The sequence below is a fragment of the Vanessa cardui genome, chromosome 18 (genome assembly GCF_905220365.1).
Source record: "Vanessa cardui chromosome 18, ilVanCard2.1, whole genome shotgun sequence".
NCBI classification, from domain to species: Eukaryota; Metazoa; Arthropoda; class Insecta; order Lepidoptera; family Nymphalidae; genus Vanessa; species Vanessa cardui.
The window spans coordinates 5,299,412-5,416,250 of NC_061140.1; the positions used below are offsets into that span (position 1 = coordinate 5,299,412).

General features: G+C 33.0%; 1 protein-coding gene across 3 annotated transcripts; it reads right to left on the minus strand.

Moving 5' to 3' along the window:
• Positions 1-7,385: 7,385 nt before the first annotated feature.
• LOC124537219 (membralin) lies at positions 7,386-113,275 on the minus strand. Of its 3 annotated transcripts, none has more exons than XM_047113976.1 (11): positions 113,129-113,275; positions 112,196-112,740; positions 109,849-110,137; positions 105,742-105,781; positions 104,557-104,791; positions 102,311-102,401; positions 95,329-95,386; positions 83,084-83,167; positions 61,605-61,737; positions 14,240-14,339; positions 7,386-8,737 (listed from the first exon to the last, which is right to left on the minus strand). In XM_047113976.1, exons 2-11 carry the CDS (start codon positions 112,672-112,674, stop codon positions 7,994-7,996), a joined length of 2,253 nt encoding a protein of 750 aa, XP_046969932.1. In that variant the 5' UTR covers positions 112,675-112,740; positions 113,129-113,275; the 3' UTR covers positions 7,386-7,993. The 3 variants fall into 3 exon arrangements, with proteins under 3 accessions (XP_046969932.1, XP_046969933.1, XP_046969934.1); XM_047113977.1 differs by having other exon boundaries at positions 113,056-113,275; XM_047113978.1 differs by lacking the exon at positions 113,129-113,275 and adding an exon at positions 112,915-112,932.
• Between the last annotated feature and the right edge of the window lie 3,564 nt (positions 113,276-116,839).

Consider the following 116,839-nt stretch of genomic DNA (forward strand, 5'->3'; position numbering starts at 1 on the left):
CTGTAGTTTGAAATTTATTAAACGTAATATCTTCTGTTAAAACGTTAATAACAGTTAGTTATACTTAAGTAATAATTATTTTAAACTTATTACCTAAATTTTTATGTCAAAACAGTATAGGTATATCTTCCATAAATTGTGTAAGCGTATATAGAATTTATTTATTTTAGAGAACCATACACCGTTATTCAAAACAATACATACATCAGCTAATTTCCTGATAATAATTACACAATTTGATTTCAACAACAGCCTGTAAATTTCCACTGCTGGGCTAAAGGCCTCCTCTCCCTTTGAGGAGAAGGTTTGGAACATATTCCACCACGCTGTTCCAATGCGGGTTGATAGAATACACATGTGGCAGAATTTCAATGAAATTTGTCACATGCAGGTTTCCTCACGATGTTTTCCTTCACCGCTGAGCACGAGATGAATTATAATGACAAATTAAGCACATGAATCAGCGGTGCTTGCCTGGGTTTGAACCCGCAATCATCGGTTAAGATGCACGCGTTCTAACCACTGGGCCATCTCGATTCTCAATTTTATTTATGTAGCCCATATTAAATTATTAAATAAGATAATAAATCTCGTTATGTAAGTCGTAATTTGTCAAATAAATAAAAACATTAGGAGTCCAATAAACATATAAGTTATATAATTAATAAATGTTTATTAAGAAGTTGTGTGGCTAGGCGACGTCCAGTTTCCAACAGGTGGCCGCTTAGCCAGACTGTTTACCATCTAATTGTAGTTCATATTTATGGGTCTTTTTGTTCCAGTCCGTGCGCTGCGCTCGCGTTAAATCTTTTTACTCTGACCTCTTCTTTGCTGTTTAATTCAACGAGGAGCATTTCATTTGCACTGTTTCAAACTTTTATGTTTCTCGTTTTATGTGACATTTTTTGTTCCATATAATTTATAGTTTTGCATCTATTTGTTTTGTCTCTGCGAAGTCGCATTAGAAATTAAAGTTTGAGCTTTATTTTTTTTTTAGTACAGTATTTTGCTATGATTTTATTTATGATATAAAATAATATTTTTTCTAGAATAGCAAGTACTTAATTCGAAGATTAAATTATAACGTAAATAAGTAAATACTTAAGCAGTGTAGAGAAAATAGTGTTATAACATTATACTAATCTGTGCAGGTTTCACAAAGCGGGCCGACTTCAAAGAGGCGAGGAGAGGATCAAAGGCGAGATAGCAGAGGTCGGATAAAATCCACCGTTTGATTGTCGGTTCGAGATCGTCCCACGACAGCGAGGTGGCGAACCGTCTTAGATTGTTTGAAAACGTATCCTTTTCACTGTTAGATATAGAGATAAGATTATACAACATAAATATATTTTGAAAGATATTTTTTTTAGTAAATCCTCTTTTAGATTAAAATCTGTATAAAATATACAAAAGAGTTTTGTTATCTAAATCAATTCCCATACATTGCAAAACGAAATAATCCAGAGTAGATTTGAGTAAAGCAGCGGCTAAATGAAACGTGACAAACATCGACAAAGCTCACTACAACACGATGGACTCACGGTTAATCTCGACAATCAGCGTGTGTCTGTTTCGTTTCAGTTAAATCCGATGCAGCCCGGTCCGGATGTCCGTACGACCGGATTACCGGCCTATCCGGATGTGCCGATGAGAGTGATCGTGCCGCGGCAAACAGCCCAGCGATTAGTTCCGCTGCCCTCCTTGCGACGAGTACTATCCGGGAATGACACGGATAAATTGAAAATAGATAAGGACATTGTGTCCTAATTTCCTTTATTGGTTTTTAGATTTCATTTTATTTAGACATAACCGAATGAAATATTCGTAATGATGTAATACATTGCTTATATAATTAACAACATAGTAACAGCGTCGAAATAACTTTCAAAAACTTTTGAAAGTAATATTTTGTTAATTTATATAAAACGTGTACAATATGTACAGTGTTCTTATGTAATACATTTTGCTGAGTTTTTTCTGGCCAATGCTTCTCTAGGTCGGAGCTGTTTCAGTTCGAACCAGTTGTAGTGTTGACGATCCAAAAAAAGTTTTGTGATTTTTTGGTTGAAAGATATTTTCATTTGAATTAGGTTAACTAATAAAGATTTTTTTTTAACCCAACATACATGCAATATACATTACCTATTAATATATTTGTTAAAAAAATCATTACTTTAAATTTAATCTTAAGTATAATTATTTTTATTTTAACAGTAGATTATATCATTGAGATAATTCATTTAACAATAAATTAATGACATCAATTTTAAAAAAAAGTGTTTATATCAAAGCGTCACACAAGAAGTGTCATCAGGCAAAGAAGACACAACAATAAACAACATCAACAAAGAAAAGATTCTCTAACTTGGAGGTCACGCGTATTCTTGGGGAATTAACACACATTACGAGATGTTATTGCTTGAGAATACACGTAGCTGACAAGGAGAATTACATCATACCCAGAAGGAACATTGGGACCATCATCAAGTACGGAGAAGATTTACTATACAGAAGAATCTGATTCATTAAATATTTATAATGTTCAAATGATTGTATATAAAGCGTGAGATGATAAATGACTCTTGATTATGCTACAGTCAACGTGCTTAAGTCAATTTCACATTTGTGTTTGGAGCGAAAACCTCTTAAAATTTAACGTAATTTAAAGAAGACAAAATATGTTATAACAAAAAAGACTATCTAAACCACAGTAAAGCGTGCCTATTACAGAGTTATTTTCTTCTCATTATTATGAAAGTATATTAGGTGCTAGAACCTGTTTTATTGTAACTCAGCATTATTCATTACATAGACTAAATCTGCTATCATGCGAACGCTACATAATCAATTGAGAGCGTTTCAAATTTGGTAACCAATGCGGTTTCCTATGTTCTCTATTATTTTTCAAGCTGTAAAAAGGGTTTTGATCTTCAGGCCGTCATTCAGACATCATCAAATAATTTATTATAATTATACAACACAGATAGTATTATATAATAACATAGATAGATATTTTAAATATTTTTGTTTAACGTGCTGCAATATCCAATTAAGACAACGTCTTGTAATGATATGTATACAGTTTTGCATTATAAATAAATTAATTAATTAAGTGAACTATAAAGCGCTGTAACGCTAACAACATTTCGACTTGGCTAAATTTATTTGTATTATTCTAAATTCTTATTTGTATCTGAATGAGTTATTAAATAAATGAGAGAGCTTTTTTTACTTTTTTTTTTAATATAACAATTTAAAGGAAGGCAACCTTATTCTTGTTAAAGTCGGTTTAAAATTCAATCAATTTGTGCTCTACGAGGTTTTCACTTTAAGACTGCGTTGTAGAAATGTAATTTATTGTCCGTTATGTATTGTAGTCTTTATCAAACAGGGACCTTTGACTTATATTGTGATATACATGTCCTTATTATCTTATTTTTTACGGAACACGCAAACTAGTAATCTTTGATAATTTGGTATATTTTTGTAATTATGCAAAAAAAATTTATTTCCTTACAGATGGAGTCTGCTGGACTTAATTAATGTCCATAACATGATGTCATACTTATAATAAAAGTTATACATATATCACAGACAAAAATCAGTTTTGTATGCACATATTATATAAGCAACTTCTAAATTATTGTTAAATTGAAAAAGATATAAATTGTTTTTTAGTTTAATATGCTTTAATAATTGTTTTATTTAGATTTGTCTCACAAAATATTAAGCAAACATTTAATTGATTATTTTGTAATTACTATACCAATAAACGTAAATGGCAATATATGACTTGTTTTAATGTTATAATGACATATTTTTAAACCCCAGTACTAAATAGAATATTATATTATAGTTTGTGAAACTGCTGAACAAGGCAAAGGGTTTAAAGCCCCATCAATTTTACATTGTTTTATTTCATCTATATATATACTATACGAGCTATAGGCGCGCAATCATGAGAAAACTATTAAACATATCGATATGATATTATAACCAATAGAAGTGAAATCGAAAGCAGATCGTTGGAAATTATTCCATTTTTGAATTATGTTCATACTTCCTCCTTTTCTGATTAATATCCATGCAACGTGTCAGGTAGGACGAGTAGCACAGCATCATTCCCAAAAACAGTATCATATGTATAAAGTAGTAGTAGATTCAACATGATTGATTGAGTGGTAGGCCTTTGTGCTAGCCCGTCTGGGTAGGTACCACCCACTCATCAGTTATTCTTCCGCCAAATAACAGTACTCAGTATTTTTGTATTCCGGTTTGAAGGGTGAGTGAGCCAGTGTAACTACAGACACAAGGGACATAACATCTTAGTTCCCAAGGTTGGTGGCACATTGACGATGTAAAGAATAGTTAATATTTCTTACAGCGTCATTGTCTATGGGTGATGGTGACCACTTACCATCAGGTGACCGATAGGCTCGTCCGCCTATACCATAAAAAAAAATTAATTTACGCCTAATGAAGACTTCTTAAGCATATATTTTATGCCTGTTATGAAAATGTAACAGCTCTCAACTTAGGCTTTTATTAAAAGTTCTAGCATAAATTTTAACGATAAGGAATCAAAATATAAGAATGATATCCACTCATTTCTACATAGTAGTAAAATATGTATACTGCAATACATTACATCAAACTCGGACATTCAATCTGATTCTGCAATAAATTCAAAGATAGCAACATTGTATATTTTCTATTCTAGAATTTAGAATTAAATAAAAGACACAATGAAATAAATTAAAGTTTACGTATGATTAAATGACTACAACTAAGTGTTTATTTAAATCCCGTCTGAATGAACTAATAGCAAGTCAATTTAATTTTTATAAAACCATATACTCGTATAAATAGAAAGAAACAAAGATATACAGAAATAAAGAGATTGAGAGAAAGAGAGGTAAAAGTCGCCTGGAAGAGCCTAACGCTTTTTCCTTAATTGATGATTTCTGCTAGGTCCAAAAATTAAATGCGTTTTAATAACTTTTTAAATACATTAAATCTAATGAACATAACATTATACGATCTTTGTTTCTTTTTGACATTTGTATTTAATACATTAAATGGCTATCGGTTACACAGGAGAAGTCGTCGGATTCACTGCATTCCGCTTCCCACCGTCCTAGTTGTAGGTCTGCATATGCTGCGTTTTCTATTTCTTCGTCGCCACTCGAGAACTTTCCGGATTCAACTGTCATGGGTTCTATGGACTATTTATAGTTAATTATGTCATCTTGATTTAATTTTTTTCTTTTATGAACTTAGTTCATACAAACTTTATGTTCTTTACAAACTTAAATAAATAATTGATGATTACAAGCTACGAAGTTCCCAAAAGTGTTCTTAATTGATTTTTACCTTAAGACCAGAAATAAAGAATTTAATTTATAAGCTGTCTTTTATTACACAAAACCTTATGTCAATTTTAAAACGAAAGATAGTTAAACTTTATAATTTAAAATATATCAATCATATAAGTTTGTAATAGAAATACATTGAAACAAGCATCGGTGTTATGACTAAAACATTATTAGTAATAAAAAAGTATCTAAGAATGGGCCTCAAAAATAAAATAGTTTTTTTTATAATTATTATCAACATTAAGAAACTGACACAAACGATAATATTATTCATCTTATTTACCTTACTCGATTATAATTTTGATAATTAGTCAAAAACAATGACTTCATAATTACAAATTGAACTTCTAAATTTGAATGAATGATGCTTCGGTTACGAGATTGATAAGACGAATCAGAGGTTAATTTGAATTGCTTAACATAAATATTTTTCTATTATCTAGAAGGAAATAATTAGCAAATTTTATAGTGTCAGGAATATTCTTATCACAATATGTATGTATCAGCACATTATTGTATCTTGAATTGCTGTGATATTGTGATATATTGTACACCCCCTTCAAATGCGTAGCCTATATTCGTCCTTGGGATTAAAGCTTGCTACTAACAAAATTTTATCAAAACCGTTACACCGGTTTAGCCATGAAATCATAACAAACAAATTGAGTTACTTCTACGTTTAAAATATTACTACAGGACATATTATTTATTAATCAAAATCTACAAAATCCGGTTAGTAGTGTAAATTTTTCAAAATCGTTAATTAATTTATCTTCAAAATCTACCTCATAACTTTTTCAGAATTTTAGTTTTTCCTAGTAAATTTTGCTACACCTACACACGCCTACGGAAATTTACAAATAGGGCTACGTCGACTGTGCTACGTCGTAGCGCTGTTAAATTAATTTGTTATCTCTTCCAGGAAAATTGAGCTCATTCGTTATGAGAGTTAGTCCAGTAAATGATACAGATATGGCTTGATGCTTATAGATCAGTTATTGCCTTAGCTATGGCACTTTTCAATATTTAATTTGTATAAGCATGTAGGCGAATTATTATATTTATTTAGTTTATTTTCACATTTCACTAATACATACATACACATTATAATTTGTATTAAAAAATAAAATATATATAAATAATTAATTCACAAGCATACTCGGGCGAAACCCGTAGTATACGGCGTTCGGATATTATTCTCCGACTACCGACTACTGCGGAACAAAAGTCACATACTTAGTCGGCTTTAACGTTCGATGCGATTTGCTTTGTTTCTCATCACTTTATACTTCGAGTTCCTAAGTTTTTGTGTTGTGCTATATTTCTATGTGTGACTGTCTATATTCTATTCTGTCTATCTTCTATTGACCTTTTGAACTTTCTTGTGTGTTTTGTGAACTGTGACTAATATACGTGTACTGGACTGTTAGCGTGAGTACTTTTATTTCCACTTTATAAGTACGTGTTTACGCACATTACCACAAGCATAATCTAAAGTTATGATACTAGAATTAGAAAGCCTTGAAAATTGAAACTTTATTTTTTTATACGATTTCTTTCATTTAATATGGACAATATAATATGTTAAATAATGTCACGTTTAAAAACAAATCAAATTATTATTGGCAATATTCCAAAACACAAAAATATATTAATATTTAGGTTTAACCATACTTTTTTAATCATAATTATAATATAAATTGATTCACTCGTAGTACATTTTTATAATTGTATGCAACATATTTTGAAATTGGAAAATCAAATAATTTGCATGCCAAGAATCGACCACGAACATTGTCTTGTATATTTGTATGTATTGTTTTTATTTAATATTTAAAACACTATATTTTTAAATATTGTGCATCTACGCAATTGCTTTGTGGTAATGTATCAAATATTTTGAGGCCCAGTTTAAGATAATTTAATATGGGGACTTGGTAGAGTATGTCATGAATGAAAGGAGCTAATGAACAAGTAGAGCATTTGGAATGAAATAAATAACTACGAGAATATAAATAGAAAATATTTATTCAAACTATAATAACAAATCCAAGGATGTGGCCCGATGTCGCATAAAATTTCTTAGAATATTAAAATGTAAGATATAAAGGGAATATACATTTATTATTTATATAATAAATAATACACGTTATTGAAACAAAATATTTATTGCAATAAACTAAATCACTGAATGAAAAGAATACGCCGACTTCCAGCACCTCTCCAACGCATATTCGATGTAACAAAAACTCGATACAACACAATAATATCCTAATAAATATTTATCGACATAAAGGTATTTACACTCGCTGTAACGCCAGCCAAGACTTACAACTACAATCACCGATGCATATGAGAACTTACCCACAATGTCCGCCTAAAAACTCAACGCAGACGCGATACCGCCTACGTCGTCTATAACACATCTCTCATTCTCGTCTATCACGTCTAAGTATCCTCAAGCCTAAATTAAAAAGTACCTTTTGAAATAAGTACCATCTACTTTACAATAGTTGATAAATCTATATTTACGGCCATGACTTTGAATATTTTAAACCTAAGTGAAATATAAACTGAATGTTTTATCGAAAGCGTAGAGGTACACAGTTTGAACGTTACTAGTCTAAATCGTCAGCCTCGGGGGACGCTCTGGGAGCCAGTGTGGTCGCGGTTGTCGCTGTGCTGGAAACAGGAGGGGGGTCGTCTTCGTTTATCTCCATGGCCTCTCTTCGTCTACGATCTAAAGTTAAGCTCTCAACTTTAGAGTTATTTTTATGCACGATGTCGTCGTTGGCTCCACTTGGAACACACTTTACGTCATTATCAAGCGTTCCAGCAGCCGAGCTGCTGCTGTGCATCGTCTTAATGTCGTCATTCGACTTCTTTCTTTTGATTTCTTCGATTTTCATAGTCTTTTCCTCTACCGGCTTTACTGTGGTAGTCTTTTCTGTATTTGTAAGAACTTCTGTTACTGGAGCTGCCACAGCGCTCTCTTCACTTGAATTTCCTGTAGTTGTAATAGTGTCGCTAGCTGTTGTATCTGTTGAAGTACTTCGCGATGATATCACGTCTCCGGTATGAGTGGTATTTGTTTGCACAGTCGATACAGAAGGTGACGTTTGTGTCGTAGATTGAACTGTATTCTGAACGGTTTGCGTTGTCGACTGAGTAGTAGGCGGTGTTGCCTGGGTCCCAGTACCGGGAGCATCGTGGTAGGCGGCACCACTAGCTAAAGCGGCTATGCCCGCTAAGCCCATCATGCCACCCATGCCATGATGTGTCCGTAACAGAAGCTGTTGTAACTGAGCCTGCTGTAGTATGACTGGAAGCTCGTAGTGGTGGAAGAAGTATAACATTGAGTGCTGTAACAATGAAAATGTGTATATTATTATTCAAAGTATCGAAAATATTAACGTATTAGCAGTGACATTTATCTGAATGTATAATATTTATGGAATACTGAATACGCGGAAAAACAAATCAATTTACGGTAAAGAGAAAAGCCGAGACAGAGCCGGGTGCGAGGATCCGGCTCTGTAGATACTACAGATATTTGTGGCGCATTATGAGACACGTCTGTCGAAGCAAACTCCCTTAGACAAATAAATGAGCGACTCGTGACACTGTCACGAATGGTCCCTGCGTTATTTATTTATTTCTGGGTCAAAGTACACTCCCCTCGCGACACCCAACGTAAGTTTTAATTAAGAAACTTGTGACCGCTCCGACTCAACTTTTATTTGAAATTATATTTTCTCAATCCAACGTTAACATTTTTTTTTAAAGTTACGCCTGATTGTAACAGATTATTATTGAGAATTTAAGACACCTTGAAAATTTACGTTTTCGAAGTAAGTATAAAACTTGTTTGAGTAATTCAATTATTATTTATTAAACAAATATATACATATATTTTTCTTATCTTTCGTCTTAGCATCAAGTATTTACAGACAGACGAATTTATGGCTAACAAATATAATATAAAAGGGACGTGATATGTAGACATTGGCTGATCCAGAGGACGCGGAATTAGGATGCGACGCGTCCCTAATTAACATGGACTATGGAATCAGCTCGATGATCATCACCAGGGCAAATATAAAAAAGGATCAAACGTTTGAACGTTATTTAATGGAGAGAGATGGTGCCCTTTTATGCGTCCATTAAAACCGCTTTGAGATTTACCTCAACCCTATTTGAAAGGTACGTGAATAAAAAACGATGTCTCTTTATCAATTTTCAGATCATTTGTAACAGATTATGTCGGCTTTTGGTAATATCTAAGCTTATATCGCTATACATAAACGTTATAAAGAGTTTGTAATAGATTTACATAACGTCGCCGTTCCCGTGAGCATATAATATGTCTGTAAATACGTCACAGGTTGTTGAGTGCGAGGGCGTAACCCTCCACAACTGTAATTATAGGACACTTAGAAACAAAGACTACAGACAGCTCGAGAGACGACTAAACTTTTCAAAAAGAGGCCAGACCTCTTTGTGATCGTAAATTTTTCCCGCAAAATAGTCTTAAACTCTTTACGGGCGGCGCGTTGATTATGCCAAGACGGTAGAAAATTCTGACGAAAATGAAGTTATTTTGATTTAAAATGCAAAGAAAAAACAAATGAACGACAACGCGCTGAGCTTTTCACCGACGAGAGATATTCCTCCGAAAAAAATTCCTTTTCATTTAACTAATCCTGACGTAGACAAAGAGACTGTTTACGAATTATACAAGAAAATATAAAATTGTGAGAATCTCGAAGTGCTTTATTAAAAGATATCGTTTATATTTTAAGGAAATAATTATAATATATTATTTAGCTATTTAAACACATATCGAATATATCGTTATTAAGTATATTTAATTTTATCATATATATTATATATAAAAAATACTGCACAAGACAATTTATTTAATTTGGAGGCTTAATTAACATTCGTAACTTATAAACTTTACGTCAGCATAATCTTAAACGTAATATAATATTCTGATAGATCGCTTTGAGCGTGATTGTGTACGTAAATTTTATGAGGAAGTATTAGTTAAGGGCACACCGCAGTTTGTGTAACTAAGTGTAAACTACGATTAGCAAGATATCTCGAAGATTACGCCACTCTGCTGCGCTTTCATCACAACTGATCCTTGTTTATTTAGGACTTCCTTAAAATTAGCCAAACAATCCGTACAAGTCCTGCAATTATTATTACAAAGCGGTAAATATATATATTTTATATTAAATAAAAATATATATTGTTTATAATTTTATATCTCATAGTCGAGCGCAATCAATTAAGTTCAATATCTGACACATATTTTTCTATAAACATATTTTCATATAGGTTCGGTTGTTTCAGATATAAGGGCGTGCAGAAAAGATAAATTTCAGGCTTTACTTAAATAACGAAAGATTCAATGAAGTTATAAAATATGTATGCGGCTTATAAGAACTTAAATAGTGTCGGTATCAACTTATTCCGGTTTTAAAATGAACGTAGCGAGCCTCAAGCGTATGCTCGTCGCGTCGACGCCGGCGGGCGAGCATGAAATATGATTTTTATTAATAAGTTGACACGCTCGATGATTATAAGATAAGCCCCACTTTGCATTCCGTAGAGCCTTCCCGTTTTTCGACGTCGCCCGCCTGTAATCTGACAGAGCACGCCGTTCCCCTTTGCGGAACCTACAGCTAAATTTTAACAATATTTCCAATTATTCTTATAATAAAAATCAAGCTCTTTAAATAATTCTTATTACGGTTTAAGTTTTGTTTACATGAACATATTTTATTTTTATTTTTTGTATCTTGTTTATTAGTACCGGTAAGGTACTAAGTAGAAACTTTAAGTACATTTCATGAATAAATGGCGATTCTTTGTATCTATCTGCGACCGTCTCTTATTTTAAATATATATATATATAGATAGATAAGTAATATATAGATATATATATATAGATAAGTAATCCGAGTATCTTGTTAGCCTTGTGGGTAGATATATAAGGCCGAAAGATTTGAGCTCATCGTTTTTATTTAATTTTTTTTAGGGTTTTTAAAATATTTTATTATATTCACTACCTAGTTAGTTATTTCCTTGAGAAAGGCCATATCAAGTTAGATCAAATCGCTCGGGAAGACATTATTATTGTATGTTATTAGTATATCTAGGCTTGTACTTATTGCGAACTCGTTTGTCGGGTTCCAGCAATTGACCAATAACTCTCCGGTTTTGCACTTATTACCGCAACTGTAATACGACCGGTACGGCGTTTTCAAAATTAAAAAATTCTAAAATCACATCATAGGTTATTAGTATGGAAACCTTAAGTATGTCATAATTATAATCTACTGAATTTACATAGACTTTTAAAATTAATTAAAGTATTTACATATGTGAGTACAAAAACTACTATTTACTTAATAAGATATCTTTAAGAGACGAAAGACGAGTAATAAGAACGATAAATTTCCCTCAACGTTTTGCTAAAAATGTACATTGACGTACAATGTAAACAGTCAATATTATAATAGAGATCATATACGTTTTATTTTATAAGAATAAAGCGCGTCTTTGTTTATTTAAATAGCTTTCTAAACTGAATACAATATCTGTCAGCAGCCGACCGGGCGGGTCCGTGGCATGTTATTAGTTCCGCCCCGGAAATCGACTCCCGACTACTTCCCGACATGCAACGATGCCCACTTCCCCGTCTCAAATGTTTGTCCGCTTGTTTCTTTATACGATAATTGTTTCCTGCCTTTAACGATACAATGTCACTACATTGTCATGTCCTCAAATATGTCATATTCAACGAGTCTTGAATTTAATAATATGATGATTTGACGTATTATAAATAATTCCGTATTTAGGATGATTTTGATATTTGCACGCTAACACAAAATTATAATTAGTAGAAATTCAAGACTAAAAAAATTTTACTTTTCAAAAATTTATATCATTTCCAAGCCGTGAATAATTTAATGCGGAAATTTCAGCTTCAATTTGACGTCGACGTCACGTGGAAATTCGTAAGGTGACGGGCGTCAAGAGTGCTAAGTCATAATAACGTATGGGGACGTGATTTGTTGACAAATGCTCGGGGCCCACGCTCTGAGGATAAGAGGCTTTCTCCTTTAGTTTAAAAATAATAACCACGAGGCTCGCGAGCCGGATATACAGTACTTGTGTGCGTAAAATCTCAACTCGGTCCACGATCCCTCCGGCGCACCCCTGACCCGTCTCATTGTTGCCCTGTCAGCACTATCCTATTTATTTAATATTTCGTTGCGTCTTTGACAAATAAATATCCGGTTATTTTTATTTTTACTTATAAATAAAATTGTATAACTTTTCCCGATAGTCCGTCAATACGACTCCACCAATATCGATACATGTACTTATATTAAAATACAAATTTATTAAAAAACTTTATCAGCGAAATGTTAAACAAAGTCAACTCGGCTGTTAGTTTTGTGAAATGAGCGTAAATCAACGTTAACTGTGAAAAGCGGAATTATTTTGTTTTTATTGCTGTATTAATAACCGCATCCCGGTTTAAGAGCTAATATCGAGTTGTACAAACAGTTTGTCAAGCGGACAGTATGGCCCGCGGCATCTGACCGACATCAAAGTGGACTGCGTAAACACAGCACGACGCATGACGCGAGCGACGAGTTGTAATGAAACGCAATTGCGTTTTACAATCGCCTGTGATATTTTAAAGCAAATTATTTATATTTATATAAAATAAATATCGACAATTGTATCGACAATATTTATTTTGTTCTCTCCCAGTAAATTTGTATTAAGAACAATTTTATTTTGTTATAGATTTTTGGACATATGAGTAGATGTTATTATAATGACTGTCTTACACATACGTAGGAATAATGACATTACTAAGGGTATAGACTAATTACATAATATTTTAAAACTTTACACACTGAACCTGATAAAATGGAATAGAAGCTTAATATGGAACTTACAGCTAATTTGAAATGAGAACCCTACCAGGAAATTAATTTATATTTACATTCAACAGATATCATATGTTTATTCGTCAGATTCCAACAAAAAGTCTAAATCTCTCAAAATTATTAATATAATATAATCAATTATACTTATATGCGTAAGTTAAATTATATGGTTAAATAGAAGACTGATTTTTCACTAGTAACCCTTTGATTAATCATTTAGGATTCTATTGTATATTGATCCAAAGTATTTTTTTTCTTAAAGCAGATATTTGGTAGTTGGGCTTCGTGTCGTCTGAGTACGTACAGTCCACACATCATTTATTTTACAGGTAAATAGTGCTACCTAATATTTTTGTGATCCGGTTTGGAGGGTGAGTAAGCCTATGTAATTTCACGCACAAGTAACCTAACTTTTGAGTTCTTTAAGGATAGTGGTGCATTCAATATACAGTCTGTAAATTTTCCACTGGTGGGTTAAAGCTTCCTCTCCATTTGAGAAGAAGATTATGAGTATATTCCCCCCACACTACTCCTTTACGGGTTGGTTGATTCACATGTGGCAGAATTTAGTTGAAATTAGACACTTGCTGGTTTTGTTAAAATGTTTTCCTTCGCCCTCGAGCAAGAGATGAATTAAAAACACAAATTTTAATCACATGAAAATTCAGCGGTATTTGCCTGGGTTTGAACCCGCAATCATCGGTTAAAATGTACGCATTTTAACTACTGTTCCATCTCGGATCAGCGGTGCATTGGCGCGTTGTATATATTTGTTACAGAGCGCCAAAGTTTTAGTTTGAAGACTACTTATAGATTGTCTCACTGTGAGTACGCTTATCTAATATACATTTACATTAAAAATTAAAAAAATATATATATACTCACTTGAATAAACAGCCAAGACGTGACGAGAGCCAAGCTGCTGTACTGACCGTTGAATCGGTAATGATATGCGTAGAACGAGAAGTGGTACAAGTAGAAGAATCTGTGGACAATATCAATTCAACACATAAGAATAATTTTAAGAATACTTTATATACTTATATGCATTTCTTATGGCAGAGCTGTTATTCTTAAATTATAGTATCTCAACAATCGAAATTTCAGCCTTTTATAGTAGTGTTACGGTTTCTCAAGTGAGTGAACCAGTATTACAACGAAAGATTTGGTCATAAAAAAAATTAAAATATATTTTTTACAAACAGGATTTGTCTTTTAATATTATCTTCATGCTCTATAAGTACATCTACCACTATTTGCAGATATATTTATAGTGTAAACGTCGATGTAATATAGACCTACGTCTATACTAGTCGTTTTGTATTTTTTTCGTTAATTTTCATAATTATTAATTTATATCAAGATAAACGATATCAAAAATATATGTTTGTCTGAGCTTGTATCACTCGGTATTGTACTCAGTACTGTACAAACTTTAATAATTCATACCCTATAGGTGCAAAGCAAACAATTTACTTTTAATAGTTCAAATGCCTTATTCCTGGTTACAAAAACATTCAAATCTGTTTTAAATGTATTGAGTTATTCAAGAATACCGAACGTATAAATCTCAAATCAATAAAATATTTTTGTTAAATAATTCTATATTCATATCAAAAGCAAATAAAGCGGCAGCTATACGTTCTTATAATAAATAAGGACACACGAGACCAACGTCGAGATATCGAAGCAAGCTCGCCTTGTAACTGGAAGCAACAAGTAACTCGGGCCGCGGGGTGGACATGGGTGAACAGAAACAATACTTCGCGGACAAGAACATATAATACAGACTTTTCAACGTTAAAATTTTAAATTCGAAATAATAATCCATACGTATTATAAAATTGGAGTGTGTTATAACACTAAAATAAGCGCTTTTTACTAAAACATAAACAAAAAAAATATATTTTACAATTTTTGTCTGTTTGTTTGTTCCGGATAATCTTTGGAACGGCTGAATCAATTTTGACGGGACTTTCAGTGGTTACGCGGGTACAGGCTAATTAGGTACTACATTTTCGAATTAAGAATACAATAATTATATTGTAAATAAACAATAGTTAAATTGTGCTAAGTTTATAAGCCAAAACCGTCGTTTTGGGATATTAAATAGTATCAATAGAAACTAAAGAACCTTCTTTCTTTTTGATAACATATTTTATATTTAGCATTATGTAGTGCGATCTGTTATTATACACATAATAAACAATATATATTCGTTGCATTCATAAATATTGTATTTGTTATATTTGGTCTTTTTCCTATTTAATGTAGAATCATTTGATTAAATAGTGGGTATTCTAGAGGGGGATTCAAAAGAATCTTAGTACAACCTAGTTTGGGTTCCTGCCTCCCACATACAATTGTACTTATTATTAAGAAGCATTTAAACAGTTATGTCTATAATGCCAAAGGGAATAAGTACTACTATGTAAAAGAAATTTAAAAATCAACATGCGTTACATTCATTATGAATGCAATTTAATTCAAACATGTAATACATATAAGTATACGTATTCAAAACGAAATCCGATGTTCCTATTATCAAAGGAGCCTTGAGAGACTGATTAGTCTGAATGTTGTTATTAATTATTACAAGAGAATACAGTCGGGAAGACGATCTATCATGTTTATAATACTATTGTATGTATATACACGAATAACACATACAATTAATAGTCATAATCGTATAGATTAATTATATTTTAAAAGTTATGAATCGCTGTTTGTTTGACCTCACTTATATCAATTAGATGGCAAATAAAACAGATTTACTTAATGTTGTCTTAAATTTTCGCGATTATTACATATTTAAATAAAACTAGTTATAACGGATTTGAATTTTGTCTACCCGTGACCACGAACGCTGTAAAGTGCTCTAAACGTCGGGATGTCAAAAATAATTAATATACGCGATTCAAATCCGTTATAACTAGTTTTATTTAGATTTACTTATTTAAATTAAGGAGGTATTGGAGCTTTTTCCACAAAGTTTTTCCAGTATGGGTTGGTGAATACAGAATAGATTCGGAAGGTGACTCTCATCATATAAGAAAATACTCGATATAATAATTTCGAAGCATAAAATAGTTTGTCTTTTGTCCGACAAAAGTTGTGCCTTAAACATAATTACATAAGATTATATATAAATAAATGATATTTATATTATAAGAATCTCTAAATAGAACGAAGTATACATTCTCGACAAGAGAGCATCGCTTCTCACGAGCGTCGCGAGGCCAATTCGCACATTCCACGGTTCAACCATTAGCTTCGTTATCTCCTTATTTCGGTGTATAAATTCCGAATGTACGAGGCGACAAGCCCCTGAAAAGGGGAAACATCACCTCGTTATCTGAAAAGGTTGCAATTTTATTTGAAATCGATATTCACTGAGATACAACATTTCTCTTGTCGATGCGAGTGTAAAGGGATGCTCTTTTGTGACGAGCTCTTTGTCGGTAGGCGAGTCCTTACGTTTATTGTGTGGGTGTGATTTCTTTACAGAATTTCGATGCCAATTAGACGTGAAATGTTATATTACGCATTTTATTTATCAATATTCATAGCTTAGTACCAATTGACTTTTGTGTCACCTCATAATCATTTGAAATTTTAAATATATTCCTTAGCAATTTATTTGTACTTTTATCAATCCATACATTTGAAGTATGAGTAGGAATATTTATTTTATATTTATTTATTTTCGGGAAACAAACAGTACAATAGAACAGTAATATGAAAAAAAAACAATAAAATAATACATAAACCAATCAAATTTCCACTGATATCTATTAAAAATTAGAAGCAGGAAGTAATAAAGACTAGAATAGTTATTTGAAGCATTAAAAAGTTCAAAAATATGTTCCAAACCTTCTTCTCAAAGGGAGAAGAGGCCTTAGACCAACAGTGGGAAGTTACAGACTATTGTTGGTGTTGTATACATTTTAAAATCAAACTCAGTTCGTAGATGTATTACGTACAATCATTTACTATATCAATATTAATATCGTAATATCAAAATTAATCAACGATTAACCCTATCCGTCGACCAACGTTTAAAGCTTAACGAAATCTTAACACAAACATTAACAAGTCGAAAACCGTAGCAGGTTAATTATAATTAAGCCGCGCGGTACAAACGCGAACAAACGTACGTATTTGAATGTTAACATGAGGACTGAGCACGTAACACAACAGTCGCTAATTAGTTCGAGATTAATCCGACGGATCCCGTGTGCTCGCATAATACCGTATAAACATGCCCGACGTGTATTGATGCTTCGAAATCAATAAGTGTAAAAGCATACGGATCAAATACACGCCAGGTCGGTTACGTAACATACGATACAAATATGACTCATATTTTGTTATATGTTTTAAATGATAAAATGCATTTTGGTACGTTGATAGATTTATATTTTTACAAAATCAATGTTTATTCGTAAGATTAGGTCGTAACCCAACATTCATTACGACAATATAATTTCTATTGAGACATTCGATCATTACGCGATGCATTGATAAAAATGAATGTCGTGCAGTGATAACGATGTTTACGTGGAAAACGAATGGCTTAGAGACTTTATAAAATTATATAACTAGTTATTTTCTTATGCAATATTAGAAAACACGATGTCTGATTTTAATATTAAGATCCTTGTTGGAAAATAAACTATGATAAAAAGGAAATAAATTAAGTAAGAATTTCATTTTCATGCTCTCATCTTCATCATCATCTTAAAAAATACAATCATTATTATGTTACGTATTCACTAATCGTTAGGTGATGATATGGATCGATATGAAATAATGAAATCGTTTTTAAATTCATATATTTCATAAGAATTTCACTTAATTGTAAAATGACTATTCAAAAGTGCTTGTAGAAGCCTACTTGAATAAACTTTATTTTGATTTTGATAAAGAGACCATCGAATCAAAATCCAGTCTTTACATTTATTTTAAACATAAAAACTGTTGAGTAAGGAAAAAAAATAACGCGATGTAATATATTGGTATATTCGACGTAAGATATATAATACATTAGTTAGTTTGTCTTATATATGAATTTTTTGAAGCACGTAAAACATGGCACGCGAGCGTCAGCAATTTTTTGTTTCCAAGTCAATATGGTATGTCAACAATAATTGTAATATATAATCAATCATTTAACGTATATTATAATATTTAAAGCGATTACGAAATAAGGGTAATCTATAAAAAGCAGATATACGTACAAAAACCCTTTTTGTATTCTTAGCATGACTAGAAATTCCGTTGTTAAGAATAATTTTAAATGGAACAAAATATAAGAAACCGTTTATCTCTCGTATTTTTCTAAATCTCCTAAAAGAGGAAGACGAACAAAGGACTGAGCGACACGCTAATGTATTCCAAGAGGCTATTTGTAAAACATTTTCAACAGAGATAAAAAGACCACTGCATAAAATAGTTCTTAAGCAACAATTTCACGGACAGATCGCTACCGGAATAATTTAAAATGAGGGAGTGAAGTCGGCAAAGGTGATTCTCTTGTCCGCTGCTAAGCCGCTTCCGAGGCGTCGGGCCTTTAAGCGACATCAAACAAACACTACCTACGCATTAAACATACATAGAGAAAAGAAGCAAGAGCTGTTTTCTTAATGTTATTTCGTACATAAATATTTTATTGGGCTCCAGTTTTAATAGAAATGTAAATGGTGTCACAAATTGACGGCCGCTCGGCAGGTGCGATTGATCTGGAATGGTGTTAGGGGTTAATCTTTTTTATCGCTCCTTTGAAGTTGATTTTAAATTATGCTTTATTTGAAAGCAAACATTATTAATTGTATTAAGTTTATATGTTATATCATACCCGAAACTTTTAGTACAACACATTCATTATACATTTTCGATTTTGGTTCTGTGAAATTCACGATGTTTAAATTACATTAATAAAAGACTAAAGCTCGTGTTCGGAGTAGCCTTTGCTTAGTGGGTAATAACAAAATAAAGAACTTTAATACTTAATTTTTTTCCCCGTGAGAAATGAGCCTCGGGCGACGTGTGAAGGCAAAGGGAGAGAGGTGCTGCGACCGAAGTTCGTATAAAATATCAAAAGTCGAATGCCCATTTACAATTTCCCTTATTACATCAAAATTATTCAGAAGCGGACGAGGAGGGGCGAAACTGAATCTTGTTGAACTAACTCAGTGCGAAATCACTTTCGCCTCGGCCTTTGATCTCGGCTGAGCCAAAGGAATGTTATTCAGTAAAAACATGCAAATTCGATAAAGTATAACACAATATTACGGCTCAGCTGCCGTCGAGACGCTCCACAATGCTGTAAGCATCGGAGGACGCTTTGAATATTATTTGTCCGATACCGGAGCATCAGTCTTCTTCGATAACATATTTTTGCTATGAGGTCCTCACGAAATTGTTTCATTGAAAAATCAAAATACAAATATAATAAAACTCTGCTCGTAGTTATATTTTTAAAATAAAATATATAAGACCACCTTCATGGGAAAAAGTAAACGTATATATATGTTTTCGCGTAAGATTAAAAGTAAAAACAACTCACAATGCCTGTTACGAATTTCACGTGTTATTTTCTTTTGTGAATATTTCATGGCTTTCAACTTTACTCATAATGGATCGCTAAAATTGTATTTCTTCCTAAATTAGGTTACAATAAACCTCTTAACACAAATTCTGTTTTAAAACATTTATTATAATATTCAATCATTATTTATGAGAGGAACTCTTTTGAGTCGGCTATATGTTTTAAAAATCAAATAATCATATTTTAGGGTGAAACAAAAGCTGTGAACGTACGGGCGTGAAGGGAGGAGTATATAATGAATGAGAGGTTCAATTGAACTATAGGCGTTTGAGCGTGAAGCAAAATGAATGAACGGTCAGGGTCCATGGGAGACGGCGCGGACGACCGCAGGAATCCGCAACCCGGGGAGCGCCACTAACGAAATGAAATTCCGTGGACATTCCAGCCTGCGTCCGCGAACTACTACGGGTATGAACTTCAGTTAGTGCAACATTGACAATTATATTATATTCTAGAGGTTTTCCTTCGAAATTTTCAGGGATAACAAAAACATATTTACTTGAATATGACGTAACGGATATGTTTTACAGATCATATTAGTAAGGAAAACCCCACCCGGGTCAATATTTAAAAAAAGAAACACATTTAAAATCTTTCGTAAAGGCATCTTATCTTCTGTTTGGTAGTCTGTAACACAATTATATATTTTTATTATATTAACTTATGTTTGATCTCTTTTGATTGTATAAAGTTTTTACTTGTCTAATTTTTTAATTGTAAATATTTTCAATGTAAAATTAATTGATATTCTATTCTATAATATGCTATGGGTTTATATTTAGCACATAGTTATCAGTTGGCGGTTACTATAATTTCGTTCAATAAATAATAATACCATAATTAATCGTGATAATATTTTAAGCTTCATACGTATGTATTTTAACAAGTACATTTATAGTAATGTTGCCTTTTGTAAAATCCTCCTCTTCAACAAACTTTTTTTAGGTTATAGACTGACTACAGTTGACAACGGTAAGTTATTTGTCCTAGCAGTTCATAATGTAGTATTAGCAAATATATTAAATGACAGATCTCGTACGAATATTACACAAACCTCGAATGATGTATTTAAGTCGTAATTTTTGATACGAATAATCCGTACAAGTTACGATAGATATTGCAAATATATTGCATCCGAATATCGAGTGGAGGAAGTTGGTGTCGATGCTAATAGAGCGTGGAACTTGCCATCACCCCTGACAGATGCGGTTTAACAACAAACAAACTTACTCGTATCGGGTATTTTACTTCGGGTCGCCGATATCGAAGATATTTCGATTCAGTGCAGAGACTAAGTTTTATTGGTATACATTTGCAAAATACATTCTTGCGTATTCAATACGTCGATGGCAAATCATACTCAATACTTTTATGATTCTGTCGAGTTGAGGCGAAGACAAAGCATTTTAAAATAACTGCACAAATTAACCTTATGTAAAATCGACTTCCGAAATCAAGCGATGTCGGCAATAATTCTCGAAATGGCGTAAATACATATTAAATAACTATTTATCTTCAGATAATTACAATAAAAGTGTAACGGGAAAACCTATAACAGTAGTTAAACGCTTTTTTAGTTAAACACTAGTCTCTCTCTTTCTACATCATTGATTTAACATTCGAAAAAAGAAGACGGCACAATGTTCGTCAACTCCTAAAAACAAATCGTTCCACTGGCTAGTAATAAACTTTATATAATCTGTGTTATGTGCGTTAAAAGTGGAAGGTCATTAAAGTCACGTATACAGTCATACTCAAAAGTCAATCGAAGGAGTTAAGAGTCCCTATCGACGCCTCGATTCAAACTCAAGCCGAGCGAGCGTGAAAAGCGTGACCCGACGCTCGACTTGTCAAAAGGAAGCCTGGTGCAAAGAGTTCCACAAGTTTCCAATCCGGGACCCATTCTCCACTGTGTCGAACGACAAAGTTTCACCGAGATCGGTCGGGAGCCGATACCCATATTGTTTACTATTGTGGCCTTAATTCGCTTGCTAAGTTTCGAACGCTTGCAAAACCGTGACTTCTTGTTATAAAGTTCCGTTCGATACTCATAATTTATACAAGATGTATTGCAATGATTCTGTTATTTATCGATTTTTTTTGTAACACCGAAAAAAGGTACAAGCAACGAGAAAATTTACTTTCATTAAATTTTGTTATTGTTTGTTTTTAATTCTCCCTTTTAATGAGTCTAATTCATTCACAGATAATGATAGAATAACATTTGCCTGTCTCCTTGAAGAATATATTGTCTTTATAAATTCGAAAGATTTTTAAAAATGGAATAAGACATTTATTAACAGTAAAACTAATAAAGTCGTAATTCACGACTGAAAAATCATATTACCAACGTGATACTAGAGCTTGTCCAAGGTAATCGATACAGTGACAGTTTATTGAAACATAAATTTAATTAACGTAATTGATGAACTACTCCACTTCATTCCGTCAATAAACGCGGCCGGTGGGATATGAAGTTATTTAATATGGTTCTCGATTGCAGTCCTTTGTTATACATTTTTTTTAGTAAAGTAAGGTTTAATATTTATATATTTTTTTTTCTCTCAAGCCATACAGCAGCATTTAATCATATATCTATAATACATTATTTAAATTATACGGAACGATACTTATATTAAACATAAGGATAATTTTTCTTTAAGTAGTAGCATTAATTATGCCAAGGGTCCAGGACCCCACCTACGACTATGCGTACCCACCTATCACTGAGCGGCTAGTTCAATGTAAATCATTTGCTACAAAAAATATGATGACCATGTCTGTAAACGGTAATAAATATATCATTAACACTGGTGTGAAGTCTTTACGAACTAATTCTACCACAAAACCGCAATGCCCTGTCTTGCTGAGTTTTGGTTTAGAGCATGAGAAAACCTTTGTGAATCCAGCCAAAAAAACATCATACCAAGTTAACACGATGCAATGAAATTTTAAGAAACTTATTCCAAATATTTATGAATCTGAATTTAAATGATGCGTGTAACTTTAAAATTGAAAGACAAAACATATTTTGGATTTATTGTACTCTACATTACAATGTTCAAGTTATAAGACCTAAACAATGCCCAGAAGTGCAAGAAGCGATTAATTTTAAATAACACTGGACCATCTCTTTTTATACGAGAACACTCCTACTAATTGAACAAAACTCAATCAGTACAATGAACCTTATGAAAGGCAAGGGTCACCCGCTTTTTTCTCTGAATATAACCCCAGGTAATTTAAACCAAATCCCAAAATTAAAGAACCAGATTAGTAGAACTAAATTTGACGATAGACGCACCATCAACATATTACTGCTGGCAAGGCTTTGTGCAAACCCAAATAACAGTACTCAGTATTGTTATGTTCCGGTTTGAAGGGTGAGTGAGCCAGAGTAACTACAGGCACAAGGGACATAACATCTAGGAAGTGCGTTATCTATATTTCGTAAAAGGGTTAATATATTTTGTTGTAAAAAATCAAAATATTTATGTATGACTTTTTAATCTGCCCGCATTTTATTTCGATACTGACAAAACTATCAAATATAACACATTAACATGAAAAGCATTATGGTTAAGTTACTACGAATAAAAAAAAGATCGCTGTCGACACGCAATCGCGTTGTCTATTATAATATAAAGCTAAATGATATAAAAGTGCGGATATTAATGCAAAGTAGGTGTGGAGTGTCGACGATTTGTCGCTGTCCACGCCGCGCGTATTAAATTAGCTTACAGTTACCGCTTTATATGATCATGAATAGATAGCTAAGTCAGACACTTACCACTCATTTTAAATTCGAAATGGAAAATATAATTAAAGATTTTTATAAAATTATCTTTCATTTTTGGAATCGGTTGGCATATGATCATCACCTGATGGTCACCACTGGTAATAGCCAGTAGTGACCATCGTTTTATATTGTTACCACTTCTTACGTAACCATTGAGCTACCAGTCTTGGTAACTGAATCGTCTCTTGTGCTTCTGGTTACTGGCCCTTCGAATCGGAATACAACAATATTAATTATTGCTGTAAAAAAGATGTCACACATTTAAAAAACTGACTACTTCTGAAAATGGAGAACTTCTGAGTAGAAATTGATGATGAAGCAATAAGACTTATTTCTCGGATGGTCAAGGGACCATGCTGAAGAGTATAGAAGTTTATATTCAACAGCGCCATCTAGCTGCGAATGAAAACAAATTGGTACCCACTTTGTTCAATACCTTCTCTATAGATGAAATAGATGTACACATCAACTTTCTTCGTAATTGGGCGAACAGTACCGAAGATTACTTATACTCAAACAAATATACCAACATACAATCTTAACATATACGCGTAGAAAGATAGGTGATACAAAATCATTGAATAATTATTGCATTATTTAAATAATTACGCAAAACATAGAATTATTCCATTCATTCAATTGTAACGTCTACTCTGGCTCATGGCTTGCGGTCCCGGTCACGTGCCCTTTTATCACAAAACGTTTTTAGAGAACTTCCGCTTTTTGAACCGACGCCGATACCGCAGACACCGCAGATTTAAAAGCTGGCAAATTTGAAGTAAAAACCTTTTCACACAAATGCACTCGGAACGAACCGACGGAATACTGATTGAAATTTTATATGAAATCATAATATACTAAGGATTTAAAATCAAGTACAGATGCAGAAATGATTCAGTACCGATATTTCACTCCTTTGCAAGAATTCTTAAAAGCTATTCTTTATATAAACTCTCTCAGGAGTATCGTTATTATGTTAATAATCAACATCATTGTGATAACAAAAGTTAAATTAAGTCACTGGACAAAAAATATTCATTTGAAATTACTTAAATTCATGCGAAAGTACTACGTTATTTTTACTTATATTTATGCCCCTTATTGTGGGATTTTAAAGTGATAAGAGTTTATTAGAAATAAAAAAAAAATCGTTAAGCGTTTTAAAATATGAGACTCAAAACCTAACATCTCTTCAACTTCTACTTTTAATAGTGGTTGTATGTATTAGTATTGTAGAATGCTTAACGGTATATCTTAAATCGTCTATATTTGAGATAGACCAATTTCATCATCCTAAGTGAAACTATTATGCTAATAACTTATTTTTCAAACCAAGAATTCTAATTAAATTTTGCAGTGGCTAACGTCTTAAAATAATTTAAACGTAACACACAAACGGAAGCAATGGTCGTCGGACGCGATGTCGGGCAGCGGACGAGTGCGTTTATTTGTCACAAGACCTGTGTCGGTAGTGTTATTAAATTCCCGTCTTTTTTCCCTAATCTCGTTGTCGACATGCCCGGCGGGCTCTCATCGGAAATGGCATTATTTCGCGGAGCCCGGAGCGGACATCGGATACTCCCTATTTCGCCCACCCCGAAACTCTTGTTTGAGATATTCAAGCTATTTCGTCGGCATCCGCTTTACATTTTCCTGGACTTTTAAGATTTGAACTCAGAGGATTTCAAAATTAGCTCGATTGAAACGACGTCACTAGACGATTCTTTTTATTGCTAATTGTTTTACTTTTATTATTTTTTTAAAATATGACCGTATATACGACTCGTTTTTAGTTGAAATAAAATTCTAAATATACCACTAATGGACTATGGCATCATGTCTGCGTATGAGGTCTGGGGTCTATTGTACCACCAGATTTTTTCGTGATGTTTTGTCCTTCACCAGTGTTTATAATTCATCTCGTGCAAGGTATGAACACCCACAAAGAACGTGAAAATTCAGTTTTGTTTACCTGGATTTCAAACCGCTATCCTCCGTTTGCGTGTTTTAATCAATGAGCATTCTGAGATTTTTTTTTTGACAAATAAATAATTCGAAATTTTGTTCAGTGTTTCGAAGGAAATTTCGAGTAAAATGAAAAATTCTTGTAAAATATATTTTTATAGCCAAACATTAAATATTTGAAATCGTTTATTCCTAGAAGATTTAAACGAACATAAATGCAATCACAACAATACAAACACAACACACGCACACATACGTCATCGTACACGTGAATTCGAGCGCTGTTTTCATGTCACCGCTATTATTTCACGTTTTCCACGTAATCCGTATTGTTTTTACATCCAATGTCGATATTATTTAAATACCTCGTTCGAACAATAACCACATTACAAAGCAGGCTTATTTTAAACACAGAACGTGTAATATTACAAATTAAATGGCGAATTTTCATATGATATGACAGAAACGACATGCACATTAATTAATCTCATTAAAAGACGAAATAATAAAATCGTTGCCGAGAAAACAAAACATGCAATGTTTACTTTCGTTGTTTAGACGGATTGTTTTTCTCTAGCTGCTATCCTTTGGACATTCGATAGGGCTGGTGAGGATAACATTAATTAAGTTGCAACTAAGTTATCCGTGGGGCACGGGGTAGTTAGCTTAGATTAGTCGTTAATAATAAAGTAAAAATAGAAGCTGAAATATATTTATCATTCAAGAATATAAATTATTAATAATTTTATATATTAAACAGAGTTTGATAACAATGGAATAGACATAACAAAAATCGCCGAACTAAATACAGAGGCAGCGAGCGTTAAACGTTCTTAAAAAATTGAAAACGTTTCAAAGTATTTCATACGTATGTTAGGATGACCGTCCAATGGATACTCGTAAGGTAAAGATATGTATCGAAGCTATAATGTTTATTATCTCTGTCTTAAATGGTTATTCAAGATATTTCGTTATTATGACACTTTAATACTTTAAAATATGTATATGTAATAATAAATTGTTGATAAAAAAGAGTAGATTTGTCGATAAAATCTACATTCCGAACCTTAAACTTTTAATGTTCATAATTACGAAATATATCATTATATAAATGATGTTCTTCTATATATTTTAAGTACTTTTACACTTTTCAATATTATTAGCTCAATGTAAAATTTAACATACCAGATGAACTGACAGTCTCTTCAAATTACACCTAGTACGAAATTGGTATTTTTTCACTACATTATTCTTAGAAAAGAGCGTTTTAAAATACTCATAAATTATTTATTTTTATTATAAAATATTTTGTAAGTACATGTTTTGTTTCATCAATTTGGATTTTACTATACATCAATAAAGATGTTTGACTGAGTACCGTAACACCGAAGGTAAGTGATATCATAGTCTATGTCTTTGAATATTATAGCTTCGCTTCGATTGCACTGGAGGATTGACCTAAGGGCGCCACCTGCGAGAGCTTATGAGGAACGTCTGTCCACCTTTATTGTACCGCAACCACCCTGCAACTTGTGCCCTCGCTTATTGTGAGACTACTCAGTTGTTTCGTTTTTAAATCGTTGAGAAATTTGTTGAAGTATATTGTGATATTCTTTTATTGTATTCCGTGTTCACGTTAATAACTTTTGTGTAATAAAAATCAGAAATTCTGTTGAAAAGTTTATAGCATTCAGAACGTCGTAAGATTTCAGTTTATAAGTTCTTCGAAGAAAATCCATTTACTCGTCAAGAAACCTTCTCAACTTTGTATTTTACTTTAAAATATGATGGTAGAAATTATATTTTTTAATATTTTAAATGCATTTTTACTTAAAACGATGAGGCACTGAAAACCCCGATATCATATATCAGGCACACTACCAAGAAAACTATATTTACGCAATGCTATAATAGAAGACTTACAACATCAATTTATAAATAACTAGCTGAAGATGCGGCTTTACTCGTATGAAATTCATAAATTTTCAAACGAGTATATAGCGAGGGGTAAGTTCAATAACACCTTTTTTCATTGTCCGGGACTCCAAACTATGTTCGTAGAAAATATCATCTAAATTAAGCAGTTTAACGATTTAAGCATGAAGAGGTAACAGACAGAACTACTGAAACATTTATAATATGAATATAAATTTTCAAGTGCAAAAAAAAATATTACGAAATATAGAACTATTAACTCAATTAGACCTTAATAACTCGCTTTAAAAATGTTAAAAATAATCGTTTGTTCAGCCATATATGTCCACTAAGAAGTTCTATTTTTATTACTTTTAGTTTACTTGTACGAAATTTTCACATTGTAAATTCCACACAGTTATGATGGTGAAGTATTGCCTCTGTTGTTTAAGTTTGTTGCGCCATAGTGCTCTCTCAAGCATTGTTATTTCTCGAAAGTGCTGAAATATTGTTGTGTCAAGTTTTGAAAGCAAGTCTAGTCTGCACGAAAGCGATCTTTACAGCGAGTGTTTTGAACGAGTGGTGTGTCCGGTACGAACGTATTTGGCGTTTACACGATAATGTGACTTTGGTGTCTTGTATTTAAGGGCTAATTTCGCGCGCTTCATGTATGGCGCAGGTGCAATCTGTGTGGTGAATCTTGCCTGTTGCAACGCGTATATCTTAGCTCCCGACGTGTCACGCCTACTTGCTCCTTTTACACACTTAGTTCATCATACACTTCCCTTGCATCTTAGCGTAATTAGGAGTGCTTCCTACAAGTTACGCTTCGTATAATTCCATTAGATTACCTGCTACAGACCAGGTGGCTAATTTATCTGAGAATATTACACAATTAAACAACGTGTGTAGAACTGTTATAAAATTATATTTAAACTTCCTTCGTTGTTCAATAAAATATCGAATATAGTATTTATTTCAATTTTTAAATCAAAAGTTATATTTCTAATTCTTATTTCTTACTTATATTATATAAGTAATATAAATATCATCAAATATCAATAGATTAAGAAAGAATTAGAGGAAGTAAAGAGAGAAATAGTAATACTAAAAAAGGACAATAACGATTTAAGACAGATTATTAATTCTCAAAGCAATACTATTAATTTATTGGAAAAAGAAATTAGGGCAAGCAACATTGTGTTACACTGTGTCCCTGAGTATAAAAATGAAAATTTAGTCAAGACAATAGAACAAATTGGTAAAATAATTGACGTTCCAATAACGGATGGAACTGTATCTAAATGTACACGCATAGCAAAGCTTAATAAAGAATCGTCACGCCCTAGATCAGTACTTGTTAAGTTCAGCAGCCCTCTGATGCGAGATCGTTTTTTAGCCGGAGTAATACACACATCAACATCGTCTAGGGATATTTTGAATTTACTCAATTATTTCAAAATTTATTAAAGATAACATGCAACATGTTTATATTTTTATAAAGCCCATTTATCTGACTATACTCCAGAATAAAAAATAAACCATATTATTTTGCGTAAACAATTTTATCCATAAATAAAGAAAAAACGTAAAATAATGGTAAAACTAACAATTACTGTTTGTCTCAAGAAAATGTCAAAAATGTAGAAAAGTTATTGTTTTTAACAGTCATATGAAAAAACAGTAGTCTGTAAAACTATCCAGGACATTTATAACGTCCTGCAACAATTTTTCATACTTTGGATTAAGTTATCCAAGTCTTGCTGCGGTATATTGTCCCAGGTCCGACTAAGATGCAAAAAAGTGGCTCATCCGTCACAATATTTGCAGGAAAATTCCTCGAAGCCTTTCTTTGGAGTATGGCCCACGCTTGCTTTATGGGGTTTAGGTCAGGTGATTGAGCGGGACAGCCTAAGACCGATACGTCTTGTTCCTACAACCATCTCGTCACCACTCCCGCTGTGTGCGGACGGGTGCTATCGTGCATGAGCGTAAATTCTTGGCCCATTTTTAGTCTATGGGGCTAAATTATTGGCACAAGTATCTCGTTACGGCATTTTTCGGCCGCCATGGTGTATCTGATCCAAACGAGGTCTGTTCTTCCACCAAGATAAATTCTCGCCCAAACCATAATTATGCCGCCGTGGTATGAATGGACTTTCTGAAGATATTGCAGACGGCTATCATGACCAGGGAATCGCCAAACACGTACGCTACGTGTATCGGGATGGAAACCGAACCGGGACTCATCGGTAAACAGCACTACAGACCACTGGTTATCATCCGAGAGCAAATTTACACGATCCCACTCTAGTCGTCGCCCACGATTTCCTCGGCGTAGTGCTGGAGTACGAAACGGTCTGCGAGCATGAAGGTTAGCTTCATGCAGCCTTCTCCTTACAGTTTGGTCACTCACAAGCAACTGGTCCTCTGGCTGGAGCCTCTGAACCAATTGAAGTGCCGTAACATTTGGTTCTCTTTTCGCGGCAACTTGCAAATATCGGTCTTGTCGTTGATTGGTTATGCGCTTCTCACCTGGATATCTTTCAGTCACTTCACCAGTAGCACGGTAGCGTGACCATAACCTAGATATGACGTTTTGTCTTGTTCCAATCTCCTCTGCAATACTCTGTTGAGTAGCCCCAGCTTGGAGCATGCCTCCTGCCCTTAGCATTTCTTCTCTTGTTAAATGGCACCGCTGCATGATGCACACAATAGGTTTAACTCAAAATTAATCGATAACTTGTTATAAAACTTAAATTGGACACAAAAAAATATCTTAATATGACGGTAGGTAAACAAAACCTTCGGCCATCGCTACCATTTTGTCGCGTAAAAATTTTATTTTTATTTATTTTTTTCAAATTCAAATTTAGAATCTTCCAAGAAGGTTTACAAAATAGTCTTTCATCAAAAGATTTTAAAACCGGATATGATTTTTTGAGTTTAAGAATTTTATACAAAATATCCCTAGACGGTGTTGATGTGTATAAATTTCAATAAAACAAATAGCAATAACAAACTTAATACAGCACATCTAGGTATATCTAGAGAAAAAAGGCCTGTTTACATCTCAGAACATTTAACTTCAACAGCTAAAGATATTTATGCTGCAACTCGTAAATTTGCGAAAGAAAAGCAATATCGTTTCGTATGGTCACGTAATGGTAATATTTATCTTAGAAAATCAATTTCAAGTGACGTACTGTTAATTAAATCTAAAGAAATTTTAAAATCATTGGAATAGTATTATCTTTCTTTTTTTGTTATTTTTTTTTTGGTGTTTTGCTTGAATTGTAAATTTATTTAGTTGTGTTTGTGTTATGGTAAAACAATTAAATTTATTTTATCAAAATGTAAGGGGCATGCGAACAAAAACAAATGATATATACTTAGCTATACTTAATTTTGACTTTGATGTGATAATATTTACTGAAACTTGGCTCAATAGTAGTATTTCAGACAATGAATTTATAGACAATCGCTATAATATTTTTCGTAGGGACCGTGATCCTAGTAATACTGACAGACTGGATGGTGGAGGGGTTTTGATTGCGGTTTCCAAGAAATACCAGTCTTATAGAGTTCACTCATGGGAGACGATATACTGTGAGGATCTGTGGGTGAAAGTCTTATTAGGCAAAAAATCTATTTCTATATGTGCAGTCTATATTCCTTCACCATTGAAGTATGAGGTACTTGAAAGATTTACTCATAACGTTGAAAGAGTAATTGACGAACATTCGTCTGCAATTATAGCAGGGGACTTTAATATACCTGCTATTCATTGGACTCGTGAGAACGAAAGTTTTACTCCAAATTATAATAATTCAGCTGGTGCTCTTATAAATGAATTCATGTCATTGACAAATCTTTTTCAATATAATGGCGTCAATAATGCATACGGTAAAAGATTGGATCTTGTGTTTAGTAACTCTAATAACGTTAAGGTAAATAACAGTATGTTTTCTGCTTGTCCGATAGATAAGTACCACCCTCCACTAGAAATCTACTATGAAGCTAAGATCAATGATCCTAATATTATATCCCATAAAAGTATAATAAGATACAATTTCTTACACGCGAACTATAAATTGATTAACCAACATCTTGCTGCAATACAATGGGATATACTATTTAAAAACTGTTTAGATATTAATCAATTAACTAATGTTTTTTTTTTTATTGAATTAAGAAAGATTATAGAAAAATGTGTGCCAATGAAAATTATCACGAACAAAAATATTTATCCAATATGGTACTCTCAAAGTTTAATTAGAAGATTGGCCGAGAAAAATAAGTATAGAATATTATATAAAAAGTATAAAAATCCTTTAGATGAGATACAATTTAAATTACTTCGAAACAGATGTGATATTCTTATTAGAGCAAACTATAGAAGTTACATTGATAGAGTTGAATCTAATATAAAAATCAATCCAAAATTTTTTTTACTCATTTTTGAAAACAAAACGCGGTAATAAATGCGACTTCCCTTCTGTGATGACATATAATAATTGTTCTTTCACTGATGGCGCGGATATCTGTAACCAATTTGCTAATTATTTTTCAAGCACATATATCAGACATAATGAACGATCGTCGTTGTTAGACACTAATGACGAACTTTGTTATAATTCACGAATGAGTAGTATCCGTCTTACTGAGAGTGAAGTCATAGACAAACTCAGAAGTCTGGATATAAATAAAGGAGCAGGCCCGGATGATATACCGCCAGTATTTGTGAAACGGTGTGCAGAATCATTAGCTAGACCCTTATTATTAATCTACAATAAATCATTAAGTTCTGGTGAAATGCCAAGTACGTGGAAAATAGCAAGAGTCGTCCCTATTTTTAAAAAGGGTAATAAATCAGAAATAAAAAATTATAGACCAATATGTATCTTGTCAGCATTTGCTAAGATTTTTGAATCATTAATTTGTCCAGTGTTGACATGGCACATGAAGTCTGTAGTTTCCGTGAATCAGCATGGTTTTATTCAAAGAAGATCTACATTGTCTAACTTAACACTATTTATTGATAACTTATCGGAAAGCATAGACTATAATAATCAAATAGACTGCATATATACGGATTTCTCTAAAGCATTCGATGTAATTGACCATAATATTTTACTACATAAACTTGAAAGCTATGGTATATGCGGAAGTTTTGGTAAGTGGCTAAAATCTTATTTAATAAATAGAGAAATGAATGTTGTTATTGGGGGATATCAATCCTATACATTTATTGCTACATCTGGAGTTCCACAAGGCTCTCATCTCGGCCCATTATTATTCGGAATATTTATCAACGATATTGCAAAATGTTTTAATAACAGTAAGTTTTCTCTATACGCGGACGATCTTAAATTTTATAAAAAAATTAATAGTATTGATGATTGTGAATTAATGCAACAAGACTTGGATAGACTTTTGGTATGGTGTGAAAAAAATAAAATGAAATTAAATAATGAAAAATGTTACATTATAACTTTCGGTAGGAAGTTATTTAGAATAAACTTTAATTACAATATAAAAAGCCATATTTTAGAAAAAGTTCAAAAAATAAATGATTTGGGTGTTATAATTGATAGTCAATTAAGTTTTATACCGCATATAGATAATTTGATTTTGACAACATTTAAAACATTAGGGTTTATAATTAGAAGTACAAAAGAATTTAAGAAATCAAGCAGTAGGCTGACTTTGTTCATTTCAATGGTTCGAAGCAAGCTCGAATACTGTTCTACTGTCTGGAGTCCGTACTATCAAAGTCATAAGGAGAGATTAGAAAGAGTACAGAAAAAATTTATGCGCCATTTATGTTATAAGAGTAATAAATTAATTTGTAATAAAAGTTACAAAGATCAGTTAGAATTTTACAAGACAATGTCACTGTCTAATCGCAGAGACATGATGGATCTTTGTGTATTACAAAAAATATTAAACGGACGTATAGATTGTTCTGAGTTATTAAGTAAAATCATGTTGGCCGTACCGAAGAAAAATGCAAGAGCCCAAAATAAGAATAAAAAAACTTTTCAATATAGGAATACTAAAACTAACTTAGGCAAATCTGCTCCCTTATACAGAGCTATAAAAATCTATAATTCTATTTTTAAACAAGCTGATATTGATATATTTAGCAACACTGAATTGAATTTCAAGAATAAATTAAGGAAATATTTTTTACCATAACACTGTTTTAATGTCACAGTTGTTTTCTTTGTTTTTTTTTTTTTTTTGTATAATGTATTTTTTTATGTTTATTTTATAGTTTTAATTAGTTTTTAACTTTTTTTTTTCATTTTTGTAACTTGTTTCTTCTTTAATAAGCACAGTAGTATTTTTTGTCTGATTCTTTTCTTTATTTTTTTTCTTTTTTTACATGATGAGTTAGCCTGTAAGAGTGATGTACATGGTAATACTTTTTAAGAAAGGATGTATCTTGTAGAATTAGACACCTTGTATACCACGTTGGCTTCCCAAATAAATAAATAAATAAGATAAGAGTTTGTGTTGTTACTCGATCACACACGAACTGCACAGTCTGAAGTCATTCGCACGGTATCTAATTGAGTTTATTAAAGATTTTGTATTGACACAGTAGTCAACAGAGAATCAAGACATTTTTCATATAAGTGGACTCATACAATTTGAATACCACCACCGTTTCTGAATGTAGGTTCTATCTAGACGAGAGGCAGTAAATTTTGACATTACTTCTTTCCACCTAACCTGTTAATTAGGTTAATTAAATAAAATCGAATTATTATTCATTCCACATAATAATCTAATAATACTAAGTTTTACTAAGTATAACTTAGATGTATTGTATATATATTCAGATAAAACCCATACCATATTATTGTCAGCTATAATTCATCAAAATATGTCATTTCAGTTGTGTCAGAAAACGCTGTTAAAGTATTAGACATTAGGCCTTAGTATTGAATTTCTAGTTTAAATCTCTGTATTTATTATATTTTAATTTGTTTAAATTGGTGGGCACCAAATAGAAAATATAACATATAAAATAAATAAAAAGAGAATTTATAAATAAAAACTTATGTTATTTAATTAATGAAAATGAAAACTAGTGAGTTACTCCACGGTTCCTCTCGGTAGAATTTTCATTTGTAGCCCGGCCCTAGTGACTTAATATTTAAGATAATGTTTATAAAACGTTTCAAACGTTGTTTGACGACCTCCGTGGTCGAGTAGTGTGACCGGTTTTCATGGGTACGTCACTCTGACATCCCGGGTTCGATTCCCGGCGAGTCGATGCAGAGAGAGTTCATTGGTTTTCTATGTTGTTTTGTGTCTGGGTGTTTGTGGTAACGACGTTACTTCTGATTTTCCATAACACAAGTGCTTCAGCTACTTACATAGGCAGGCAGAGTAACGTATGTAATATTGTCCAATATTTATATTTATTTAAAAGTACTCATTGAATAAAGTGTTTGACATGATTTGATATGATTAATATAATATAAAACGTTGAATTCCACAGATTGCTTCGTTGAGCTGAAATCAATAACACTCGTGTACCTAATCATTTTAGTCATTAACACGCATTATGATATTAACATTTATATTATTATCGATTATAATAAGCTTACGAGATTATATATTAAAATATGAATTGCAATATGAAAATGAAATCAGTTTATGATCTAATTCCATGTCATTTTAATAGAAAGCTCATTAATATGAATGTTTCAATAAATTAACAATCATATTCCATTCTGATAATTTCTTATAATACCGTATGGAGATCAACTAATCAAATTATGAAAGTGGAAATTTAAAATCATGGTATATTACTAAATTGAATTTATTTAGGAAAACATGGATAAGCATTATTCATATATATTCATAATGTGAAGAAAATACTACTACTACTTCGGAGTAAAAAAAGGTTTGTTACCTTAAGATCTATTTTCGTATGCGCGTTTCAGTATGAGCGATAATCTGCTTTACCGATTGAGAGTGACATATTTTGTCGCAATGATTTGATGTTAAGATTCAAAAGGTACTAAGAGTTTAAGACTTGATAAAGGAATAAATTTGATAACTGACGAAGGTTTCCTTACTCTTACTGTACAACTGTGTACCAACAATTGTACGTAGGTACGTTGTCTCACACGAAGGCGAAAGCACTGACAATCAATTTTGACGTTCTATTACTTTCTATATTCGCATCATTTAAAAATATTATAAGAAACTTAATTGCTACCGATATCCTAAAAATGGTCCCTAATTGATTGATTCTCTTACTGTACAACTGAGTACCAACAATTATACGTAGGCACGTTGTCTCACACGAAGGCGAAAGCACTGACAATCAATTTTGACGTTTTATTACTTTCTATATTCGCATCATTTAGAAATATTATAAGAAACTTAATTGCTACCGATATCCTAAAAGTGATCCCTAATTGATTGGTTCAAACACCGAGTTGGGCAACGTACTTTACTTTCCGAAGATGTCTGAAGTTTGGACGTTCCTGCGTCTAAACTCACACCGTTCATGTCGGTTTGCAATCCAATCGGATTATAAGGTTGAGGGAATAAAGTGCGAGCACTGTAATGTCTTCTGCTCAATGGGATCTCCCTTGGAAACAAACGCCGTAATCGTGACATGACGAAAAGAAGTTGGTATAGAAACGAAAGAAATTCATTCACAATTCTATTCACATTATATAAAAATAGGTTTCATGTAATTTGAATGATCGTAATTTTTAATTATTTTTTATAAATTATCCAAAAGAATTGGAGCACCTCTTGTTGGGGCAGATTTTAACTCAATTTTAAAATTTAAGACAATAATAACCACCCATTTACAAAATTTCATACATAAACATTAATTGAACATCATTAGATTCACAAAGATAATCGCAAGAAAATTCTAACTTTAAAAGACAGATGTCAAGTTACTTTTGATTAAGGGATTAATTAAGGTAGACATTGGCGAAATAACCTGTGCACTCTCGGCACAACTAAAAACCATTAAACTAAGAATCGAATTCATTAAGGTGTATTCGTAATGTAATTAATTATCTCCATGATATAACATACATAAGTAGTTTTTATTCCTGAATAATTTATGTTAAAATATAATTATAATGAAATAAAAATACTCGTCATTCTATATAGTTGAGTAGCCGGCATTTCACACACGACACGCGGGGGCCGTGAGTGTGGCAGTCCATTAAGTTCTCAGTGTCACACACAATGCATGGCCGCGACGGCCGAGCCAGGTAACGCGATATCGACGGCTATGGGTAATATTTACCTTGATATACGCTATTGATTGGAAATCAATCCATGTTATGTTTTTAATCTCGATAGAGATAATGAAAATCGTCGCCATATTGATCCGTGTATTGTATTTATGTTTTACAAAATAATTATGTTATTAGTTTGTAAGAAAAAAACATTTGGCAAGTACATATGATGTAAATTAAACAAACTTAGATGCTGGAAACAATTTGTATCAAATATAACTGCTTTTTTATGATATGTAACACCTAAAGGTAAGTGGTCACCGCCGCCCATAGACAATGGCGCTGTAAGAAATATTAACCTTACCTTTCATCGCCAATGCACCACCAACCTTGGGCACTACGATGTTATCTATCTCCCTTTTGCCTGCTGTTTCACTATTATATTCGGAACACAACAATACTGATTATTGCTATTTGATTGTAGAATATGTGATAAGTGGGTGGTTACTACCCAGACGGACTTGCACAGAGCCCTACTATCAAGAAAAAATGTCGTAGGACAATTATAGTAACATAAGGGCCATGTTATATCAAGTGCGTGAAATAGATAGGCCGTACCCTTCAGATTTCGAAAGTAACGTACTCAATTCGAATCAATCGCGCCTTATTCAAACATCTTAGACGCGTCAGAATATCAGTTACGGACGCACAACGGCGCACCTCAGTCAACGTGTTTGCGCGAGCAAATACAGGGGAGAAGGGTGAAGTAAAAAAATATGGAGAAACGCGGCCCGAATAAACACAAGAGAAATAACGACATCAAACAATAATTGAAATCATAGCTCGCTGGCTGGGGAGACGTAATGCGGCGAGAAGCCGCACGTGTGCGCCCGCCGCTCGAGCCGCGCCCGCGAACCAAACTTATCGTTTTCCATAAACTTGCTTTTATTTAGGCTTCCCGCTTCTTTCGTTCCGGGAAACCCCTTCCTACGAAACGACGCAGACAAAAATGTGATCTCTTTTTGAAGGAAAAGTAAACCGCTCGTTTGAGGCCAAGAGCACACGTCGTAGCTATTAATCTCGGCGAATCGAATGAAAAGGTAATCGAGACTGGGAAGAGGAAAGATTGCCGTCCTCAATGGGATAGCGGGGCCCTCGCAGTCGCGATACTATTATTAGTAAGTTAACTCAATTTGTGGCATATTGTTTGAGAGGAGCTTAATAACAGACGAGAGGTCGACGAGCATCGTCATGACTACCCTTGATCCGCCACAACCCGGACTTGAATTACTGTCGCCATTATAACTATCCGTGAAAACACCTCATATATTCGACACAGACGAATTGATGTATTTTGTACGTTGAAAAATCAAACTTTGTGTGTATCATTTAATTATTATTATGTTAATTCATTAAAAAGTAACGGAATACTCGGCTCTGAAATATTATATTTAATATTACGACTCGATAATTTAATTTCAAAGTAATTAAAGCGTAAAGCGTACTTAATCCAAAAACAATACTGGTAGTTGAGGCCTTACAATAATAGGCTCGATCAAATATCATAATTTCGAGGCAAATTAACACCCATTAAATAAAGATAAGCCAGATTGATTCAGTAAGGAAATTATATTATCAAAGAATATTTAGGTATTTATGATTACATCTTTGAACAATAAAATCAATGTCATTACAATTCACCATTGATTAATTAGCTAACATTTTACTCATGGCAGTTTAGTTGATGCACACTTAAGTGCGTTTTAGAGAACAAAAATATACATGACTGAAAATCATTTTCCAAGCAAAAACGTTTAAGTCTGAATATGTTACTAATCCTTAAAAATATTTAAAAAATACACCGTTACTAAACTTAATGAGGACAGAATTATTACACATGAAAATTTCTTACTTTATTTTAGAAAACAAATTATACTTAAGAAACTAACTTACATTCATTAGTAGTTGCAAAATCAATATCGATATTGACAGTACTTTTTATGTAAGATAGTATTAAAAACTCAATAAATTTTAATTTACCGAAAGACACTAATCCGATCTACGAAAAATTGCATATATAATTATACATTAAATTTAAAACTAAAAACAATTGCTCTTAACAACTTAGTTTGAACACATCACGTATTTTTCTATCAGTTTCTACTCATCGCTAGGGATCAATATTCCGTTTTGTTGTGTTCCGGTTTAAAGGGTGAGTGAGCAAGCGTAATTACAGTCACAGGATCCACATATAAACTTATATGAAATCATATGCCAACGCATTGACGGTGTTGATTGTTGATTAGAAAAGACAGATCTATGAGAACAAATAATCAGATACCTAAATATGACCCATTTGCTTTCTAAGGAAAAACAAGAAGAGTTTCATACCAAATGAATAATGTGAGAACTGATGGAGGTTCATGATAGTGATCTGGAGGTCAATGATATAGTGGTGAGTCCATCGTGATATTTTGAGAGCAACAATTTTTCCTAACATGCCGCATCCCGCTGCGCTGTCCCGGCCGGTCACTCAGACACCGCATTTAATATACTAGCTCCGAGAAAATTCTATACTACATTACTAATTCACCCTTCGAAAATTATATCATGTTTTCAGCCGATTATGTTAACCAAATTTTTTTCATATATGGTATAATATTAGGAAACATTTTGAAGAAATTTAGAAATGTAATAAATATATAATTTAAAGCCCTAATAACATATACTATTTGATTACGTATATCTATTATATAGATAGATATAGAAAATCATTAATACCTGCCGGAATATATAGATACATTTTGTTATTTATGAAATTAGGAAGTAGATCTGCAAATAAGAAACCTATTCTTAAGTGGATATCGCCGCCCATAGACATTGGCGTTGTTAGAAATGTTAATCATCCTTTACATCGCCAATGCACCACCAACCTTTGGAACCTACCCTATAATTTTTTTCCGAAAATTAATTTTCGGAATACTCATACTTTCATACACATAATATTAAAGTTAAGTTATAAACAATAATACATTTAAAATAAGGAATAATTGCAACAACTTTTAATCGTTGAGAAATAAGCAACACTAACTTAAATTAACACACAACTGTACATATATATACGGATCACGTGACTGAACGTTTCTGAACATGCACACAACGTGCATCGGATATTCAGCGCACTAGTCGAAACCCTTGCCCTGGCTGGGTGTCCGATATCCGGCCGAATCTGCCTTACATCTCTCAACAATTTAAAGAATCGCAACTCATATCATTCAATATCTCGGATTCGGAAGCGCGTGTTCGAATACGTTAAACTTATTCACCAAAATAAATACACATTCGTTCGCTAATGAAAATACCGCGTAAATTTAGAAATAAATTTTCTGTTTTCAACTAAATCTTGGAAGTGAAAAGCAATTGAGAACCAGCTAAATATAGAACAATTATTCGAAACTAGCTTGCGAGGGTTAGGCGCATTTATAATATCAATTAGAATAAACAAATTTACGCACATCTAAAATATTGTACCAGCGAGGCTGCGATGGAAACAACTGTTCCTCAGTTGATACATTTTCAATTGCAGGCGGCTGTCAGTGTGCCAATTTCGCGGCATTCACAACAAATTACGTATTAAAGCGAGTGGAAGCGCAAACAAAACGGGCGTGTTCGTGACGTGAATTCACTAGACGGCTCTACGTGCAGGCCAGCTGCGGACACGGTGCGAGGCTCGAAGCGGAGTTAGCAATAACCACTCCACTACCTACTGTTTCTTTTAACAGTTTCCTTCGAAAGGTGAGATGTGTATTCCAGATTTAGAATGTCCAAGTCACGTGTATGACTTAACAAACACACATGACTCTTTATTTCTTTTGTAACATTGCTATTTCTGACAATCTAAGTAAATATGTATGTTATTTTAAGAATTCCGCACTCGTGTTCTTAATATAAAATTAGTCTTATTTAGACTTTTGAATACTACCATAATCAATACCAATTATCAATAGTCCAAAATGTTATTAAATCATATAATTTTTCAAAACAGCTTCAAATGCAAAACATATTATCAAGAAAATGATTATGCTTGACGATTTTACGTGTACATATTGTGTAGAAGGAGATAAGCTAAACGATGTTGTGTCTTCTTTCATTAAATATCAAATTATTTATGATATAAATTAAGGAATATCTTTAATTAAACATCCGTTAAACAACGTTTAATAGTAACTTTGTTAAATAGTATAAAAGTTCATAAATTAATAAATATAAATAATAACGCTATTATTCATTCGAAAGCCTATAGTTTTATATAAACCAGTTAATTTTACGAAATGTCCAAATTGTTTACCTCGAATTTAAAATTTTACCTCTCATGAAATGCATTTTCATTATAAATGATTGACGTTTTTGATATCAAAGAGGAGGCTTTGTATATTAAAGTTAAACATTGGTTTATTTCATTTTGTTTATTAATAAATTGAATACCACTCGTTTACGTAATCACAGTATAATTATACGAAATTTGATTAATTTCAATGTTCGAATTTCAAACCTTTTATTATCTTAAAAGAAACAATAAGATTATTATTACAAAAAATATTCTTTAACAATTATTTAATTATTTTAAAGGACCCTCAAACTAAAAGATTTATCTAAACGAAAAGTCTAAACAATGATCTTAAAAAATATTCATTTAATATTGTTTTGTAAACATTTTAAGTAAACAAAAATAGCTGTACTTTGATGGGATTTTTTCATAAAATCATCGAGTAATGTTATTTATCTCAGAAAAGTCGAAGACGTAGCAATATTCTTCGAAGCCAATTAAAACATCTGATTAGCAGTTTATCGCCCTCGTTAAGAAATTGAAGGTATTTTTTTGTACACAGACGGGATCAAATTGTTTACCATTTCGCCTTTTATTTCGAAAGGATTACTTAAAGAAAAGATTATTTTGTTTATTATAAATATTCTTGCTTATAAAATGGATTTAATTAAGGAAGTATTCAGTGAATATAAAAACAAAATAAGTAAATAATAAATAAAAAAATAAGTAGGCGTTTGTTTTGTCTGTTTTAATACTATACATGTTCATAAATGTCCGGCTCACACAAGTTACATATGATTTACTATGCGTGCATGAGAAACTATCTGTTACTTTTCCATTGAAGCATAGAACCAGACCTATTCTCTCAGAAGGTTTAGAGTTACTTTCAATCCCCTGTTCTGTTCGTAGTGGTGGCCACACGTGTTGCAAAATTTATTGAATTTAGACACATCCGAATTTCCATCACGGTCATAATGGTCATCACTGACCGTTAGTCAGTGGTGAACATTTGCAAATCAGCCTAGCTATTATAATTTACTAATAAATAATAAAAATTATTATCAATAAACTTTATTAACAACATTATCATACAAAATTGTATCTAACATTGCAGAATTAGTTGATTTCATACAGCATATTTAAAATTAATTACCGTTCATGATCCACATTTCAAATCCGTGATATTAACATGTTGATATTATTAGTTCACGTGAACTACATGTATAATTATATTCATATAAATTTATATTTGGACTGGTCCAATTTTAAGCTCATATGTGTAATGATATTAGAGGAAACAAACGATCGCAAATAGAGACCTGATATTTTGATTTAGGTACGCAATTGAATTCAACATTTAAATCATTGAAACAAAATATGTAATACAAGTTATTATATATAATATATATATATATATATATATATATATATATATATAACAAACAAACACAATGTAGATAGTTATACAGGTTAAATGTTTCATGCGCTCTACAAATTCCCTCATAGTAACTTAAAGTATCTTTTAAGTTAGAGATAATTTAAAGTTAACTATACGTTTGTTCACTTTTGCAACAAGATACCGAATAAACTTAGTTTAATTTAAAACAAATAAATTGACTTCCTTTAGTTTCATCTTCCTAATACGTATATATATAAATAAATATAAATGCGAAAGTACAGATGGATGGATGATTTTTACTTATAAGTGCTTACTTTATATTACTTTATAGTCAGTCATAGAACATAGGTTACTTTTTGTCACGAAAAATTTTACTTAACATCCTTTCCCTCCTCTCGCACGCAGACTAAACCAATAATTTATTTTTCAGACTGCTTTTTTAGTCTGGCCGCAAATTCCCTAATCATGAATTGAAAACGCCATCCGGGCCGTTCTTGGGTTTTTCTCAAGAATTCTCAGCAGCAGCAAAAGGGGAACACACTCTAAACTCTTTCCGGGCGTTTCATTATAAGAGTGAGTTAGTAGTAATAACATATGTTTTGCACTATGATATATCCTGTGTAACTAGTCTTTGTTATAATAAATCAAAATGAATATCAAAGATAACTAATGTACGGAAATCTAGTCCCCGAAATCACATACAAAGTACATAAAATTGATACGAACAATATAATTAAAGAAAAAACAAAGTTACCTGCACCTCGGTTCATCCTATAAAATGAACTAAGAGTTTATTTTTAAATTAATTCCAGCTGTGCAATTAGATGTCGCAGACGGTAGTCTAATAGTCTAAATATCGGGTAAAGTGAGCTGTTATCTGCCCCGAGTTGAATAATCCCTTTAATTAGCAAGCGCAGTAGACATGATACTACAAAGTACCTACTAAGACAGCATACTCTGAATATGGACTACCGAATTAAATGTTTAATACTAAAATACATCATTGTTTACTAACAAACAAATCACTGCAACATTTTTATATACAGTAACGCAATGTTTTATACCATTTTTAAACATAATAATTCGAAAATATTTTAAATGCAAAAATGATTTTATTATAAATTAATAAGTATATCAGATTATTAATTTTATGTGTCTTATTTAATAGTAGTAATATTTATAATAACAATACAAAACGCACAGTTTGTAGAACTATACGACTTGAATGTTATTTTAAAATATTTAAAGAGCATCGAAATTAAATGAATAGAACGTATTGAATGCAGACAGCAGGTCTAGCCGGCGACAGGGTCGTCTCACAGCCCGCAGCGCGGCAGCTACTCGTCGTGAATGCCTAATTACGACGTTGAGTAAATAACTTTTCTATTTGCCTCGGGTTCGTTCAGTAAAACATTAATCATGATTGAGCTAAGTGGCTTAATACGGGTGGTATAATGGCGAGCAATGATCGCAGAGGGGGGCGGCGCCGCAGAGGCGCGCTGTTGGACGCCTACGGTGACGCACCGCCCGGACGCACGCTCCTCTATGCGTGTTCGCTTATTTTATCGACAACGTTCGACTGTTCGCTGTATCGACTTCATTTACATCTATTCATTCATGGATAAATGCATAATCACAGAGACTTCGAGGGTTGTTACTATACGCAATAACGATGATAATAATAATGATCTTAGAGATCATAATTACATATATCGTATAGGTTTTCGGGCAGTTATGTTTAGTAGGGTATTCAGCCCCAAGTAACTGAGAATCAGTTGGCCGAAACCGCGATAGCTCCCAAATGGGTAACACAAACATGAGCCATCAAACTACGCTCGCGGCAACCGCATGTTATTGTTTGTTAACCGAAACTCCATCAGTTCAGGAAGCCTGCCAGCCGACAAGGAAATCTTTGAAAAAGTATATGAATTCAATGACATGCGTTGATATTAGCTAATAGAAAATAAATCTATTTATAATAAATAATAAGTACTGGGAATGACTGTCTCAACTTCTCATCGATAATAACAAGTATAAAAATTTAATTTAGTATCGTAAAACTATCCATGTGTTGACGGTCTGTTATTGAAACTTTTATAACTTTTATTGAGAATTTAAACATGTGTGTTTTGACGATTAAATAAATGGTGAATGGGAAGTAGTAATCAGATTATATTATAGTTTTTTTTTTTAAATAAACTACACCCTTATCAGAAGAATTAAATGGATACAAAAATATTGCAAAAATTTCAATAAAAAAATCCAATAATAAAAATTTCAGATACATTAAAAATGCCGTAAGGTGCATAAGCGGTAAAATATTTACAGAATATAATGCGAGGTGCACACGAGTGCAGTATGTGGAAAGGTGGCCCACCGGGGGGTATAGCCGCGGAGAGCTTTTCCTTGTCGCCTCGCATTACGTTAAACGATTATTCCGATACGATACCGATATTGTGTGCCCGTGGTGCTCGTGTGCCTTTGAATCTTATAGCGCAACAATTGTCGTAAGTCGGCGGTTAGCATCGATTCAGTAACGAACTATTACACAAACTTAACCTATGAAAACTGTAAAGCGTAAAGAAAGTTAGCATATTTCTATATGCTAACTTTCTTTACGCTTTTACTTTACGGTATTATGCTGTGGGGCAACGCAGCCGCTATCCATACTATATTTGTGCTACAGAAGAGGGCTATTCGCGCAATCTATAACTTAGGAGCTAAAGAATCGTTAAGGAATAAATTTAGAGAAATCAAGATATTGACTGTTGCTTCTCAATATATATTCTGCAATGTTATGTATGTACGAAAAAATATTAATGATTTCATGAGAAAATGTGATACTCATAGCATTGGTACAAGGAACAAACACAAACTTGTTACTCCTGTTACTCGACTACATAGAGTCAGTAACTCCTTTGTGGGGCAATGTATACGGTTTTACAACAGGATCCCAGAAAGCGTTTAAAATGCCTCTGTTGCCAAATTTAAGAAAATTATTAAGGAACGCTTGTGTGCAAAAGGTTACTATACAATTAATGAGTTTATGATCGATAGCACACCTTGGGAATGAAACGATCGCCTCCTGGCTATTTCATCTCATATTAAATTGTTTAAATAATATATGAGACAAATAAAAAAAAAAAACCCGCTGAGTTTCTTTCGCCGGTTCTTCTCAGGTCAGGGTATTTTCTTTTCCGAACCAGTGGTAGTGTTTCAATTGACCATCAATAAGAAAGTGTAATGCTTCCATATTGAATAAAGTTATTTGAATTTTGAAATTTGAAAATATACATTTATAGAATTTGAACGACTAAAAGGCTTAATATTAAAGTCGTTCGAAGGATCGTACTGATTCTGCCATTCATTCATTAGCATTCAAAGTTCGATTTTTATAATAGTTGAAAATGTTATAGCATATATAACTAATCATTCGAACAATGTTTTTTAGTAATATTCATATGTAAGTCACACGAATACCCTTAAATCATGATAACATTTTCCAAATGAAAACCATAAAGAACCAATCAAACGTGAGTATGGAAGTTGACATCTATCTGAATGTCACGAAAAAGTATTGCGGGGCTTCTTTCCAATTGCTCTTTCCAGAGGATTCGTCTTTCAAGTTTTATGAAACGTTTCGATAATAATATTGGTATATTTCGAACGCTTCTAAAAATACAGCTTCGAATTTAATACTCAGTATATATTATTTGAATTTATACGAACCTAGTCAGGTCAAGTGTTTGTTCGTATCGTGTATCTATTGAGGTCGTCCGATAGGATCCTATCAATGGGACTGATAAGAATAAACTCGTTGCAAGTAATTCTGGTTTATTGCTATCCGAGTTCAAAAAGAGAGAAGTTATGCATTTGTCTCTTCTTCTTCTTTTAATATTTTTTTGTCTGTATGTTCCTTATTAGCTTCGCCCGAAGTTAAAATTATTTTTTTCTTATCGGACATATCCACTCCTACTCTTAGTGAAATGATTTAGCAGTCCGATTGATCACAAGCTATTGATTAGATTTGAAAGCTATGACTAAGATGTATACGTCTTATACATGTATAGCCCATAAACAAAACAAGAAGATATAAAATGATGTTGTGTAATCTAATCATGACAATTATTTCAACTAAATAAATATTTATTTATACAGATATAAAAAATGTATAGTAAAATACTATGAAGGTGTCGTGGGACATACAACATAAACGAAGTTCTTAAAGCACTATAACAAATTACATTTTTAAAAGCTACCAACAACTATAGAGAAATATTATAGGTACCTACTGTAATTTTTTGTCACCATCATTTCCAATTCATAATATAACTATTTCTTCAATTTAATTATATATAAGTATTACATATAAACGATGAACCCATATGTTTTGTTGTTAATTAAATAATTTAAAGATATAAATATCTAAAAATACGATTCTAAAAAAAATAAATAAACGATATATAATGTTGAATATCGTCAAGGAAAACAATTTCCTCCCTTCGAACGCATCTCATAAAACGTTGCTACATCTTAAACATAGTTTGCAAATTCCAAGTACTCATAGAATTGAAGAGACGCTGGAAACTCGAAGGAAAATCCTTGTTGTGTGAAGAGCCAATCGAAGCGAGTATAAGTATCTCCAGAGAAGAAATACAAGCTCCACCTCGTGAGTCGTTTTATATTATTACTGTTCTCGATAACTTGTTGTCTATTATGTGATATTTCATCGGAACTCAATTTACAATAAGCCGTGCGAGTGCTGATGTTGTTGGAAATTAACTTTGTACTTCGAGTTTGTTTTGATCACACATCAAATAATACACTGATATTTATAAACGTGACCGGATTCGTTGAATTTAAAAAAAAAAAAAAAATTTTTTTTTTTCAACTATAACGCTAACGCTGACGTCATGTGATATAGGCGAAAAAGTAATAACAAAAAACATTTACGTTAAAAAGTTTGTATAGAAATTACAATAAAATAGGAAGATCAGTAGGCATAGTTAGTACAGGTATATTACAATTTAACGGCATTTCGTAATTTATTATCAATGCAAGAGATTCTAAAAATCAGTTCCTTAATTAATATATTTAAAACACTGACATATTATCGTGTAGTTATCAAACATTTCGAACATGAAAAGACAGTCTTACATTCAAACCCAACTCTCATTTTGGCTCAAATTCATTTAATGTCAATTTCATTTGGGAACATAACAGAAACTGCTTGACCAACAACGAAAAATACGACTTAATATTAAAATTACAAAACAATTTCTGTTTTATTATCAAGTAACTGTGCCCGCGACCTTATACGCGTTTGAATTTAACAAAAAAAATATTATTACCTAAGTTACATCTTGTTATGTCCGCCAGTCCAGCCGGAACAAATAAACAGACAGGCAGGCGAACAGACAGACAAAAATGGTAACAAATGTTATTTTGGTATATGTACCGTGTATACATACATATGGACTAAGTAAAAGAGGGCTATTTTAATATTACAAACAGATATTTCAATTACATTATATGTATAAAAGATATAGATATAGATTTGTTTATTATTTCATTTAAATAAAATAATTTATCTTATTTTATTAGAGATAGATTATACGCTTTACTGAGCGAGCATGGAAGAGTAGTGGAATCGTTCGTGGAATACGTCAAGTATGTAATAAATAGTCAGCTTGAGTTATTCGCTGCTAATAGACGAAGCAAATGCATGTCACCCGGTGTATTGGCACGCGAGTTATAACGCGCATCATATCGACATACGTGAGGAATGTAGGTTAAGTTGAGATATATTGAAAAGTGATAAAACACGTGTTTTCCTTATGTAACTGTGCTTTGTGGGCTTGTTGATTATATTTAAAAACTGTCAACGATTGTCCAATATAGCGATAATAATCAGTCAGGTGTATAGACGTTCTATTTAAATTGTCAATATAAGACACAATGTATCTGTATTGTACATAATAATTATTTACATATTTGAATAAATTAAATTTAAAGATTACAAACAATATATTATATAACAACATTAAATATAGAATGCTGCCAAAAAACAAAAATACTTACTAAAACGAAACTACAGACGCAATAAGCAATTTTCAAGTATCACATATCCATAAGTGCATGTATGTACCTGGACTTCATCAGATCAGAATGTTTTGATTTTTATTTTCATTTAACGAAACCCATCATTTGAATAAAAATAGCTGGTTAAAAAAAATACACTTAATTGTATAGAAAAAATAGCGCAGTGAACATTTATTTTATGATTTAATAAAAAAAAAAAAAACAGATGAAAGTTTACGCTAACAACATCACAGGCTTTGAGATAATCCTTTCATTGTGAAGTCAATAAAAATATTACAAAATAATAAGATTACACGATAATATTATCCTATTAAGGGATTACGTACAGTATTCTATCATAAAAAAACTGGTTATTATTTTCTTATAAAAGCTAATTAATGTACTCAACTAGTGGAAATACATCGGACCGGCATTCAGGCTCTATGACCACCGGGTGACATTCCACTAGGTAAAATAATATGATTTTGACATATAACTTACCTTGACTTTATTTTAAAATATATAATTTACATTGACGAGGTAATGGGCCACCTGGTGGTAAGTGGTCATCATCGCCCAATGGCTATGTAAAGATTAACTATTCCTTATAACGTCAACGCGCCACCAACCTTGGTGACGTTAATATTACGTCCCTTGTGCCCTGGCTCAAAGAACAAACAGGAACACAACAATACTGAGTAACAAAAAAAGATAATATAGTATCAGTATTTAAGCTTTTCTGTTACGCAATTATGTATTACCAGCTAGATAAGGCTTTAAGGGTGATATATTCAAATATATGTGCCTATAAAGTTTTTAGTGTATTATTCACTGACGTTGTGGTACTACACATAATATTTTCTTTCGTGTTCAATTTCCGTTCTCGTAGGACTATGAGAGTGCACCAATGTTTGGGCACTCTCATCCACGCATCGCATACTGACCGGATAGTACTGTAGACTGTCAACTGGCTAGTCTAAAATTAGCCGATACGATCAAAAGTCGGTCACAAGGACTTTGTGATTAATGAGATTTAATTAAAATACAAATAAAGTCTATTATGAGATGAGTATTTTAGAACATTGTTTTTTTTTTAATTTCAATATTATTTGTAATTATTAAATACCTTATTGCTATTTTAATATAAAAAAATCCACTAGCAATAATGACAATGCTTTTACTTCGATTTCGATTAGACTTTATTAAAGTCTAAAGATTGCAAAATAAAACTCTTTCCTTCTCTACTTCGAGACCAACTCAACGAGTATGAAGTTAGGCATAAAAAGATCTTTTGTAAAAAATCAACGTGACTCAACAACAAACAGCATTCGAAAACGAAACCAAACAAAAATTCGCTCCGGCACGGTGCGCGGGCAAACGGGGCGGGGGCGAGGTGGGGATCGGGGGAGTCGGCTCACAATGCTGATTGAAAGCAAATAATGAAATCATAGGGAATGGAGCCTCGACCGCGCCCGCAAATACTGTGAAAAATTGCACCCACGATCTCACAACAATGAAAACTTAAAGCCTTGATACTTCTAGTATAGCTTGATTGCACTTTGCCGACGCTGAAAGAGGGTTTTATAGTAGATTTCGTTACCTGATCGTTATTATTTTATTAAGTATAATAATTGCTAGTATTCGCCTATGGCTTCGCTCGTTTTAGAGTGTTATCATGTGTCAGACAATTTTATTATAAACAATTTTCTAAACGGTCGATTAGGATATTCCTAAGAAACCCCTTTGTTAATTTTATATACAAACATAATCATTGTCAATGAAATATCTAAATTTTCAAATTATCCTCGGGTCGAATGTCGACCACTTAGGGAGAACTAGTTGAAATACTGAGGTATGAAAAATGCTAGGAAGAATTCTTACGAAATTCTCACGATTCGCATCTGTATAAACAAGGAAAAATATGTCGAGTTATTTTGCACGCACTTCGCTCACGTGACAAGAGGAAGCCGATCAAAGTTTTACGGTTATAACGACAATGACACTTGACATATGTTCGCTTGGGGACATTCGTCAGAAATACATAAATCCGTCAGTTCTAAGCCTTATATAACATCAAATATAATCTTCTATTTATTTTACGATATCATTTTGATTTCATAAATATTGCTTTACAGTGGTATAGATAATGACTCAAAATCAAAATCAAAATAAACTTTATTCAAGTAGGCTTTTACAAGCACTTTTGAATCGTCATTGACAGTTAAGTGAAGCTACCACCGGTTCGGAAAGTAGATTCTACCGAGAAGAACCGGCAAGAAACTCAGTGGTTACTCTTTTTTAACATTTAAAAAATTCAAAGTCATGTTAATTAAGTACAATTATATAAATTAATATATCCTGCTTGGAAGTCAACAGGTATTAACTCCACGATTTTTTAACATCTAAAAAAAATTTAAAAATAAACTGAAAATCGAAATTTAAAACCTTTTGATGAATCTATGTAAATATTGTACAAGAAATGTTATTCAGTAATTTCATATGACTTTTAAAGTTCAGCTACGTAATATATCTATGTGCGTAATAACATTATAGGACTTAGTGGCGTTACCTGTTGGCATTATTTATGTAAACCATGTAATAAACATGCAAGAATGTACAGTTCACCGACGGTAGAAAATTTTATTTACATCTTAAGATAATTACGCAAACTACACACATCACTTTAATTAAAAGTCTTTTGCAGCAAAATAACTCTGCAAAGCTTAAGTTTCTAACTTCATTTCAGTTTTTTTTATACCACATATACTAATAATTTACATATCTACGTAAGAATCATTGAAATATATTGGCAAATCATGTACTTCGTACTTTAACGTTTAATCAAGGCAATCAAAATCAAAATACAAACATATTGTTAGAGCAGGTTATATTTGCTGGAGCACTTTTGAATTTTACAGGATTATAATAAATGTAAAGCTGCATATAGTTCAGTATGAAGATTTTACTGAAAAGAAAGAGTAATAACCACAGATATCTTTGAAACAAATTACATGAGTATTATATGCTTTAAATTATTTTCAACAGGGTAACCTTTTTCCCCCTTAGCTATAAAGAATATCATATAATATCATTTGTGTTATAAACATACAGAATCGAAAACTTTTAGTGTAGACTTTGCTACGTGCTACGAACTATGCTACATGCGCTTGCTACGAAGCCGCGTAGCTGATTTAACACCTGAATAACGCCAATACTTCAAAGCAACGTAAGCATTCTCTTTGATGAGCAAATATTACAGTTACAAGAATATTTATTAGTAGTGATTTAAAAAAAAAAATGTATTGAAGCGCTTCCACTTCGCACGTGTGCAATATAGTAATGCAGTAAATGTTATGATATTAATAAAATGTATAGCAAACAGGAATAATATATCTATATAATACTGTTTTTTTTTTAAATTGAATAAATCGTTCCTGAGATTACCCAATTTATTTATAAAAAAAATTTACCTATATTATTTGTAGGTATGCAAAAACTGTTAATAAAAATATGACTATTCCATATTATGTTTATGTAAATGCATTTGAATTTGAATTTTAATTTTTTATTCTTAACAAAAAAAAATATCATACTATATCGTCTATAAGAAAAATTACAAAAAAAAAACTTGATAACCTTACATTCCAATGAAGAATATATAAACCATTTGTTAACGGTGAATTTTTTACGCTAAGAAGGGCCGTCGCCGTAAAGAAGACGGTCAAACAGTGTCCGCAAACACGGGCGCGCCGGCACACCCGTCACAAACAAATGAAACACTCGACCGATCATTCTTAAGCCACGCCATATTTTCTTGTAATAACTTCTCATGTATTATTATTTATCCTGTGACACGAAATACACAGAGAACTGTTAAGTATGTATTTCAAATGAATAGAAAGTCAATCATTAAATACCAATATTTGTATAATAATACAAACATTTGTTTCATTGTTATAAAATGTAATATTGATCTAGAGTGCAGTTTACAATCTGCGGTCAGTTTGTGTAAAAAACAGTATAGAATTATTTCTATCAAGTAACAATAGTTTTTTTTTTTTTGTTTGAATTTATAACAATATCACGACCGAACCCAACCACAGCCTTTTGATACGTTACAAATAACTGAATCAATTCCATGAAAATTGTAGAGTTATAGTCAATGGTACAACACCATTGAAAATGCCTTCTTTTTCACAGACAAATGATATACAAATTAATATCCAAGCCCTTTCATCTCCTTGAATGTATGATCACAAAAAATGCTAATATATTTACTTATCACTTTATCTAAAACATCATATAAAACTCAAACACTGAAGTAGATAATTAAACGTGTTTTCATTACGCGCTATGCGATTGACAATTAGATAATATTGAAGGTAATTTTATTATTAATTTGACATTTTTTAATTCATAAATTTATTTAAATGCTGAACATATAAATTCAACATTATTACGATATAAGAAAACATTTTTTTCATAAGCATGTAATGAGTTGTCCCAGTGGTTAGAACGCGTGATTCTTAACCGATGATTGCGGGTTCAAATCCAGGCCAGCACCACTGAATATTAATGTGCTTAATTTTTGTTAATAATTCATCTCGTGCTCGGGGGTGAAGGATAATATTGTGAGGAAACCTGCATGTATCTGATTTCATAGATATTCTGCCGCATGTGTATTCCACCAACCCGCATTTGAACAGCGTTGTGGAATATGTCCCAAATCTTCTACGCAAAGGGAAAGGAGGCCTTATCCCAGCAATGGGAAATTTATATGCTGTTGTTGTTGTATATAATTTCAAATCAAGAATTTACTACTAAATTGCACATTTATTTTTATTTCTAGAGATGTCACACAAGTGTAAGCGATACGAACATTCGTCGTTTAACCGTCGAAACTGTACGATGTCATTTGTAATCAACATTTAACCGTGTCGCTCCATAATCAAGTCTATGGCGTATCATCCATAATGAGAATTTAATTGAGGGCGTATCCGCGTTGATCCGTCGGATACGCTAACTTCATTAGGCCAGTCGACTATTACGTTACCTAATGTAATTGCTCTGTTCAACAATTTCGTACGCTGATGTACGGTAGTGATTTCGAGTACGATCGAATCTTGAGATGACATATAACTCGCTGTTGACTGTATTAAAATAAACAGCTTAACCTATATGAACTTTGGAATACGGTTTATTTTTTTATACTACACAAATTAATCATATAGTTAAATCCTAACATCTATACATCGAAGAAACACTAAAACCAATATAAACAAAAATACATCAAACGTGTTCCAATAAAAGTCGTTGCTTTGTTCATAATCAAAAATAATAATAATAAAAATACGTTTTTCTTTTCTCTAAAAGAACATCACATGTTGAATATATTCAAAGGTTCGTGCCACTTGTTGAATATTTTCAGTCGACGGAGCCCGCATCTGAACTCTGAAGCATCGAAATGCAAATGAGCAGGCGCGGCGCCATGGCCGGCGCCAGCGCGGCGATCAACGACTATTAGTCGCTACGTCGAGAGCGCCTCGGTAATTTGAGAGAAGTCGACCTACCCATTAATATGCAAGAACCTTGTTATTTGACAAATATAGTGTTGATATGATGAAAATTTATTACGACGTTAAAATCACATGAAACAGCAATATCATATAATTCCGTTTGCCTTCAGCTCATTACCTAGTTTTCTCATACACTATATTATATTTTGGACTGTGCATTTATTTCTGCACCTAATAAAACATTTGATTTAAAAAAATATCGTGAAACAAAATGGGCGTGTTAAATAAAAATAAAAAGAACATAGCAAAAATTTCTCACCGTATTAAATACCAGGATAAACTTGGAAAATAAGGCGACTGAATGAGTTTTCGCCTAGTCTATGGTGGGTGCGCCGCCGGTCAAGCGTAATTAACGCTAGCTAGCAGCCGTCATCGCGCATTGCCACGCTCCAGTGGGCCTGCGGTCGCTTATATAGGTCCCTACTACGTCCGTTTTCAAGTAACGATACTAAATGTATTTTTCTTCCTAGTATTAAATACACTCTGCCTTATCGAATCCAAATTCAAACCCAATACTCATAAGGCCGTAATAGTTCGACGTAGTATAATATCTAACATATTACCGACGATGAAAAACATGATATTGAAATTTATATTAAAAATAGATTGCAAATCAAAATTCAAATATGAAAATATGTCCGGATAGAATGTAACCCTGCTTTACAAATACATACACTACTGCCTCTTTGGTACTGTTGCAGATATAAAGCCGCAGATACCGAGGTCCTGGGTTCTGACCGATAAAAAGGTATTAGCGTTTTTAACTAAACATTTTCAGCAATTTTATTATTAACATATAATAAAAGCCGTTGGTCTTATACTATTTTTGGCCGTGTCATTTTTGCCGTTCATCATCCATTTATATGTCAAGGAATAGAGAGTGCACCTATGTACGTTTACGCACACATTTGTACACCATGATATGTTTGTGTATACCTTGGGTAGTTGGCTGATCTTCCTTAAGATTAGCTATTGTGAGTGAAATCCGTCAGTACGCTCATCAATTATAAACAAAAGACGGAACAAGTATAGTAAAGAAAGGAAAGCGAATATGAATCAAGTTATCATACTTATAAATACGTACGAATCAATTTTCGCTCAGCGAAAACTTTCAGCAAGGTACCCGAATCCTTGGCGGGCAAACCGGGTTATGTGGGATTCCTACCCACTTAAACACGTATGAATTAACCTAGTGTATGCATGCCCGGACTAAGAGTCATCACACTCATCAATTATTCTACCACCAAATATCAATACGCCGTATTGTTATGTTCTAGTGTGAAGGGTAAGCGATCCTGTATAATTACAAACAAAAGGTATGTAACCATGGTAAGCGGTACATTGATGGTGTAAGATGTGGTTTACTTTTTGCAGTTTATATGAATGACTATAACATCCGTGGCAAAGTAATTATCCCATTTTCATGCTGTTAAAAATATTATTTATAGTATTATAATCATATGAAGCCCTATAAGGGCAATCAAAATAAAATTGTGCAATCATTTTGTGTAAAGCTGTTGATTACAAATAAATCATAAACATTTTCATTCACATTATGTTCTCCAAATATAAATTTATATTTTAAATTATAGCCTAAATTAAAATCAACGTTCAAAAAACAAACTGTGCGCGAGCAAACACTATAAAACATACCATTTTCACTAGCGGTATTTTTACAAGTTTTTTAAACGGCAAAATTTTCAGTTTGTCTCGATTTTCTACATAGAATTGAGTAATTCACTGACATCGATAAGTGAAAACCGCTATCGTGTGTTACACGCAGACAACAATTTTATTATGATATCCACACAACTAGCAGTTAGTATTGGGCGAAGTTTGCAGGCGTGACGTGTGGAGGTCGTAAAACTGTAATAAGTTTTATTGTGAGGATCAGGATTATGGGAAAGAGAGTATCACTTCATAATTGGTTCCCACTGTTGGGCACTGATCTTTTATACTTTAGTAGTACAGTTGAAAATAAAAGCTATATTTGTTAAGGTGTAATATATCGCTTATATTCGTGCAGTTAGATGTTGCACTTTTTAGAAAAAAGACACAATATCACGTTCTTTTCAGATAAAGAACAAACAATGCAAAAGCATAAGAAAACTGACCTCCGCCGAGTGAATAAACTTGTAATCGAAGGTTGCCGCTGGAGGCCAGGGCATAAATCAGACTCCCCTAGCTATGACGCCCGCCGAACCTTCAATTTGGCACATCCTTAAAATGACATACGAGAAGTCACCTAACGATCGTGTCACCTCACGCCGAGCGCCGCGATAAATATATCGCACATATTGCTGCCACGATTTATGGTTATTATTAAATTTATAAGTAAATATGCTAATTTTAAAAAACAATATTATCAATTAATATGACATTATTATTCAATCAGGAAAAAGGATTTAGATTTAGGATAACGAAATAATTACCAAATACTACACATATATATTAAGAATAACTTAAGTAATATTTAACATTATTATTTACGACAGTCTACCACCGTAAAAAATAAGTAAGGATTCGTTTTACTAATTAAACTAAAATTAAAGAGTTTTACGTTTGAAATATATTTACAATCAATATCAATTAAAAAACATATGGTATAGGTTTTTTAATTGATTATTTATATTATTATGAGTTTTGGTAATTTGTGGTATTTTTTTAATGTATGATAATGTGTTTGTATTGCACTTAAAACTATATTTAGAATTAAAAAATTACAGAAATTAGAGCTTACGATTATAACTAAATATTTATGAGTTTAGTATTCAGAAAATAACTTTAACTCAGTATTCAAAAACTGAAACATGTGAATAAACAATTGTAGATGATAGTTGTATTTTTCACTGTAATATCATATCACAATCAAAATTGCTGAAAGTCAGTCAGTCAGTGATTGTATCAATGTATTTGCCTACGTATAGTATTATCGATTAGACAGTGGGTAGGAACATCATCCTATAGTATAATGCGTGGCGTGAAAGCAATCAGGGCGGTAGAGGAGACAAACTGTCGGGGCGGACCTTAATTGGCGGTCGCAGAGATTTATGCGGGGTACCGCTCGTCATGTGGTCGCCGATTTTGTACACAGCACCGGATTCGATACGTGTTAAGTATCATACTTATTTCTTGTGTATTTAATTTTTTTTCAATCCCTTCCCTTCATGTATCGGTAATCTGATTGACTAAAACCTTTTTAACAATGTATTCCTTCTTAGTTTCATATACCTTAACTGACTGGGAAATAAGCCACTGGCATTATGAGAAATATTAACCAAATCTTATATCTCCAATGCATTACGAATTGAGAGTAAGCTGTTATCCCTTGTGCCTCTTTTTACACTGACTCCCTTATCCTAAAATCCAGGAAACAAAATTACTTAGTATTATTGTTTAAAGGTAGAATACGTGATGAGGCGATACACACCCAGACGGGATTTCACAGAGGTCTACCACCAAGTAATTGTTGTTATCCTTACATGCGTGAAACTTTATTATATAGTACTATAAACGTACAATAGATGGCGCGAATATGACGATAGTTCAGAAAATAAAACAGTGTAATAAAGACAAAACATTTTTCGTTTCTGTAATCGTGTACGTTTAGCGTAATATTTGTAGATATTTTTTTTCTACATTGAAGTTTATTGTAGAATAACTATGATCCTCCTAAAGTCTGGGATTTAATAGTCAATACAAAATGAGAATTCTAATTACTTTGTGTACTAATTGACTTTTGTTATTTGTTTTCATAGATGGACTGATGAAGAGGGAATAAAGCCTACGAAATATAATAATAAAATTAATTAATAATATAAAATCTCGAATGACCCAGACCTTTAAAATCATTATTTTTATTATTAAATATTCGATCATAACAATTGCATACTTAAAATTATCTTAATCATATAATTTAGTTTACATTATAGTAATGAAATAAATCTTACCTATTCATTTTAATTATAATAAGAACAGATACCTTGATTTTAGCAAAAGTTTAAATCAAGCGATACTGGCGAGTTGTAGCTGGTATTATATTCCACGTAGAAAAACCAAGCGAATCATGTATCCAAGGTAATCCGCAGAACGTATCAATTATATGAAATCTTCTTCGCATTATTTTGTATTTTATGTAATAGGAACATTGCATAATATTTTTCATGTTACGCTAATTTAATCGTGAACGCAAAGAAGCAAGTAAAGTGTGCTCTCACAGCAGAGTGCATTATTACGTAGACAAGAATAGCAGACTTAAATTGACAAAGAACTTGGGTACTTAGTGATCCGATGACAAGGTACGGCAAATACTTTAAGAGATTAATTTTTATAGAGCGTTCGTTGTAATTCAAAAAGCAGAGAAAATTTAAAGCGTTATTTTAACTATTATTTATATACAAACATGTATTGTATAAAAAATATAAAAATAAGGACATCCTTTTATATTATTTTTTTATCAACTGAATATGTAAATCATTGGTGACATTGATCATTCATAGCAAATATCCAGAATAAACTTAATGCTAGTGATCTTAGTTCAAACGGTTAGGAGGAGACTTGTCGTAAGAGACGCACTAAAGAAAATATTTTTCGCAGGTTTTATGGGCGGCCTAAGTAGCGATTCGAAAGCTTCAATTTTATTTGATCATTCATTATTTACATCACACTAACTGGTAGTTTCTAACGCGTTTGTCAAAAATTGGTTGGTCATTTCGTCGCCTATATCGGTCGTATTCGACTACTATCCAATTCGTTAAATAAATTTGTTAATAATCGTTAGTCGTGTGCGTAACGCAGTAATGTTATTTTTAAGAAACAATAATTGTTAGACGAGTTGCAATATCGAATAAGTAACAAAAACCGCTATTATATTATAATAGGAAAAATACATACTACTACAATAATAAGTAACAGCAATATAATAAAAAATAAATATAAAATAAAGAAGAAGAAAGACGTATTATCCACATAAAGGCCAATCCTTGACTTTTTAGAGTGTCATGTCTAAAACTTGTCTGCGGTCTATAGCAACTCCCCTTGCGGGGTGAAACGGTACCGTTTTCAATTTGTTCTATTTGCGTTTGTTTTAATAGCTCTCTCTCCTTATTGCACGCGGACGACCAAATTGCTTCGTGCCTGGACGCCTTTTGATTAAGAGGCACATAGCACGGGTCTAGGCGTAAAAACAAAGTGCCCGACTGTTTGTACACAACCTTGGAAGACTTGGGGGATATATTGAACACGGGATCGAATATTGGAACTTTTGTAGACGTGACTCGAAATCCACTAAAAGTATTCGTATCCTTTTATTAAGCCTCTATGATGAGAATTAAATTGTTTATTAACTAAAATACTGTATTATTTAGACATCTGCTATCAACTAAGTAAAGGTTAAGTAATTCTGTCAAACAAATTGAAGATAAGAAAGACCGGATCATCTGTCTATTCTTGAATTTTGACAGGTAGACATAGGTTGACAGATACTTTAAAATACACTTAGTCGAAATTAAAAATTTAATAACAATCCTTTCCCAACAACATAATACGAAATTTAAATATATTATTTATAATAAATATCATAATAAAAAAACACACACAAAACAATAAAATTTGCCAATCAGATAAAAGAAATCACAATTTCGTATGTAGAAAAAGCAAAATTATCTACCCTAACAAAGTCAATAAAATGTCAGATAAACATCGTATCGTCAAGGAACGTCGATATTCGACGGCAAACATAAAAGGCATACGGTATAACGAGCTCAATACAAACAGTTAAACATACGTATCAAACCCGAGTACAGTGTACCTGTCGTTGGCATATAATTTGATGTACGCGCGGTCCGTCAGCGCGACCGCACGTGTCAATGGGTCGCGACAGTCGTCCGTCTAACTCGTGCGGTTATAACAATGGGATTAATTTAATTAATGCCCGAATACGATCTCGATTATTCTAACTCGATCCGAGTCAAACAAATAATTAGAGTTTATCACGAAATTGTGCGGTAAACGGCGTGAATTAATCTTAGATTATGTTTTAATTTTAAGTCGAATAAAATACATTTATCTTTAAACATAGGAATGTTCAGAAAGTTGGTCTTCATTTTATAATAAAAATATATGATTGTAGATATCCAAATAAAGTGATACATAAACATACATGACTTTAAGTTACTTTGAAAAATGTCTTTAATATTTTGTGTAATAACGATATGTATAGATTAAATCAAAATAATTTACCATCCACCAAACCAAAACTAAATCACCCAAACGCATAATACATTTTGCATATTGATTTCACGTAACAAACAAAAGAGTACTAATTAATAGGCAGGTAATTATATGTCGCAATTTCGTTATTGGATGTGAAACAAAAGCTGTTGTACGTCGGAATCCCGAGCATAAACGCCGATGACACCGGCCGCCGTATCAATACGCTAATTAATAAGCGTCGGACCGAACCCGAGTACTTTTCAATAAACTAGAGCCATATCAGCGGCGACACTAATTGGGTTGCCATTTTGTAGGTTAAAACGCAAATGTCATTCGGTAAAATCCATTTGTTTGCGCGACGTTTGTTCGAATTATATGCAACGCTTTGTTAAAATCGAAATTATCTTAAAAAAAAAAAAAAGAAAAAAAAAAAAAGGAACTGTTTATATATAACTGGCGACCCGCCCGTTTTCGCAAGGGGTACTTGACATGTATCTTTATTTTATTTATTTTTTTTTTTATTTCATACGTGGCAAACGAGCAGGAGGCTCACCTGATGGAAAGTGACTACCACCGCCCATGGACATCTGCAGCACCAGGGGGCTTGCAGATGCGTTGCCGGCCTTTAAGAAAGGAGTACGCTCTTTTCTTGAAGGTTCGCATGTCGTATCCGTTCGGAAAAAACGTCGAATATCGTTATTCGTTATATTATGATCAAACTACATAAATAAATTATAAATTGTACTTTATGTTCCATTCTGATGTAAAACCTATATCACTGTAAATTGTAAAATTTGAAATAATGAATGATAGGGTTGCGAATAAATTTAAAATTCCTAATTCCTTTCCTTTGATTGTTTCGTTTGATCGATATATTTCAATTTTTGTTTCATGGTAAACTCGCTCAGCCCGATTTCACCGCGTTATCCTTTACTGCTCCGACCCAGTAGGCCGTATCGTGATGTTAAACGGACTATAACCATCCTTGAGATTTGGGCTATCAAATTCAAAGAGAAATCCTCAAATCTAAGTTCCTCCAAAGATCAACGCGTTTAAAAAAAACCTCTTCAGCTTCAGAACCAATGATTCGATAAAAAAAGAAGATCATGTCATTAATATTGGCTGTGACTTACCTTAACCAATGTCTTTTAGCGATGGCAGTGTGGCAACAAATCGCGTCGTATTGGTCGGCTATCCACACGATGAGAATGATGTAGAACGCCGTTGTTGTATCGTTGAAGAACTCTGACATGATGGCCTCCATACCTGACGAATGAAACATTTTTATCTCAGTAATCGCTACAAAAATTAGTACAAAATTTTACTTCATAGTATGGAGAAAAAGATTCATAATCAAACTCTTCATAAAAAACAACATTTCACTGGTAATAAAAGTACGTATGTATGTCTTTATAATTAATTTAGTGAAGAAAAATGTAATAAATTTAAACAATATAACACCATTAACCTGTATACGTTTCTCTAATAAAATAAGGCCTCTTCTACTTTTAAATAAAAGGGTATAGAGCTCAAACACCACGCTGCATCAATGGGAGTCGATATCATGTCGCATATTTTAATTAAACACATTCATCCTTGCTATATTTTCCTTCACAGTACACAAAAAACAATCGTCAATCTTTTTCAAAGATTCAAAAATTCAAACCACTGTCTCAAATGGGCATTAACATAAACGACACATATTATAAAGATTTAAAGATAAACTTTCAACTGTAACAAGAAACATTGTCCAAAGTCGATTTACTCCAAAACCATTGCATTCCAACCAAGCATTGACGAAACGACTTCAAAGGAGCTTCATCGAAGTGAAGCGGGTCCAAGTAAGCGCAACCGCATATTTTAGCTCAGCATTAAATATCGCGGGTCATGTGTGATAGTCACAGGAGACGGTTGGTGTCGGAGAGTAGGACTAATTAGGTGTCGACAATTACGCCCTAACGACCGAAATCCGAGCACCGCTAGGAGCTTATTAAGCACCCGACATGCTGTGGAACACCACCTCGACTGCTAAGCATACATTCTAACGTACTCATTTTTTTAACTTAATTTTGTGCTAATATAATTGAACGGACTAGCGCAGTTCTAAGTAATTTAAGCGAAATATGAAACTCATTATAGTGAAAAAAACGGTTCTCATAAGTCATCTAGATGATGCAGTACTCACGTAATAAATATGGTGGAAGCTTATATTTTATTAATAATAAATTCTCATTCAATTTCGATCTTATTTCAATAAGCTGTACTATATTTAGTAATAAAAATAGAACCAATACGTAATTAGTGGCGTAGGAGTTAAGGATGCTGCATTAACTTGAGTATTTCAGGAAATTTTACTTTTGAGTTGAAAAGTCTAGCGGAAGGTAAATAAAATTAGAATTTTGTTGGAAGCGCATCTTACATGATATCCCTTATTCTTATTATTCTTACTTTAGCAAAAAAATATCTTTAAAAAATCAAAATACAAAAACAACATAACAATAGTTATATAACAATATTAAAATTAAAAGAACGGAACGAAATTGAAATAATACGCTTTTTGCAATATGGTACTCCTCTCGAAATACTAATATAATAACACAAGTTAAGTATGATTGAATCTAGCACGGATACAGTAGGTTGCGTTAATAAAATGAAATTAATGTTTGACATTTGTCATCATTCTACCTGAAATATTAAATTTGTGACACAAGTTCATAATAAAATTTCGATGTACGGCAATAAATCCCGTATGAATTTCACATACAACCCTCAGACAATTGGTCCGGAGCGGGAACATAACTCAATATAACACGGACAACTGTCCGGCGCCGCGGCAGAGCCTTATTTGCATTTTGATGAGGCCCAGCACTGATACAATAAACACGTTAGGAGTAGTCACGAGCCCGACGACACGCGCCGACATCCAACCCAACGCTGCAGACGATTCAGCGCGTCGCCCTCAACTATGATGCCACAATTAATCCTAACTTCGAATCAATTATATTCTTGAACGTGTGATATCAACTACGACGGCCACATTATTCTGTTATGAAACATTTGCAAAATATGAAAATACATGACAGCTCTTATGACATGGATTGTATTATTATTATCATTTAATTATAAGGTATTTAACTAGTTATGCAGTCATAATCTAATTAAGTCATCTTTATTTAGTATAAATTCATCTACATTGGACGTATCTACTAAGTTTTTTTGTCATGAAACACACACTGTATTCATAGCGAGTCGTCTGAATGTTTTTGTTTCAGCCACAACAGAATGGATACAGTATTCGAGGGAAGTAATATTATTGTCTATTATTGTATTCATTCATTCAATAATTTTGCATCTGTAGTGTTTCGCGCGTGCTTCTCACCCATCTCCGGCGATCTACGTCTTGTGCCGGAATTAAAATTAATAGCGGACGCCGGCACGTCGGCCGGCCCCGTCTCGACCCGCCCGGTAATTTGTTTACTCGCTTCGCTACGGATTACGTCGCATGCTCCGCTGAATTGGTAACAGCCGTGACTTTTTAGCTGTGAATGATTGAACCGCGAATGTGAACACTTCTTTGCATACATCTTGTCATATTTCCCTTTATTTTTACGAACAATGACGTTACGAATTCTAAGAAGCAGCGAATTTATTTCATATCAAACTGTGGTTTTATTTTAATGAAATATAACAAACATTACTATATATCATACAATAAGAGCAGCGTATAGAAATAAAATAGATACAGATATTATATAAATAACGTTTGTTTATATTGAACTATAGATACAAGAGAACAGACAAATGAAAACATATGAAAGTCGATTGTACTTGATAACAGCTCGAGAGCAATCCTCGTATAGCCGGAGGTGTAAGATAGCACACAAATTGTCGCTTCTTCCCAGGTTTTAATCAAGGGGGACACCCGCCGCGTCTGTCGTCCGCGCTTCCTTGAACTTGGCGCAAATTGAGAATAATGGTGCCAGTGCCGTTTTAGGGTTCTTAGGATAAGACAGGAGTGAGACATGGCTCTTTTAATGTTCTTTTTAGTATTAATTCATTTACCAAATAGTTTGATTTACTAAAACCAACTGTTACATTGCAGCTTTTAATATTAATAAATACACTAACGGACCCATGAACCTACATCAATTTTCAAGACGCCTTGAAAATAAACACTTTCAGCAAGTGCGTGTTAGGCAATTCATTGTAAGTATGCCAAAGACTTCACAATAATGTCAAATTTTTACAGCTTCAGGCATTATCTTGCATAACAATACAATTTCGCCTTTTGATGTTAGGTTAGGTACCCATTGAGCTTCTATAACCTGTGTCAAATTGTGCCGTCAAACTACCTCACAAAAATCACACGCTCCACTATGCAAGTTTGAGCATATCTGTTCCCACATCAGTGAGTCAAAAGAACGAGTTAGAGTTTTATGCACCATTTAAACAAGTCTTATAATTATCGATGAACAATATTGAAGCGCATTGCTCTTCAATCCAATAAAGATGTCCACTGCCAGTACTATCTTACACATTTTACTCAGAGCACAGCACATGGTGTGTGTGTGTGTGCTGAGTTTCTTTCACCGGTTCTTCTCAGGTCAGGATGTCCCTTTTTCCGAACCGGTGGTAGTGTTTAATTTGACCACCAATAAGTAAGTGTAATGCTTCTATGTTGCATAAAGGAATTTGAGTTTGAGTTTGACGTACATGTTCAGTGAACATATGGATACTGTATCGAGTTTTGATCAACGTATCAAGTTATCAAAATCGTATCACACCCGTGCATAACGGTTTTTGAGACTGTAGCATACGACATCATCATATTTTTTGTATTGAGAACTATAACTCACCAGAGCGTTCCATCGCCGAGCGTTGCGTACGATACAAATATTGTTTGTGTATCACGGTCTTAACAAGCTATATGGCGGATAGTGGGAAGACTCCTTATGGACGTAGGTTTGGCGTATTTTTCAGACAATGACAAAATTTCTCTTTGTGAAGGTATATGAGTTAATTGAAAGGCTTTTAAAATATAATCGTCTTGAAGTCACCTTCAGCTATCGATACGGAAAAATTATTACGTATTTTTAAATTCTTTACCTCCAACTCCGCCAACTTAATAACTCCCACTTGTAAGATGTAAGAGACTTATGAAAAAAATAGAAATTCAGCGGCAACGTTATTCATTTTCTTCTGTATTATATATTTAGTTCGTCTTTAGAATATCACATAATAACGTAATTAAGCTTGCGACACATATCGATGGTTCCGTATTGGCAATCGCTTTCTATCCCGCGGCGATTAAGTTTCGGCGCTAAGCCGTGCATTGGTGATCCGCCTTTACGAGCTCGTTAGGGTCTGTAATCGCGTTGCAGGAGCCGGATTACGCCTGTGCATTATTAGTGTTTTTATTGATTCACTCGCCTCCCGTCGTAAACTGAGATTATTATTCGCGACGCGCCCCTCCCCGCGTCACCCGCCCGCCTCAGCTGACTTGTTTTGTTACTTAATCGCAACGATAACAACATTTAACGACGGCTAGGTGACTGGCTAAATTCCACTCCGATGTTTAGTGCTCATTCTATTTTCATTAACCATTTACCCACTTAATGATCCAAATCCTAAGGGAGTGATTCCAAAGACTTGGTGTCCATAAAGTTAAACCTTACCGTGACCTGCTGGTACACATAGTTAGACGAATGTTGACCTTTGACCTTGATTAGCTTTTGATGTATCATGAGCATTTATCTAGTAATAAAAATATTGAAAATTAAAAAAAATATTGTCTAAAGAAATTATTAATATGTTAACTGCAGATAAATAGGAGTAAATGTGCATTTCCTGCTGCTGAGAACAGATGTCTGAAACGGATGAATTGTCTTTAAGTTTTTTAATTTCCTCCTATCTAAACTTGGGCCCTACTCGGTATAAACTTTAACGATGTACATGTGTAAATACAATTAAATACATATTCAATCAACGATACGCGAACAACGATATATTAGTCAGCGCGAGATCACGGCCGGGGTATATTGTTTCAATCTGTCGGGTGAAATGTTGAAAAAATGTGATTTCGGTTAAAACTTGAATATAAATATTAATTATTGGTCTCGCTGAAATACAAAGTTTTTTGCTCGTCATATTCATAATAATAATTCTACTAATATTACATTTTACTCAGAACAAAAAACGAAACACAAAAAAATCTTCTTTATAATCAAAAAATATATCATCAATCAAATCAATTTAATAATGCTGATTCTAAAACTTAGTGTAATATTTGCAAATAAAAAAAAATAGTTGTTATCGTATTCTCTAAAGAAAATATGATAAACTAAAGTGATAATATGGCTGAAGTATCAACCGCCAACTATCAAATGTATAGTAAAAACTTTCCCGTTCAGTGGGATTACTCCCTCTGAACCTCGTTTCGGGGACGGGACAACGGCATTACACATTTGTTATACCCGTCTCCGACGGTATTCGTTTATATCGCAAGATAGCCTTTATTCCATAGGTATTAAGATACCTGTTCTTAGTGCAACCGCAAGTACATCGAACCGTCGTCAATTTGTATCGAACGAGCATGCATGTTAATAAAGCCTATTGTGTCCCTCGCCTTAGCCAGATTAGCTCACGACGACGGTCTTTGCCAATCTAATACAGACTTATTGTTCCGATACTCGACATCGTTATCATATACAAATGGTTATAATGACCCTAAAATATGTCTTATAATTTCAAAATATTTGCCATAAGCGCGTCCTTCGAGCTAAAATATATATTAAAATTCTATTTTACGCTACTGTTCGTAAGTACTTAATACTTAAAAGTAAGTTAGTGTTGTAATTCTTAATAATTTTAAAACAGTACACTAACATTGATGCATCATTGAACAAAGAAGCAATTTCGACACGGTTCATTACGCGTAATATAAAACTCAAAACATCTAAGTACCCGAGTAATAACATTAATTCATTAATTCGCTACCTAAACATTTTCCAATACTCGTCGAAGGTAAAATGTAGCGATATTATAATAAGGATTATTGGCCCAAAACGTTACGCAGCGTCTTACGGGAGAACCCCTAGCACTCGAGTGGAAGAAGAGTCAATCATTAGAGCCGTTGAAGAGGTTAATTTCGATAATCCGCTTTACCACTCACCTAAAATCTGTTGCCTGACTCTCGCCGCCGACAGCGTCGAGGAGATTACTGTCATCGGTACACAATGGTATAATAGTTAGGTATATCGGCGATACCGGCGGTTCATCGTGCCATTAATGAAGCGTACGTGTCGGGCGAGTCCGGTCCCTTGTGATCAAGGCGAGTGCGAGCCGTAGTTTAATTAGGGCAGCGGTTTAACAAACTGCTAATGGTGAAAATGGATCAGTGTATCGGTCGGTCTAGCTAGCTAGATGTGGCCCGCGGTCAAATCAACATTTGCCGACGGATCGAATTACGGTTCGCCGCCACGTCACCCGTAACGTAATTGATTCAGTGTCCGCTGGGCGCCGGCACGCCTTTTTGTCTCTCTCCCGGAAAAATGCAAAATCCACCAATAATTCAATATCCTCACACTTTCAACGCTGCCGCCGCCGTTCCAGCGACGATGTAACTTATAATTCGCTTTTAAAATGTTGTGCTGTTTTATACTTCTACAAATAATTTTGTATGTTACGTACATAACTTTTTCAAAACTAGTGCTTTAATTTGCTGTATTTTTAAAAACATCCCTATGAAAATAAATCTTTAATGCTATAACATTTTCATCCATTTCAGTTTTGATGAGTAAAATTCAAAGACAAACAACTCAAGTAGAAAGTATACAAGTACGTCAATCGTTTTAAAGTAAGTATATTAAATATATACGAAATACAGTGTAAAGTCCATTCACGTGAGCACATTCTTACGTGCAATTGAACAGCATCCGACGTGGAAACAGATACACGACAAATGCACAGAAACACTCATATCGAAACGAAAACATTTCAGCGATACGGAATATCGGAGGCGAAAATTCGTATTTCATCTGATGCTACGGTGAGGTTTATGAGATGCACCTATAATACGTATCTACCATTTATCGGAACGAACCCTTCAATTTAGACTGATTGAAGAACTAATAAGATATATAAATATAAAAATGGTCACCTTTGGAGAAGGCCTTTACCCTCCGTTGAAAGGGGTTCTTGTACCCATAAAATATAAAACCAACTAAAAGAATAAAGTACATAATTAATTAATGCATGCAAACTGTTTCGATGTATATATTTTTTTACTTTTTTATTATTTTCTTTTTCTTTTAAATTGTAAACCTATACTTAACCTATATCTGTATTTGTAACAAGAAATAAAAGGCTTTTTATTTATTTATTGAAGAAGTAATAAATATATAAAACTAATAAAAAAATAAGAAAAAAACAAATAAGAAGTTATATAAAGTAACAATTAAAAATTATTTACAAACTTTTTAACTATGTTTAACAACACAGATAAAAATAATAATAAAATAAAAGACCGTTGAGATATTCTATAGCATGTTGAGTGTAAAATTAAGTCACGCTTACTAAAAATGCCTTATCACCGGAACTAAGCTTATGTGTTATATTTCACACTTGTAGAATAATTCAGGGTATATGATTTTACCTATAAAAACTAATGAACTCTTAAAGAAGGTTGTAACGACAAATAATAGAAAGGAGTCATAGGCTTTTTTAGTCTTGATCATTAAATACAAACAATCCGATTATATGATCGGAAATACAATATGCATAGTTTATCGTCTTTAACTTCAACAAATGTATTTGCTTTTTCTGACCAAAATTTATGTATATATTGTTGGTATAAACAAGCAACATCAACGTCAAATCACACAACTTTCTTTTTTTTTTAAAAAAAAAGTGGGATATTCGTGGCTGACACATTGAGATCGCGAATATAATTATTACGGTGTAATGTGATTATTGATGGTTATTTGTGTTGTAGACTAAATGTTTTTCTATTGTGGTAGAGTGATTGTTATTTTAAATTAAAGATAATTGTTTTAGAAGTTAACCTACTTCCTACTTCTGGTTCTAAAAATATATATTTCGACATCTGTATATGCAACGTAACCAAATACTTAAGCGTTAACACATTATCGACTTCGATCTCATTAAATAATTATTAAATATACGCAACACAGACTTTATTACGATCGAAATAATATTTAATGTGGATTGTTCGACTTATACCCCGAGGGAGTTAGGCGGTATATTTGAAATTGGCTTCATAAAAGAATCGTAACGTAGTGTACGCATTTCAAAATGAAAAACAACTAGAAAATCGCCAGGGACGAGAGCGCAAGCAATATTGCAGGATTCGATTTAAAACTACGACATGCCGTTCTATCAAAGTATACCGATAAAAAACAAATATCCAAACGACACGCTTAATTCCCTTGAAGATATATGACAAATTGTTCCGTGACTGACTGATAACGTGCAATCTAATTAAACATAAATATGAAATTTATAATCTACTAGCGGCCCGTCCCGTCTTCACACGGATGGACATTTTTTTTATATTTGTACCAACTAATTTCTATATTTTTTTTTTCGCTCTTTTCCGACATGATTAACAATTGTCTTTCTATTTCAATAATTTTACAAAAAACCTTAATAAATTATATACCTAAACCATCCTTATAAATCCCTCTGTTTATTAATGAAAACACCATGCAAATATGCTTATTAAAGAAAATATTTCGTTAAATTTAAATTTTCACGTATACCTTATAGGTAATTAATGTTTTATTTACATAAAAATTTTAATTTAAAGTTGTTTCATTCTATTACATCATTTTTTTTAATGTAATTGATGAATAATGTGCCTTCAAAGATACAATGACAATTATTTCGATATTTAATTAAAATCAAAAATACATCGAGAGGTAAATGTTCCCTTATTTATTTAAATGTAAAATATATCGCACTAACCGCAAACATGAGTGACATGATACAATCAAAAGTTGTGAGACAGACACCGGTCGCTTCCGTCCGCCTCGGATGTAGACAATTTGCAACTAAATTCATCAATGCTTACGAAACCCACTTACGTCGGCTTTGATGTAATTGGGCCTCCAGGGCGACATTATGCTTCATTTTACCGAGTACTGGTAGAATAACACGGCGTTTGTGGGGAAGTAATGCATTTTGGCTAGCGTGTTTTCAGTAAGACGGAATTTGAACTATACATGAACCATGAAATAAAATAATTTAAAAATCAATTTTTAACCTTAAGGCTTCTTGATCTTTTGTATTATTCAGTATTTTTTGGAATATAATAAATATGATTTTATTAATATTCTTTTAAATACATACAGAACGTACATATACGATCGGATCTAACCATGAACAAACTATTTATTTGTACACTTGATCATTTACTTATAAAATCCAACGGCGTGGATAACCGGGACATTTGAGACAACAGCGTTAATAGGAAGACATGTTAAAAATACCTTTTTTACCAACCACTATAAAATATATTGACCCAATCTTCAAACATTCACTCTGAGTTAGAGACCAGATAAGACGATTACTGTAAGAAAAAAAAAGAAAACACTAATATACTTATTACAACCATAATGACTTGTGTCATGCCTCATCCAGACGAACTTCACGAACATCCTTTACGCATACTTACGCGTGAAAGAAGACACAGGCAACAGCTAGTTGAATATAATACCAATACTTTAACTGTATTATTATAACACGCCATTAATTCCAGTAACATTATAAAGACATCGCTCATTATATAAGCAAACTAAGAAAATATCGAAGATAAACGATTATATCATAAGTGACATAATTCTATCCAAGGCATCGCTTACAAGCGGCAGCGGATGTGGGCAATTTGAAACTAAATTCATTATTGCTTACGAAACCAACTTACTGGGCTTTAAAGTAATTGAGCCCCTAGGGCGATGTAACGCTTCGTTTTACAGATACTTGCAACGCGACACAGCTACGCTCCAAAGGCATGCAGTAAACTGTTCGTAGCCGTAGTTTAAATATCAACTATGTATACATAATTAAAAAAAAAAAAAAAAAAAAAACAAAATTCGAAGTAATTGTTCAAAAAAATATGATTGATCAAACGTTTCGTGTGTTTAGAAATGTAAAATATATTATATATTTATTCTTGAAAATGTAACGAACAATAACGCAAGAATATGGCATTAATGCTTCTTACCTACACTAAATACAGGGCTTGTGAGATAAGGCTGGGTAAGCCAGGTAAGCTTACAACAGAATCCTAGGAAATAGGTCAGAAATTTTCAATGCTATAGACTTCTAATGCGTAAATAGACTTGCAAAAAAATATTACAAAAGCAACGAATTTATTCATGATCTAACAAAATCATTGTTTCCCGACCCGATGAACAAGTAAAAAAAACTCTGATTTTCTTCGCCCGTTCTCATGTCCTGTATTTCTTTCCAAAACGATGGCAGATTTGCATGAAACAACAAGCAAACGCAATGATGTAATGAATAAAGATACTGACTAATTCGGCTCGACTTACTGTATGGGGAAATTTAGAAACCTTGAACAGCCGATTGAATAAGATTCAACAAAAAATAACAACAGCCTGTAAATTTCCCACTGCTGGGGGAAAGGCCTCCTCTCCCTTCGTAGAAAGGATTTGGAACATATTCCACCACGCTGTTCCAATGCGGATTGGTGGAATACACATGTGTCAGAATTTCTATGAAATTAGCCACATGCAGGTTTCCACACGATGTTTTCCGTCACCACCGAGAACGAGATGAATTATAATCACAAATTAAGCACATGAATATTCAGTAGTATTTGCATGGGTTCGCAATCATCGGTTAAGATGCACGCGTTCTAACCACTGGGCCATCTCGACTTAGAGATCTGAATAAGATTGAATGATGTAAATTCAAAATACACACTAGCGAGAGAACAGACGTAGACATTGACGTTCATTGTTTGACTTGATCCGGTCGATCGCGAACTAATTGCAGCCCCGGGCGGTCGCTTTGGATGCGCTTTTCGGTAAGTTTGAAATATTCTCACCAACGTTTACATGTGTCGCGGTCACTACACACACACACACACACACACATATTTACGACTTCATGCTAATCGCGATATTAACTTGTAAACATAAAATCTTTAGTAATTTAAATACGAATTGTTTTTTTGCCAAGAGCTCTCTTGATCTTCGACTCTTGATCTTTGACTTACAAGAAGTAAAGTATTTGACATTTTATACTTTTAGCATGTTAACAACCATTCGTATTGCAAGGTAGAGAAGCTTTTGTACGCCTCATGACGCGAAGCATCAAAATGCCTAACTCTAATGATTATTTTCATTTCATTTCGGCATTATAATTATTATACTATTGTCAGTTCACAGAATCAACATGGTTTGAAAGCTGTTGAAATAAATAAAAAAAATTAACTTATCTCTGTAGTATTTTTATAGAATAATAGAGACATGAATAACATCAAACCAAATTAATTATGTATATAATTTTAGTATATTTTTTAAAAATATTAGTTGAATTCCTTTATTTCCAAATGAATAGAAAAAAAGTCCCCTAAGTTTTCCTACAAACAAGTGTCTATACATTTTAAACTCTCACATTATACCCGGTAAAAACCTCGGACTAATTCTGATACATGTATATATTTAGCAGATTACCAGTTTCAACACAGGGTCATTGCCCTCTGACCTCCGTAACCCTAATTGTGTCGGATACTTCGTAGGGGTACTACTCTTACTGATAGATTTAAAAACGTGTAATAACTATTCAAAAGAGACAAATTAAGTCATTGATGACGTCGAATATTAATATCTTAATGTTGCAAAGATATAGATAATCAATATTTAAAAGATAACATCTTATCGACTATAAAGTTGAAGCAAATTAATAAAAAATCAAAATGTAACTTAACTATATCAAATTTATGTATTTAATAGTAGTCGCCCGCGACTATGCTCGCGTTTTAAGCTGTTGATTGTCATGTATCAAACAAAAAGTCCTTTCTTGGAATTCAAATTTGCTTCATACCGAATTCCATCAAAATCGGTTCAGCGGTCGTGAAAGAGCGACAGACATACAGAGTTACTTTTACATTTACAATAATAATACGGATTGAAATTTGATATTCAACAAGACAATTATAAAGTTAACGAATTGAAAATAAACGCATGTAAACGACAAGACCAGTTCATCGCCTTAGAGCTTGTAACGTGATATAACCACCGAAACTCGTAACATTCCGCTTTCCGCGGTTGCACAACTCGGCTGAACTTGTTGCATGCTTCCGGATACCCGAGGTGTGGGAGCGGAGAGGGCGGGCGTTTTTTTTTCTGTTTCCCTTTATTTTCTTTCCCGTTTTCAAGAGACGGCGCATCTCATCTGTACTGTGGCTCGGGGGAACGAATGTTCTATCTAATTAACTTTATCATAAAGCGCCGGTTATTGCCTCGCCGGCGCACTGTTTAATCGGAAACACGCTTTATGTTACAGTTTTTGTTCCTGTAATTACTATGTTAATAAAGATTCAAGTAATTCAAATACCACATTATTAAAATTCGATTTAATTCATTAGGCTTTTTTGCTGCTCACATAATATTCAAAAATGATTTGCAACTACAATTTATCTATGTATATTATACACTTTAAAAAAATAGTTTTAATTGAAAAGACTTCAGACTCGACCGTAGTTTTCAATTTAATTCACTTAACAAAATTATACACCTCTTGAACATGTCCTGGACTTTACTCACATCCGCTTGAAGAAACGAGTAACAAACTCATGAATCTTGAAGAATCTAATTAATTATATATCTACTACGAAATGTTAAAACAATTTTGGCCCAAAAATATATACAATTTTAATTATTTTTTTATACAATTACGCTTTATAAACAAATAAGTAGTCTAAATGTAATAATTCACAACAGTATTTGTCATATAAATAGAGACTATCACAAAAACTAATCCCTTAAAAGTTATTCCGTCTAAAAATGAAGTTTTCTCAATTAAACGCAGCGAAAGAACGTACGGGCAAAGTTTCAACTTTGATCTCAGATAACGCGGCGTCTGGCGGTTTCTATCCGCTAGGATTAATAACAAATGAGCTAAGTATTGACGGAGATATGAGATTTACCAAACTTGATATCAAATTGAAATTACTCTATCGTTTTTAGAGTTATACTATAATTATGGAAGTGAACAGTCTTTGGTTTGTTTTGCAGTTTGAAAGTTGATTGACCCATGTTTGACGGAGCTATGACGATAAAGGAACTGCTACCATGTATAATAAGTAGGTATATAATCTTTGTTTGCCTTATGATTTGCCTTACTATAAGTGCCTTATCTGATGCATTGGCTAATCTGCCTTTTTGCTTAAGAAAATTAACATAGTTTTAAAGTTCATCCGAAAGTATAAGCATAAGGAATATAGCATCTTAGTTCTTAAGGTTGATGGCGCGTTGGAGTTATAAGGGATAATTATTATTTCAGTGTCAATTCCTATAGGCGGTAGTAACCACTTACCATCAAGTAACCTTGTCTTCCTATGTGTAAATACACAGTAAAACAGTCTTACTTTATATTATATTGTAATTACAACTATCTTAGACGATAGACAAATGCAGTCGCAAACTTTTCAGTTGCCTCTTTAAGACCAAAATTTATCGAGTTCATTGATTTAATGTACCGTCTCAGGTTTAGCTAGCGTTAGCTATATAAGCTTACGAAAACTAAAACGACACTAAGCAGACTCTCCGGAGAATTCACAGTTAAAAATAAATCAATCGACACGTTTGCAGAAAAAATATAAATATTTAAAAAAAAAAAACTGAAATCGCTTGAAATTTTCGGGTAAAAGAAGTCAGGCAGTAAGTTTGAGGCAATTTTCGATTTTTTGACAAAACGTCGACATATTGGAAAAATGTCAGCCAAAAATATTCACAAATATAATATTGTCTATGTTATGTTAAACTTCGTCATTGATCACTCTCTCTATTTGAGAAAGCAGTATCCGTTAAGTGTTTTCTTGGTGGTAGGGCTTTGTGCAAGCCCGTCTGGGTAGGTACCACCCACACATCAGTTATTCTACCGCCAAATAACAGTACTCAGTATTGTTGTGTTCCGGTTTGAAGGGTGAGTGAGCCAGTGTAACTACAGGCACAAGGGACGTAACATCTTAGTTCCCAAGGTTGGTGGCACATTGACGATGTAAGGAATAGTTAATATTTCTTACAGCGTCATTGCCTATGGGTGATGGTGACCACTTACTATCAGGTGGCCCATATGCTCGTCCGCCAATCTATACCATAAAAAAAAATAAAAAAAAAGTAAGCGGAAACACAGACAGATACAGAAAGCTATGTACTTTATTAAACACAATTTAAAGATACAACATATTTGAAATCTGGCTGATAATAAAGATTTTATTGAACCCCTTACCCTAACAAAGTTAAAGTGCAAAATTAAAGCGTCACTTAAAAAGTATTATTTATCATTAGTTGCAATATTGAAATACGTTCCGAATAACACAACACAAAATGCATCACCTGCAAACTTGGCTGAACAAGTCCGTACGGAAATAATAAAACTATCAACTGCCGAGTATCGGAGATAGAAGAATCAGGCAAACGTGCCCAACTTCGCGAAACTTCGACCGGTGAGTCTCTCCAACTAACTCTTATTACAAACTCGTCGTAACTTATAATAAGCTTAAGAATATCACTTTACACATTAAACATTTATTTATTTTTTTTTATATTTTTATTTAATACTTCGAAGTTTAGTAGTTTAAGCATAATACTTTACATCCGTCTGGATGTCGAGATTAATTATTATTGAAAATAATCCTAAATATAATAAGATTAATTTTAGTAAGTCAGTCGAAAAAATGAATCGATTACAAAATAGTAATCGAAGATTGCGGGTTTTTATATAATATATGAGGCCGCAGTAGGAAATGTAACATTGGGATCTAAGATGTAGGTATGTTGTATTTATAGTTACAATGGCAAACTCAGCAAAACTAAAATATTACAATATTTATTATTCCTGCTTGGCGGTGCATTGTGTGAAGCGAATTAAGCGAAAATTTACTTGTAGTTTCGAATAAATGTACGAACCCGAGCAGGCATCAATGAGTTTTCATGCTTTTATGTTTAATTTGTATTAATAATTAATCTTAAGTTAAGTGGTAAGTAAACCTGCATTGTATATCGGATTCTACAAAAAAATCTGCCAATGTACCAACCATTTTTTCAAATGCCCTCCATTGAAATTTTTTTACAAACTTTTGAAAACTTATATTTCATTACAAGTGTAGGCAAGCAACATACTCATAATGTACTGCGAGCATTTAATCAATAGACAGTTAATAATCAAATCGCTTTATATCAAATTCATCTAAAAATACTTATGAATGATTATTTATTTGTAAAATTTTACGTACACACGTCCAGATCGACGGTAACGTGAGCCGTAATAGCGAACCGTATCATTGCATAAATCCTTTTTAATCCTCCATTATTCAGTGCACGTATATTATAAATCATTTGTTTTGATTCCATTGCATGTACTAGCTTACCAATCCCGACGTCACGGTTCTGATTTATGTATTATTATTATTTTTTCAATGTAAATGATTCAAAAACCCACTTGATTTTCAATAGGCCTTACATCATTCAAGTGAGGTTTATTTCAACAATGAGTAATCATTATTGTTTAATTGGGTATTATTTCATAAATAAAATGCACTTAAAATTAAACATTCAATTAAAACACTCATTTAAAATAAAATACAAACCAATGAAAGCTATTATTTAACTGAAGCGATTACAATAAGATCGTGTTACGCAGACGATCGATGGATCAAGAATATCTTTGGATTCGAAACTTCTGTGGAATGCTTAGATGTGATTTGAACTTTGAAGTGGTATTAAATCCTTAGATATTGATGCTTATAGTTAGTACACAGTTCATTAGCTCGCGCGGTCATGAAGAATTAAAACAACAAAATGATATAATTTCGTGGTTATCTTACATCTTATAGAGTTAGGATACGATAGACTGTATCTCTTTTAAATAAGTTCAAAAACCATAATACATGTGTAAAAATTCGATTAATAATATTTTCATTCGATAATTATACGGAATTTAGTAAATTCATTTTCATATACATCATTTTTTGTTCTATGGTTAGCGCCATGTTATTTAAGAAACATACCATTTAATGCCTTATGATGATAACGAAACAATTAGAAAAACAAAAACGTTATCACAAATTTATGAAATATATCGTATATCTTAACATATTGAACACAAGGAGGATGTAAAAGCAATCGCTACTAATGCAGTAAGCCAACAAACAGGTGTACATTTAAGCGGATAACAGTAATAGTTACAAAACTAATAACACCCACACGTTTCTACGAGAGCACTGCATTGCTGGTTATGTCAGACGACACCTCAAACGACATTTTAACAGTACATCGCTAAATGCAATAAAAAACCACTCCGGTTGATTTCCTCATCGCAGTGCCGAAGGCCTGGCTTTAGGTCGCATCCTGTACAAGCTTCAGCTTTTATTATTAGACATCCTTTAACCTATACCACCAAACATACACTATTAAATAACTGACGTTGAAGGATTCCTCCAAATGTAGAATAATGCAAATAAAGTTTTATGTACTCAAATTTCTTCTTAAAAAAAAAACAAGTAAAACTATAATTACATAAGAAACACCAATTCCAATTTTTAACGCCAACGACAGTCACTCGCAAACTGTACCATATTCTACGACAATGGAAATTATTTTTCCAAACCAAATAATGAAAATCAACAATAGGTCAATGCTAGAGGTTCATTGACCAAAATAACTGGGAATTTCCTACTAGTAATTTAGAGATAAAGTTTTAATTAAACTTTACATAACAGAGGTAACTAGAGTCAAAAAAAAAACTTAAAACGCCTTATAAAAGTGCACACAGGAACGTGTGACAGTAAATTGAATGGGTCGGGCGGGTGCGGCGCTGTTTGCGCGCTCATCAATCATACCCGTATGGATTTCATTTTAATGCGACGTCATCGGCGTCTCGCGGCCGCACCGTCATGCCACTATCATCTATCTATTGTTTCACGTAACCGTCACGGATAGGTAAATGTTTAGTCACATAATTAGCCGCGGCTGACCCGACTTAGGCCGCACGAAGCGTGCTGTCATTACCAACTATCGTATTCTATCTTTATATTCATCTCGTGCTCAGCGGTGAAGGAAAACATCATGAGGAAACCTGCATGTGACTAATTTCATATAAATTCTGCCACATGTGTATTCCCCCAACCCGCATTGGAACAGCGTTTTGGAATATCTTCCAAAACATCGTCTCTAATGGAGAAGCGGCCTTAGCCCAGTAGTGGGAAATTTACAGGCTGTTGTTGTTGTGTATATATATTCTTGATTAACTTTATATTTTTGATGTTTACTGGTATTTTATATGGTCGAGTTGGGAAAATAAACATTTCAGTCGAGAACGATATACATATAATATTACAAAATAAATTACCTACTACCTACTAGTCAAAGCAACAAAAGAAAGGTGCAGACTAGCAGAGCTCTTGAAATTTTCATGTCATTCAAATGTTCCGGACATGCAATTATTAAAGCACTCAACAAACATATTGTAGATTCATAATATTTCACAACATCCGGAATATTCACTCCACCGAAACTCTTGTTATTAGCCTGACCCCTTCTTCGTTCGAGCGGACAGGAGGTGGAAGCACAAATTTTCGCCTATTGTATTTACGGATACGGCAAATTAAATCCCCATTTGTAGAGGCAGAACACCTAAGGGGGAACTGTAATCCACACCGGCCGCCTCCATTGTCGTCCGTACTCCGCTTTACCTAGGCTTAAGAGCTTCGCTGCGATACGAGAGACTACAGACAATTTGCAAATTAATAACCAATCACATCGATATTGAAGTCCATATCGTCCATTTATTTAAAAGTTTTAAGCTTAAGAAAACGTTTTGCGTGTTTTTATTAAAATTTACCGACCGTCCAAAACTCTATCTGAAATCTTGCTAATAACACGAATTTTAATGGATTATTCAAAACAAACAATACATTAATACTTCATACACATGAAAAACATAAATATAAATAGAATGGTCAAGTATAGAAAATACCAAACAAGTTATATCAGCTCGGCCTGAATATTGACTAAAACAGATTGCTTTATGCAGATCGAGCGCTATTGGTTCATGTCTCACTCATCTGCACCGGGATTATCAATTCGACGGATTATGTTTCGACATACGCTTCGAATTTACATTTTCATTACAACACTAAACTATTCGTACATTAGCGTCAAGGAAATCCTTATTCGACAAACATCGAAATGGTTGAAAAAAGTCGAGACAATAATTCGAATTATGTTCGTCTATTCATCACACAGCGTCGTATTTAAGCGGATGCACTCCGTCTGATTGGGTATTGTTTCGGACAGTTCAACGCTAATACTGTGCAGTGTATGCGACGCGAATCCAATTTTCGGACGCGACCCGCGATGCGGCCGTTCTCTATCTATTAGTATTCAGAGTAAGTTCAGCGTACGTGCTCGCGCGTCACGTGATGCTATGTGCGAGCAAACAAAAACACGTGAGCGCCTGAAATAGGCCCCACGCTGCATCGACTCTGTGCTGTATAATATTTTCACTGAATTCCAGAAGTTCCAGTTTGTTTTACTTTTAATCCCCATTGACTTCGCTGAAATTCCAACTATGAATAAATTCTTTATGAAATTTCACATGGAAAAGAACTCGTACGGAATAAGCGACTAAAAATTTTAATCTGAGCTGGGGTAATTGAATGTCTTCGAGTTCTCGAGGACAGTGGAGTAGATAATAGAAGTTATTAAATATGCCGAACTTCGCTGGCTGCCGGGAACGGATTGAAAGTAATCTCTTCGGTCGACATTTTTCAGAGTTCTTGAATGAGTGACAGGCTGAGACACGAGATAGCATCTTCGAAAGTAGATTGGAAATTTGAAATGTAATTTTACCTTCAACTTTTTTTAAAAAGGAAATGTTTATGAAACACTTTTTTGCTGATTGTTTTTGTCTTTATTATTTCTGCCTCTAAATGCGTTTTGTATATATTTATGTTATAGATGTATTTATTTTTTAATCTGAATTATTAGAATTTTCTTTGATTGTAGACATTTTATATCTGATACTAATATTACTTTGGTTACTAATATCATTCATATCAAATAATGTACATTTCGAATTTGTAACAAAAATCAATTTTTGAATCTAGAAATGTATTGGAATCCAACGCAAAATGTATTCCAATTCATATGTGGTTGTATTCGAAAGTTGTCAGATACCGTACGACGACACAGCTAGGGGCGATATTAATCAGACGATATGCAATGCGGGCGACGGTCGCACACACCAACTTCAAGATTAGAATTTCTAAGCTACCTCGTAACAATAATTGAGTCTGCCGAACTGTAATTTGTACAACGTATTGGTGAACTCCGCTAATTTCGTGGAGTCGAATTTATTTTCGCATACAATATTCTTTAAATATATACAGATTAAAGGACCTTCGTTCTTAGTGATATTATCACTACATTTTACAAAACAAAGTACCGCAGCCGCATCTGTCTGTCTGTTCGCGATAAACTCCAAAACTACTGAGCTAAATTTCATACGGTTTTCACTAATAGACAGAGGGATTCATAAGAAAAGTTTACGTATATAATTTAATAAGTAGAAATAGAAAGACAAAAAAAAGTTAAACATGTCGGAAAAAATAAATAATATAAATAGAAGCTAAAATATTTTATTTAATATAATTAAAATTATGTCCACCCGTGCGATGCTGGGACGGGCCGCTAGCTTATTGATAAGGTGGGATGACTTCGAATGATGACTGAGAGAGGGTCTGTCTGTCACTACCTGATCTACGATGTCAACATAAAGTTAGATAGAACAGGAAAGCATTGTACGCCGAGCCCCGATGAATGATTTACGGAACGAATGATAGTGATGAATGAAAAGTATGAATGACATTAATTATAATTTTATGAATCAAAAATACAACGATTACACCGAATCATTACAATCCATAGTATAATTTTTTTATCTTCTTTATGAATATGATAAGGCGGAATCTAATTACTTTTTTAATTTGAATATTATTTTTGTGACTAACTTACACATAGTACCTCCTTTACAATATATTAGTTTAGTATATTGTTAGTGTCTTGATTTGTAAGTTACAAGAACAGCCTTCCAATGTACTACTGCGGGCGAAGTCCGCCTCTGCTCTTGCGGATAATGCTTGAAGCCTAATCAACCTCGCTGGTTCAACGGCCACTGGCCTGATATTTAATAAAATGATTCTATTTAAAGCATATTATATCATAAAACAATTAAGCGTTTTTAAGTATAAAGCTACTCTTCATACGTTGTGAATTAAGCAAACCTTCTACCCTTAGATTAAGAGGATTACTAAATTGAGGATTCTTCTGACTTAGATCCCACTAGGACATAACAGTACTTGTAAAACATTTCTACAGATCCTTAGGCGTTATCACCTACTCGTGTCAACTTTTTATGAGTAGATTCCTACCTACCTCATTGGCAAGATGTTACCGACAATACGGTTCGCAGAACAAGATGTAATATTAGATATCGTTATTTGGTTAAAATGGGTCAAAAGTATTAGGACATGATCACAAGCTAGGCGGGTGGGCGGCTGGCGTCTGTAAGGCGCAACAGGCGCCCCGCCCTACCGCGCAACAGGCGCCGCACCCGACTTACTTGTTGAATCGACCGACCTACTAACGTTACAATGAAGATGCTACATACGTGAAATCATTATTATATAAGAAGTTCCTCAATAGAAACAGCCATTACATGCGAACGTCCAAGTGGCGCCCGAGGTGGGACCAGTCACTTGCAGGTTATATCTAGCCATTTAATTAACGACGAATAGTACTGTTCACAGATAACATTTACAACATCAATCAAACATCTTAACAAATGTTACTCGTTTCCAAAAAACCACATCGAACACAATAATTTATTTACGCATATACCAATAGGATAATCATTCAATGAATATTTACAACTACTCCAATCTTATTTGTCGTAACAAAAAAATATATTAAACGCTTCCAATAAATCTATAATTCATAGTAACTTTAAGCGAAAATGTTCTCTTCCAATAGCAAATGCACAATTCCTTGATAAAATAGTAAGTGTAGATTTTAAGTACAAACGTGCGAGAATTTCAGAGTGTCAAACGTCTTGCAACCATAAAAGCTCCCTTGACGCGCTAAATATGCGACTTCATTTGCAAGGCAAGTCTGCTTGTCGCGCTTTGCGGTTAGAATCGCAGCAATTATTACGCGAACTAGTAATTTGTTGACTCTGTATCGTTCGTTAGGAACGGTTGCATTGGAGAAAAATATTTTAAAGATTTATCTGGCTTTGTAATGTAACCGCAATAAATGCTAAATGACAAATATGCACTTACCAACTAGAGCTAAAATAACTGTGAGTAGTGGCGCCGCTGGGAACGACACGGTCACGTTGAATTCCAACATCTGCAGCAGATCCACTGGAACAAGTAGACAATAATCATTATTTATTACATTCCTATTCATAAATTAATGTATCACAGTTAAAATAGGCATCTGATAACACAAACTATTACAGTGGTAATTATTGTGTTATTAAATTTTCGGTTTGAGTATTGATAAGTAAAGAATATGCAGTGAATGCATGTTTATAAAAATGATGTAAATCAAATTTAAAAACATGTTTATGGGCGGAACATAAAGGTGGGGACGCTATAAGCCATTCTTAGGGTCCCCCGGAGTGCGCGCGCGACGATGCGACGCGTTAACGCGATCAAACGGCATCTGTATGAATTTTTCATGCGACACGAGAAGTAATGGTGTCGCCCGAGACGTCGGATCATTCTTTACGAGCCGACAACGGAAACCTTTAAAAATATACGGTTTATTCGCTGCGGAAACGAACGTCGGCACGGATAAACCTAACTTGCTTTAACATTATTAAAGTGTTACCGAAACTCCTTAAAAAAACGCACATTACGAACTTTTCCTGTATACCTGCCGCATACATCGAAACAGGATTTCCTAGCTGGATTTGGTAATTTTCGGGAAAAAGAGTTTTTAAAAGAGCACATCGGTAATAAGATAAAGGTTTTATCGTCTTTTCGTTAGCTGGTTAGCTGTCCCCATTTGCTTTCAGTCCGTCGAAGTACGTGGACGTAACTTTGGGTGAGATAATCCAAATATAATGTCCGTTCCTATTATACCTTTTTATACTACAAAACCTTTTGTTATCTAAATAATAAAAGACCACGATGTCTAAAATATGCAGCTATTGACTAAATTATATAAATTCCAGTCCATAATACTTTTCAAACGTATAGAGGAAAATGCATAGAATTTATTGTTATTAACTCGAGCGATAGAAACTTTATACCACTATTTTGCAAAGCTTTTTACTGGGTTATATTAAGTTTGTTAGTTGAAACAGTATTCTGAAGTTTCATAAGCGAAAGTGATTAGTATTTTACTTGTTTTCATTTATAATGATGAAATGTTAACGTTTTTTAATAAAAAGATGGCATGACAATCGTACTAAAAAGTTCACGCGATCCACCTTTCGGCCATTTTTCCGGTGCAGATAAGCTAATATTTTCAGTGGAAATTGTAAATTGCATCGTCATCGTTCATCATTCATCATGCGAAATTAATTTCGCCGTCGCTTTCCCGGCCTCGTTTCGTTCCGTATTTTCTACAATTTACTGCTTCCTAGAGTCATATTATTATAAAGCATCGGTATCAGAGGCAAATATTAAAATTGAAAAATTTTACAATATCTCCGTGAAATAATTTATTAGTCACACATATCAATACACAGATACATCGTGACTTCTCCGGGTTCAAATTTGATTTAATTTTAGTATCATATTCGATTTGATATGTAATCTTATTTATTATGACTATTTAGTTTCAGATATAAAATAATAATAACAATATGAAATTCAATCACTGTAGAGGTTTCAATTATCTAAACTGAATTTTAATACTCAAAAATATTTAGATATTTTTTTTAAATCAAATTATTATTCAGCATAATATAAATTGTAAGGTGCTAGCAGCTTAAACTCTCAATAGAGATTAATTCACGAGGGGGTTTTCCCATAAAATGAACAGAGTGAATCCCTCTTCACGTAACGATATTCTAAGAACAAATAGGGATGCCCCCTGTATATGAGTCTGCGTAAATATATAATAACTTAATATTTCAAGGCCATGTTATTCCAAATATATTATTGATAGATATTCATAATTTATAATTAAATTATAGCAAACTAAGTAACGCGCAAAATGTATGAAATACGCAGCACGAAATTTCGGTGAAGTAGCAACCCTAAGTGATACTTGACGCTGAGAACAATATAGCGCAGGTAATTGGCATTAAAGGCAGCTCGAACGATTGTTAGCGTAAAGTGAAGTGGACTGCGAGCTGGCGCCGCTCCTGGTCCTAATTAGACAAAAATACGAGGTAAAATGAGTCTTCTCTTGTATAAGCCACGCTGTTCACCTTGTTACACTTTAAAAAGGATTTTTAGACGTTAAAATATACAGAGTAAGGGTGATAAAGTTTTATTTAGCAATGGTAGGTACATAAACTGTTAAAATAAAGTGTTCGAATGGACCATCGTACTGAACAAGCCTTTTCTTATCCATGAAAGCGTTGAAGCTACGTCAAGATCAATTCCTGGAAGCAGTTACGAGAATGTATGATTCGGATTTAATTTTTTTCAAAGCCAAGAAAAGCTGACAAATAACTTAGTTTGCCGACCGATATATTATTTAGCTTTGTTAATAAAATAACTTATTTTACAAGTAATTTATGGCTTATCGCTCTCCAAAGATCAAAAGCCATAGCACTGCTATAATTTAAATAATTTTGAGCACTGCTTCAGCACCTAGGTGAGCAAAATCACGAGATCAGATAGTATTTGATAAATAAAAATAAACCGTTATTACTAACCGTTTTATTACGTTAAAAAGCAAAATATTTATTGAATTTCACGTCATTATAATCAGCTTATGTTCGCTTTGAATACCTCCCAATGCTTTTTGTAAGATTACGCCTTATTTGGAAGCGAAATAATTGATCAAATTACATCTCAAATCGTCTTAAAGGAGCAAAAAATTCTCAAATTAGACAATTATTTTCAAGCCTTCGCCCCCAATAAATATTCATTATTTGATATTTCACAATAATAATAATCAGAAAACGTTTTCTTGTATATATAAATGTGTGTGTAAGTTTATTAAATTATATACATATGTATGTATACAATTTAATTTTTATATTTCTATACTTATCCAGTAAAGTTCATCTGTATGTACAACTGTGTATCGATCTTCCAGATCCAGCCTAAGACCTTTTTTTATGGTATAGGTTGGCGGACGAGCATATGGGCCACCTGATGATATGTAGTCAACATCACCCATAGACAAAGAAGCTGTAAATAATTTTAACTATTCCTTACATCGTCAATGTGCCACCAACCTTGGGAACTAAGATGTTATGTCCCTTGTGCCTGTGCTGGCTGCCTGGCTCACTCACCCACCTCAAAAAGCCCTACCACCAAGAGGTATTAAGTATCAGCGATTTCTGCCACGTACTTCTACCAGAAAAATTTATTTGAAGAGAAAGGTTATTATTAGGTCTTAAGAATATTTTTCCGAATCGATTGTAGATTTTGATCAACAATCAATATTTTTTTTTATCACCATAACCCGTACACTTTGGCACTGTCAAAAATATTAGCAATTCCTTACATCGCAAACCACCAACCTTAGTAACTATAGTAAGATAATACTAAGTATTTTTGTTAGCTGTTGAATGTATGATGGCTCGATAATACCTACCGAGATGAGTTTGCTCGAAATCAGCTCGATTAAAACAAAGTTTCGTGATGGAATATTTTCCGAGAATGCTTATACCTGACGCCTTATACGATTTGATATTACGCATTTAGATGAAATATACAAACTCATGATACTATTTCAGTTGATGCGATCAGACCTTATAATGTGGAAATTTCTATGTATTCTTTTCAAAAAGGTCTGATCCTGATCACGCTAAAGATTCTCAAGAAGAAATATTAAGATTGAATGGGTCGAATATTACTTAGTTTTTTTTTCTGACCTAACAAAAATCTGTTACATATTGCCATAATATATTATATCTTGAATACTGAGTGTTCACTACTCTTAGTTATCTCAGATCGACTATCCAATCCCACTACCATTTAGCAATCCTACATTCTGCTGGCGGATTTCATTGAGTACCTACCAGTAATTTGTGGTTATTCAAGTCAATAAGACGAGACACTCTACCAGTGACTGACTCAGACAATAACTCTGGATTAGGTTAAATTAATAATCTCTAGTAAAAAATCTTCATACATTTTCCAACTTCATGAAATTTCATAACCAAGCTTTGGCAAACATGAGAAATGTAAAAGGATTGCTGGCCGTCAGGTCACAGTTTAGAGATTGATTAAAAGCATCTGCTTTAAAATCCGCGTAGATGGCAACGAACGTTTTTATTAAAGACATGCTCCGCGATTCCTGACCATACACCTTATAATACTATTAGGTCTGATCGCATATTATGCATATTCCAAAAAAGAAATTATATCATGAGTCCTGAGATCCTTATCATCTGATTTTAACCGATGCAATGCAAATCTGTTTTGTCATCTGTCATTTGTTTTCATTTTCATTTTAAATATCTGAGGACCAATAGAGCAAAAATACACCAAAAATAATTTTAACATTCATGTGCATATCATATCTAGCTATAACAATGAGACCATCTCTTGCTTACTTCCTAAACATTTGCAATTTATTTCAATCTGGTAACGATAACTTTAGTTTCTCATTTATGAACCATATTCAAGCAAAACGCTAATGTAAAGTCGATATACATTCCCGTTTGCATGTTTCCAGTAAGCGAGCAATTTACTTGAAGCAGACGAAGCATATGAAGCCTTGCAAGCAATCGGCAAACCAGCATTGGAAATTACCGATTGAAGACCTACATAAAATGTCCTATTAGTTCACTCTTCCGAATTGATCGCAGACTCGAACGACACATTTTATACGTAAGTACTTCGAGAAAAACATTAAATTATGCATTTCAAAATGGAAAATACTTGCAATAATTTAAAAATCCGTAAAATGAATGTGCTGTATATAACGACTCTGTGTTATATTCTCGTTAAATTTAAAGTTTACAGTATGAAATTATTAGTGTCGTTGTATCAATAAGCGTGAGATGTATAACCGGTATTACGTTACATCCTTTGTATTCACCTGTCAACGCTCTTGTTCTCTCAACCTTTAAACTAAAGCACGACAATACAAACTATTCTTACTTAACGGGAAAGTAACAGATATGGGGTGATACCTATACCTAACCCATTTAATGGACAGACCTGCACAATGAATATTACGTCTTAACAAATGATGTTATTGGACACTTGCCCTAATGAAAAATACAACAGTGTTAAGATATGAAGTGTTTAAAAGATATTTTCTGCAAGTTTATTTTTCAGTCGCAATCCCCATAAAATTTAATGAGCGTATGTTCCAAGTAAGCCGCAGTTTGTCAACACGCGTGGTTAATTAACCAAAAGTCGGTCGCTTACCGCAGATTTGTGTTAATTTAATGCTTCACGGGTCGGCACTACCTTTGAATGTTAATCTGAATGTCATTACAGTTTAATTGTAAAAGTATTGGCATTCCTTAGCAAACCTTTTTTGTTTATTAATTCGTATTAAATTATATAATTTGTTTACTATTAGTATAAATTTTCAACGATAGTTTTGTCTACAAGCAGTTTGTTTAATATTTGATTGTAAGATTTCTTATTTAATTTAAAAACGTGGAGTACTTTTTCCCACGCCTTTTCATGCGAAAATATTCACTAATGATTTTGTCTGTGAAGATCTTGAATCATTTTTAAAAAAGGAATATTACCGTCATAATAAACTAAATCGAAGAATATTACGCCTACGCATTCGCCTGCGCGTATAGACGATTAGTGTACCCTATATCATACGCCTTTAAGAGGCGAAAAATACATAAATATTATGTTGTTTACGAGACAAAATAGGAAACGTCTTTACATAAGGTTATATTTTAAAAAGTTAAAATAATTTTCTTATTTTGGACTACACTAAATATACCGATAGAGATGTTTAGTATTTATTTTTATTTAACTTATACAAGTTTCATCACCAATTATTCTTTCTCCCAAAGCTTGGTAGTAAAAATGACATTAGGTACCTACATACTTATAGCGGCCATCGCAGGGTTTTTAGTAAGTACAATCTTACATAACCCGGCATACCCCCCAGGAGTCGGGTATCTATGAAGATTTTCCCTACGTTAAAAAAAAGGTACCTACAGACTTCAAATTTGAAAGAGTTATTATTTGGTTTATGTCATATATTTTTAATTTAGCCTTAACTACTTTCGATCCCGGAAAAGTAGCAAAGCCGTTAGTTAATGTGTAGTCAATTATAATTTTGAACCAATAACGAGGCTCAATAAAGATAATTAAGATTTTGAAAAGACATTGAAACAAAATAATATTATCTATAGACTATTTTAAAAGATAATCCCGTCTTATATTTTTAATTCATTAACACAACGTCGCTGGTCATTGGGATACGACCATCGAAGAGGGTTGTTTTTTCTATTATCCATTAGCGAAAATGAAAGCTAAAGGATAATGTTTAGCTTCCGAGGAAACATCAAAAGTACCTGAGTAAAATAAAGGCAACCAAACATCGGAAATTAAATAAGACTTTTTTCCTATTCATTTTTGATTATCTGTCTATATTGAATCTCTATTGATAAATGTAAATGTTTCAATTTTGAACTATGAGACCGTAATTAATATGGCGTCACAAATAATTAAAATGATATGATAGATCGAAATAATTAAGGTGCTGAAGAACTATTTGCTAAATGATTTGCTCAAGTTACAAATTTAAAAAAAAAAACTTTCATGCCCGTTAAATGTGAAGTCTACAGAAATAAAGTGCATGTATATTTTCGAAACTTAACTATGATTAAACATTCAATATGATGTCAACTCAGGAAACAAACCCATATTGGATATTCATTGTGTTAATAAAGATCGGAAATCACACTTAATTTAAAAAAAATCTATAAATGGACCACCTGATAGCCATCGCCACCTACAAAGATTGGAATTGTCAGAAATACACACCAGAGTTGGTGAACCAAGATGGTCTGTTCCTCATGCTTAAAATGACGATAGCTCAAAACGGAACACAAAAAAAAACAATCGTGTAAAATATATGTATGATGAGAGGATACCTACAGACTTTCACACAGCCACACCACAAAGCAAAGAAAGCTAACACAACGTTATACCGTATGCACATAAATACAATCATTAAGTAGAATAATTATTTTCATTATATAATATCCCATTCTATATTATATTAAATGAAACATCTTTAAATTTACCATCATTAAATTACCTTGTCGAGATCGGGAAGTTAATTCCGATATTTAATTATGCAAATGTTGAAGCCTTTTTCCTCAATAGTATTTCATTATGGCTAAAGCTTTATGAAATACTTGGTTTAAATTCTGAATGAAATATTAAAGCATTTTTTTATTAATAACCTCGAATTAGTGTTGTTGAAACGATCGCCTCCTGGCTATTTCTATCCGTATTCAACATATGTATTTTTTATTTTGACAATAAAACACGCTTAGTTTTGCCGGTTCTTCTCAAGTCAGGGTGTTTTCTTTAGTAATAAGTAGTAGTGTTTAATTTGACTATCAAAAAAGGCAAAGGGTGATTGGAATTAAAAAAAAAAATAACCTATTACGGTCAACTTATACTGACTCGACGAATATAACGATCTTGCATATAAAGTATTTGCGGAAAATTACATTAAACAAAAACAAGTAGAACGAAAAACAGGGTGTTCAAAAATGTTTCGCACTTGAGAGACTTGAGAGGAAAATTCCCACGACGAAGTGAAATAACTTGTAAATTTCCTTTAATTTTAACATAAAATAGTCCGATATCAAATTTAATTAGGTTGAACAATTAAAACGTATGCAGTGGCGTCGCGCGGCGGTTTGTTTGTCACATTGAATGCGGTCCCTTTGAACGTGCCGCGGCATTGTACAAATGATGCGTAAAACCGTATTTTCCGTAAATTAATAAATGAAAATTATGATAATAAGGCATCACACACATTTATACAGTATGTATCACTCCAACTATTGTTCTGAATTTGGTTTTATATAGACTGTTAAATACAATCCTAATCATTTCTATACAAAATTTAAAACTTCATATTTCTTATACATATTTTAAAATTTTAAGGACATTTATCATATAAGCCATTTATGGAGGAGCATCATGGGGATATTGAGAGACATTGTCCATGTCATATTTTAACAGGATACAGGCCTTATATGAAACGTGTAAGATATGGATTTAAACGCAATAATTTGTAATTTTTACATAATTCATTTGTAATTTATACATAAATATATATAACAAATATAAAAGGAGTTAACATATATTATTTATTACACAGATATTTTACATATAATCTGTAATTTATTCGTTATCCAGATCCCAAGTTATCTTATGTTAAATTTCATCACGATCGGTTCAGAGTTATAGACGAGTTCGTTTTCATTTGTAAAATGATAATATACGTACATATATATTTATTATAGCTATTGAATAGTGTATATATAGCATCATGTGTTTCAATGAATTATATATGTACCTAAAATATGTTAAAGAATGTGTGTAGAAACATTGACAAAGTGTTGAGTTCTAACTGTGATAACTGAAAAGTATATATACATATGTACCAAAAAATTACCTCGTTTAAATATTATTATTTTTTAATTGAAAATACTTAAACATTATTATTTATCATAGTACTCAAATATTTGATGTATACAAACACATATGATTAATTAATCATAATAACGAGAATAAAGGAAAATATTAATTTAATTATTTTTTGTAATTTATTAGTTCACTTTAATATCATAGTTGTTTGCAGCCGTTTATTCTTAGAAGTCTTTGAATAGTTTTATTGTATTACCTACGAGTAACAGGAGCTGTGGTTACAGAGACACAGTACAGAGGTATCAATGTAATCCTTCCTTTGCAGCGACCGGTGGCAGTGCACAATGGGTAATCCTCGAAACGTTCGAGAATTCACACACGTTTGTTTCCGCACTGGATCGGGTCAGCTGAGCTTTGATATCGTACCGTTCCATTCATATATTAATCTTTGTTTATTGTTCGGTAATCTATACGTGTTCCAGAATATGTAACGGGGTCATGTCTAGATTTAAATAATCTGCGTATTGTATGCAAATAAAATGTTACAAAGGTGTTTCTACACACTTCAATCGAACAAGGGGTAAAGAATGAACTTCTATAAAAGGATGATAACAATAGTGGCTCGACTCTAATTATAAAACGATTACACCGAAAACACCACGTAGACCTATAAAAGGGTGATTCACTGACGTCATATGCCGCCGAATATAACTTGGTTCCATATACAACAAACAACAACAACAAAAGCCTGTAAATTCCCACTGCTGGGCTAAAGGCCTCCTCTCCCTTTGAGGAGAAGTTTTGGAACATATTCCACCACGCTGTTCCAATGCGGGTTGGTGGAATACACATGAGGCAGAATTTATATGAAATTTGTCACATGCAGATTTCCTCATGATGTTTTCCTTCACCGCTGAGCACGAGATGAATTATAAAGAAAAATTAAGCAGATGAAACAGCGGTGCTTGCCTGGGTTTGAACCCGCAATCATCGGTTAAAATGCACGCGTTCTAACCACTGGGCCATCTAAACACAATATAACGATAGAAGCTCGACTCTAATTATAAAACGATTACACCGAAAATACCACGTAGACCTATATAAGGGAGATCCACTGACGTTATATGCCACCGAATATAACATAGTTCCATATGCTGGCACAAAAATTTTACATGTAATATATTAGTGGCTAATGATTTAGTGAAGAGATTGCCAGTACGTGAAAGTTACGCAATATAGCACTTAACTAATAATAACAATTTAAGTACAGCTGTATCGAAATACAGAACTGATGATGCAAACAATAACGGAAAATTTAATGAAATGAAAATAATAATACATGATATTATGAACCTCGAGATATGAGAAAAATCTGTATTTCGGTGTTCAAAATACACGGGAATACGTAGGATAATACGTTCCACTTTAGTTTGACTTGCTATGATGACATCTTCTATGCCGATTTCGATGACAGTGGAGCCTCAGAGAATAGCCCACGTTTGAAGGACATAACACAGTCATTAGGTCAGATACTCCCTATTGGTCTATTATATGTATATATTCCAGCACGACCGGTGATAGTTAGAACGCAGAACCAAGCGTTTTACGTAATTTACGATTCCAGGTATCATAAAACAATCTTGACCCTTGTGATCTGCATATAATCTAACAACCAATCAAAGCATTCTGCAATGCAACGGAAAGCCCAAGGCATTTCAACTTGACCAAACCAAAACAAAAATAACATCAGATTCAGCCTTTGTAAAAAAACCTTTACTGAGCAGAAAAATGAATAAAAATAATATTTTAAAAATATAAACAATATTATACAAAGAAAAAGATCAACTGAAATGACATCGATACGTGAAAAACAACTGAGATAAGATCTTTTAAAAAGAATTAGGCATCAAGGATATTCGATATCCACGGCGCCTTGATAAGAATATATTTCAGTTTTCTACCTAAGTATATTTTTCAATAGCCTCAGCGGGGATGAGTCGTCATAGCGACCAACTGGATCCCATTGAACAGATCTACCCTCATCCGATACTGTGAGATTGAATAGTTTATTCTGTAAACTCGAGAGCTTCTTACTGATAAAATCACCTTTGAATGTTTAAGTCCGGTATTACTCTTAAATACACTGATTCAAATGTTGAACCGTTTATATTTCAAAGACATTCGATGATACGCTTTTAAATTATAATATTTTTTTTTTAAATTAAATTTTGAAATGATAAAAGACATCTGGAATTTACCCATCGTGGTTTGTTCGCGATGTTACGGAGCCAAAAACAATTGAATTATAAACAGAAATTAAGCACGTGAAAACTTATTGGTGCTCGCCGGGATTTGGTCACGTGACACGGTCCACGTGTTCAACCCACTGGACTGAACCTTTATTTATACATTCAAATTTTTAGACGCTTTTGTTTCTTACAATACGATACATAAATCTGACCCAAATTTATTACTGGATCAATAATATTCTATTGTATCCTTTGAGCGTATAAAACGTATTTGTTAAAAATATATAAATCTGGTTATATTTTTAACTTAACACGTTACAACTTTGCTTTTCAAGATTACGTGATTGACAAATATTCAACAAGTAAATCAAACTTGCCATTACAATAATATTTAAAAAATATATGATATACAGCAGGTAACTCATAGTTTGTGTTTAAAAATATAACATAATACATATTTTATCGAGGAGCACATATAAGATTTTTTTCACAACGTTTAATCGTATTAAATCTGAGAACGTGGGATGATAAAAATAATTACAGTAGTTAGTTTAAGAGAGGATATAGCTAACGTGATCCGGCGACACGTGAATCCGGGAAGGCTATAATAAGCTTAACAAGCGTACCGAGCGAACTTCCTCTGAAAAACTCTTGTTTTTATCGCCTCGACGCCTCGATAAACTAAGCAAATATTGTAAACATTTCCACTTACTGTGGAAATTCAAAGGTAATCCCGGCTTATACAAAAAAAAACCACCCGACGCTTTATAATAGAGTAACAGAAGACGTAATTGAGATTTTTCATTCTCCCGGCGAGAAAAAACGACGAGATTGAAATTGAAAACAATCATCGAATCGAATCTCTTAGCCGAGTGGCTAGAAACAAACGGAAAGAAACAAATTATTTGTAGCCGGCTAATTGTCGACAGATCAAAGCGGGGAGCTAGGTAAATCCGACCTGTAATATTTTATTTTCGAACGGCAAGTGGGCGCGGGGTGGGACGGCCGCGGGCGCTATACGCAATTATTGTTATTACAAAGAGATTGCCGCTGAGCCGGCTCAGGACTCGAGTTTTTTACACAATTTATTCCAACAACTCATAATTGTTGTTGCGTCGTAACTAGCTCTATCTAAATCAAACAAAAACGACGTTTTAGCCTTGTTTATTTATAAAGCGAATTCAGTTGTCTGTGCTGTTATAGTAAACGCATAAGCACCTATACATTGTATGATAATCGCAATAAAGAGACAGACATGAGACATGAGAGACATGAGACAACATCACATACATTACTCTGATCCCAATGTAAGTAGCTGAAGCACTTGTGTTATGGAAATCAGAAGTAACGACGGTACCACAAACACCCAGACCCAAGACAACATAGAAAACTAATGGTAATCTACATCGACTCGGCCGGGAATCGAACCCGGGACCTCAGAGTGGCGTACCCATGAAAACCGGTGTACACACCACTCGACCATGGAGGTCGTCAAAGAGAAATAAACAAAAGAGGTTATATTATTAAAAATGCACTTACCAATAAAAACGAATATTTGATGGTGAGCATACCGCAACAGCATCGATATTGACACGGTCTGTAACAATAGAAAAGTTTAATAAACACGCTGAACGCACACATATAGAATGCATTTCGAATTCCGAATTTAGATTGAATTCGAAATTCAAAATTTCACAGTATAGGTGTAACACACTACGCAGAAAGCCTAAAACAAATAATTATTGATGGAGCAATTAGGGAATTATAGTTCCTAAACGTACATTGATCGTATAAGTCGTGCCTGTGCACAGGAAACATTTGGCGAGGCCGATCGCACTCCCACTTAAATGGATTCAATCTGCACTAAGCGTTTCATTAATGAAATTCAATCGTGGCGAACCGCGCGGGGAGCAAATGATGTGGCGAAAAGATTGATAGCGGCTCCGAGATATCCCCACCTGGAGTTGTATGGGATAAACAATACTGTTTCGTCCAGAACTTTTAGTAGAATTGTTGAATTAACATTTTAAAAACATAATTGTTTCCATCAGTTATATAACCGAGAGCATAAGCTAAAGTACATTATTTTAGAAATCATTTCAATTATCGGAACATGTTTTAAGTTTGTATACGCCAGGTCTGAAAGGGTTAATAAGACTTTTGAGTCTTCGTTTCACAAGGTTTTATTAAATGTTATGTTTAAATGACTACAAAAATAAAAAAAAAAATTACTTAGGGCTTATTTAAAACAAAACATACAGAATTGCATATATCTAATAATAAGTGATCAAATTCACCCGTAACCATTTGTACTAAGGATAGCAATTTCTTGCACAGTTAATGCATGGCTAACCAAGGGATTAAGGGTTCTTATTCCGTAATACCACTGTGTCTAAGAACCTTGCGCTCGGAACACAGTAGTGAGACATCACTACTGTGTTCCGAGCGCAAGGTTCCTTTAGACATAAAGGCCAAATAACTAAGTGCGTGATGTATACAAGACCATATGAATCGAACTACGATCTAGGACCTGTAGTAGGGGATGCAATTATAAAATCAATCTTTTATTAATATTATAAATCGAAAGTAACTTTGTCAGTTTGTCTGTCTGTCTGTCGCTCTTACACGACCAAACCGATGAAACTTCGACTCCAAGGAAGGACATAGGCTACTTTTTTGCCTGGAACATCCTAAAATGCGGGAGAACCGCGGGCGACTACATGTCTCTTATATATTTAAATAAAAACGCCTAATTATATTTACCAGCCCTCTATATCTGTTTAATAAAATGTGTACCATAGAATTGTGCAATGTGTCCAGTACAACGACCACAGAGTATCATATCATAAAAGTGCCGCATATCGAAAACCTTTTCTGTCGTGGAAATCAAATTGTCGTGAAAAAAATTGCATCGACCGTCGAAGCGTTCACCGCATCCACGCAATGGACCGTGTGTAACACGTTCACGGGCGACGGGCAAGCCGTAGTTTTTACAGCCGCCGTAAAGTGAAGCATCGATCCGACCGTTAATATTAAAAGGCAGTGCCGTTAATATATGGCAGCGTGTACCGCCCCCACTAGATCGATCAATCACTGTATCGCTTCTTGTTTTTACGCACAAGTTTCGGTTGCACTCGTACGGCTTCGTATTCGAAACTACTCATTGTTTAAGTGTTCCAACAACAATCTCAGTTCGATAACATTAAAGGCGTAAAGAAAATACGAATAATAGGATATTTCAGTACGATTTCAACGAACTTCAAATAACTTCGATAAGTATTCATGTCAACATAAAAGTTATATTGTATGTAAAACATTATTTTTGTTCGTAAAAAATACTACTGACATTCTTCAAATACTTTGAAGAAACGGAGACAATTCAAAAGTACTTATAAAAAGATTCAAAGACATATTTTTATGTTATTAATTAGGTAATATCGTCCGTCTACTAAACACATCTCACACGTGTTTAGGCATAAGCTCTCTATCTTTGTCTCCATGTGTATCTAAGACGTAAAAACGTTACCTACAATAGATATACACAATAAAACATACAAGTATATTGAATAATCAATAACAGATATACATACATAGATTGTTATATAACCTTTCTATATAGGTATAGGTACTTTTCTCTTAGCCAAATGTGCAACACATTTCGCCGAAGCCAATACAATTGAAATTTCCGTCAGTTATGAGCGATAGCTAGTAATAAATGGTATTTTGGGGATAGCTGCATTCCACAATTTACTTTGTCCTTTGACAGGCTCCCGTGAAACCGGAGATATGTTAGGCAATACGCGTGCCGTTTGACAATTGATTAATACAATTTCTCTGCGAGTTGACGTCGCTATATGAGATTAGTCTATCGGCGTTTATACCGATACGTTGTGTAACAATAACGGTAACAAAGCACTCGCTTTTAATAAAGTCATTCATCAGACGTAAGAGATTCAGCAAATTAAGATAAGCTCTTTGAAAAAACTATGAATTAGTATTTGTATATGAAATCATCTTCGTTTTCCGCAATCAAAGAGCGAATTTACTGCTACCAATATTACTACGTTTTCCACTAATTAAATCAATTGAGAAATTACGCATGAAATATATCCATGGTATTGTTTACCTTCAGTCCATTATGAAATTACAAAAAAAAAAAACATATATCTAAAAAGTTCGTTTCTCTAATTTTCCTAAAACCCGAACGAAATGCTGTTAAGGAGTTTTGTTAAACACACATAAGACGTGCGCACGGTATAAAGGTGGAATTTGGAACCGTAATAAACTTTGAAAGGGCTGTAAAAGTGCAATAACTGTAACTCGGGGAGAGAGTCCTGATTTTAGTGGCGAGCGAGGGGCCGCGCCCCGCTTTAACTATTAATTGATCTATAATGCCACTGGCTATAACTCTTATGGTATGTGGCTCAATATTTGGGGATACGTTCGCGAAATAACCGTCGAATTGCAGATATTATTACGCACACACGGACACAATTACAGGAACGATTAAATAGGTAAATATGCTTGAATATTGTTTTATGTGCGTTTATTGACTGGTCCTACTGAGATACTAATTTCAATTTACTTAGTATTCATTGTCGACAAAAAACTTTACGATATAAAATCTCAATATCGTTGTAGACAGAAAATTATTAAAATTAGTCAATTAGTATTGTACTTTCATGGAGCACATTCAAACTGGTGTAAATTTTCCAAATGTTTGGCTCGGATAGCATATAGTGATTCGTCTGAGCATACTTTGTAAATCTTAGTTCAAGAGATTGTTTAGATTTATTGAATGAAACTTTGAGGCATGGTTTGAAACTGCCTTTTGGTTTGCTCTGCTCCGTGCATTAGTAATTGTTTCAAAATATATGTCACGTCCGATATTTTATATAAAGAGTACTTAAAGACCTTAATCAAATAGAAATTTTCTAGAACATATATGGCTCGTTATAAATAAAAATCCAGTATGGACGAAAGGTACCCTAAAAATGCATTCCTTTACGAATGCATGGAATGCAGAGCAATGTTAGCATTTAAAGAAATAGATGTCCATGTTTGTCCTGATACAAAATATCCATCAATGAAAGAAACTTTTTTGACGATGAATAGGTTTTTGTATGATCTTATGCAAATACCCTGAAATATGACTTAACCGTTTTGATTTCAACTTATTTAGAGTAAGCGTATCTTGCTCGAGATAGCCCAGTGGTTAGAACGTGTGAATCCTAACCGATGATTGCGGGTTCAAACCCAGGCAAGCACCGCTGATTCATGTGCTTAATTTGTCTTTATAATTCATCTCGTACTCGGCGGTGAAGGAAAACATCGTGAGGAAACCTGCATGTGACAAATTTCATAGAAATTCTGCCACATGTGTATTCCACCAACCCGCATTGGAACAGCGTGGTGGAATGTGTTCCAAACCTTCTCCTCTAAGGGAGGGGAGGCCTTTAGCTCAGCAGTGGGAATTTACAGGCTGTTGTTGTTGTTTGTATCTTGCTCAGATCATCTCCTTTATCATCCGTCTTATAAAGCAGGATTCGTTAGTTAAGAGTATAGACTCTTTGCATATAAACATAACAATTTTGACATGAAAGAGCAAAATTGGACACAACTACTTGATAACCAGTTTTAATTAATGTTTCTCTGGAAGATACACTTTCCAATTTATTTCTATGATTTTCTTCTCTTAATTCTTTTTATAGTATCTTTTATATTTGCGGCATTTTGGTTGATAAGTTAAATTATATAAAAAATCTCCTGACGATTGAATTTTTTATATTCTCCATTTTCCCGGTAACATGAAACATTGTAAAATTGCGAGCTTTCGAGCAATATTTCCTGTAAGTCCAGTAAAAATAAACAAATAATTCTGGTAAGCCCATAGTAATTCGCATAGCGCTTGGTATAAACAAAATATCAAAAATCCCTACGGAAAAATAAAGTGGATATAAGTAGTAAAGTGCTATACGTATAAAGTAAAGTAAAGTAACAGCCTTTACATCCCACTACACACCTTTACTTCCCACTGCTGTGATAAGGCCTACTCTCCCTTTGGGAAGAAGGTTTGGAACATCATCCACCACGCTATTATAGTGCGATTTGGTGGAATACAATGTGGCAAAATTTCGATGAAATTAGACACATGCAGGTTTCCTCACAATGTTTTCCTTCACCGCCGAGCACGAGATGAATTATAAACACAAATTAAGCACATATATAGTGGTGCGTCCCTATTTTTGAACCCGCAATCATCGGTTAAGATTCACGCGTTCAAACCACTGGGCCATCTCAGTTATACGTATAGCGTACTATATATAAAGATATATATATCAAGGATTGTCTGTTGTGCATTCTATAGCAGAGCTCGTTTATTGTTACTTCTTTTTCAATTGTGATGGATACTAAAAAATATTAAAATAGGTACTTTTTTGTCGAATTACCATTCCTGAATTCCTGAAAACATTCGAAACATCGAATATAACAATATTCACGCCTACGTTCGACTATGTAGGCGTAAATATACAGATATATGCATATAGATTTTTACCCGAGAAGTGCAAAATAATATATATAAATGTTTGCATATAAATATGTATGTCTAATAAATGTATTAATACGAATACAAAATTTGCTTTCTTTGTTCTTATTATTGGGCATTGTTATGTCAGACCAAGTCATGACTACCATTCGCTAGATATTTTTCAACTAATAGTCTTCAGAATAATGAGATAATGTGAAATTATTTAATTTAAACCATCTCGTTGCTTATTCAAAAAATTAATGTCAGGAACGCAGGAACTCTTTTTTTATGGTATAAGTTGGCGGACGAGCATATGGGCCACCTGATGGTAAGTGGTCACCATCACCCATAGACAATGACGCTGAAATATTAACTATTCCCTACATCGTCAATGTGCCACCAATCTTGGGAACTAAGATGTTATGTCCCTTGTGCCTGTAGTTACACTGGCTCACTCACTCTTCAAACCGGAACACAACAATACTGATTACTGTTATTTCGCGGTAGAATAACTGATGACTGTGCGGTACCTACCCAGACGGGCTTGCACAAAGCCCTACCACCAACTCATCACTTGGAAGGAAATTAATAGAATCCAAATACATTATGTAACGCGTAGTTGCGTAGTTTTATTTTTATTCGATGTATAAAAGACTACTTGCCCGATAAACGTTACAATTAAAACGATACAAAAATGATATATATATATATTAGTATCAAAATATAGTGGGATTTTAAAATAATTAAAATCAACTTGCATAATATTAAAAACAAAAAATACATATGTTCTAGTAAATACATAATAATGTAAATATTTACTAAATCAATATTTTCCATACTCTTATCGTTTTGTTAATGAATAATTTATTATTATACTAAATAAATAAAATAAGAAATAATTTAGTTACGCCATCTATGAACGAAAAGATGAATTAAAATTAAACCAAGTTCTTGCGAATCAACGAATCAAATTCCGGCATCTCCTATTGGTAACGCTACACGGCGTTAGATGGCGTTGTTTTTGAAAGCTATGATTTAAAGAGCCTGCTTGTATTGAGATATTATTCCGTAAATTTTATATAGTAACAAGTGAAATGTTTAATAATCCTTAGCCTTCTAATTACGCATACAAAAAAGTAGATGTAATTATTCACGAAGGCTCTGTCAATTAAATTCATTTTAATTAAAATAAACTGTCATACTATCATCGCATTACTAAAATGTTCTAGCTTAGGAAGATGATAAATCCGCTAAGAGTATTTTTAAAAATAATACTTTCCACCCCCTAATAAAGAAATGGAAGGAGTAAAGACTTTGTTTTGAGCATAAAATGTATCCATGATACTTGGAAAAGAACATTCGAGAATTTTCTTATAGCTTATTTTTTTCTTTTCCTATCTCACATATGGACAACACACTTCTTATTACAATTTATTCTGCATGATAACAATACATAGTTCTTAAATGTGATATATAACATTAGCTATAAAATAATATAAAACAAGAATCTTGAATATGAATACAACAACAACAGCCTGTAAATTTCCCACAGCTGGGCTTTGCCCTTTCCCTTTGAGAAGGTTTGGAAAATATACCACCACGCTGTTCCAATGCGGAATAAACAAAGATTAAATATTTAATTAATTATTATGAACAAAATATAATTGCGAATTGCGATTCAACGGGGAAATGCTGCTAGCATTCTTGCCACCATTCCACGCGGTCAAGATTTATACAGTAACTAGTTTCAGTTCATATTTGTATATATATATTTAACCCTTTATCGGACAGAAACCAGAAGATCTGTTTTTCACGACTTAAATTCTTGAGTCATGATTCCTGACCTTGTCATTTGACATTTGTAAGGTTAAAGGCTATTGAGAGAGTGGGAAAATAGTTTCCTGTATCCGATTAAAGGTTAAGCATTTAATGTTGTTTATTCTTATGTTAATGAATAGAATACAGTAATATCAAATAACATATAGTACTTACAAAGACGAGCATTATGAAGAAGGCAGCTATGTAGGAGCTGCGAGCTGTTAGCATAGACACAAAGCGATAGTGCTCACCGGTGATCACATTTCTGTAACAAAAATATATATTAAAAATATATACTAACTGCACGCGACTTCGTTCGCATTCGAACTTAACAAAAAAACATATCATTAAAGTTATTCATTTCGGGATATTGACCATGTTCTTCTCGAATTCACGAGACTGTAGTTTTTAAAAAATTCATTCTCGTGAACAAGACCTTCGTGGATAATGTCGAAATATCGAGCTCCACCGAACGAAAATAAAAATCATGGTAAACATCCCGAAATGAATATATAAAATATATATAAATATGAGACAACATCACATACATTACTTTGATCCCAATGTAAATAGCTAAAGCACTTGTGTTATGGAAATCAAAAGTAACGACGGTACCACAAACACCCAGACCCAAGACAACATAGAAAACTAAATAATGATAAACTACATTCACTCGGCCGGGAATCGAACGGTGTACACAGTACTCGACCACGGAGGTCGTCAAACTTAACTTTAATAATAAAAATAACCATTTTAATTTAAAATCTTATATAAAAATCCTTTTTTCAGTACGCAGACTTTTCATTAACATATTAGTTGTGATTTGGCATCTTATATTATATCATCTCGTTGATAGAAAGCACCCCACGTGATGGCAGAGTGATAGTATGCGTCAGGGCTACGCCCGGTACTGGACAGTATTTGGAAATAGCAGCGTGTCTTTCTTATTATTAAAATAAAGTAGCCTAAGTTACTCCTTATTACATCACCAATCTGCTAGTGGACATCCAGTTGGTGGTAGGACTTTGTGCAAGCCCGTCTAGGTAGGTACCACCCACTCATCAGTTATTCTACCGCCAAATAACAGTACTCAGTATTGTTGTGTTCCGGTTTGAAGGGTGAGTGAGCCAGTGTAACTATAGGCACAAGGGACATAACATCTTAGTTCCCAATGTTGGTGGCGCATTTACGATGTAAGTAATAGTTAATATTTCTTACAGCGACATTGTCTATGGGTGATGGTGACCACTTACCATCAGGTGGCCCATATGCTCGTCCGCCAACCCATACCATAAAAAAAAGAATAAACACTATAGAGGTTCTTTATCGAAACAAACAGTTAGCCGTTAGTCACAGCTAGTTATTTTTTTATTTTATTTATTTATTTTCAGGAAACAAACAGTACAATAGAACAGTAATATGACAAAAACAATACATGAACCAATCAAGTTTCCACTGATATCTGTTACAAATTAGAAGCAGGGAGTAATAAAGACCTGAATAGTTATTTGAATAATTAAATTAATTAGTTATCTATAACTTCTGACGGAGTTGCACATAAAATTCTTTTATCAACGAAATCTAATCTAATCCAACTAATCCAACCTTTGATTATATCGTATAATACAGTGTGCTACTAGGATTCATTTTAGATCCTTTTTTATTTTTGATATATATGAATGATCTTTTTCCGAAGTTGATAAAAAAAGATAATGAAATATTTTTGCATTGCTTGCTAATATTGCTTTATATATTTTAAACTTTTCTCAGATAAGTTAATTCTGACGATGCTTACATGTAATATAAATAATAGAAATATAGTATGTATTAATCGCGAGCTATTGCGTCATATACAGCGTTCTATTATGGCAAAAGTCTTGGATTGTTAGACGTATTCCATAATCTTCCAATGGTCAATGTCAATGCGGATGCAAAATTTGTGCATCTCGTCCCAGACCCGGATGTTCTCTATCGATTCAATCGTCTTTAAGAGTGAATTGCAGGTAAGCGGACTAACAAAAATGACTTCAGCCCAGAGACGTTGTAGGAAATCTCAAACATCCCTTACAACGGCAAAGAGCCTCAAACTTTGGAAACTTAGAGGTTATATCCATTGTGCCTGCAGTTACACTAGCTCACTCACCCTTCAAACTAGAAAGCAACAACAATACAAAGTTTTGCAGCTTAGCGATAGAAGGTAAAATGAGTGGATGGTCGCCTACCAGAAATTCACATAGTTTTAGTCGGTGTTATAAACATACTAACCTGCACTTACACTAGCTCACTCACCCTTCAAACCGGAAAGCAACAACAATACTAAGTTTTCTGCTTAGCGGTAGAAATAAAATGAGTGGATGGTCAAACACCAGGTAGGCACAAAGCTGTACAATCAAGTAAGTCGGTGTTACAAACATACTAACCTCAGATAACCCTTATTATCCTCTTGTTCGGCGAGACTTTTAATCGAAGCCATGAGTAGATCGTCGTAACCCAGGAACTCATCGAGGACAATACGAGAGAACGTATCGCCGAAACACTCGTCCCTCTGCGGGTCCAGGGTGACGATTTTAACCGGTATCTTCAGTCGAAGCCTCGCGCTTGGGGACAGACGAAGGAATCCGTATTCCAGTGAATACTCCAGGATGTAATCCTCATCTTGAATAGAGAGAAAATCGACACGTTTAGTAACATAAGTAATTTTAATAACATGAGAGTTATTAACATTAAAAGCTTTATACAAATGCTATATATAATTAAAAGAGTCGAGATGGCCCAGTGGTTAGAACGCGTGCATCTTAACCGATGATTGCGGGTTCATAACCAGGCAAGCACCGCTGATTCATGTGCTTAATTTTTCTTTAATAATTCATCTCGTGCTCAGCGGTGAAGTAAAACATCGTGATTCCACCAACCCGCATTGGAACAGCGTTGTGGAATATGTTCCAAACCTTCTCCTCAAAGGGAGAAGAGGCCTTTAGCCCAGCAGTGGGAATTTGCAGGTTGTTGTTGTTGTTATATATAATTAGTGAAAATAGTTACAGTAAAAATAATGACCGCGTTCAATGTTGGCAAGAATGTTGAGTAGGCGTCAGGCGAGCTGTTTCATATTTTACCATTATAGAAATTTCAATTCAAAAGGTAACGCTGATAGCATTAAATTTTCTATTCTTTTGTAATATTATACCGATCAATAATGTTTGTTGACCATGAAACACTTCTGAATAATGGAGTCATCGGTACAAAGTTGCTAATATTACACTTCAAAACTCCATACATTTATATTAAATAACATATTTATAAAATTTCCTATGATATAATACAGAGTATATACTTTCCGCGGGTCACATTTGTTACAGCAGACATCCAAACTAAGGGCTACTACTGAGAATTTCTCTGAGAAGACTCAGTAATTATTGTCTCTCAGTCCAGCCTTCGGGTTAATAAAACTTTAAAGGTTAGGCCTATCATCTTGATATTGCATGCTTCAAAAAATATTTAAATCCATGAAAGAAATCGATAAAAAAAGTATTGACTTCGATTTGAGGTCGATTATGAAACAAGTGTCCATAAGAGAAACTCGATTTGAAACTGTTACGAAATCTCACCTTTTGTTGAATCATTCACAGCGGATTCGTCGAGCGATTCCTGAAATAAGACAAAATAATGATTAGTCCACTAAATATATTCACGACTAGCTGTGCCCGCGACCCTATACGAGTTTGATTTTAACAAAAAAAAAGATTGTAGCCTAAGTTACTCCTTATTATATCAGTTATTTGCCAGTGAAGGTCCCGTCAAAATCGGTCCAGCTGTTCCAGAGATTAGCCGGAACAGACAAGCAGACAGACAAAAATTGTAAAAAAATGTTATTTTGGTATATGTACCGTGTATTCATACATATGCATTGAAATACAGACTCTCCAATTTTATTATATGTATAGATTTGCCCCTTTCTTTTTTGGAAGTCGTAATAACATTATGTATGTCTTATATATGACATAGGTTTTAATCAAGACTTTTTTTTTTCTATGGCATAGGTTGACGGACGAGCATATGGGCCACCTGATGGTAAGTAGTCATCATCATCCATAGACAATGACGCTGTAAGAAATATTAACTATTCCTTACATTGTCAATGCGCCACCAACCTTGGGAACTAAAATGTTACGTCCCTTGTGCCTGTAGTTACACTGGCTCACTCACCCTTCAAACCGGAACACAACAACACTGAGTACTGTGATTTGGCGGTTGAATAACTGATGAGTGGGTGGTACCTACCCAGACGGGCTTGCACAAAGTCCTACCACCAAGTAAATACTTATAGTGTGGTGGTTAAAGTACTTATCGTTTATCAGTCGAATTATTTGTTTATTTTTTAAATTTTAAGCCAGTACCCAACTACTCACATTTTCTTTAGCGAGTTTATAATGAATTTATCTAGTAGTCTGCAATGAAAGCCTTATAACCTCAACTTTATCTCATAACGGCAATAGAACAAATTGATGAACTGAGCTCCAATTTTGCATATATTTATTATTATATCATTACATTTTTTGTTAAGCGAAACAAATTCAAACTTATTTACATATTATTTAAAAGATAAAACAAGCCATGGGTTTCAGCTACTAAAATATTACATATATAAGTTAACGCCATCATAGCGTTATACATTGAGTTAATAGTTGTTATTAGATTACTGGGTTGTACCCATGTGAGTAGGAACCAAACATCATCACATATTTAAGAGCCAAGTCAGTATTATTGCTTTTGGTTTTAAGAGTGATTGAGCCAGTGCAAATACAGGCACAAGAGACACATCCTAGATCCCAAGGTCATTCAAATTCAAGGGAATTGTTGATGTTAGGGATTAAAGGGGTATATTCGAGTTACCTACAGGTGGCAATATTCCCAGTCGAATTAAAAAAAAAGTATTTTTTGTACAATATATATCTATCTTTCTATATGTATACGCTAGCTATTCAATAAAAAACACTAGTACGATATAAAAAAATAACTAAACAAGAAGCATAAGGATAATTCGGATTGCCACTAGACATATGGTTGCAAAACAGGCTTGAGTTTACGCAGAGATTTTTTACTACACCTAAAAACATTATCATATGAGTTCATGAATAAATTTACCTTCGCTACTTTACTAATACCATCATAACAAAAAAAAATCATTACATTATTAATAAAAATTGAATGTAACAAGATGCTCAAAATTTTTAGATAAATGTTGCCAAATTCAAGAATCGTTTTAATCAAAAACAAATTTATCTTGTTTTTAGTGACGCTAAGCAATGACTGATAATAAAAACAAATAAACATCAAATAATATGATAAGAGCATTCTAATTTGAAATGCTATATGTATGCTTGATGCAAGGAGTTTGAGTGATTACTATTTTTTTTTTGACATAGATTCTGAGAGGAGAGGTGTTGGAACACAAGGGGTATCTAAATGGTACTGATGAAGGGATACCTTAACCTTTTAGAGGCCGGGGCATATTAGGATAATGAGGCCATATGACTTTAACAGAACACTCTTTTGTTAAAATAGACAAAGAAACTTTCAATGTTACTAGTTACACATATATAACCATCGGAAAATTCAGAATCTTTATTTCGATAATATGCAGATGTTTTTATTTAATTTGAGGGTAATAATAAGATAATTATAATAATACCTATCGATCGTGGAACCCTGGGCACTTGCCCAAAGTGCCCTCTGGGAAAGAGGAATCTGGATATCCAATCGAGTAGCTTACTGCACTAACTTAACAAATAATTACCTTATGTAAATAATGAATTTACATTGCTGTTATATACATAAGCTATTATTATAGGTGTATATGATTTATAGGTATGTATATGTTATACCAGAGACGTGCAATGCAAAATGATCAAAAAAAGCCCGTTGCATGTTTTATAGGATGTACATTGTAAAGTTCCAGGTGAATCTGGCGTACTCAAAGCAACTTCCCGAAAGAAATTTCGTATGAAAACGCAAGAAACGGCGCGGCTTTTCCAACGGTACATGTACATATTGTTAACTTATGACATAGCAATCTTCGTGTGATATAAAATTCATCGGCACCAAACAAAACCGATTTAAATCGGTCACCTTTCAGCATTTAAATCAAGAAACAAATTCTCCCCTTACATACATACAACGAAATAAACATTTATATGTGTTTTACACATGTGAAAATCATATCAGCATAATTAAATTGCAGTGTATCGTAGTTTTTGATAAAGAAAATTATGACCGTTTTTATTTTCCATCAAACATGTACGTATACATAAAAACATTAGCATAATTACTAGTACAATGTATAAAATGACATGCATACGTTACCATATATTAACTATATATTCAGAAAATATAAGTAATGCAGCGTCATTATGTACGTAGTATCGATTACAGTATTATCTTTAGAATGACCTAACAAAACTTGAGGAAGAGTCTTTATACTATATATATATAGTTTATCTTTTATATATAACGCTTCGCTTGTAATACAAATAACCAAACTATGTCAAATTTTAGCTATGTTTTTATTATCTGTACCGGTTTTTTTTCACCTGTATACCGATTTCGACCGATAATTTATAACGGTGATGATATATTTCCGATTTTATTCCGAAACAACCTCCGACTATTCCATACAAAAATCGTAACTGAAGAGTAATACTACTTATTTCTACCAATTTCTAGTAATTTACTATCCCGATTATATTCTCATACGACTTTACTGGAACTGATCTGCTGATCAGCAACGAATGCAAGAAACTGACAATTTCTTAACACAATTGGAGAACTATTCTAATTAGCAAATTCCACAAAGTACATGGAAACATAACACAAAGAAGGTAAACTAATAAATATAATAACTAAAATAGTAACTTTCCTTAATGCTGATGCAATATATCATTGCAAAGCCACTTCAAATATCCCTCTCTTTATGTATGTGTATGAAAGATCAATAGGAAAATATAATACGCATATATTTCTTTTAAGAGATCATAAACAAATAACCCAAATGAAAAAAAAAAAATTTTTTTTAATAAAATCATCTATTGTCTATTCCCACCATAGAAGGACACGAGGCAGATTCACAACATTTGAAATCGAATTGGCGCAATATCATTGGTCGAGAGCTGTAATAATTTATGGTATTAATTATAGAGTTTGACACTTTGGGAGTAAAATTCGAGTGTGCTTTTAGTGTCTTAGTCGTACACTGTGGTATTACATATATATAAGGTTCGTTTATCATTATTCCTTCTTTGATTGGAATAAATCATATTTCCCTTCTGAGTTGTTATTTGTAAACAAAAATATGAAGTTTTTGAAAATATCATAAATTAAAACGATAAATGTTGTTTACATAAAGATGTATCACCTCGAATGTTACCCATATTAAATATTTATTTTTTTTAATTTTTAGTGAAAGTCGATGAACTTTTTACAATGAATAAACAATTCTACCTCTGAAATTCCGATGATTACTTCATCAAAATGAAAAACGCAATTTTTTCCACGAATCTAAAACTCATATCATAAATTATTCAAGATCTATCGCGTCAATTGAATGTCAAATTTGTTTATATTGCTTTACCCCATTTGTGATTGGAACAGACTAGACTTACATGCATACTATTTAATGAACACATAGAATACTTCATAGAACATAATTGAAAACTCACGTCTTTTATTTTAGAATCCCTGTCGATGTCTTCAACGAGTCCCATAATCCCTTCCCATATCGATGTCGTTGGTTCCACCTCCTCGCCCGGTACTATTGTCTGATTGAGATCCTGACCGTCGCTCTGTACCATATCCGGTTTACTTTCCACGAAGAATCCGGTTTCGATCACTTGGCTCGGTGTCTCCTCGTTGTCGTGAATGCGAGTGATGTTCCCATAATCCGTACCATCACGCAAGTACTCATCTTCTTCTATATCTTCGTTAGTTGATGACTCTATGTTTATGAATCTGGAAATGACAGCAGTTATTTAATTTATAATATACAAAATACAACTTCACACACACAGTATAAGGTCATACGTAAAAACTTTATATAACAATTTACATCACTATTGGTCGGCATGCTTTTTCCGACAGTTTGAACATCAATCTTTATTATATTTCAGTCAATTTATTCAAAACGCTAATGATTTATAAAACTAATCATTCCCTTTGAATCACCCCATTATCACCTTTAAAAGTCCGTATATAATATATAGTTGAGAATATAAGGTATTATTATTAGTTAATATACAGAAAAAAATGTCTTCAAAACTCTACAATTTGATACTTGTCTATGAATATATGAAGATCAGTATTTCAATGATATACTAAATTACTTTTAAGTGTGAAATTGATTGCACAATTAATGCCCAATAAGATACTTAACAAGCCTTTTAAAATAATTCCTTTAGTGAGCGAAGCCTTACAACAGTAAAAATGAAGAAAATTAGGGAATAGTATTATTAGATTATTGTTTCTGAGGTTTCTTAATTCCAATGTTAAATCATACTCAGTGAACTTAAACATGACTATACATACTGAAAAGTAACAATACTTCTTGAAATATCCATTCGACACGAAAACAGATTACTAACATGAATGGAAATATGACAAGGAATGCAATTTAGACTCAATCTTGACACTTTAAACTCCACAAATAAAAAAGATAAAGTATTGATATAATTAAATAGACTCTGAATATTTGGTGGAAATATTAACAGGTCAAATACTCAAATTACTTAGCGGTAAGTCTGGAATTGTAGGTACCACCCACTTTAATTACAGGCACAAGACATATGACATCTTAGATCCGATGGTTATTGGTGCATTGTTGAAGTAAAGAATAAATAATATTTCTTAAAGCACTAATGCCTATGGATGGTGGTGACCACTTTATTAACAATGAAATACATACACCAACCTTGTTTTAGTTTACATGTAACCTGACCTTGAGTTCTACAAACCCAATCTAACAACCTGTTGAATGTAATTACATATTTAAAACTATGTAGCTCTTTGGGCGATATACATGCATTGTACTTATTTGCATTTCTTATCACAAACATATGTAATCTAAACCATTTGAAGTATAGAAATCCAATTATAAAATAATTGGTTAAGCTAGCTATGAAATATGTGTACTGACTGAATGGAAAATAAGAAATATTAATATAAGACTATATAAAACTCCTTTATAACACAAATATTAAAATCATACAAATAAAGTTTTTCTAATAACTAAAAAACTGATTGCATAAAAAAAAATCGTAAAGTTTTGTTTAAAACTTCAATGTATTGATATTATTTTGGAATAAGTGTTGCAATTATAAAAATACACTCAAAACTATTAAAACTTATTACAATTGTTTTTTTTTTTTAATTTCAAAATATTAAATATATACATATATATTTTCAAATCATACTAGTCAATGACTACAAGCTATTTCAGTACCAAATAGAGCAAGGTCAAAATTCAATGAATGTATGCTATTATATCTTGACCTAAATGTATATTTCAAAAACCAAAACATTTATGTGTATATATACAAAAAATTAAAGTATTTTAAAAACAAATAATATTGATTACAACTTCAATAATTAGCTTTACTTTCCAACCTTGATATTACAATAAAAATAAATAATTAAAAAATATATATATATATATAGTTGATAAATAATTGATTGACATTATGATAAAAATTTAAAGCAATATCTAATCATTTTAATTGTTGTTTATATAAAATTAACCTTTCCTCATTAATGTTTAGAGACATTAATTGTCAATTTAAAATAACATACAATATAACAAACATATACTACATCATAATAGGTTATGGAAATACCAGTTGCTTTTGAGGTTTAACCCTTGGTAAACACTGTCCCTGTATCTGCTGTCAAAACATACTGTTATGTGGTCTATAGTCATTCTTAATAACTGTGTTCAAATAAACAAACAAGTATTGTAAATATATAACTATAAATAGTGTCATTTACAAAGTAAGTATATAAGAAAACTAATCTTACCCTTCAGTTGCTAGCATTCCGAGCATTGAATTTAACTCATCTTTATCCTTTTTCAGCTTTCTCTCTTTTGCATAACTTTGTTCAATCGTATAATCTTGGGAAGGATTCCTTAAGATTTCCACTCTCAAAATACCATCTCTCGGCCATGAATCTTTGATGTGATTCAAACATGTTGTTGGTGTTCGTGAGAAAGCTATATGTATATATGCAAGCACAAAGAATGCTATTAGTGCTTTCAAAAGTACGAGGAATTCGAAAAATCTCCTCACAGGCCGAGGGAATGTACGAGCATATGCAATAGCAAACTTGAAAAATAAAGCATGAAATAGTCTTTCTCTAACATTAAACAGTGGATTTTGATTATTATTCCTATTTCTATTCATTCCTTGGTTTATAATAGGTCCGCCAGGCAATAGGTTGTTATCAGGATTGACACCGGGCGGCAGATTATTCATGGCATTAGCCCCTCCTGCACTCATCTCTCCAATGTATTCTGTATTATAGAGCTTTTAACTCAATTTATTCGCATTATACACGTGTGTAAGCTAAAATAAGAGAAAGTTTTGGTTTTTCATTTTTATATCACTCTCAAGCAATGTTATTTAATGAAATGTTTGTTAAAGAATATTAATGTGATTGCAAACTTGACAGATATTGCGAAAAAACGTTGAATTTTAATTAAATGTAATGTAAGTAATCGACCAAAATTCGACATTGACCTCAGAATTACTTAGTTTGAAAAATAATATTATATGTTCTTCTATTACTGCGTGTAGGCATTATTAACATTACTACATTATGAAGGAATAGATAATGTTTAATAAAAAGTTGAGATGCAGATGTCATATCAAAAAAATTACCCAATAAAAGTAAAAGTAATCAACAAGATGCTTAAATGTCAAAAACACTTTCACAATATAATTATATAATAACCTTGATACTCATTACATTAAAGCGTTAACGTTATTATTAACATACAATTGTGCCCCGAATCACTTTTTCATAACAGAATTAAAATAAATAAAACATGCCACTATTTGTTCTGTTAATAAAACCAGGGTACTGTCAAATTCCAGTAATGTCACTTAATAAACAATTTGTTCACAGACTATATTTCGTTCAGATAAAATTAATGCGACACTTAACTAAATAAAGTTTTTCATTTTATCCCACATAATATAGAAACGTATTAATTTTATTTTTATAGAGAAGCTATCAATATATTGGCAATTAATGTAAGTTCAACTTCAATTTTAATTTTATTCAAAAGATAAAATAAAATACTGCAATTTATTGATATAAAAATATGTTGAGCTATATTTATTTCACGGAAAATTATATATATTAAATTGTACAAAAATATAATTAAATTTTTGTTTCGGGCAATAATGCTAAAATGTTCAAGAAGTGCTTGCTATCGTCACTAGATGGCTCTTGTTTAAAGAACTACGATTAATATTACAATTTAGTTAATGTGTATTTATTTTTCGCTACTTTTAAGCAAAAATAACAAATATTTTACAGTTTGAGATATTGAATTTTATTGACTACCTTTTGTATTTAATGATAGCTGATTTTATACACACTTTTACGACGTTGAATTTGCATAAGTTATACCATATACCTAAAATTAGGTAGATTTATAAATATTTATAAAGCTACTAGTAAGTAACGACAAAAAGTGCTTGCAATTTCTACAAAACGATGTTGTGCATTTTAAACGTATTGCTTATTTTTAGCTTAACTTTACTCAAAATAAAGCATTTGTTATATTTTGTGCAAAATATTGTATATTGTATTTACAAAACAAAATTAATTGGATTCAGATTATATCATCGCCAACTATCTCTACATCGAATTACGTTCGACTGCGACATATTATTTTATAAGACATAAAACAATATATTATATTGATTTCATCAGTATCGATCCAAGCGATCAATCTCGCAGAGATGACTAATCAAATATTTTAGGATATCGCTCAAAGTCGCCAGACGAAATTGAAAAATAAAAAGCAATTTTTTGCTATAGAAAATGCTTAAAATAATTTGCATATACATATTTTTATACGGAGGTGGATCCATCGTCTTTCCAAAATATTTTTAGTTCAATTTACTTCATATTATTAATATAGGTAATTGTAGTTCAGTCAGCATTACTACACTAACACTTTCTTTCAAGATTATAAGGCATCAAATACCAATAATCTAATTGAAAATGTTTATAATGAATACTAAAACCTTTCCTGGTAATTACTTTAATATCGCTAAATACAATAAGCGGTGTTAAAACTTCACCGAAACAGAAAAGAAACGAGCACTAAAATGGACTTTCATGCGTAATAATCTTCATATTACTATTACATACATAAATATAATAATGTACATTTATGCGCATTATTAATAGTACAAATCACCTGCAACGCTACAGAAGTTGCTGCGATTTTCTGGATCATTTCTAACACAAAGCGACGTCTTAAAAGGCTAATAGGCCTTTGTAAAAGCGTCACATGAATTCATCGAACAAAAGTCCATGAAAATTTTACAAAGCCAAAGAAGCAGTAAGCTTGATTGACGTCTAAATTGTGCGTTAGACCAAAAAAAATGTTTTGTGCTAACGAAATGTCAGCCATTCAAAGGTGCATTAAAGCTCTCTACGTGATAAATGTGAATAAAAAAGTGTACCTATTGAGATAGATTTTGTTGAAATGATTTAATCTTGTACCTGAAATGGGTTGCATAAATTGTTCATCGGATGCAGAGTAATCATTTTATTCGTTGATTTCAATTTCAGCTGCTCGAAATCTTTGAACATTTGACAACGCAAAACTTTTATTACGTAAATAAATATTTTACGTGGCGAGTCATTTCATACCAAAATATTTTATACATAATTATTAATTACCTCATTTCTTTGAATGTCATCGTATAACCGGAATGTATTTTAATGTTATTTACGTATTTCAAATAATCTATGTAATTTATGAAAGCGAAATACCTCTTAGTGATTATCACGAAATCTCAGAAACTATAACAGCTACAAACTTGAAATTTGTGCAGGTAGGTTCCTTATAGGACGTAGACATCGGCTAATATTTTACGAAACTTCTTCCCTGAAAGCAGAATAAAACACGGTTGGGAAGTTTGTTGAATGGTTGGATGAAAGTCCTATTTTTTATCCATACAATATTCTTATACCTACATATATAGCAAAACATGTAACTTCGCTCGTCAATAATTCTCTTTGTAACTAAATTCTTTGGTAACCTAACAAATTCAATTATTGTTAACAAGATTTATATTATATATAATTTTACATATTTGCTATCTTTTAAATACCACAGAAAAAAATTAAGATTATAATATTAGTATAAGTATATTTGATATCATAATTATTACTTTACACACGATTAATCGCTAAATTCAACAGTAAACACACATACAAAACGATTAAAATCAGCAAAATTCTACGAAACACATTACTACTGCTGCGAGGACAAGTTCGTATTTCATCTAGCGTTTCTTTTTTCTTCGTTTGGACATGTCGGAATCCACATTAATCGGTACCAGTTGAAACTGAGTTAGATAGAGGCCCGAGATAACGAGAAGCAAAGTTAAATTACGGTCCGCTCACGTTATAAATATTCAAAAACCCGAAGCGGACCGGTTGAAAAAATTGACGTCTCAATTATCGGAGCCTCAAGATGGATGTTAATTTATATTATTCTCACGTTTCTTGTTTCCTGGTGTCATCTCAGTAGGATAATAGGCGGTTAAAAATCAAGGATACGATTTTATTATGAAACATCGCTTATTGCTATTTCATATATATAATATATTGTATTTATTATATTAAAAAATAAAGTAGAAATATTAAAAATAAAAGAATATACATTGTTATTTATTTTTAATATAGCATTCTCTTCAATCCGCGTTTATAGAATCCAACCATACCTAGTAAATTTTCTGATTTACACACTATCTGATTTCGTCAAAGTAGTTGAATCACCTAATCTTGCTTTAAAAAATCCATTTCTGACATGAATTTTAAGTACCAATTTATAGGTAGTCTAGCGGTATAGGTAGTGTAGAAAACATCAGCTTAATATGTTATGATATTATTTTACGTGAAATAAAAATAAAAGTTAGGATCATATTATCAAAATAGTTACTGTTTTATGTTTATATCCATACTCTCTTCTCAAATATTTCTGTTTTAATTAAAAAATATACTAACGATTGTTTCTATAAATTAACTATTCCAAATATGCTGATATAGTTTTCACGTTATAATTTACTTTTTTTAAAAATACTTATCACTATTTAGATCGGAAAAATAATGAACTCAGTAAGATTTCCAACCTAAAGACAAGCATTGAATATTCATAGTCAGTAGTCTCGTAACTTCGTAACGAACTCATGTTAATTTACAACTCGTTTCTAGATGACAATAGGTAGGTGTACCTTCACCCACGCTTAAGTTTATCAGCGCTCCAATTAAATTATAGGTACAGTACAACACAACTTAGATGTAGCATCGGCAAAATTCGTAAAACCAGTATCACATCCGAATTGAGTACGCTATCCCAAATTATCAATATTTATTTCTCATGCCAATATGATCTTTGCACAATCGTAATAACTT

Coding starts and splice junctions, on each gene's coding strand:
- LOC124537219 (XM_047113976.1), bottom strand. CDS start 112,674: ATGAGTGCAGGAGGGGCTAATGCCATGAATAATCTGCCGCCCGGTGTC. Junction 102,402..104,556: donor GATAATAAGGGTTATCTGAG/GTTAGTATGTTT, acceptor TTTTTGTTACAG/AAATGTGATCACCGGTGAGC. Junction 8,738..14,239: donor CGTCTTGGCTGTTTATTCAA/GTGAGTATATAT, acceptor TCATTGTTACAG/CACTCAATGTTATACTTCTT.